The sequence below is a fragment of the Astatotilapia calliptera genome, chromosome 22 (genome assembly GCF_964374335.1).
Source record: "Astatotilapia calliptera chromosome 22, fAstCal68.1, whole genome shotgun sequence".
In the NCBI taxonomy this organism is placed as follows: domain Eukaryota; kingdom Metazoa; phylum Chordata; class Actinopteri; order Cichliformes; family Cichlidae; genus Astatotilapia; species Astatotilapia calliptera.
Genome location: NC_137442.1, coordinates 19770605 through 19878100, shown reverse-complemented (window position 1 = coordinate 19878100; position 107496 = coordinate 19770605). Strand labels below are relative to the sequence as shown.

Here is a 107496-nt window from a genome sequence, read left to right as displayed (position 1 = left end):
AGGGATTTGGGCTTCCCCCTATTTAGCATGAGATTTCTTTAGGCAAATGTGAGCCCATGAGAACAAAAGTCAAAGCATCCTGTTTTTCATTCACCCTCTCAGATTTAATACTGTACCCACTGTTCATCTGATGTGGCGGCATGATGGGAAATTTCTGAGAACTTCTGAATTCTGATTTCTTCACAAACACACAGTCGGCCTATTGATATTTGCTCAACTTCCGCTATTCTGCAAGGTCTTATGGAACAACTTCTTTTTAATAAGATCATATCTTACTGCAAATCTGCAATGAACCCGAGCAAAACTGCCGATGTTTTCGAGTCTGAAACTAAGAATGACGAACGCGTCCGAGGAAGCAAGCAGAAGAAGAGCTGTCGAATCAGTCAATTGTGTGGGAAAATTTCAACTACGTGTAGTGCATTATGGCTGAAAAAGGAACAGTGTCCTAGAGGTTAAAGCACAGGTCTGCGTTTGGCCTGTGTTTGCATACAGAAAATAACAAAAATATATGAAATACTGGACTGTTTGACCTCTTTTACATTCTGAAATATTTAAAAAAAAATGATGAAATGATTTTGATGAAGAGGAAAGGGTTTAGAGAAAATGAAATGAGCCTTGGAGCATTTGCAGAGAATGTATGTTGTAGAAGAATAGTTCAGGAAATTGCTTTACGTTCCAGAACATATGCGCTACAACTTTGGCGACCTTGCCAAATTGTATTTATTTGTTTTTTTGTGAAATTTATGAGCCAACTGTGTGTAATCAGTACAGGCAAACTCAGCACTTTCTTCTCTGTTAAAGAGCAAGATCAAATAGTTCTGTTGGCTTGTTTTAAAGTCTCGTAAAATATCTGCAAGTGGGGTTACACGGTGTATGCGCGTGAGTGTGTGTGTGTTGAATGGAACAATCAGTGATGCAGACACACACGTCTGGTAGCCTACTGCTGCACCATGCAGAGACTGCTTTCCAGTCAGCGTTAGTGACTTCTCACATAAGGCCCCCTCTGCAGACCATGTGCAACCAGTTGAGAAAAGACTGGAGGCTAAACCATAGGAAGATTGCGCGCTGAGCGACTTTGCTGTTTTGCTGTTAGTGCGGTTTGTCCACATGACACATTTTCTGCTTAAAGTTGAACAACTGAGGTGAAGAAAGCGGGTTGAAGAGTTCAACTTGGAATCAGAATGAAGGCAGAGCCATGGGAAGCATGGTCCATCAAAGGTCACTTATACATTCAAAACAAACTCTGCCTCTGATCACTCTGTTCATCCATATTCAAATCAGTGAAGATCCAACACAGAAAAAACAGCTGTTCCCTGAAACCATGCAAGCACTTACTGTAACACTAATGCAGATAAGAAAGGTGATACCCCGTCACCCTGCCAATCATCACACTTTTGTTGTACATGGTGAAAACAATTGCCCTCAGTGAGGCGCAGAGAGGAAAAAATACAGCTCAAACTTAACGTAACCAGATCCCCGTGCAGCTCATGCCGACTTACGAGAAACCCCCGGGTTCTGTGACTTTATGATGAGCAAAAGCGATTCAAGCTTGAGTCTCCTGTTCTCAACTTGATTTTTGTTTGATGTTGCAGTGGATGTTAGAACCAAGAAAAACACTCCAACAACGCACTCTGGCCTCTTTTCTTCTTCCTGAATGAAAACAAAAAGAGGAAGAAGAGTTGAAGCCTGCTCATAACTCGGCCTCTAAAAATGGGATCAAGGCACAGAACAAAAAGGGGGATAAGTGAAGGAAATGAAGAGATGGATGGGGATCCCTTATCCTACAGCCTGCTTTCTGTTAATCACGTTCTTCTGATCACATCACATCCTTTCCACTACCCCTAAGGCCCAGCTATAAAAACCTCTGACTTTGCCACTGCGGGACCCAGTGCTTGTTTGTGAGCTCCTAAAAATCCACATAAATGTTTCCTTTGCTTAATTAGAAATATTCTGTTTTAATTTACATTGCTGCTTTCCTTCTCCAAACTATCACTTTCATTATGGCTTATTTTTTAACTTCTATATGGTCTTAATAATCAACTTTAGGAATTTTGCTCATTTAAGTGTTGATCGTGTCATCAGAGCAGCTCTGGCTTTGACTCTCTGGCTCTGGCTTTTTCCACCACATTCCTTTTAATGCTATATCAAAGTAGGACGTGGGGAATTTGAATGCTGGGTTGTTGTCTTGAATCCTTTGTCTGCTCGTTGCATCAGTCATCATCGGTTTTTAAGTATTTTTTTTTCTTTGTTTGTTTTTTTTCACCCAGGACTTGTTGCATTGCAAAGATAAGATGATCATTGTTACGCACTTCAGCTTCCTCAGTGTCGTAGCAGATCAGTGTATGGTGCAGATAGACATTAGTATGTTCATTTCCTGTCTGAAAACCTCACACTGCGAGCTGACGTTACCCTGTGCTTATTTTGGTGTGAAAAGTGGCTTCCCGCTCTAACTTTAACTCTTACCACTTCCTGCAGACATAGAATAAAAATCAGCCTAACCCTGAGTTTGAAATTGAACATTTTCTGTTTAGTTTGAGTACATACTCCAAGTATATGTTATTGCAAATGATTGGGACATATATTGTACTGCTTTGTCACAGCTGTGCCATGTCACTGACCCTATGAACTGTAACTCTTTTGCTCACATTTTACAGATAACGAGGGCACTTAGTAACTTTTGCAGTATTAGTTTAAACACCTGTCTGTGGACTGATGTGGCAAATGAGAATACTGGCATTTTGGCATATTTCATTTCATGTTATTTTCACATGGTTATTAGGACAAACCCCAAATGTTTATCCCATTTTAGGCTCAAAACAGACACGAACAAGGTAGCTGCACATTGAAAGATAATAATAAGGTTTTACTAAGAAGCCAGTGGTTCAATAATTACACTAATCAAGTGTAAATGCTTTTGACAGTTTCTCCTAATCCGGTGAAAAACCTCCTCCAAAGAGTAACGTCAACAGCACTGAGTGTTCTTCTCAGAAACAGCACATGAGAACATGGCCTTTAATGTTGAACCAGGGGCCTCAGCCAATACACACAACCAAATCCAAGGCTGTCCAGAGACCAAGAAGAAAACAAACAAGAACCGAACAGTCACTAGAGAAAAACTCCAAAGGTCCACATCTTCGCCAGGGAATGGGAAGGTCTTATGTGCGCTGCTAGGAATCTCTATCTACTTCCATTTCTGAAGCTTTTTCACATAAATACCAAAGAATGAGGAAGTGATGTGCATCATCATTACAGAATTACTTTTTCACATGTTTAATATAGAAAGGTTACAAAAAAAAGCCAAAGTAAACACAGTGACAGATGCTATTACCCACAAGCGCCATGCTGTGCACTTTCTGTGGTAATCCTGGAGGGGACGGCTTTGTAATATCATTTTCCACATAACAAAAAAAACGTTGCTTTTAACACCTTATTATCCAAACTTGAGTGACTTAGTTCACAGTTATTAGGTGCGATTGGTGTCTTTCATTCACAGCCAGTTACCACCATAACATAGCTAAACAATACAGGCACGTTTTATTTGCCAAATAAAATGTTGTGAAATCTGCAAAGCCTGCTTTAATGGGCAAAAAAACCTAAGAGGGTAAATATGATGAAAACAGCCACTTGAATCTGGGAAAAGTCAGCCTGAGGCATAAATTATTTTCTGGAAGTAGTTGAAGGATAGGTATTCGGAGAGGGGGGGGAAAAAGGATAACTCTGCTCTGCTGTCACTCAGTCGCCAGCTGAGTAAAAGCTCAGAGCATCCTTGCCTGCTGCGCTATACAGCCATTACAAGAGGTGGATGGGTCCTCTTGGAAAAAAGCTCATTTTCAGTGAGGAGATTTTCGAGCAGCTGTTTGCCACGTGGCTTCTTCTAAATAATTAACACAAGCTTTCCACAGGCACTTTCTAAATGGGAATTCAGTTGTTGGTAAACCTAAATAAGCCCAGTTGGTGACTTAATATGCAAGCATACACTGCCTTCAGCATGCTATAAAAAGTCTTGTTAAATTTTCACTGCTCTGGCAGGTGAAACCATGTGTCAAGAATTTAAACATTTAATATCTCAATACCTGTGAAAAATTGCTTAAACGTGCAAGAGGACTTTGTGTCACTCTTTCCGTTGTCTTCAGCTCCCGTTGAAGCCCATCGCTCTCTGGCAGTGAAAAGCAGGATGGCAGTTGTGAGCATATTAGCGTCAGGAACAAGTCTGACGCACTTCCTAGTCAGTGAAATGAAGAAAAATAAAAGGCAGTTAAGATGGATGGGTTTCAGGTCAGACTCTGGGCTGGAGATGAATGCTCGATTAATAAAAAATACAGAGTTGATGAGAGGGAGAAATGTCAAGACAACTACTGGGACATTAATCTATCACATAGCTTACGTGACCACTCATACTTGACATTACAATGGCACAAAAGACTGAATCATAGTTCACCTTCAGTGCAAGAGGACAGAATGCAAACAAAATAAGCTGCAGCTTTTTTTGTCTTCACACTTCAGTGGTCACATTGAAATGACGTCACCACTGGACCAACTTCAGAAACAAATTGCCTTTGTGCTCCAATTTTTTATCGATCCAACTAGAGAGCCCTGAACAGCTCTGGAGAGATCCTGAAAGTACAGCCACTACCAGGAACACCTAATCTGCTTCTCTTAACTCATTCACTGCCAGCCATTGGCAGTGAATGAGTTAAAAGCTCGCATTTAAATATTTAAATACTGCTCTCTGCGTTTAGCGTTCTAATTCGATGCAGGTGTGAAAGTTCCTGGCAGCGGTCATGCTTTCTGAATATTACCATGTTCCTCATGCAAACTACTGCACCATCAGAGACATTTTGGGCAGCGCACATGGTGATGGAAAGTTATACAAATATCTCATATGAACCCACTTAAATATGCGGGGACAGGCGGCTGCTGAGATTCAAACTCTGAGATGTGCCTTCACACTTTCCTTTTGATTCAGCATTAGGTGCACTTCGGCACATTATTTTTTTTGCTGCTCAGAAATCCCCATTAACAGAACAAAAAGGTAAAAATTTCAAGAGCTCAAAGACATTACTGCCACTGCGAGAATGTGATTACTTTCTAAACAGCCAACCACATATTCATCCCCTCTAAAACATTTGCTTGTAAACTATCTTCCTGCTAAAGACACTGACCTGTTGACTGACACGTAAGCGCACACATACACACGCACACTTTTCAGTGCCTGTGGCTGTGCTGCTTTTGGAGAAAGACCAGAAACAACAGAAAAGCTCTGACATGGTTGTTTGCACCTTTGGCTGCTGATTACCGCACAGATAGTTCCAGGAAGAATAACATGGCTTATCACAAGTTTCTCAAAGTGATCACTCCACTCTGCAAATACAATCTCTTAAAAAAATAAGAGATCTCCAGATTAAGGCGCTCTGGAGTTTCTATGGTGTTGCGTTTTAGCAGATTAACCATTTAAATCTATCAGTTGTAGAAAAGTATTCTTTTAGTTGTGATACTGACGATTCCTTGATTTAGAGCATTTCATGTATGCAGAAAGTTACATGTGACAACATTAAAACAAAAAACAGTATAACATTTACATTTCTTATTTGTTTTCACCTTTTTTTTTCACACGCAATCGTGAATCAAGGGCTTAAATGTGCATTTTGGCAGCATGTGACCCAGTCTGTTTAATGTCAGATACAGATGTGCCGTGGCGCTTTCCAGGGAAAGAAAAAAGACAGGCAGTATGTCTAAGAGCAGCATACCTCCTGTTTTCCTGGACTTTTATTGAATGATGAAAAGTGAAGAACAAACCTGGATTTCATAAAATGTCTCTCCCTGATAATGAACTGCTGGATGTCTTTCTGACGCCTTGTCTGCATGAACCACTTCCATCCCCTCCCCCATAATAATTCTTTTTAGGTAAGTGCAGAAGAAGCCAGAGTTTTGATAAGCCACGCAGGCATCACCTCCTTCTTGGTTGGAGCCCTAGTCTTCCCTTATCAGGCAGTCATCTGGCAAAGGGAACTATCTGGGGAAGGACTGCTGGAGCCAAACAGACAAATAGCCGCCCAGAGAAGAATGGCTGCTTGCTATTGCAGTAGCTGACGTGGACCTACGTGTGCATCCCACACAGAAGCCCGTGCTGCTGGAGGCCCTAGAGATGCTTGTCTAACAGCCTGCAAGTGAACCTCGACATCGACTCTGAGAGTGGAGAAGTGAGCAGTATTTTGTTCCAGTAATCAGTGTTAAATGGGATGGAAATGTACACAAACTGACAAGTACATATGGGGATAGGCAGACTGATACACAGATGCAGACACACACCACAAGGAAACATTTAAAGTGAGGTCATACAGTGCAAACCTCTTTCATTATGATATAACAATCGGAGATGAGAAGAAATTGGGCATTTTTGTGGGTTTCACAGATTGTCCTCTGATGTGACAAAAGACCGCATAACATGACAAATGCAGGATTCATAAGGAGCAATGTTAGTTTATATTAGGTATGGATATGTTTATTGGGCATGACTCCATTTTTACTGGCTCTGCAGCCACTCTTTCTACGATAGTTTTGTCTTTTCATTGCAAATTAATTGCAGACTAGAGCATACCACAGGCGAAAGAGTAATGGAAACACTCATTAGGATGGATCTTGACAGCAAAACTTTCCAAGTCTGGGTAGTGGTGGTGGTGAGCAGATAAATGGAAAACTCACGTTGTGAATCCAAACGTCAGCCGAGTCTCACTCTCTCTCTCCCAAGTACGTGCCCTAGATGAAGTCATCATTACTGCCCCGTGCCGATACCAGTGCCCCAAAACTGTTTGCAGGAGTGTCCACAGTGTACGAGTGGCATTTCATGCCAGATATGTCCAGCATGTGGATGAGAGAAGCTATTTATCAGGTCTAGAGAGGGAAACATTCCTTCATTCCTCCATCCATTTTCTCCCAGATCTCTTGATTACATAATAAGGATGCAGACTCAACATACTTATACGCCATCTGCAAGAATCATTAGAGCTACGTGAAAAGAAAAATTACGTGCAGTTCAAAGTATGGAAATTAAACAAAATGGGCCAAACTGGGAATCTGTGATGTGGCAATAGAGCAATATTATGCCTCCTGGCGCTGGTTTACATAGAAACTAATTGGTGCTGATTAAATGTGAAAATATTTATCTGGAAATAAAATAATACATTTCTTTCATATAGATGGTTATGCTTCTGGCGAGAAGTTAAGTTGCATTAACAGTACTGTACTCTGGTTGTTTGCCGTTGCCTGACATCTAGTGGGCATTGTGAAAAATCATGATGACAATAGTGTTTTCCACATGTGCAGCTCAACCTCACTTTACCACAGAATGAGCATGGTGAATGAATCTGCGATGGGATCAGCGTTTAAAAATAAGGTTGGGTTCCTCCTGGTTTTGCAATAGAAAAAATAACAAAGTGGCAGTGATTCTGACATTGGGCCCCACCTCGAGACACTTTAAGCCTTGCCTGGTCAGGCTTTATGGAGACTTGAGCTCTCGCTTTTTCAAAAATGACTACAGTACTCTGTACTGGTTTTAAATATTGAAAGGATTATGGATACAGATTGAAGATGATTACTTCTGCTGTTCTAAGAAAATTTAGTACAAAGGAATTCATGTTCAGGTGAGGGCCACAGTGCTTCTACAACAGTGGCTCTCAAGCTGATACGGCATAAAGGCATGAGGCATGGATGACCATAAAATAAATAAATATACATATATATATATATATATATATATTTTTTTTTTTTTTTTTTTTTTTAATTTTTTTTTTTTAAGTGAAATAACATTAACCCTTACATACTGTTCTTATTGTATGCCTTCACAATATGTTTTTTTTTTTTTTTTTACCCAGGTCTAAGAATTCCCTCATAATAATTGTCTATAACTAATTTCAAACTGCAGGTCTGTTTAGAATGCATTACTAGCCTGTCTGACATCAATAAATGGAGTATTAATCCTTAATTAATGTTTCCAAGAGCAGGGAGAGTTTATTTACTTTAAGGTTTTACAAGAATTGTTTTTTGTCAGAAAACATCATCATGTCCTGTTTTATCTAAGACCTAAAAATACAACAGCTATAAAGATTACATGATGAGATGCAAAATCTATCTGTGTGCCAGTTGAGAACCTCAAATAACATGCATGTTTTGGACTGTGGGACGAAGCCACAATATCTACCCAGATATGCAAAATACACACAGGCAGGATGTGAAACTGTAATGCTTTTCCTGGGAAGCAACAGTGCTGACCATCCCACTTTTGTTCTGCCCTATTTCAAGTCCTGTGTCTGTGTGGAAGCACCATCTTTCAAGGCACACTCTGACCTCTGTTTCATGGGTGGATCATATATGATCACTCTTGGCTTTTTACTAATTCACTATTCAAAGATTCCACCGTGATTCTTCAGAGACCAGCAGGTTCTTGTCTCTGAAGGAACCAATATGGCAAATGCTGTGGGAATGCATACAATTCTAATGACAGTGTCAAGATCAACCACTGTTCCATTAAAAATATGCACAGCCATAATATGTATAGTTTCACAATTTCACAAACATTCTTCTAAAATCACAATTTTCCTTGATTTGACCCACATTTGACATTTGTGTATCTAAAATTTAAGCAGGTACTGGTCAAGTTTGACTCAGAGCAGTCTTAAGGTGCAGAAATGTGCAGCTCCTGTACAACCTTATGAAATGTTTATGTATGTACATGTACATGTACATATATATATATATATATATATATATATATATATATATATATATATATATATATATATATATATATATATATATATATATATATATATATATATATATATATATACACACACACACACACACTTACTTGTAAATAAATGTACTTGTGTGTTTATTCCACTAATCAAATCACAAATCAAATCAAATCACTTTTTATTGTCACGTCACATGTGCAGGCACACTGGCACAGCACATGCGAGTGAAATTCTTGTGTGCGAGCCCCACAAGCAACAGAGATGTGCAAACACAACAACACAAACGAGCAAAATACAAGAATGGCCAACCTGAAACTAATAAATATATGTACAATATATAATAGTGTATGCATTTCTGGATGTGTATACTAAATATTTTCCTACGTGTGTGTGTGTGTGTGTGTGTGTGTGTGTGTGTGTGTGTGTGTGTGTGTGTGTGTGTGTGTGTGTGTATACACATTTTTACAAATTAAATAGTAAAAAATAAATAAATAAATAAATAAATAAAAAACTATAACTTAATGTGGATTTCCCTTTTTTCTGTTGTGTAAGATTTGAACGCTTAAAGCACGTTTCCATGCATAGAAATAATAAAGACCGTTTTTTTTAAGTTTTGAAAGACCTTTTTTCTGGAGGGTTGAAGTTTTTTTGTTTTGTCTCAATCTTATATATTGTGATTAGTGAAAAGTGAGAGACTGTTCAAAAGATACTATCTGTAGTTAGTTACCAGCTCTTCTGGTGAACATATTAAACTTAATAATTTATTGTTTATTGCTGTCAATGAAGATTCACTACAAAGAAATGCGAATCGCTGTACAAAACAAAAGAACAGCCAGAATTATTTGCCTTTGGGGTTTTCGGATATATTTCAAGGACGGACTGCCCGGTGCTGCACTATTTACTGTCCGACAAGACAAGTTGACGCCAAGCTAATACCTTAAATTAATTTTCCAGTGTTATTATTTTACATGGAGAGCGTGGAACATGAAGATACCAAAGCAAATGCTCCTTCAGTTATCGACCGATATTACACACGCTGGTACAGAGCCGGTAAATAACGTCCATGTGAACGTGTCTCATCTATACTTGCTAAGTAGCTAAGCTAAGTGAGCTAACGTTAGGTGAACTTAAGTGTTCAGGGGGAGATGGCGTTAACTTTTAGTTTTAGTCTGAATAGATGGGGGTTTTTTTTATTTTGCTTTTAATGTCACGAACACCTTTTTTCATTTTTTGTTTTTAGACATGAAGGGAAAGCCATGCGAGGACCATTGCATCTTACAGCATTCAAACAGGTAACAGGAGGTTGACCAAGTGACCATGAGTCACACCAATTGCTATGATTCACTGTATGTTAATGGCCCTTTTGTATGTTTGATTTGGCTAAGATTTTACGCTGGATGCTCTTCCTGACGCATGAGAGAAGACAGGTGGTGAATTAGGGAGTGAGAATAGCCATGAAAAAGATGAAGAGTGGAAAGGAAGTTGGTCCAGAAGACATACCCGTGGAGGTATGGAATTGTCTTGGACTAAGATTTGTTTGGCACGATCTTGGAAAGTCAGAGAATACCTGAGGAATACAGAAGACGTGTATTGGTACAGATTTTCAAGAACAAGTGTGAGCTTTAGTTACTGCAGAGGGGTAAAGTTGATGAGCCATACCATGAAGATATGGGAAAGATTTATTGAAGCTATGTTAAGAAGAGAGGAAGTACGCTAAGAAAGAGCACTACAGTTACAAATATGCTTTGAGAGTGATGAAGGAGTACAGGGAAGGTCAGGAGTTGGATCAAGAAAAAGAATGTGATACAGTGCCAAGAGATGAAGTGCGGTACTACATGAGGAAATCAGGGGTAGGAGAGAAGTATGTGAGAGTGGTGCAGAACATGTATGAGGACCGGGAGACAACAGTGAGGTGTTTGGTAGGACTCGCAGATGAGTTCAAGGTAGCAGTGGCATGGCATGACATCACCACTCTGAGCCCCTTCCTTGTTTGCAGTGGTAATGGACAGGTTCACAGATGAGGTCAGCCAGGGGTCTCTGTGGACTATGATGTTTGCAGACAACATTGTGCTCTATAGGGCGCAGGTGAAAGAGAACCTGATAAGGTAGACATACGCATTGGTGAGAAGAGGGATGAAAGTCAGTTGACGCGAGACTTGATATGTGTGTGAATGAAAATGAAGACAGATGGAAAGATGAACATGCAAGGAGTAGAGGTAGTGACAGTAGAAGAGTATAAATACCTGGTGTCAAAAGCAACAGACAGCACAAAAAAGAGGTGAAGAAGAGAGTGCAAGCGGGGTGGAGATGAATGTCAGAGGTGATTTGTGGCAGAGTGATAGCAGCAAGAGTGAAAGGGAATATTTTTCTGATCGTAGTGAGACCTACTATGATGTATGGTTGGAGACGGTGGCTTTGACAAAAAGACAGGAAGCTCTGAGCTGGAGGTGTTAAGATTTTCATTGGGAGTGACCTGAATAGACAAGATTAGAAATGAGTTCATTGGAGGGACAGTTCAAGTTGAGTGGTTTGAAGAAACCCCTAAAGGGAACAGCTAAAAGAAGAACAGCAGCTTAATGTATTTTGTAGGCCTGATCATGACTAAGTGGAAGTTTTCTCAGGAAAGAAATTGAGAAAATGGGGAATAATAATAATTTGATTCTACATTACACTGTATTTGTTACACAACATAGTCCCTGCTCGGTATGAGTGATTTATATCACTTCTACATCAGTATGTCGCTAGAGAAATATAGATTTTAAAAGGCGCTTGATAGATTCTTAAAATGTTTTTCTTGGCAGAATATGTGTCATCACTTTAGCAGAGACTCACCCAATTCTACAAAACGGACGCACAATCAAAAGCATCAATTACCAGATCAGTAATGGCTGCAGTCGGCTGGAAAATAAAGTCTCTGGGAAGTCCAAGCGGGTAAGTTAATAAAGCTCTGGATTTTGGTCTGTGTGCTCGTACATTTATCCTAACATTCCTTTTTTGGCCTGTACGACAGGGGGGACAGTTCCTTACTGATTTTGCACCGTTATGCAGGATAACATGCACAGATGAAACAGAGTACACAATCTACAGGTAAAAGTCTGTCTTTGACTGTTAAAATATATATTTATCTTCCACGTGCTCATACATCTTCATCACTGGCTGTTTTAGCTGCATTCGGGGTCGTCTTCTGGAAGTCAATGAGAACATTTTAGAAACTCCGAATCTCTTGCTGGAAAAGGTAAAACCTACAATTTTACCTTACACATGTAAATGTAAAGTACATTACATGTCATCTTTAACATGTCTCCATCTGCATACTATTACTGCGTACGGTACCTTTTTTTTTTCCCTGTTAAACACCCTTACATGAGTAGTTGACATTAATTTAGCATACCTGATGGTGACACGGCTTCATATGCCTATGAGGAGATTAGATAACACTAGTAAAGGTTCATAAACACATGTAACAATGCTTGGTTTGTCAAATCTCTACAGCCATCCACCGAAGGATACATCGCCGTCATCCTGCCAAAGTTTGAAGAGAGCAAGAGCATCACAGAAAATCTTCTAAACAGAGACAAGTTTGAGAACATCGTCTCCAAACGCAGCTCTGCCCAGTCCCAACCATCTTGACAGTTCCCCACATTCCTGCCTTATTCAAGCCCGTTCTATTGTGGGAGAGTTTCTTTCCCTCATGCACTTAAAAGTTAGCAGAAGACTGAAAGGCTTTTGTTTATAATGAAGCACTGTGTATCTAGGTTATTCTATATTTTTCCTTTTTTTTTTAAAGTGTTTAACATTTTAAGGATCCAGGAAGCAGTCAGATTTCAAGTAATTTGTCTATGCTTGGATTTGCCAATTTGATAAATATAATAAGGAACTAGTAGAACGCATGAACAGTGGCTTTTATTTTCTTGTTACATACTAATCATGAGTTTGAAGTATTTCTGTCGAATATAAAGAAAGACAAACAATAATTTAAGAAAAATATTGTTTATTTTTTTGTGTCACTTTTATTAACCTTTGAATCATCAAAAGAAACAGTGGTCCAAAACTAGATACGATTTCGTCACATCTCTGGCGGCACTACGTTACCCAGCAGTCTTAGCTGCTCTCACACTGTACAGTGATTCTCTAAAGCTTCCTGTGTGGTTATACATTTCATTCATTCTAACTCCCTCTCCTAGTACCAAAGTGATTACCTCGGGATACATATGCTTCAAGTACCAAGTAATATATACCATTTAATACATAATGGTCTGTTAGGCAGCTTCACAATGATAGTCTTCATAACAAGTACACTTCAAGGTTCCACTTTACACGTGTGCCAGTTCAAACTTGTTTCATTTCTTTGAGAGAAAGTATGCCATGTAGACTGGTTCGTATAATTCTCAGGACAATATAAACAGAGGTTCGATCAAGTCGAGAAACCCGGCTTAAATAAAAGTGTCTCCATTAACACTGGAGGACTATGTTTTATATTTTATAACAGTAAGAAGACGCAAGAACAATCGTATTTGGCATTTGTTTTTGTTTTTTTTTGTTTTTTTGCATTTTCCTACTAGCATGGCACATGGGGAATGTCGTACAATAATGGCTATTAGACATCCATTGCATGTTATGTAGTGTGGTCAGCTTGTAAAACCTAATGTAAATGAGGTGCTCAATATAATGCAAGTGATCGTGGTGTACTGCTGTGGCGCGCATTACAAAGAAAGTGTCACATTACAAGGCTGTGACCACAGGAGACTCAAACACGGGGTTTGGTAATGATGGCGTCATGCATTGTGGATCTTAATTTTACTTTTTTTTTTTTTACATAACTTGTGCAACACAATTACAGAACACCACAAAACACAGAGGCTTGTCACACAGAGGCACATAGTGAAGATAGATGTATGGCTGAGCTGAGCATCAAGTGGAGTTCTCTCCTGACTTTTAATTAGTTTATTAATTCAGAAGCAAGAAAAAATATTAAAAAAAAAAAATCAGGTTTGTGACAGGCCTCACTTTTTTTGAAAACTTTTTTTTGTGTGTGTAGTAATAACTCCATCTTGTGGACTGGGGTGGAACTGGTGCTTCAGGTGAAACGCTACCTTGGATTAAATCAACCTCAGTGGGAAAGAGAGCATAGACTTGCTTTTCCTTTTTTTTTTTTACTTGTGCAAACATCATCCAGGCAGGAAATGCAAATTCCAGTTGAGCCAAGTCAACCATCTTTACCAGACTAGTACTGAATGACGGATGGGGGTGGGGACTGGGGCTATTTCTAAGATCATATTTTCTCCAGAGAGGTGAGGTCAGCTATGTGCTGCTTTATCGGGAAGAGTGGACAAAGGAAGAGATTGCCTGGGATTATTTGCTCTCAAGGAGGTTGAGACCAGCCATGTGCTGCTCCAAAGATTTAACGCCAAATCCGTTGCTGTTCTTGGTGTTGAGAGCTCCTTCCTCTTTGACAGGTGTGGATGCGTCTTGCCTTTCTCTCCAATCCTGCGGGGAACTGAGGCTGTTCCTCTCTGACTTGTACTGAAAGTAAATGACACAGGAGAGTAAAAGTGAAAAAACAAACAAACGGCAAAATACAATGGCTCGTTTCTAACTGTTTATACACACAAAGCTGGCATAATCAATATTTTTATATGAAATATTGATTGCTTGTACTGGAGTCAGTTCTTTTTATGTTGCTGTGTTTATGTTATTAAAAAACCCCCAAAAAAACTACATCACCAAGCTTTTTTTTTTTCAGATATTAGTTATGGAAATCTATACCATCTCTGGATGCAACTTTAAAGCGTCTTGAGGCAACTGTTTTATAAATAAAACTGAATTTAATTGAACTCACTACCTAGCCGGTAACATAGCACTCCTTCACGCGCTGGTGTAGATGCGGTCACTTGTGGCTCTCGAAAATCATGATGTGTTGAACTTAAAGCCCAAAGAGTGGCTCCGAGTAAAAAGTTGCCAATGCCAGCTGCAGCTTTCTGCTTACAGTCTACGGTTTGATCTTGTGAATGTGCTTCAGTGGCAATCAGTCCAACAACTGACACCTTTTAGCTTCAACAAGGATTTCAGCTCAAAATCGCAGACACTTACCAACTCACTGGAGACTTTTTTGATAGACAGCAAAAAAAGGAGGCAAAGATATTGAACATCCCCTGCAAAACATAGCTAGAAATGAACACAGGCGCTGCTGTATATCTGCTGCACGCTAAAAATAAAAGGTACATGTTTGCAAGTGTCAGCGTGCTGTGATGTTTGCATATGTATCTGGATAATAAGATCTCCAAGCTTTTTCTATACTTTCGTATATATGTTCAAGCTGCCTGTCAATAAAGTGTCCAGGTCAGTGGATGTCACCTTTCTATTGAGCTTGTTACAGCATGGCAGGAGGGAGAGGACCACACTCAGGATGCTCCTGGTTGCCTGAATGAATGAGTCCACCTGAAAGCACAGACGTAAAATAATACATCACTAAGGGTCCACGCATAGAGATTCACTGCAGCAGCAGCACTAAACTACACTGACCCTGTAATTTAACGTTTCCTCATCCATGTCCTACCAACCCCCGTAAGACAGGCTCTCTCTACCGTTCGAGATAAATGATACGGTCGATGTGAAGGTAAAGAGATATAGAGGCGGGAGCCAATACATATAAAAGAGGCACTAATTAATCAGCCTTGAGCATGCTACTCTTCATCGTGTCCTTTTGATTCCAAACCAGCGCCTTTATTACAAGGTGAGCAAAGGCAGCTCATCCCCGTCCAAGGTGCTCATTAATTCCTCATAGACATTCATTAACCCAGCATCCTGCATTAGATGTTCGTATTACTCAAAGATAACTGAAAGATTATTCTGAAGCCAGTAATGAACACAATTAGTCATGCCCTATTGTGTGTTCAGCGCTTTAATGATACCCATTGGTTGTTGGGGTGATAGTTGTGATAGTGTCAGAGCTTCTTCGGTCCTTCAGTGGAAACACTCTTTATCTGCTTTGTTCGATCTCTGTGATATTACTTATTTAACGTCCACCAAACCGAACAGACTTCAGGCAAAAATAAGTAATTGGTTTTCTTTTTTTCCTAATAAAGAGTGCAGACACTAACAAGAAGAGAGATAAAAACACAGACAGGTGTAGTATGGTTACCTTCTGGAAGGTGGCAGCCTTGCCCTGTACAGGAGTCTTAGCCCCCATCTGCAGCTGTTGGCACAAAGCCAGCAGCTTCTCCATTTCTGTCATCACCACAGTCTTTTCCTCATCAACCAACTGGAACAGAGAGAGGTACACACAGAGGGAGGGTGGGATGTCTTTCAGAACAGAAGACACTGTTTTATAACGGCACTTCGCTGGGAGAGTTAATATGTGCAGACGTTGATAGATTTACTGAACGAGATTCACAGGGCTCGTGGTCAAATACAAATTAAGCATCGGGAAAAGGAGAAGTGGATTAAAGAAAAAGACGTTTTTTTTTTTTAAAAAAAAGGGCTGCTTGATGTAATCCATCAGCAATAGCCATGATCTGCTGCTTAAGTCTGTTATCCATCCGAGTTAATCCCCAGATCGTAGTCTACACAGATACATGCCACCAATGACCCAAGACCTCAATCCCTTGTCATTCATGCCCAGCAACAACATATAAAACCTCTTAAACCTTAGTAAGAAAAAAAATGCTTAATCTCATCTGCATAATTAGAGCTACACAGATGTGCTTTGTGTGTTTGGTGCCAAAGAACTACAGGAGTGGAGGGTGAGACAGAGGGACTCCATTAGCACCAGTTTGTTTGATGTAATTAATCAGAAAGCATGAAGGAAGCTGAAGAGCCGGGCCTCCTGATTATGAATTGCTCCTGGGCGGTCGCAGTCAACCCACCTCCCCCTCCGCTCTCACCCCCCTCTGCCCATTCACATGTGCGCAAACACACGCAGCCTCGGACACACGGCGGTGACAAATGGCAGTCGTTAAAGGCTGTCAAAAGGAGCCATTTAATTAAACTTGGAGGACCTGAGGAAGAAGTTTGTTGAGAGCTAAAAGGAAGGAAAGCACCAAGGCTACTTTTGTTGAAACTGGAGTCTGAGAGGAGGACAAGAGGATGGTGAAAGTGTGTGACAGCCTTAATTTCCTGCTCTCGCTGTGTGATTTATAAGCCAGACCTGGCACCATGGCATGCCACAACGTGTGATACGGGTGTGTATTAGTATCGGAGGGTGTGTGTGTGTGTGTGTGTGCACAGAGTTGGTTAGTATCTCCCCATTTTCAGGAGAAAATAAACAATTCTTTCATTATAGCTTTGCTATAACGATCTCCCCTTAGCTCTGTCTTACTACGCTGCAGCCAATCACATGCTACAAGACAAGCAAGAAAATACTGTGCATAAAGTGAACTTCTCTCCTGGTTCATACTCAACTGTATTCATTTTATTTCTACTTGGAAAAAAAACCCTTTTGTTCTTTATATTAGATTTCTTTATAAATGCCTACTGTAGAAAAAAAACATTATTTGGAATTGCATTATATGAATCGTTGTGCTTTGGCGTGTTCAAGATAGATTAATTGCATGGGAATATACCTGAGAGGAAAAAGTGCGGAGAGATGAGCACAGCTGGAGCCCCTCTTCAGAAAGAACCTTAAGAGTAGGTCAGAAAAGAGACAAAAATCAAACAACTTGCACACACACACAGAAGAAAAACTAAAGCTCTCTTAACTAAAAAGAAGCCTAGTCAGTAAATACTATGATTTTTCTTGGCTCTTCTTATCAGTGTGCCTTCCCGTCTCTTTCCCCTCTCGCTCCTCTTCCTCGCTTATCTCCCCTGCTCAACACAAATTGAATAAATCCTGTCTGACATTTCGGTCCCTGATTCTACAAATGACTGTACATTACTGGCAAAGATCCCAGTTCAATAGGAAACACTCGTACGCACAAACCTTGTTACACCATGTGCCAGAGATGGCCGGGAATCTGCCACGCTATATTCCCACTGCACTCATAAATCCCCGTAATGCCCGGTGAAATCTGCATTTCAGGGTCGTGAATGAAGGGATCCTTGCATTTACTAACCTATCGATCTGCGAGCTTCAGCGTGTATCAGGTGGAACGGGACGATAGATGCGTTCATTTACAACTTCAATAAAATAGAAGGAAAACAAACAGAGCAAGCTTAATGAAAAATACCTCAGCTTGATGAAAAAGATCTAGCGTTGTTTTCAACAGTCCCTCCCCTCTGTGGATCAATCATGCAGGAAATAATAAAGAGAAGCTCGGATTAGAAATATGCACAAGGGCAAACATCTTCCAAAGCAATCAACTCTGTTTAGAAAATATCTGTGAAAATACAGTACCGTGCAGAAGTCTTGAGACAAGCCACATTTCTTTAGAATTTGCTTCAAATGACTGAAATGTTCTTGTAAGTTTTTAAAGGTGGTCTTGAGCAATAGTTCTCCAGGCTTTCTGAAGGTCTCTAAAAGTTGGTTTTTTGGACATTGGCTGCTTTTTCGCTCATTTCCAGTCCAGTCCTTGTACCGGACCATTTTCAGTACAATGTTTTTGCTGTTTATTTGTTAATGGACGTTACACTTTATGAATCATTTAAGCATAAAAAGTCACCTAAATAAAGCGATGAACCAGTGTTGCATCTGCACATAACTGACAACTTAGCAAATTGTGTTTTTAGACACTTTGTTACTAGCAGCCTGTTGGAAAATTAAAAAAAAAAAAAAGTTCCCATTTATAAGTCGAATCCAGAAAAAAACCCGTCAAAGATAACACAGTCTGACAGGCATGAAATAGCATTTTTGCACCAAGAGAAGAAATAGCACGGCTAAAAAAAAAAATACTATCTACAGCAGATGAAAAGTAGCTCAAAGTCGTGTCTTTAAGAAATGGGAACAAAACACAACCCAAGACCTGAGATGCATCTGGACCTTGTTCTTGGTGGAAGTGTGTCTGTCAAGGCAATCCTTCAAGAAGGGAAAGTGGGATAAAAGACTGAGGTGTGCTAAATTACACAAGACCTCAATTGAAAAATGAGTGACAACGGGTCTTATAGTGTGGTAAATGGTAAATGGATTGGTTCTTATATAGTGCTTTTCTACTTTACTAGAGCACTCAAAGTACTTTATATAACATTCACCCATTCACCTCCATTCATATGGCACTTTTTTCTATGCCTAAGTACTTTCTAACTTTCACGCTGCAATGAATGCATTTGGAGAACAACCTGGGATTTAGCATCGTGCTCAAACTCCTGAGCTACAGCCACCCCAAGAGAGTGATGAATCAAAATTTGAATCTAATGGCTCGAATCACTGTCGATATGTACAGAGGAAGTCAGAAGAGAGCTACAACACTGAATGTCTACATTCATCTGTAAAAACACTGCTGTTGTTGGGTTTGGGGATCTTCTTAAAACACTAAGATCAATGATTAATGGTCTTTGATCAGTCACTTGGATAAATGACGAAACATTTCTCCCACTGAAAACGCTACGTCCAGATGAACAGAATCAACCTTTTGGGAGTTATGAACACAGTTCACGTTTTTGCAGTAGCATTTGGGAAGTGTCTGAGTGGCTTCAGTTTCATTTTTCAGCACGATAATGATCACAGACACATTTTCCTAGCAAAATATAAAGAGTGGTGGCTCAAGACTTTTGCTCTGTATGTCTCTTAAGAGATTAACGGGGATGATTACGGGGATTGACAACACTGAGCTTTAAAATAATATAAAAAAAAATTTGTGTGCATGTGTCAGTGCGATACTAGAAGGCTACCTGGTGAACAGGTACATGTTGTAGGCCATACTGGCGAGGCTCTGGCTCTGCCGGACAATTTCATGCTCCTGGTCCTCCCACTTTTCCACCTCTGTGTCTACATCTGACGACAGAAGACGAAGTTCCAGACCCAGCTTGGCCATACTTGTCTGCTCCTGGGCACGCAGAAGCGCAAAAGGAAAAAATAAATAAATAAAAAATTTAAAAACCACACAAATCTTTTTGATGAAGTGTAATTGATGTCTTTTTAAAAGTGTATATTAGCCAGCATGGTACTTTTCACTTGTTTACACACTCGGAAAGCCTGTAATCAGCATAATCCTGCTTTCTGTGGCGGTACAGCGTGTGAAAAAGTGCTGCCCAACAAAATTGCAGCACATTACCATACAAACTCGATCAATTCTTCAAGAGAGTGACACAATGTTTCCTAGAGATGAATATACTGCTGCCAAAAGACGGTACAAGATGAGACGTGATGTATTGTGCTGAAAGCCCGAGGATTTGGTGGTGTGTGCGCTACCTCTGCATCCAACTTGACAGCCTTGGCAGTCTTCATGTTCGCCAAGTGCTTCTGTGGAGAAAAAGAGAGCGGTATTAATCAGAGGATTACAAACGTTTGTATCATTGAGACATTTATGAGGATGAATGGTGTGACACTCACCCCAGGTCTAGGAAGTGACAAATAAGGCCTTTTGTCTCCTAGGAAGAAAGAGTTATTGTTGTTATAAGGACAGCGTGTAAAAGTACTTGGATCTAACTTTCAAACAGATACGTGCACACAGACTTCTGCGCAGCACACGTGAATACACTCGAGTATCTACTTTCTGTCTCTGCGTGTGTGACCGAGTGTGCAAACAGCAGAGCTCGTCAGAGCGGTTGTCCATGACTCGGACACTTCTGGTTATTGGCACAATAATAAATAGAGAAAGTGTAAAGAGGTGGAATGAATACAGGGATGTTCAATGGCATTGATGTTACTCCTTTGATAGAAAGCTTCCCACGGTCTGTGATGACTAATTTTGAAAAGATACATTCATACTGCCTGCCTTAAGTTTTATTAATACAGCTGAAAATTTCAAGAAGAAAATGATTCATCAAGGTTTCTCATAGAATTGGATCTTCTTTTCTTTCCTTTCTTTTTTTTGTCCCCCCCCCCAAAGTTAAGACACCACAGATGGCACATTGACCTCTACTCCCTTGCCCTTTATAACTCACCCATACTTGTACTCTCCTTTTACCACAACTCACCTGAATGGACACAGACAACCAATGAAGTGATTTCAACTGACCTCGCCTGCCTTCAAAGACGTCGTTGATCTCTCTCAGCAGCAGAGCCATGTCACAGAGCTGCGACTCCCAGGCCTCGCAGAACACTTCCAGGTTCTCCTTTGCAATTTTACTAGATGGGTGGAGAGCCAGCGTCTGGGCTGCTGAGATGATCTGAGCAGAAGAGTGAACAATTCTGATACATTCTACATTCATACATATGCTGCTGTTGATCTAAAATGTAAACCAAGTGCCTGTGAATGAAGCTCATAAATTGAGCTTGTATAACTGTTAAGTATTTAAGGACTTATCATCATAAAATGGGTTCAGGCAGCTAAGTACAGTTCAGCATGAGTCACGCTGAAGCGGTTTCACACATATGTAGCAATTTATATCTACACTTCTGGTCCTGACATCAAACTGACGTACGATGTTCGAAAAATTTGACAAATATGAAACATGACCACCAGCGCACTTATTCACCACCTCCCTTCCCCCAATGTCCATCCTCTACAGTGTCGTATTTAATAGCCAATTACCCTCTGGGCCACCCCCGCATTACTCTGGGTGCAGAGAGAGAGAGAGAGAGAGAGATATCACCACTACCACCCTCATGCCGCACGGTTATTGATTGGCTGACCTTTGAACTTAGGAGCGGAGTCATTACTGCGGAGTCATGTGGGGCCTGACATTAGCGCTGCAAGGCGGGAACATTCTACATTGCCGGATAATTACGGGCATGGATGGTTTCTAAGAGCAAACATAATTAGATCTGGGATGAGGGACTAAGTGGACAGCATGTTCTCAGCCAAGGACTGAAGATGTGGGAGGAAGACGGAGGAGATGGGAAGTTAAGCGTCTACTTTTCCTCCGTATTAAGAAGACTATTACCCATGTTTGATTTTTACACCTGAACCACAGAATGACCAGTTTGACTTAATAGACACACAATTAAAGTGCTGAATGGAACGACCCGTATCTGCAGTTTAATTAAGTCAACTTTTATTACTTACCAGACTCTTTACTCCCATCTACTGCTATTTACACATTCGGTCAAGGGCGTATATTAATAGTGCTGAATTTAATAAAGTAATTATTTATACGGATAATGTTTAGACAGATTGTGTTACCTGTGGACCAATGACATGGAAGGTCTCCTCAGCGTGTATGCAGGTGATCTCTAATGGCTCTGTGCCCGACACATGGCACAACAGCCGACACGTCTGGAGTGAAACAGATGGAAAATAAAGCTTCTGACACAAAGCATACATGAGGCAATCCCTAAAAAGAGCAGTATGTATACCCCCAGCACAAAAAGTCCACAGCTCTAAATTAAGAATGTGCAATTCTTTTTTTAAAATACTTGACATGTTTGTGTGAAGATTGTGACGATCCAGTTTTGCCCTCTCCCACAATGGTAAACAATCCTTCCAAAAAATTCCTGGCTGCAAATCTGAATCAGCTCCACTTCCATTTAATCACTTCTATTTGGACCAATCTCTTAAAATGAGGCCAACCTGGTGAAGTTTTCATGCAAATCTGTCCTTAATGTTTTTTGAGTAATTGGTAACAAACCTGTCAGATCACATGACCTTGTTGGCAGAGGAACATGCTAACGGCATGACACTCGGCGGCAAAAACGCAATCATTTGGCCAAATGATTAAAATTATAGACAAAAGTCTTGCATAAACTACCCTTTGTGCTCAAGCATTGTGGAATCTCACCTATTAGAAACAAAATCCCTTCCATTTTCACCAATAATCCACTCAAAGTCATCTTCTGAGCACCTCAATGATCAGTATTGTTTTTGATTTTTAACATTTTAAAACTTTTTTTTTCTTTTAAGCACCTGTTTTTTTTAATGTGCTATTTTAATTTTTTTATTTTATGAGTATGTTTTCCTAAAAAGGCGCAGTGATTACTGTGACATCAGAAGGTAATGAACCAGATAAATGCAAACATTACTACTGATTTCCATCCACAGATTCAAGTAGCCGTCACCCTCCTACTAGTTCCTCTGCTCCCTGTGCCCCTGATCCCACCTACCTCCACCAGCTGCTCCTTCTGCTCAGTGAGCGTGCGCGAATACTCTGCCACTTCCTCCAGGTTTCCCTCGGCGCCTGCTGCTTTGAGAGCCCGCAGAGGCAGCTGCTCCCCATGAACTTTCAGCAAATCTGAGGCTCGGCCCACCGCAACCTTGTGGAGCTGACGGAGTCAACAAAGGTTAAATAAAAGAGCTTTTAAAAAAAGGCACAAATGAGAATGATCATTTGAAGAGAAACGGGGACAAAAAAACCAAACAAAAAAAAGGTAAGAAGAGCAGAGGTGACACAGGCAGCAGCAGGTGGGCTGAGGTGCTGGGAAAATAAAAGCGAGGAAAGCAGCTACAGAGGCACCACCAGCAAGTCAGAGGCATTTCAGTTATGTCCGATTCTGTAACCGGGAACATCTTTTCACAGTCAGCAACAGACTGCTGCTCACCTCACGTCTGAGGTCGCTGACACTCTGGGACGTCTTCAGGATGGCCACCTCCATGTCCTTTGTGGCCTCTTTGGCGTGGACAGACTGCTGCTCCGATGACAGAAGAAGAGGAGAATAAAACATGAGACACCGTGTGCTTTTACATGCTCCATCCATTAGATAAACATGCAGCAGAAGACTAACACAAACACAAATTTACATGAGTAGAGTATGAGATATGACTGGAAAAAGAGAGGAATTGAGTGCATTAGCAGCACAGGTTTTGATATTTTAATTACATTTGTGGCTCATTATATCCTGGATATGAGGAGAGAAGAAGGCATTAGAGTGCATGATTCAGTGCAATATGAATAAAAAGATTCAAAGCAATTACATAATTGAAGTAATTCACTGCAATTTCTCCAAATTTCAGACAGAAATGCTGCTAAATGTGCTACAACAACACTGAAAAGCACAAATTAAAGATCCTAGAGTATTTGCACATCTTTCTCAGCAGTTTGAAAACATTGCAGTGTTCCAGTCCCCACACGACCTTCAGCTGCAAAGGCTTGATGAGGCAGTACTGTACAGTTTTGCAGCAGTAGCATCTCTGTGTACTCCGAGTACACTGGAAAAAAAAAAGTTTACAACTAGAAACTGCAACATAATGACTTGCGTTTCGCAAGTCCATCAATTCTGAAGGCCAAGGAGCCACCGCTGAATGAGGAGGAACACAACATTTTCTTTCACAGCTCAATGAGCCTCGGTAAAAACAGTGATTCAGGTGGGTTATTATGCTATGTTGTTCCAGGAGAGATGTGTGAAAAGAAACTGAGGAGGCAAGGTGAATGAGTAAGTGAGTTTGTAGGAGGAGGGGGGCCTAATGTTAATGTGTGTGGGTCTGCCTGTATGAGTTTCTGTCTGCGGAGCTGTGTTTAAACAGCCACACTGCATGCTGCGCAGAGATAAACACAAGATTGTTTCCACTTGAGAATACATTTATCAAAGCCTGACTATTATGTTCTTTAACAATTTCTTAATATTTTAATTTTTCAAATCTATTACATTTTGACTTCAGAATTTATCTGAGGTCACTGTGGTGGTTTAAATGTGCTTGTTTTGTCTGACTAATAGACTAAAAACAAATGCAGTGAATGTTCATACAGTACTGGCTCCAAGGAGCCAGACTGCTTTTGTAAAATGGTATTAAGCAATAGTTCTTCAAGCTTTCTGAAGTTTTTCTTTTGACATGGGCTGTTTAAAACTCATTTTCCGTCCAGTCCTTGTGCCTGACCATTTTTTTGTTTGTTAAGTCAAGAGGCCTATCAATCATTCAAACATAAAAAGGGATCAAACTACGCTTAGCAGACAACTTAGCAAAGAATCAAAGTTAAAATGCATCATCAGACACTGTTAGTAAAAGCCAGTCACCAAAACACATCATTTGTTCCCCAAAAGAATATTTCTGGACCAACCTAAAGAGCTATTAACGGAAAACTCTGCATCTCTCATAACTGTGTGCAGTGTCTCTTTAAAAAAAATGAGGAAATTGTGTGGAGGATTGGAGAAGTGTCGGGTTTTAAAAATAAAAATTAGATGAACAGTGTCTGCAGGTCAAGCAATAGGAAAAAAAACCCAACCGACACAGAACCTGTTAGTGGTAAGGTGATCTTTTCATCAGCACTGTTGGTCAAAGCCTTATCAGAATTGGTCTGAGGTTTGCCAAATTACACAAGAACTTAACTGAAAATCAGTAGCAACTGGTCTGAAGTTGGGAGAAAGGTGCAACAGTAATAGTCTACAACCATCTGCAAAACATGGTGGAGGCTCCGTCTGTCTACAATCTGATTTGATCCACCATGTAATAGCATCTGGAAAACATCATCGGTGCAGTAAAAGCATACTTAGATAGGAAAACACAGAAAGCAGCACTATCAGTCATGGATTCACCTCTCCAGAGTCTGTACCGCAACATTTTTTAAGCATCTTGGGATGTGATCATGATGCTACTAATGGCAGCCAACATCCAAAGAAGGGCTTTGAATGTTCCTCAAGTAGCCTCGACGTCTATTCCCGAAGACTATTTCAACAAATTACAAGAAAGCTGCCTAAGAGAGTTCAGAACAAAAGTCGTCATGCCAAATATTGATATTCAGGCTTATTAGAATTGTTCTCGCCTTATATTCTGCATTTCCATATATGTTTGCAGATGTTTTTTTAATTACTGCACCCATTTCCTATTTTCGTAGCAAAATATAAAGAAATTAGGGCTGCTCAAGTCTTCTGTACAGTCCTGTATATGATAAACAGCAGTCTTAAAAGGATCAGAATAAATACATATTGTATTTTCTTTGCAATAACTCAACATCAGCATCTATAGCTCCTACTCTTTGCATCTTTTTAACCTACCAATACTTGAAGCCTCTTACAGAATACTTGAAATGTGCAATTCCCTTGGATTCTTTTTCTATTTATCCCTTTGTATACTCTGTATTTATATATGTCTCTGTATTTATATATCTGTATATATGGTATATTTCTGCTCACATTCTGTAACTTCTGTCGGTGCTGTGCTATTGGAAACCGAATTTCCCGGAGGAACCCACCCGAGGGATTAATAAAGTTTTATCTAATCGAATCTGATAAGAACTTGTGGATAGTCTTTATACAGAAATGTATGGTTTTTTATGAATATTCCTGTGTCTCTGTGTACATCTGTGAAAGCCTGTCTGCATGTGCCAACATACCGCCTCAACCCAGGCGTGTACCAGCTGCTGGGTGTCCTGGCGCGCCAGCTGGCACAGTCCAAGGATGGCCTGACGCTGCTCATGACTGGTGTAGGCCGAATCAGTGAAGTCCTCTGTCCGCTCGACCAGAGCCTCCAGCTGGCTGGACATGCTCTGCGGTGACAAGGAGTATAGGTTCTCCCGCAGGCACTCCACGCCGGACTGCAGAAGGCAGGGTGGGGGGAAAGTTGGGAATTGCGGTGAATTGAAGGAGCATTTGGAGAGTAGATGAGAAGCCGGGACGATCATTAAAAGCAATAAGCATCTCAGGTCTTTTCATTAAAATACTTTCCTCTTTCTTTTATCTCAGTGGAAAAAACCCCTCCTTAAAAATGTTTTTACAAGTATTCGTTTGTTTCATCTGCACATCAGCGCACACGGAGGAGAGAGAAGATTAGTAAGCATGAGGTAGGTTTACTGGTGATTCACTCAACCGTATGAGCCAAATTACTAAATGAGTAGGTCTGCTCCTCTGTGTTGATTGTTTGAGTCACATCTGAAGCTACAGCAAACACCGTGAATGCAACAAATGCCAATTGTGCGACCACAAATCAACACTCCAAAAATCTGATGATGAGTAACTGCTGTGACGCTTAAATAGCGCTTTGCATTAACAAAAGAGGATCACTACTTAACTTCACGGGCTAACACACATCAGCGTCATTAATCTGAAGCCTTCACCATGACTCGTGCGAAGTGTAATCTCTAAACCTACCTTAAATTCCTTGATGCCATTGTAGATGCTGGCAGGAAGGATCCTGTTCTCCCCACAGCTCCGTGCTTCAGTGACAATCTCGATGACCTGCTCCAGGGCACAGCGCATTCGGTGGAACACGGCGTCTTTGTTGATCCGCGCCGACTCACAGTCTGGGTGCCTCAGGCAAGTCTTTGGTAGGGATAAGATGTGAAATGTCAAACCTACACCCTGTCGTGCTCTTCTGAACTTCTGTCATTTTTCATGTTTTTCAACCACAGATAGTATTTTTCTTTTATGATGATGTGACTTTGGTTGGTGTTAATAATAAAGCCAAAGTGGGCCAAAAATCTTGAGTCTTGAGAAACCCGAGAAGGCTTTAAATCTTTAAGGCGAACAGAATTTATAAACCTTGCCTCGAGGCCCAGTGTTGGTGGGCCGGCGGTTTACCTTGGAGGCTGTGAGGAGCATCATGGTGCACTTCTCCAGCACTGCTCTAGCTGCTGCCATCCGGGCTTTCTTCTTCTCATCCTTCAAGTCCTGCAGCGCAAACGCACACACACACCAGATGGCTTTGGGTGGCTTTACTTAAGTTACGGCGTCTTAGAACTCTCAGGGTGAGCAAGGGACATGAAGCATCAAAGCTATTCAACAAATCTTTCATGCTGTGTGAAGGGACGCCCAAACGAAACACAGATCCGTTTCCAAGTTACACACATGAAACTTAATAGGTGAGCTGTCATCTATCAAAAAGAGATGCTACCGGAATAGAAAAGAACATACACTGTGGCTGACCTGCCGCATCTTCTTTGTGTACTCCGCTCAGAAATAGGCAGCTTGAATTATGTAGATACTGGATTTGGAAAAGGCAGCTGAATCAACTCCTTTCTGGGCACTTCGCCATAGATTACAAAGACGGTGTGATTATCTGTCATTATTTTTGCCTCTGTGCTCGCCTGGCCTCAATAGATGAAGATGGTAGATTTTCTAAAGCAATGTGTGCGCGTGTGAGTGTTTGAGCTGGAGTTGACACTCACACACACACACACACACACACACACACACACAAAACAGGGTGGCAAATGAGGGGAGAGAGCATTAACAGCAACGAGGAGCGTTGGAGAGAGACGTGACGTGTGTGTCAAAACACGAGACCTGATGAAATTCAGAAAGAGGGATGGTCGATCCTCCCCTCCCTGTAGAGATATCGCAGCCGTTGCACTTTGCATCAACTTCTGCAGGCAAAGCGCTTTAGCTGCAGAGGCTGGATGTATGGATCAAAATAGGATTAGCACTCTCTGACAGTACAAAGTTAGCTGCCTGAAGTTGGACTGTTTTTGAAGCTTTGAGCAAAAGTTTTGTCTTGCAAATTTGGATAGCTGATAAACTGCAAAGAGAAAGGACTGCTAAAAGCACAGCTCAGACTCGTGTTGCAAACTGTATTTGAGAGATGTGAGTCATAACTGACCAGTGCATTTCTTTTATGGATTGAGACATTGGTTGGGAGAATAAATAGACACTGAAAGAGATGAAGAAACTTGATGGAAACAAAAGAAACCAGAGGAAGCCTTGTTACTCTGTAATTGTTTGATTTGCTGGGGAGTGTAAATATTTGACACGTGTGTTATTGATTTGTTCCGAGTTTGCCGGCACATTCACAGTGTAGGTACATGAGGTTTTAAAGTGCAATTTCATCGCCTGCTTTCACATTCAGAAAATCACGTTTACGAAATCAATGTTTGCAAGATTAGGCCGATATGAATAAACAAACATGTTTTTCAGTGTTGCAGAATTGAAAAGACTTCGGATACAAATTTGCAAGCGTTTTCATTTAATGAGGGATTTTTTTTTTTTTAAGTAAACTGAGGATTTTTATCCTCTTCAAGCAAAAAGAACCAGATTGTGTTTCTTAAGATGCCACTCACATTCTGTCTGTCTCCCGTCAGGTGAGCAAACTCCACCATCTCGTTGCCAAACTGGCTGAAAATCTGAACAAATTCCTGGAAGGTGCTGACTCTTTCCAGATGATCGAGCGTTACCAGAACCTGAAAGCAGGAAGAACATCAGAGTAGCACTGGAAATGGCCACATAGTTTGGTATCATAGGCAGTATAAAACCTGGTCGTTGCTTTTGGGTTAGAAAGATGAAGCCACTGTGGAAGTGCTTTAAACCTGGATTCTACTTGAAGGCCACCGAATGGTGACCGGTTTTACAAACACATGTCACACTCTGAACGCATGACAATCATGGGTGACAGTTTAGGATCAAGTAAATAAGGACTCGGTCAAAAGGCCGAGAGGCAGGTCTGCAATCATTTGGCAACCACCAGTTGTGAACAGTGTTTATTACGTCAAGCAATAATTTTCATCCACGACCACTTTTTATGAAAAAACAAGACGATCACTTAATAAAAACAAATGCACGAGCTCAGACGCAATGTTGAAGTGTCCTGACACTTTCATCAATGAATAAAAACAAGATGAAAATGTTCTGAAAAAACAATTTCCAATCAGAACTAAGTTTGGATTGAAGGTGATCTAATCAGATGTAATCCCCTTCGTGCAGTAAGGTCAGACGCACACATTTAATCTGCTGTTGACAAACAGGGTGCGAAGGAGCCAAGCTCCTTGTTTGTCACCCACCATATGGAGCAACTCTCACGGTAAAAACACAAAACTAAAAATAAATAGAATTCGGAGGCTTAAATTATGACTAAACCTAAATGTAATTTTAGTCAAAAGACTAAAGCTAAAGCAAAACCAAAAACAGCTGTCAAAATTAACACCAGTTGTGAAGAAAAAACAAATATTCCCCGAATAGTTGGTGAATGGTTGCTGAGGCAGTCGTGTGGAAAATGAGTGCCAAAGTCGGAGTCATGCAGGTTGGCTAGGACCTGCCTGTAAGGAAAAATAAGAAGTCCCCAGTCAGTTAGCAAATAACTTTGGTTGCTAGCATATTGATGTGGAAGAAATGGACTTCTCTACAAACACTGTCCAGCTACCCTCTGAGCTGCAGTGAAACTTCATGGTTAAAAAGGTGCAACTTTTATTTTTGAAGATGAAACCTCTCCATTTCCGATGCGTGTCCCACTTGCAGACAAACACGAAAAAACTACAGGAAACCACGGCAATCTGGTAGCAACCAAAGCAGTCACTAGGATGTCTTTGGTGTAGCACTTTCTTTTCAACCAATTTCATCCAGCAATAGTCACAAACCTTCAGGATCCACTGCCAGCAATGCCAATAATTACCAGTTGGAGAATAAAAATGTTTCCCATAACAACTGGTGGTATCATACGCAATGGCCAACAATTGAGCAATGAGTGCAAGACATCATACGAGAAACCTGAATTGAAGTTTGAGGGAAAGAATGCCTTGACATGACCTCTGTTAGAAAGTTCCTCGTGACTTTGTGGACCCAGTCACTCATTTTGGGTCATATTGAACAAAAAATTAAGTCTATTTTCAAATCTTAGTCAGTGGATACCGGAAGATTATCCATGGTAAGCTCATTGGCTATTGACAAGTGATTCCCAGTTAGCCAATGAGCAAGCTATTTCACACTCCTTGCCGCAGTCGGGTTTTTGAAACCAAATTGGCAACATTTAAAATGATCTCTGTGCTTCAGAAAACGGTAAAAAAAAAAAATTCATGGCAGCGACATTCATCTTTTATACTGTCTATGTTGATGAGAATATTAGTAGGGAGACTAAAAACATGATTTGCCATACTAGAGTAAATATATGCTTTTATTTCTGTCAACCTCATCCTGCCGTTTGTTGCATTGACAGTTCAATGTGATAGAAGTGTATTAGCAGTATCTTTTTTACATTGATTTGCATTACATTTATGCTAGCCAATGAGGCCATGCTAGCATACCGAGCATAAGCAGCTTTTATCCATGCCATGCAAAGAGGAGGAAGAGGTATAATTGCGTTTGCCAATAATGGAGAGCAGGGGGCTGTCGACTGTCTGTCGAAACGAGGCTAACCAGTCATGATTAGGGCCCATTTCCATTCTTGACTCATTCTACAGAGCTACATCTGTATCACATTGTCTGGCTAAGAGCATAGCCAGGTACGACAGAGAGAGACAGTCTCTGGTTCTGCGTTTTTATGTGGTTGCTAAATGTGCTGTTTCCCTTCAATTACCTCCAGAGCACTTCTTCAGAGAGCCAGTGCTTATCTGTTAGGACATAAAGGACTCAGGATGGAGTTTGCTAGTGTGTGCGCGTGCATGTGTGTGTATTTCTGTGTGGACCAAAACGTGTAGAAGATAAACAAAGCAAGCGAACCCATTCATGTGGTTATATGGCTATGGCTCACGTCCGTTATGACTCACCTTGTTGCGTGATGTGATTATCTGTTTGATGACGATGCGGTCGGCCAGCACCAGGACTTTGGTGACAGAAGAGAGGAGCAATCGAGCAGCCTTCACCATCGCTGTCCTATCACTGAACACTGTGACACGTCCATCCAACTGGGACGGCAAGGCCGAGCCAACATCTGTCAGCTGGGCTATGGCATCACCTGTGAGGGACAGCGTGGGTCATCAAGCCACAATGGTAGAACTTTAAACCATCTGAGATGATACACTGTTTGACATTACTTCACCTGCAGATAAAGATGAATGCTATATTAACGGTTATGAGTGTTCTTTTTTATTCTCATCCAAAAAAAGCCTAATTGTATGTTAAAATAAAAGTAGTTTCACTAAACTTAATCTCTGAGATCAAACACAGCTTCACACATGAAAATTAAATATAGTTTGTTTTTTTGACATCAGTTCTTTATAAGCTTGTGTATATTGTAATTATACCAACAGAGGTTTTTTTTGCTATCCACCATCTGTTTTAGAGGGGGGTTGTTTCTACACCTCGCCAAATACGTGAGCTGGAAACAAAAAGAAAACAGGTTATTTTGAAATGATCTATTGGCCGAGAAGCAGGGGGGGGAAAGAAGAAAAAAAAAAAGTTGTGCTCGGTACAAGTCTGCTTTATAAATGCTTTTAATGTGTTTATGTTATGTAAGAAGTCCAGTTCTAGTTGGGCTATATCCAGCAGGGACATTTTTTGGACTTTTTAACTCTGTTTATAAAAACTGAAAAATCAGATTAGGCAGTGAAAGGTCAAGTCACACGGCCCAAAAGCTCACTTTGAAGAGGCCATGGAAACTTGGTTGGCCCTGAACACTTTCTGACTTTGTGTCAGGCTATCCAAAAAGGATCTTATCCTATTTGTGGAGTCAGGCACAGAACATGCTGCAGGGTTTACATATCCCATCTGGCCTGGAAGTACTCAGAAGGATTTGCAGGATGTGGCAGGAAGAAACACCTCTAGGGCTATTTTTCTGTTGCCTTCTGTCACTGAGATCTGGACCCAGATAGGAGGAAGAAATTGGACGGATGGCCAGTCAATTGATCATGGCCTGTTAGTTATGACACTGTTATGTTGCTCCAGTGTGTCACTCTTCACCTCTGGCAGTAAAGTCTTGGACAGACTGGAACTTAGCACATTAGCATGTCTGCTATTACAACACAGCCCCCAACTTACTGGTATGCTTCCAATGTGACTTGTTTTAAGAGTTAAAAAAAAGTAGTTAGTTCAGATAATACTAATACATAATGCCCCAACCCCCCACCCCACCCCCCAACCAGAAAATAATAATTGCTCATGTCACTAATAAATGAAGGAAACAACTGAGAAACTGACTTTATTCCAGCCTATGGTTCAGTAAGTGTTATTATCTTTATAGACCACATACAACGGACCTGATGTTGTACCCAACTTTATTACAGTTGCACAATGGTTAAAAGATTGCCGGCATCACACACCACATTGCCGGCTCCTTTAGATGATCAGACAACTATTTAGACAGATATGGCTAACAACACAAAAAGGACTCACAGCAGTGTTTCTCTTCGGCTGGGCGGTTGGTCTGTGCTTATGAGAAAGCTGCGAGCAGCTATACCAGAGGTCAAGCAATCAGCCAGTTCCGAATGGGCACACTTTGGAACAGACTGTGCACTAGAACTACCCCCAAAAGGGAAGAATGTAGAGTTATACAGAGCAGGCTGAAAACCCATTACCAAAATATCCTCTATCAAGAGGAAAATGTACAGAGTTAAGAAATCCCAGCAAGAGTTCAGAGTTCAGAAAGGAAAGGGAAGGGGATAGGTCGCTAGCAAGTGCTGCAGCTTAGCTGTCCATTATGTTTGGCTGGTCCTTTAAAAGAAGCTGCAGTGAGGAACTGATTGCATCCGACAGGCTGCTTTTCAGTGCCAGCTCTGCTAACCAGTTAAAACATTTGAGGCCCGCCTCACAAAGAATGCTGCACAACCCCCCCGTGACCACGACCAGGGTAGATAACAGAGGCCTGATCCAACTCTCGCCTCTCCATTAGCAGAATATAAATTGTGCCCGGCACAGATTTTCATAATCTTGAGTTGAAATCAAACCTATCCTACTGAGCCTTTACGTGTCAAATCTATCTGTTCATGTACAAAGCAGTTTTGCCCAACACAAAAAGTTGTGTGCCGTGTGAATGAATTCTGCTTTTTTTCCCTGAATCATCGACTCTTTATTGATAAGTGAAAACCAGACGGTGTAGTCTGTTGTATGCTGGTATATTGCCTGGATCAGGCACATTACACTTAGAATCTTATATAATCTCACTTTCAACTACATAACAACTTACAAAATTAATATGTACCCCACCACCTCAGTTGTACTGTGTGTAGTGCAGGCTAGTGCAAGTGATAACAACTATCTAAACTAAGGGTTGTGAGAACATTTGGAATCTGACATCTGACAGGAAGCCAGAGAGTGTATAGGTGCCAACATTGCTGTAGCCGTGTTTCTGTGTCATTCATATGTCATATGCTACTTAGATAAAACATTTTGATAGTTTACTTTACGCAAATTCATTCTCATCCTGATCCCATCTACCCTTCTTTGACATCTTGGGAAGAAAGGGAAAGGCAGAAATCCGGGAAATGTGAGAATGACACTAAGAAACTGAGTGAAACTGACAGAGACAGAGATCCAGCACAGATTGCCTTCACTGACCTGCCTCATTGGATCCCTGCGACGCGCCGATGATGGGTAGCATCTAATTAAACTAGTGCTTTCAGCCTGCTTTTATTTCATTCATTACAGCGCACACAAGGCTGAAGCCTGCCTGATTAAACTCTCCCTGCGGCTAGGTATTAGAGAAATGTCAATCCTTCACTAACTAGCCCTGCTTTCTCCCAGAGACTTTAACAAAATCTAAGAGAAAAGACCTTTTTTATCATCCCTCAAGACGCCTCCATTATTTTATTTTATTTTTTTAAATAGTCAGAGACTAGGAAAAAAAAGGGGGGGAAAGTTTTTTTTTAAATCAGGGAACAATTGTACCGACTGTCAGTATAAGTATGAGGGAAAACTGTGAAAACACCTCCCTGAGAGGAAAGCAAGAACTGGAATAAATTAGTCACAGTGGGCAAGCAACACACACGCACACACAGGTGCACACATACACTTTACTTGGTTTTACCTCAGCGCACACAGCTTCACAAACACACACACACACACTTTCTCATCAGTCTATTCTCCTCCTCCCACCAGCGCTCTCTTTGTTTGAGTTTTAGCAGTCTTTACAAATCAGCACTGTGAGAGGATTAAAGCTACACAAGCTGGTTCCCACAACATAAACCTATTATCACGGTGTTGAGGCTAAATTCTTATCCGCTGCGATATTGTTTCCGGTTTGCTCTGTAGAAGGCTAAATGAGGTCCTTGTTTTGTCTGATAAGATTGCAAGAGTTGGCAGAGATGAAGAAAAGTTACACTTGCAAGTGATAACAACTATCTAAACTAAGGGTTGTGAGAACATTTGGACTGACAGGAAGCCAGAGAGTCTATATTTTTAGACAGGATCTTAAAAAGGCAATACAAAGGGAAGTGCTAAAAACAGTGGGAAAAGCAAATCTCTCACAAAAACATCACCTTGTCTTTTCCATCTTCAGTTAGAGCTAACAGTTCGCTCTTTCTTGTCTTTTAACACTGGTGGCTACTTTTTTGACCTCCTCCTAGCATCTCTCATCAAACCCCAGGTACAGGTTTCAGTGTCAACAGATATGTTATGCATTTCTAGCTTAGTCATAAAGAAATAAATAAAAAGACCGTAGCCTTGCAATGAGCAGGAAGAAAAAAATTAATAAATGAAAATGAGACTGGCAGCCTGTCCAGGGTGTACCTTGCCTTTTGCCCTATGATAGCTGGGATAGCCCCCGACCCTGATAAACATAAGCAGAAGAGGACGGATGGATGGAAAAAAAATGAGGGGTTTCCTGGTGGGTGGTAACCTGTCTTCAAACAACTGTCTGTCAGACAGACTGGTGAAGGTTTACAAACAAATGCCATTTAATTGCCAACACGTTGCAATCAGTCTGAGCTGAGGAACACGACTCGTCTGCAACCCGTCTCCTTACTACAGGAGACTCAAATCAACTTTTTCTTGGTATATTCCTACATAAAACAATAGTTGCAGATTGCGTAAGTCAGCAACTATGTCACAATTTCTGGAGGAATTTCTGTTTCAGATGTATGAGAATCAAACTGGACTCTGAATGTAAGTAATTAATGTGAATTTCTGTGTATGTAGACAGCAACAGATTTTCAAAAGATGCTACCAGACTTACAGTTTGTGCTGATTTATCACCGTAAACTGCTGTATTATAGAAAACCGACTGCATGTAACACAACCCAAACTAATACCAGACTGATAACAGACTAGCTGCGCCTGGCTGCGAGTGGTCGCAAACTTCGATCCTCTTTTCAAAGCCAATACTTTAAATGGCAAAGAGATTACAAGCTGGGGCGGTAACAAAATATTGACCATGTGCTATAGTCTCCAACCTCCATCTCAATAATGAGATGGAGGTTAAAGCAGGTTTAAATAGCATGCATATGAAATTTGCCGAAAACATCCAAACAAATCTGCTCCGATCTGCTCAGGGTTATGAAGAAATGGTTTGCACTGCATCCCGGGAGAGAGGGCAACTATTAAATGCTCAACTCAACTCCAGGACCTCATGAGCATGTTTTAGAACTTGGGCTGAAACCCTGAAATGTTCAGCATAATAACTTTATCAGAAAAATCCCATTAGGGTATCCAATATGATATAATCTGTAGTATTGCTACTACTACTAATACCACTAATCTTAATATAATGATTGTAGTGTATGTTTGTATGTCTGTGCCTTAACATAAGACACATTACATAGAATGTTTCATCCATAATAATTAAACTTCCAAGGACACCAGGATTATCCACATCGATATAGCTTTTGGGAAGAATATTTACAGAACACTTAGATCTTTACAAATGTAGAGATGTTAGTAGAGAATCTCTCTTTAGAGATGCAGCCGTGGAGAGAAATCAACACAGAAAAGGTCAATTAATATAAATCGATGGGAAAATATGATTGGTTCTTCAAACAGGTTATAAATATGTATCTGCATAACAAAGAAACTATCAATTTCTGTTTGAGGTGCTGAATATTAGGGGAACTACAACCCTTTTAATCTCACCAACAGCCTGCTGCATAAAGTCTCCTATTTCCTTCTATCAGAATCCATTATGCAGTGCTTCCCAAGCCCACATACACACATTAATTCCCTCACTCTACACAGCACCCTTGGGTGCAGCAGCACTTTTTCATATTTTACTTCCAACCTAATAACGGCAATGTGTTTAGAGCACTCTGGAGGTCCTCTGGTGTAATACTGTTTGACAGCCAGGCTGTTCAGACTAATCGAAATTTGATAAAATTTGATAAGACTGAAGCCTGAAGGTGATGCTCGATGCTTTATGAAACTGCCGTTGGTTGTCTTAACAAAACACTGATGAGAAGCCTGCAGCTTATTGGATAACCAGGTCAATACACCCTCAGTGGAAAAAACAGAGCATCATAAAGAAATGACCAAGTTTACTACAGGAAAATAAAGGATCCATCACGAAGAAGCCTTTACGATAAAAAAAAACAAACAACCCAACAACACTTACTTTATACATCAAACACATAAAAAGGAGTGAAAGCTAGAAAACAAACACTCCACTATGTGCTACGTTTATGTGCAGCAGTTCAGTAAAAATGTCAAGTAAGAACGAGGCCCAACCAAAGATGCTCACCTGCTCTGCGAGCTTCGAAGCAGGCTTGACCCATCTCATCCTTCAGCTCCTGGTTCTCTGCGGCGATGGCCTCCCCGACTGCTACAAAACGCCCCACTGCTACACTCACCGCCTGGCCCACCCTGTGTATAGCTGCCAGGGTGCGCTCTGACTTCTTTGGCTTGTCTTTGTGGTTGATCAGAGTGGTGATCTGCAGGAACGAGTGGAGAAAGGAAAAAACAGGAAAGCAGGACAGCCTTGTTAGAAAACAGATTCGGCTGTAATTCTCGTGCTTTTGTTTAAAAAACAGTGAGGAGGGGGTGAGTCTTTGAGCAACGGGCCAGTTTTTGAGGCTGTAATATAGTTTATCCTATAGCATACACCACCTTCTATAAACAATATATAGCATCTGCCATATGTGTCTGTGGGACATGCACCCAGTACGATAGAAGACCAGTTACAAACACCAGTTTGCTCATGTTTACGCACATCTTCTGTGACCTATACACAGAAACGCGTGTATAGGTGGGCCCTTTAGTGGTAATTGAGAATATTAATAATAAATGAGCTGGACCAATTAGCATCCATTATTTATTGATCGCTTCTATTCTCTCCAGTTGTTACTATCATCATCACTTTGAGTATGTGGCTACGAATGAGGGGCACGTGTGTGTGCCAAACCATTTGGGTCAGGAAATGGCGGGTGGTGATTTTAATTGGTCTATGGCTGTAGGTGGTCCAAGTAGGGGTGGGGGGGCTTTTGTGGTAAAGTCTTTGAGGGGCTGCAGAACCTATGCTGCCTCTGCTGAGTTCAGATGGCTGAACAAACAGCATCCTGACACAGGAATGTTACGCAGCAGGTTGTGGATTTTCCTCTGCCAAAAGATTCTGAATGAGACCCTTTGAAATGTGACCTGATAGATTTAAACGACTGTAACACATTTAAATATCAGATGTCTTGAAAAGCTGTTTCTTTTAATAAAAAGAAATTTAAAAAAAAACATAAAAAAAACCCACAAGTGTGTCATTAGGAAAACTGTTACTTTCTTACTCGTACATTTGTAATGTAAGGTGTGAAATGCATTCGGCGTGACTGTCAACGACCAGCGCCATCTCATTCTGTGCAGGATTCTTTAATGTTTGCTCAGATTTTCCAACATTCAGTTCATCTTTTTTTTGTGTACATTGCAAATCATTTTAAAATGTTTCATGCAGCTTTTTCTGCACAAAACACATATCTAGAACGTTCATAAGCTAAACCATTGAAAAAAATACTTATGTACTTCACAAATTTACAAATATTTATCTGCATGACAAAGAAACTATACATTTCTGTGCAAGACTTATACAGAAAAACTCAGCCTTACTGTAAAATCTAAGTATCTGTGTAGATTAAACTGTGCTTTGGCAGTCCATTTCAATGGAGTGGGACAATGGAGCCCTTTCTCTTGAAGAGACACTCTTTGAAACATTGCGTGGAACATTTTTGCCATGTAACTTGTAATTTATTTTGCCGTCTTATTTTAAGATTTTATTGGTGTTCACTTCGGTGCTGATTCACCCAATGTCAATTTAGATTTGATTAACTTCAGCACCAGGAAGATAAAACAAAGAATTCTACAAGAAAATTGCCTGTAAAGACAATTTTAATGTTTTATTTTCGTTTGTGCACACTGTACACAACCTCTCATCATTTCCTTACAACAAAAAAATAGGACAAGGATGCATGTGTGTTTGTCCTTTTTCCCCCCTTTGAGTGCTGTTTACTGTTCAGTGATTTGTGTTACTTTGACCCTTTTGCACTCCAACACATTTGGGGGTTATCCTTTCATTTTAGTGTCCTCTGTGGGTTACACAAAGGTAGAAGCCGAGGTAGAACATGTCCGGTATTTCATTCAGACTTAGTGTTTCTCAGACCCTCATGATGACTTGGAAGTCTTTTGTTTGCTCGTAGAAAATACTAAAAATATATTTTACTTGAAGACGAAGTACCTTGATAATAATTATCACGATTACATTTCCACCACATAATCTTAAGCAAGGATTTTCTTCTACCTGCCCCACCGCAGGGTGGGCAGTCAGCAGCTTGAAGCGCTCCTTTGTAAACCTACAACCAGCTTTATGAGCCAAACAGCACATCCAACAAGGCCACAAAGTTGAGTAGTTAGTTTAAGCACCACAATATACAAGCAAAACACACACCACCTGGATTTGTTCAACAGAGTTATACTGGAAGGTATAAAAGGTGGTTTCTTGTCCCTCCATTGTAATGATAATAACTTATATCAACAGAAAGAGCAGATGACATAAATTTGCAGTTCTGACAATGTCAAAAATTTAGACGTAAACATTCACCAGACACTTAATTAGCTACACTGGCTCAATAATGCAAATCTAATCAGCCAATCTCAAGGCAGCAACTTGTATTTAGGCAGGTAGACATGGTAAGAAAGCAACACTGACTCAAATAACTACTCATTACAACCAAGGCAGAGGACCTCTGAATGTACAGCATGTCAAACTTTGAAGCAGATGGGCTACAGCAGCTGGAGATTGAGACTACAATTCACACAGCCCAAAACTGGATATTAGAGGATTGAAAAAATGTTGTCTGGTCTGATGAATCTCAACATTCAAATGGAAAAGTGAGAATTTTGGCATAAACAACATGAAAGCATGAATCCATCCTGTCTTGTATCAACGGTTCAGGCTGATACAAGCGTAATGGTGCGGATCACATTTTCTTGGCACACTTTGGCACCCTTGGAACCAGCTGAACATTGTTTGGGCATCAGACCCTACCTGAGTATTGTGCTGAACATGTCCATCTCTTTATAATCACAGTGTGCCCACCTTCTGATGGTTGCTTCCAGCAGGATAATACTGCATCTCAATCCAAAAGATCATCTTTGAGATTTTGTTGGAACAGGAGATTCATATCATGGATGTGCAACCGATGAATCTGCAGCAACTGTGTGATGCTATCACCTATATACACACGGGCCAAAATCTCTGAGGACTGCTTCCACTACCTTGTTGAAGCTATACAATAAGGAATTAAAGCAGTTCTGAAGGGTCCAACCCAGTACTAATAAAGTGGTCTCTGAATATATATACCGTACACTATTGGTTTCACATGATAAGCTGTACTGGCAGCTACAAGGCTGAAATAAATCATCTGTGCCTTGATTCTGTTGTTTTTCTCTACACGTACCCCTCTTTCACTTGTCACAATTTTTCCCCTCATTCTCCATCCGATGACACACTATTGTTTTCAAGCAAGATCATGACCCTAAAGCGCTCTTAAAGCCCTTCTTTTAGTCTGTCACTCGTCACTTTATATATTGCCTTAGTACAAGAGGCTCTCTTCCTGCAAGCCTAGTGTTTTTCACTGAGTCATCCACACAGAGTGGGATACTCCTAACGAAAAAAAACAGTGCCGTCTGGCTGGACATTATGCAGCCTATCAGAAGATATTAGATCACTGTGACACATGATTCACATCTACGTCATAAAGAGACTGTTGTTCAATATTAAGTGGAGTTCATGTTATACAACAGACCTAATTGTTGCTTTTGTGATGTAAAATGCATTTCTGATGACTGAAGCGTTTCACTCAGCAGGGTGCATGCATGTCTGCACAACACGGTGCGCATGCTTTTCCTAAAAGACTTGTACAAGGAAAGGGACGTGAACACACACGGCACGAATCCAAAAACAAGCTTCCGATCACAGCGAGAGCACAATGGAGGGAGCTAGACTTTCAAGTGAGAGGAGAGGAAGAGAAAGTGACGGAGGGAAACAAAAAGAAGGTTAAAAGTGACACAGAAAGACACCTCCAGTACAGCTTCCTGTGTTAACAAAAAAGCTGCAGCTGAGGTTGAAAGAGTCGAACAAATTTAACACGGCGGGTCTCTGAGAAACAAATAGAGACGAAAAGATCTCAGCGAATCACAAAGGGAGAGTTGGATTTCCTCCATTAGGGATTACTAGGTGGGTACGTTTACTGGGCTGTGCAAACAGGAACAGAGCAGGGTGGAGAAAGCATAATATTGATACAGTGCCATCGCAGAAGAGAGGCCTCTGTGTTTGTGTGTCAGAGGAACTTGACACAAACACAGAGGGAGGAGAGTTCATGTTCATTTTACATTTATTTTTAAAAAAGATTAAATTTTCAGGTTTTTGAAAAAACTAAATGGCATTTTTTTAGGTGTTTTAACTTATAGCTACTGGAAATCCAGTGGATACTTTTGCATCCCAAATCTCACCTTCATATGACTTTATATTTAGGCCCATTTATAGAAATTACCTCTAGACCTGAGCAATACTTTCTGATGTCTTGATTTGAAGAATTAAAACTATTTTGAGGTCAAAGGTTATGATTTGACTGTATTTTACACACCTGAATACTCTCTTACAATTTCAGCCTTCTTCACTTCACTCCTCTGACACACACGCACGCACGCTGTGTCTGAATGCCAATGAGCACTGAACCAAGCAGCATCGGGCCCAAAGCCTCCAAACCCCACTGAAGATTTACATAGTATGAAATCCAATGAATGAGCACAAACGTTGCTCTAGATGAAAAAGTCAAAAACCCTGACAGATCTGTTTATGGACGGGGATAACTGAATACCTCTGCAACCTAAAAAAACAAAATTAAAAAACCGCACATCCTCCCTCCTGTAATAGTTGAGTCCTTGCGCTTTACTGACGTGAATACTGAAGGCTTTGCTGTGGGGGAAAAACAGCTTAATCTTCCATGTGACTTGATGAATGCGTGGAGCCAGGCTGCAATGCACATGTTGCTATTTGAAGTGGTCCATTTACCCTTGGTACTCTCTTACATACAGTGTGTACAGTACACACAGAGTTCTGTATACACCTTTTCCCCTCTCACAATAACACTGGTTCGCAACCAGTTAATTCCAAACCATTTACCTCTCTTCTCTTGTGAATAATTACGATAGCAATTACAAGGTCATAAAAGAAATGATAACAGCATACACTTAGCAACACAATACACAGAGTCCACCCACTGGTAAGCAGGAAATCTAGACTAACACCTCAAGGACACAGTGACTGACTATAAATCAGAGGGTAACAAAAGCTGGGAACATTTGCGGCTGCTTCCCGTGGCTACTGACTGAATGGCAGTACTAGGTGAAAGTTTGGCATTATCTGAGTCATTCTTTTCTTTTTCTCTGCCTGTTTTTTTTTTGTTCTCATTTAGATGTATGAACGTCTAGATAAATGGGTGTTGCTGTGGAGGAGAAATCGAATTTACTCAAAACAGATCAATTCAGAGCCTCTTCTCCGATGGCAAATTTGCATCAATCTTGTCATTTAATAAAAGCAAAGGCAGCAAGATAAACGTGAGTATGAACAAGCTGATCCTACAGCCCTGATGGGGCCCTATTAAACACACATTGTTGACATTTATTACAATAATTGCTTGCTCGGCAAGTGTTGTGTTGGTCTCCTTATTCATCTAATTTATATCTGTGCTTCTAAGCTTCACTTTCCCTCCCGATAAAGGGAATTTATCTGAAGCAAAGAGACTTTTTTCTAGAGTTTAGACAGAAATAGCTACAAATCCAGCTAATGGAACTATGTGGGGGGAAAAAATACCCATCCATGTGTGGTGACAGCAGAGCTCTTTTCCCCTTTTTTGCCCCCGTAAGCATTTGCATGCATATTTGCAGATACAGGTATTTGATTTGCTGGAGAACTGCTGCATGTTTTTTTCCTCCCTTTTTGGGTACAAAAGAAGGAGGTGACAGCTCGTGAAAAGAGAAGCGGATGAGGTGGAAAGAACTAAAAAGAGAGTTTTGACATCTTGGTCATATTTAGCTGCTGAATGGATGAAAATGAGTTTTGTTGTGCTTTTTCCTTTAATCTGACTGTCTTTTTGTGTTTGTCCTTGTTGATATGTAAAGAAAAAAATACGTTCCATCTGTTAAAACTTTGGCAGCCGTCTGTTTGTGTGCGCCTAAGATTGTATCTCTCATTAAATAGACTCTACAGCCTATGGATCACTGTGAAATGGGAAAAAGAACACTTCCAGGTCTCATTTCAGCCTATTACAGCACAAAGGAATCATTGTTGCGAGGAGTACTGCACCCAAAAGGACGCCATAAGTGTTTGTGTTTTCCACTATTTTTGTTTCCCCCCCTGCTTTCCCCGTCTTTGAATATGAGCAGTGGTACCCTTGAAAAATCCAAGTTTCAGTTTGGTCTTTATTGATGCAAGGAGAGACGGGCTGGTTGTTCACCCAGGACAGCGAGAGAGAGGAAGAGAAGGAAGAAAAACACATAAGAGGAAAGGGATGAAAGTCGCAGTGAACATGCGCTTTAATGGGTGAGCAATTCCTTCCAAATTGGCCGCAAGCAGACAGGAGTTCGATGCTGCGCTGGTTGACTGCCAGACTCTAATATATGAAGAGATGAAAAGAGAGACAAGGGAGTTGGAAGTAGCGCGAACGCAGATAGATGAGGAGAGGTGAAGGGAAGAAAAGAATAAAGTCAAGGACATGTCACATCTACATCGCTCTTTACCTCGTCTTTATTTCTTCCTCAATGAATACCTACAGTCATCCTCTGTTTCACACTTCCTTCCTCTGTGACTTTAGAAGTCTTCCGTCTCCCCTTCTACCTCCATCCCTCTCTTCTTTACACTCCTTCTGTGTGCAGCAAGTGATTTTAGTCTGTCCCTAGAGCTGCACTGCTGCAGTACATACAGTACAGTAACAGCTTGCAGTGCTTAAGCTGCATCCTTAAGGGTACACCGTACATGTGCATAACTGCACCATCCTACTCTTACTCTGCATTAACACATTACTTAGACAGCATATGCACATTCATCCCTTGTGATTTCAATGTACAAGTGATTAAACTAAGCACACACACACGCACACTGACTGGGAAAGTGGCCCATATGGATATGGACAGTGTTCAGGACAGCACCGGTCATTACTAAACACAAACACTGCTAAACAATGGCCAGTGGCCAGTTAACAGGAATATTCTGCATTAACGCGTCATGCCCACGTCTAACAAAGATATAAAAACACTAAATTTAATCCCTTACAGCTGCCTACAAATACAACAGTAAGCGCTACAGAGTCAGCTAATGCAGCAAAATTCACCTTTCGCACCAGAAGTTTTTTGTGGTGGACTTTGTTAAATTACAACCACAAGGCTGCAGTTCAATTTAGCATTAAAGCCGAGCTAAACCACATCCATATGTAGTCTCGACTAGTCATGCATTCTTTGGGAATTAGACCGCATATGCAGAGCTATTTTCATTTAGCACACTCACACACACACCTGCAGGAACCATCACACCTACTGTACCACAAGTCTGTCTGTGCTATATAACACCCTGAGGAGTGTAAATTTTAATCTTTATGCTGTTTTTAAAGCCTTATTTTGGCACCATGCCCAAACCACTTGTACTGTAAGGAAAAGTAACAGAAGCGAGGAAGAACACTGCAGCTTAAAGAAGTTAATAAGCCCTCGAATCGAGGCTGGAATATCCATCTGTCTCTCCGTCCATGGTTATTTGGTAGAGATGCATACTATATACCTGTCACTTACAGATATGCATTATTACTCTTTATAACATGTAAGTGCGTAGGGGAAGATCAGCCACAGAAACAGAGGAGAACAAAGTGACAGAAAAAGTAGGTCTTATCAGCACACACAGCTGTGCTTGCTGTAATGAACTTGCAGAGGCCACGCAGAAAGCTACAGGTTTATGACCTTGGAAATCTTTTTCGGAGACCAACTTCAGATCACTTCGATTTGGTGGCCCCATTAAAAGCTCCCGAAGCCCGAGACGGCAGCCTTCAGACCAGAACCTCAGTTTATGCCCGCTGATGCCTCCCTTGTCACAAAATGTACTTCACGGGCCGAAAGCACAAGACTGTGAGCGTGACTGTGTCTCTAGAGGGATCCCTACACTCCATCGATGTGGGAGCACAGGGATTCCCAGATGGCACTGAGCTCACAGAGGAACACGATTACAACAACAGGAAAAGATGAGATTTTCTGAAACAGACTGTGTTAAAACCGGCCTCTGAAGTGAGCCAAACAGAATACGGAACAGAACAATTTTGAACGGAACAGTTCAAAATTTTGTAAAATAACTGCATCTTCCTGAACTTTTGTACTTGTACTGTTATGTTGGCAAGAAACCAGAAAAGGCCGAAGGGAAGTTGCTGGTTCTAGCAAAAGAACCGATTCTCACCTCCACAAATTGTCCTCAAAAGGTTCCAGTATTTAGATTTTTGTTATTTTCGGACAAAGCCAATGTAGCTGGTTCCCTTGCTTCCAGTGTTTATACTGAACTGAGCTGACAACCTGTCAAACTGGCTTTGAATTGAGCATTCCCTGTTGTGGTGAATACCAGGGCTCCCTCAGTGTATTTTTATATAATTCTGTTATTATTGCTCAAGCGAGCTTTAATAAGCTGGGTTTTCTTGTTTGTCAGTCGAAATTGTTAAATCTGTAACTCACTGTGTTACTTTCCTTTGTTTGATTAAAGTCTAGACGCGAGTGACGAAGGTCACGAGTCAGAAGACGAGAACATGGCATGAACCGTAGCCCACTCGCTCATGTATGCCAACAGAGATGAAGCTGATGAGACAGACAAGCATGCGGGGACACTGATGGAGGTAGACAGGGAGAAGTGGGGGCGTAATGAGGCTTGCAGATGCAGAGGCAGGCAAACAGAAAGAAGGGCTCTTTGACAGTAAAGACAACCTGAACAGAATACAGTGTAGCAGTTGAATGAGGTTGGATTTTCATCAGACTGTACCCCATCTGAGTTGTATGAGAAAAGGGCACTCTTTGGCCTTCAAGCTCTCGCTTAGCAATGAGAGGTGACATTTGAATATGTGGACAGACAGATTGAATCCACAGCAAACATCAGCGAGAAAGGTTATCACTGATGAATAAAAACTAGCTGCATCCCACTGCGTTTAAGCAGCTGCTCAAGAAGGACAATAGAGTATCATGTCTGCAAAGTGTGTTTGTCACAGGCTCTCTTATTTTATGGTTTTTTGTCAGGGAAAAAAAAAGTGCTAATATATGATATATTCTTGTTACAAATCTTTTTTAAAAAAATCGTGAAAATGGTCTGGAGTTGAATTAAGAGTGCAGTTTTCATGTCATCTATAAGTTTCCATCACTGCAAAATGAATATAAACAGTTCATTGAATCCTTTTCTCATCGCACGCCGTTCAGATTTCCAGAAAAAAAAAAAAATAATAATTGTCTGCACATTAAAAGAAAGCAGCTGTGAAAAATAAATCTAACCTTCTCAAATCTCTTGTTTTTTGAGGTAATTCTTACCCTTTTTTGATAATTAAAGACTGGTGTGTCTTCATCATCACTGTAAAGTAGTCAGATGGCTCCATTTCAAGACTGCACAGAAGAAAAAAGCGACATTGCTGTCTAAATGGTAGTTTTAGTGGACGCAGTTTGCCAACTTGGACTCTGATGCAAAACCTATACAGTAACCAGTGTACGTTGCAATTTCACTGGGCTAACTTCCACTCTCCACATGATTCAGTGAGTAAAATAACTTGTGTACAAGTGTGACTGTTGAAATGGAGCCTCTGTGTGCGCTGCAAGCAACACTGGACTTATGACATGATGAAAAGGGCGGTAAATACAATGGTGCTTAAAACACATCCCTTTCTCCTCTGACCACTGTAGCATGCTAAGGCCGCAATGTCTGCATAGCGGTAGAGGATGGCAGCTACTCGAACACAAACACACGCAGCTCGCATTCAAAAGAACACAATACATCTTTTCATTCCTCTTGCTCACGTAATTCGGTGGATAGTCGGTGGGAGGGAGACGGAGAGAGAGGGAGGGAGAGAGAAATGGAGAGAGACAAAGAGAAAGTCAGCGAGTGGGGTCAACCAAGGAGAGCAGAGGGGTGATCTGAACATAGTGTAACTGTTGGGTCAAACTCACTTCGGCTGTCTCAACTGTTCACCTCCTCCCCCAGTGTACTTGGGGGATGTAGCCTAGGAATACGTGTGCTGCGGGGGTTAGCACCCCGTACAGAACGCCCCGAGGCGGCGGCTCATCTCGTTTCCTAACCTTTTCTTCCTGACTGGCGCACTCATATGTTAGGTTGCTATGTTACATTTCAAAATGTACCAAAATTGCATTTGTTTTCTAGGATAAGCATTCGTGAAGATTAACATGATGGTTGTTCTGCATTATAGCACTTTTATGTTCCAATCGGTTATCAAAAGTATTTCTTCTTCTTTTCATCCCTTCTACATAATGACACAGCAACTGTTTGCAAATGCATTAAAAAGGAGAACTGAAATATCCTATTGGCATAAGTATGCATACATTTTACTCGCTCCTTAACGGAAGCACTTTTAGCAGTGATAAAATTTGTCAATCTCTGCAGAAATTTTTTTTCATGCTGACGACGAGTCTCTTGTTGGGGCACTCAGAGACATTGACAGACTTGTACCTACACTTTCTCCAGCGTCGTCTTAGCTGTGTGGGTAGGCTCGATGTAAAGCAAACTAATAAAACACCAAAGTCGCACAGCTTTTATATCCATGAGGCCTGATGGCTTTAACATGCAAGAGGAAACATGGTACTTTACAGGACATTTAATAACTTAATTAAAACATTTCCCTTTACTGTATGTGCGAAACATATGTGAACAGCAAAGGGGTACAAATACATTAGAAATTGAATCAGTATTCTGGCACATTGTGTTTTATAAACTAAACTTGTTTTTTTCGGAGCACAACAGCAAGCGCTTCATCAGCTTTTGTGTGTGAAAGGAACTCAGCCTTGGCTAGATTAGCTGACTCTGCAGGGAGCCCTTTGAATACAATAAAAAAAAATGCAAATATGTTTAACTGGACAAAGAACTTGAAGCAATTAAACAAGGGGGTGAATCAATCAAAAATATTTTTAATGCTGACTACACAGATTTCTTTAAAACCTTTTTTTTTGGCTCTGCCTCAAAAACAACCCCCAAAAACTACATTTATGATGTTCCATAAATCATCTTTTTTCAACTGTTCCCTTTAGTGGTCTCCTGGGCGGATCACCTACCTCCATCTCGCTCTCCCTCCTCCTCTGTCACACCAACCCTGTGCAAGTCCTCCTTCATTACATCCACAAATCATCTCTGAGGTTTTCCTCCTGCCTGGCAGGTCCATCTTCACCATCCTTCCTGTCCATATGTCCAGACCATCTCAGCCTTGCCTCTCTAGCTTTAACTCCAAACCTCTCAACCTGAGCTGTCTATCTGATGTTCATTCTGGTCACTCCCGATAAAATCCTTCTAAATCCTTCCCTAAAACCACGCATCATAACAGTCTCACTACACTCTAGTAAATCATCCCTTTCACTCCTGCTGCTATCCTTCTGTCATAAATCCCCCCTGACGCTTATCTCCACCTACTGTCTGTTGCTTTGGATGGTTGACCCCAGGTATTTAAACTCAGTCACCTTCAATACCTCTGCTCTTTGCATATTCATCTTTTTTTAATTTTACCTGTCTGCCTTTTTTCTCACACACACACACACACTCACACACGCACGCACACGCACGCACATACATTCTGTCCTGCTTTTACTGACTTTCATTTCTCTTCTCTCCAGAGCATACCTCCAGCACTCCAGGTTGTCTTTTACCAGCTCCCTGCCCTCACTACAGATCACTATGCCGTGTGCAAACATCATAGTCCAATGAGACTCCTGCCTGACCTCATGTGTCAGCCTGTCCATCACCATTTCAAACAAGAAGCGTCTCAGAGCCGATCCCTGATGTCATACCACCCCCACCTTGAACACATCTGTCCCTTCTACCACAACACTCTTCACACCCTTTGATATTATTCTATCATGTTCCCAAAATTAAACAAAGCAAAAATGAAATGTTAGAATTAAACATCTTTGGATTCTCGTCTTATTTTGCAGCTGGTATGATTACGAAGAGCAAGTGGGTCCACATTGTATCAGTGTGACAGTTAATCAGATCTGTCTGGCCGCGAATATGCAGAGGAAAGCAGAGTAGCTGAATAGATTGCATGGCTGGCACACAGTAGACAAACCAATAAACTGAGCTCATATTTTCCAAGGGACCATTCACTGTCAAATAAACGACAAATATAATCCCACTTATTGCCTGGAATTATTGCTTGGCATCGATCCGCCGTGTTCTGCCACGGTTCAAGTGTTCAAAGCTGCTCTGAAACCTCTTAGAGACAGATTTCCAAATAGAGGGATGGAAGCATGGCCCGGGGTTTCCAGATTACATTTTTGTGATTGTTTCACATGAAGAAGCATTTATCTCTGGGGCTTTGCAGCAGACTGGCTTAGTGTTTGTGTGCCATTGTTGGGCAGTGCTTCCACACAGGAAGCAAGAAGCTCAGAGGAAAGCAGAAATGGGTGTGTGCTACCTGGTACTCCATCACTGCAGTCTAAAAATAATGGGAAATCTATCAAGTCTTAAGTGGGGCCCATTGAGTGGGCTGAGCACAGAGCTCTCCAGAGTCACTCTGAGGTTCAGGCAGTCTGTGAGTTGACAATTTTATTTTTTTTCCCCCCACAAACCAAAGCAAATCAAAGGTTATTAAACCAATGACCATTTTACACCTTTATTAAGCTGCTTAGTGCTAACGTGCTTCCTTGACATTTGAGTAGATGAACTACTTAACTAAGTAGAAAACATAGCTATGAGAGAAATGAAACCCCACCCCACCGCTCTGGTTTGTTTGTGCATGCACTGACAGTAACACATAGTCTATTGAAAGCAAAGCGCTGCTACAGTGTAATCAGTACGGCTGATATGAGGTGCAGGAAGTCTAGAGGAACCAGCAGCTGATAAGAGAGAATGATAAACCTGGGAGAGAAACAGATGGACAGCTGTGATGAAGAGATAGAAAGGAGAATGAAGAGGATATACAGTAAATAAGGTAAAGGGTAGAGAACTAAGGCAGGAACACAAAAGATATGACCGAGAGGAGGCACGGAGCCAAAAACTCTACATTATCTGAAAACTTTCTGAGAGATATTGCTCTTTTTCCATTAAGAGCAAGTTTAGAGAATAGAGTGTATGAGGCAGTGTGTGGAGAGTGACCTCTGATTCAGTAGTCCTTGCTGGGGGGTAGACAAACAAACCATAGCTGCGGATCAATTTTTGCTCTGTTAACCACAATCCAAGGTTAACCAAGATGGGAAGGAGAGCAGAGAAGGGAATCGATCCCTTCGGTTTGTAGAGCACTAGACCATGACACAAAGTGCTGTTGTGGTTCACGACCTTGTTTTGCTTTGAAACCCTTTACAGTCGCAGCACAATAATAGTATTTATTTTTTTTAATCTGCAAATTTATTGTCAGCTATTAATAATAATAACGTATACTTTATTGATCCCAGTGGGGAAATTCTTCTCTGCATTTAACCCATTCACTCAAGTGAAGCAGTGGGCAGCCACTGGGCGCCCGGGGAGCAGGAACGGTACCTTGCTCAGGGGTACCTCAGGGTAGCTGTTCAGGGGAATCAAACCACTAACCTTCCGATCATGAAGCCACCACTCTACCTACTGAGCTATCCCTGCCCCCTAATCACACAGCCTCACTGAAAAGTGAAACCCTTTATAATGATTTTGAAAAGCTACACGTTATGAAAAGACCCCTTGCGCTGGCTTTACTGCTGTGCACGTGGAGCCATTAGAATTTACTGCAGAGTTCGATTTGCACATTCTCCCTGTGTTTGCATGGGTTCACTCCAGGTACTCTGGCTTCCTCCCACAGTCCAAAGATTGCTCGGTGTCTTTCTGCAACAGCCTGCCAACATATGTAGGGTGTGGTCACGGGCTGACCCTAAACTGGATAAGTAGAAGAAAATCAACTGTTTGTATAGATAAAATAACTAGAAGTTTTAATATTTTCATATCAAAATTAAGAGCACTGAAGTTATAGCCACCAGTTAGTTAGCATAAAGTCTGGGAAATCGTTAGCATCACGCGCATAGCTGCAGCTATTCTAGGCTTGGGATTCGTGAGACTGCTGACTTTACAAAACTGTAATTTTAGATTAAAGTTCCTTACAGCTTCATTTGGACAAATTCACACCATCATATGTGCCACAGACTTGCAATTAGGACATCATCTCTCTTTACGGGTAGCGACACTGGTTAACATTTAGCTCATTATCTTTACTAAGAGCAGTGTTTTGTTTTGTTTTTTTTGTGCATCTGAGTGTGTGCTGTGTTGCAACTGCTGTATCAAAGACATATTGCATATAGACATAAATTAGGATTCAAAGAATAATAATAAAAACAGTGTCAATGTATGCCATTTTTCTTTGTTCTGAGTTTTTATGCCAAGCTGAAGCTTCGGATTTGCTTTTTTTGGAATAACAGGAGGCAGTTTTATCACCTACCCTCAGTTTCAAGAATGAATCGCATACTGAATGCTGCTTACATGTGAATATGGTAAATTATTCAGTAACATCTGTACAGTATTACTGAGACCATTTTCTGTCCTACGTGATGCAGAGTGGATTCAGGTTTTTGCAAGTGAAGTGTGAAAAATGTTTTGGGGGAGTCAAAAAAAGTCACCTACTGAAAAGCAGTATTCATAAAGAGTACAAAAAGTAATTTGCTAAAACCATCTGAGAGTTTATAGCTGAGAGAGAGACACTTTTATTATTGAGCAAAACACAATGCAGATGAAGTTCTTCTTTCAAAAGAATATTAAATAATGAAATCAAAACATATCTCCTTTCATATTTTATAAGAGTGGCTCCAGCCTGAATGGTGCTAAAGTATTTTTTTCTCAGCATCATAATGCTGGCACACCTGTAACAGACTACCACTTACAAATAGTATAACAAATATATTTTGGATGAATTTAAAAAAGAGAGAAAAAAAGCTTAGATTTTCCTACTTACATCAAAAAGATGGCCAAAAGCCTCATCTACTGAAAGCTTCTAGGACGCATATCCTAGTCTCAGAGTGTAAACCATGCCGTGTCAGCTTCTAACCAACTCAAAACAGACAGAAAGAATAGCGGACAATGACGCTAATTACTTGGATCTAACTGTTTTTACATGGATCAAGCTGTTATCAAAGTAAAACCAAGACAGCCAGCCTGGCAGCACAGATATCTTTGATCTAAGCACGTTTTTGCAAAACATCCAAGATGCAATATCAAAGACATCTCTGGCTCAGGCAGCGAGGCAATGCAGATGAGATCCCACCCATTTGGAAACGTACACCATATGCAGCTAGAGATTTCTCCAGGCTACACTGAGCCCTTTGTTCCATTGAAGACCGAGGAGTTTCATAGTGACGTCCACCCCATGGCCCCAAACCCCCTCCCTACCCCACCCCAAGAAAGCCTCACCAGAGTACAGCAGTTATTTAATCTGGCAAGTCAATGTCACAAAGACGGCAAAACACTGAAGAAAAAAAAACCATCGAGACATCACTCATGATATCTAAATGTGAAGTCTTCAATCTCTTTTCACATCCAGAAGCAGGTTAGAAATTCCAGACGGTGTTGCTCAGAAGCCTTTGCTTAGACACTAAGTCTTGTTTTGTTTCGTAACATTCATTTTGGGCAAGTCATTGCATATCAAGGAGTAGTAAAAAATATATATATATATACCATTTTAGTGGATGTCTTCATTTGCAGACATGGTCCGTTGTTGGTGTGCATAAACAGACCAAAATTTCCAACTGATAAATAACTTAAACCTGCAGTCTAAAAGCTGTCTGGTATTCTGTAGCGGGTATAACAGCAGAGAAGTGGCACAAAGTCAAACATGGAAACAATTTTCTTCCTAGAAGTTAAATATTTTAGTCAATTTCACCCTACATACACCTTCAAAAGAAACATGGGGTGTAGAAATTCAAATGGACTGTGGCAAATCGTTTTCTTTGAAACCTCTGAACCCATAAAAAAAAGAAAAAAAGAAAAACCAAACACAACGTGGCCCTAAGCACTGTATCTGCTTTGTCCTTGCATCTGACTTCCCTCTAAGATTTATCTTTGTTGTTGAAACATTTGAAAGCACATGAAAAAGGCAAACTCCAGCTCCTGATGAGTCTTTTATCGTAGTCCTCATTCTGCCCTTTAATTATCTCAATCAAGACCTCCTGAGCCACCACTAAAGATTGATGAGTATCTTGTGTACAAGGAAAATAAAAGTTGGAATAATAACCGTAAGCAACCTGCTAGAAATACATCTCCAGATCCATCATCAAGCAACATCTATTTAGATGAAACCACGAGTATAACCCAAAACAATCAGGGGTATTAAAGCTTATATTCTCACATCATCACAATCTCGCAAACCAACATCCTGCGAGTAAAACAAAGACAGGAGAGTTTGCTTAGAAGTGTTGACTTATTTTTTAGCCTGGAACATTGCAGCTAATATTTGTCTTTGGGTGATTTTCTTGAATGCGGTGTTGCGGTGTTGATGACGACTGCCCCCCTACGAAACCCGAAGTTATGAACAATACAACCAAAACACATGAAAGTCACCCCCCTCAGGTTGTCCTCATGCTGAGCCATGTTTAATGACTGGGTAATTGTATAAAATCCTCAACAGGAAAATCCGAACTGCTTGCCAACTTGGCCTGGAAAACATTCCATCAGTCATCATAAATGGTAATTACAAGTAATTACAAGTAATGGACAACTAATACAAGTAGTAGTGTGCAGTGAAAAGTGTGTGAAAGCGGCCTAACCAGGCTCTGTGACGGCCTCACTCAGCAACAGCATGTTCTGCAGGAGCAGGGGAAGCTGACCAAATGCACCTGTCAGAAACACTGGTCTGTTCCGAAACTAATCACGGCTTGTGAATGAAAAAGCAAAGTGACAAAGAAAAATGTGCTTCATTTCTCAGCTGCCTATTGAAGGTCAAATCTGATGAAAACCACCAAAATGATTTCCACAAGCTACCTCTGGGAATTCTGGGCTACTGCGTTTTTTGGAGGGGGGGGGGGGGGGGGGGGGGGGGTTTGGGTCAACTTCTTACAAAATGAAAGGAAGCATTTAGAAATGCGAGTTGTCAGGTGTAGACAAAAGCCAACGCAGCTACAAACTAGCCCCAGAGCAAGAGACATTCTCGAACAGACGGAGATAAATTCCTAAGAATGTTGTCTTGAAGGTTTGACATGTGAGAAGAAAGGGACTTTAGAAAGTGAAGTACTGCATTAATAAAGCAATGAAGTGTGTCAGACCAAACATCAGAAGCCACAACACGGAACGTTATACGCTGAGCTGGAGGATTCACCGATGAATGAAGGGGGGGGGGCAGACAAACACATGCATACCAGCCAGAATCAAGGTTTTTGCCCTTTGAGACTTTGACTTTTGACCTCAGTCGTGATGCCCTTTAAAGAACATGGAGGCACAATTTCAGACACCACACACACATGCACACACGCACATTGTGGGAGCTCGAAACTTGAGCCCTTAAAGGAATGCAGCCCCCCCTAACTGCAGGCTGTATAAAGGCCTGTGTTGTGACACACACAGACTCCCTAACACATTCTCACAGGGGCTTCGGGAACGTGCTTTCACTACATGACACATACCTATGTCTTCAAGTGGTTTGAGGTCCATCGGTGCAGAATTTAAACATCAAACGACATTAACATGAACCAGTACCTGCAACCCATAGACGAGTGTTTACTGACGATGCAGTAAACACTCTTTTCTAAAATCACTAACTCTCACACTCACATTTTAATATTAGTTTTCATATCAAGAGCTCTTTTCAGTCATTCAGATAGCAGATCCAGAGAAATGCCCAGAACAACTAGAACTTTATTTATAGGAGTAGAGTGACTTTAACTTATTTATAGGTGTTGGTCCTGGGTGTATGTGTTCTTAAGTACACATGTACACACTGGGCTATGAATCCCGGCTGACTGGCCCCAGCTGTCACCCGCTGGCTCCAGTCATCTAGAAACGGTGACAAGATGAGAACATCTTCCTCATACCAAGAGCTAGGTGTCAGAGTGTTTGCCGCACACGAACTTTACCTGGCAGGCTGCCCAGGTATATTGATAGCCACCTGAGTGTATAGGGGACTTACTTTTCATGCAACTGAGATAATGCCATCTGCCATCGATGCCTCACTGTTATTCTGAAAGTTTTTGGCGCTGCTAATCAGACTGCTGTGGCGAGATTGCTGGGGTGGTCCTTGATTTCTTTTTGCTGCTTCTACGAAAGGATGTTGTTGTACGCCACTTTTATCCACTGCACCTGTTGACAGACGTTCTGCTCTAACCAGAACATTCAGAAGCTGGTTATCCATTTCATGGGCTCCTACACAGAGCCCACAGAACAAGAACTACCATCTCCAGCTGTAGTCTAAAGTTGTACCCACACTGGTAGTGGTTCAGTCGTCGTGCATTGCTGTGAAGCTGACAGCTGGTCGCTCACAGACATCCTAGCCTCCTGGTGCCTAGGTAACCTATTAATGCATTTACTATAAGGTCATTTGTCAATCAGCAGTATGGTACATTCTCATTGGCTGACTTATAACTTGAGAAAAGTCCCTCCCACTTTGTGCCGCCAGTGGGTATTTTTGCTCATAGTTTCATTCACTTTATACGGTCGCCACATCACTTCCAGTGTGAACGCAGCATTAGGCAATCGCACTGGAGCTCATCAAAAGGATAAAAGTCTGCTTGAGAGGCAGGGTGTAATGGAGACCAGGGGGGTATTGTTAGTGATTAATTGTTGGATTAGGAATTTAAAATAGGGTAATAAAGAAAACACATTAGTTCTTATGGAGTCTTTTATTAGGTTATTTGACATATGATTAAATTGACAGCTTTTAACTGAAAAGAGACAGTGGGACTGGCCATCCTACCTGTGTCGGAGAAGAGCCAAAGTTAGAGCTGTTTGCAGTTAATCATTTATCAATAACCTAAACATATGTGAAATGAGAACTTGTAAAGGTACTCACCTGTCCTGGTTGCTTCTTGCAGGATGTGGAGCAAAAGAGTGAAAGTGGCTCAATCACCTGTTTAAGAGCTCTTGGAGCAGACCAATGTGCCAGGTTAGGGAGTATGGTTAAAGAGGGTTTTAATTTAGATAGAAATGGGTGAAGCTTATGTTATTGGTTTGTTTATAGTATGTGTTGGAAATATGTATATGTTTGTGATGTTCTTTAATGTTATTGTATGTTTGTTTGTGTGGAGGGTTATGTTTTCATGTTGATTAGTTAACCCCCATACTTGGGCTATTCTGGATGTTCACCTGAAAAGGTAGAGTATAAAAGGAAGCCATTTGGTTTAGTTGTAGTTAGTGTTTGTGCTGTTATCATGCTCCTTCTTTAATAAAGTGCCAATCCATGGAGGTCTTTTACTCCAGTCTCACGTCATATTATTGGACAGAACCTATGACCGCCGGCCAAAACTGACACAGGGGAATGTATTGCTTTTCCATTTCATTATAGTTAGCCCATGGAAATCTGACAATTACAAACATAGCTCAATCCTGCAAGTTAAAATTATATAAACCCATTCTTGATACAAAGTCTTTTCAAAATGTCCAAGATCCTATCTCTTTACAGCGTGCTTTCAACATTGCATTCCTTTCAGAAAACATTTCCCCTGAAGATATGTGACGCTCAGACAAAACGTGGTAAGAATAGCATCATCTTCATCCATTCTATGTCAGAGAAAGAGACGGCCAAATCTGGCTCAGCTGGTTACATGCTATTCCCATTAGTGTTCTTCAGAATGGATGCAGTCCCGAAGATTGCGTCTCATTTTACGGTAGAGAAGAAAGAGGGAAAGATCCAAAGAAATGATTGGGCTGAGCTATTCAGCTGAGGCTATACCTGCAGCCTCTAGCTAGGTTTTCAGCAAGCTGCATAATTAATGAGGTGATATAGAGCCCCTAACTCTCTGGAGAAGTTGAGATTAATAGTTAGAAAACTGAAAGGTAAGTGGAGAGTGGTGAGAAGAAAACAGGCACAAGGCTAAAGGCAAAACTACAGACCAAAAGAGAAAGGGGTGTGACAGGAAAACGAAATCAGGAAATTGGGCAGAGCAACAGAGGAAGGGTGGAAGACATACAAACGAGGTGCTACAGCATCTTACACACTGATACTTCCTTACAGACACACCCTGAATCACCCCACAAAGTGAGGTGATCTGGCAGTCACTCAACACGACTGCTTGAGGTTGAAGTAGTCACTAAAAGTGATATCGCACTGAATTAAAAGTGGCATGCTTGCCAATTTAGCATAAAGTGAAATTTATCATTTAAGTAATCAAAAGATTAACAAAGAAACTAAAATAAAATAAAAAATCTATTTTTAATCAAACAGTGCAGACATTAAGTGATGGCAAAGGTGACACGGCAACTTTGAAATTGTTCTGAATTACAGAAAATGTTTGGTATTCTATGTTCCCTGTGCCCTTCACACTGTCTTTGTTCTGTCATGTCAAACCTCATCTTTTTAAAAGAACTCATTATCGAGGGGGGGAGAAGTTCAAAGACGCTTGAAGAAAGCAATTAACACATACAAGCCAGGCTGAAGGATTCCTCGGAGGTAAAGTTAGCAATGTTGCTGATGGGGAAGGAGAGAAGAACAAACAGGAAGACTTGGACAGCTCTGGGATGAGTGTCAGAAAACCTTTATAGATAATACATGATCAAAAAGATAATTATACTTATATCCAACTAATGCTTAAAGACTGCTTCGTTTCCTAGACTTGGTTTTGTTTTTCACTTTGAGATATTTCTACATTCCTTACAATGCAAGCCAGGAGGACAGAGGTAAGAAGATCGTGACAAGGACCGGCTGATCAAGTACAGAAAGGAATAGTAACACTGACTGGTGCGATATTTTCAGTGACAGCAACCTCCACTTTCATATAAAGACGTCACCCTTACCATGAAACTATAGGATGGTGCAATGGTTTACCTGGAAACGTAGAAAGGGTTCCTGTCATAACCAGGATTTGCAGAGCTTAACCTCTAAACCCCACAGTGTGTAAAACTGTCAGGTCAATGTCATGGGCTCAAGACCAGAATGATCACAATGCTCAGCCACAGACACACAAAGAGGAAAACAACAAGAAACAAACAGCTGCCTGCCAGACAGTGGTGTGTTTACCTGCGGTTGTCCAGGCAGCAGATAATATAGATATATCATGTCATATCTCTAGCAGTACATGACAAGGCAAATAGGAGAGTGCATGCCTACAAGATTACAGTAAGAGGCCTGTCCTGTCTCACTCTTCAGTCTGCATGTCCTAACAGCATGTACAGCAACACTATATCTTACTTCTTAGCGAGCACAGTTTAAAAAACAGAGAAAGCTATTCAACCTGTATCTGTGCTATTTTAGTAAAATATTCCTTATGTACAGCTACAGAATGAGAGCCTAGGAAACGGTTGTGAGGTTTCTTAATACATATGTCCTTGTTTGTGCTTCAGCCATGTGTTTATACATCCATCTTAATCCGCAGGGTGTGAGGCTGGACAACACAAAACATCACGCCACATTAGGCATCACATCTTCACCGACAGAGAGATTTCCTCCTGTGTGCTCATACTTATGAGATGTCCCATCACTACCTCATCATCATAACTCAGAAAAATATACTGTAAGCACAGGGCGGCAATGGGCCAGACAATCACTTGATATTAAACAGGAATAATAAGCACCTAAGAGCCTCTGCAGGTCTTGGAGGATCATTCACACACAGTGCGTGAACACGGTGGCAGATCATATTAACAGTGAGCTCAGGGAAGTTGCGGTGATAACAGAATTTTAAAAAATTTATAGTAATTTGCAAAAAAGAAAAAAAAATGCATGGCAACATATCTTTACAAAAATAATATCCTGGTTAGTCGAGATAAGAATCCACTGACAGCAGTTTTGTTATTGTCACTTCTTCTCTCAGGAATCTGACGGCGGAAAATTGTAAAACCTTGACGGATAAAAACCAAACACTCAGTGTTACTGCAGACAACTAGGACCCAAGTTTTCACAAACTGACAAAATGAGTCTGTTCCCCATTTTCATTTGATGGTCAATGAAAGACTGAATGAAAGCAATTTGAGGCTGACTGATGATGGGAGAGGGGCTTAATCAATACTTTATCAGCCTTCAGGATATAGCCATACATCTCGGTCAGAGGCAGTGGCTTCTCCTTAGACAATTAAAAGCACCTTCTGCTATTAGCCTCACCTTTCAAATAAGTTAAATTGCAGAGCGTGAGATTGCCTTCTTGCACCATTAAATTAACTCTGCTGTTCCCTCTAGGTGACTGATCCCATTGGGCCAGGTTATTTGGAGGTTTCAGGTGCGCACACACATAAATGAAGACATACACACACACACACACAGGCAAAAAAAAAGAAGCACTTTTCTCATCTGGAAGTATATTAACCGAGGAAAGGTCAACGGCTCGACATGTAAGACAGACCCTTTTATCTGCACTTAAAGAGAACAGCAATCTGTAATGACTCCCCTGATAGCAATAATGAAAAGACCGCTCGAGGGGACAAGGGGGAAACACCGATCATTTAAGCTCTGCACATGTGTGTTTACATGACACTGAGTGTGTGTTTGTGTTAGAGAAATGCAATGAAAAGTGAATATGAGTCAGGGTGGGAGGCTTAGAAGAGTGGATTTAATCATCAGAAGAGAGAATGTGGATTCTCCAAATTGACAAAGTTAGCTGCCTAATGCAACCACTTTACTAGAAAACAAGGGGAGCCGAGTGGAATTGCATCTCATTTCACTTTGATGAAACAGGCTTGTTGACTGTTTACTTCCTACTGCTGAACAAGGACATGCCAAAGAGCGTCATTTATTCAACAATAATGCGAGTCAGGCTCACTGCAATTCATATATTAGATCTTTAAACCAGCTGAGAGCCCATGTGTAGAACCAACCTGCAAAACCGCACGATCTCCCAGTTTCTTTAGAGGGGAAAAGGGTATATAGTGTAGGACTGTGCGATATGACCAAAATCTCATATCCCGATATAAGAATTCTATCGTCCCGATAACGATATAAAATCAAAATTTAACATTTTCTGTAAATTCTGTGACTCTCGGGCAGCTCAACTTTCATGAAGTGTTTCCAGCTGGGCGTCGTGTACCTGGAGTCGAGTGTTTTAACCGATACATTTAGAAATAAGTTGTAACGGCCGCAGTTTTCTTTGTGAGTATTTATTACACAGCGTGCTGTGGGGAAAAGCCTGTTCTAACGTTTGAGTCTAAGGTTTATTTTTTAGCACCTGGCGGCTCTTTTTTACTCCTCATCTGTAAATAATCTGCCTACTCTTTCACTTGATTCAGTTTATTTTGAAAAGTCTCAACAGGATCTTGAGCTTTATTGTGAAAGGTTTATGTGGAAAATAAACGAGCGGACACGCGATGGTTTTACCATCGTTGTTGTTAACGACAACGCATAAAAACAGGCGCTTGTCCGTCCGTAGTGTAGTTATATTAAATATAAGAGAAAGAGATAACTTTAAGAAATTAATATAGCCACTACAGTGACCATCAAAACAATGAAAAAATATTGCTGTAAACTGTTTATTTTGTGACACCACGAAACAACGATAGCGTAAAATGAAACTATAGACGTTTTTATATCGTCATCCCATATATATCGTTATATTGAACAGCCCTAATATACTGTATGGAAATATGAGTGATTGGCAGTGTTGGGGAGTAACAGAATACATGTACCAGCGTTACGTATTTAAAATACACAATAAGAGTAACTGTATTCCGTTACAGTTACCCAAAAAAAGATGATAATTGGAATACAGTTACTTTGTTGAAATAAATGGATTTCACAGCGGTCTTTTCCTGTTTCATATGTTAGGCTATCCCCTCTCTAATTCTGGTAATTCCACGCATTGTCGGAATTAGAGGCTCTAATGTAAGCGTCATGTTAATCCTGGTGGCATCAGTTACACAATGGACCCAGAGCCAGCAGTGTACAGGCAGGAATGCATTTCTTACTTGGAAATTCTGACACCACTTCACATTTAAAGAAAAAAAAAGGGATGGGCCAAATCTGACCGTGCAATGCAAACTCTGTTTGCCAGCAACCAAGCTACTTTCAGCGTCAAAAGCCTCCACCTCCAACCCAAAGAAACATCTGAAAGTAAGTTCACTAGCCTACTGCAACTATTATGTTTTAGTTGTGGTAGCTACCTGGGTTATGTGCCACTTCAATGTACTATTGCTGTGTGATTTATTACTATTACTAAAAGCTACCCGCCACCAAGCTAACATTGTTAGCTGGCGTTAGTTCATAGACTGCTGACTGTTAGACTTGGATAACATTAAAAACCTGCTAGCTGCAAATAATCATGTGCAGTTCGGAAAGCAGTCTATGAACTAACCTCAGCTAACAATGTTAGCTTGGTGGCAAGTAACCTTCAGTAATAGTAATAAATCACACAGCAATAGTACATTCATGTAGTTGTAAAAAGCATGACATTATATTAAGTAATCTAAAGTATTCAGAATACGTTCCTTGCATTGAGTAACTTAACAAAATATGTTACAAACTACATTTTGGGGGCATGTATTCTGTAATCTGTAGTGGAATATATTTTACCTTCCCAACACTGGTGATTGGGAGTGTTTGTGTAAATAGCGTGGCCATTAATCAGCATCTTTCACTGATACTGACGTAACAGGAAAAAAGGTTGCTCTCAAATTGTGTTATCAGGCGTTCTGTTTTAGTCACCACCACAGTGGGTTGAACTTGGACGGGGTGACAACCTGTAGCAGCAGAACACAAAACAGACGATGACACATGAAAACCACAATCCCACCACCACAGATCTGTGTAGATTCTGTTATCCGTGAGCAGACAATCACACACATCAGAGTACACAGATACAAAGACGCTCAAACCACTGTGGAATTCCCCACCCATCTCCCACATATACAATAAAGGCATATGTTGTCCCAATCATGTTATATTTATATGCTCTGATTTATGAGTGTGTATTCACGTGCAAGCTTGGAGTGCGTTGCTATCCTCATGTGGTTTTACTTTCATGCCAGGGACCCATTTGTCTCCATTATCATCATACGACTCGAGGACGGAGATCTGTTAGGGCTCATGGCAACAGTAATGCCTCTGTCTAGATATAAAAAACAACTTCACTACCTGGACGTTTGTCATGTCACTCTACTATAGGACCAGGAACATTAGGAAGGAAATAGAGCCTCGTACCTCAGTAAAATTCAATTTCCAGTATTTCCAGAGGGCGGAACGGAAATTTGACTGATGGCCGTGCTTACGAAGCCGTTAAGTTTGGAGTATGTTTATGAAGCGTGTTTTGTCAGCTTTTTTGTTTAATGTTGAAATTTATGGCAAAATGGCAAAGCTTTGAGAAAAATCACATCCTCCGACTTTCCCCTGAGCATTTGTTTGGGTGATAAATATGCCATTTCAATCCAGGTTGAGAGCAAAAAGAACACGGGAAAGCTTTTTTCTCCCCCCCCACAGTGTTCTATAACACTTCAGAAAGCAAAACTGCAACCACCACAGAACCCCTGGAAGCATGACAAAGTCGATGCTAACAAACGCAGACAGAGAACGGATTTTCCAGGCCCAATTATAGGAGAAAATCTTTTAAGAAACTCCTGGCTCGGGCCTGAAGAAAAATGATGGAGACAGCTGAGCTATGTAATCACAAGGCCAGGGTGTCACGAGTGTTTAACGTACACCAATCTGATCAAAGTCTTAGAGATTATTCCCAAGCTCCTATTCGTTCCCACAAGTCTTTGCTTCAAAACAGCACCTTTACACTTCATCAGTGTGGACCACCATGTCCGCACCCAGACTGGGCTGCTGCGTTTTTAATAGGAAAACACACCTCAATTATAAAAGCCCAGGAACATAACTGTTTTTTCCCCCCACTAATTACCACTTCAAAACAGGAATCGGATCTCAAGGAAAAAGCATCCAGAGTATTGCTAATTGCCTTCCAGCTGGCTATAGGCCACATCACAGGTAGCACGCACACACAACAGCAGACGTGTTTGCTTTAGTTTCCCCTTCTCTCTGCATGATGGCCATTACATTTTGACCACCACCAGAGCAATTCATTAGCCTCACCATGTCCCTGAATACAAAACCGATGGCAAAGGTGAAGCAAAGCATATTACAAAATTTGTATTAACATAGGAGAATGTGTCGTTTAGAAATCAAGAAAATGCATTTTGTAGTTTGAAAAAAAGAAGTCGAAGGAGAAAAGGAAGGAACTGGTCAAAATGATAAAGAACGCGGCCCGAAAGCATCCAGGTGGTCCATTAAGAAAACAGGACTCATTTAAATTGCAGAATCTCAGACCAGCTGGAAAGTTGGGAATGACTCTGACCTACTGGTGCAAAAAAAAAAAAACCCCAGACAAACACAAAAAAAAAAAATGCATACACAAAATAATCAGTATGCATAAAAAGGAAAGACGTAGGTGGGACTGCGTGCATCTATCCAGTTTGTGTATATGTATGAAGTGCAAGACGGGGAGGTTTCCCTGGCCTATAATTACACCCTGGTGGGAGTGAAGCTGATAACAGAGGCCTGAGGATATCAACGTCAACAAGGCGAGAGGAGAGGAAATAAATAATTAAAAAATAAAAGGGGAGAGTAAACAACATAAAACCTTATCAAACGTAGGCTCTCAGACTGACACTGCTTTTTCATTTCCGCTTTGATAGTTATGAGATCCACACACACACACACACACACACGCGCATGCATACAACGCTCCTTAAGAAGACAAGCTGCAGAGCACAGCCCTCACAGTCAGTGTTTCTAAGTACACTAATTCAATTGATGTGCATGTATGGCAATACTCATTCTCAGAAATGTCACATAACGCCGTTAACAAAGTTATCATACACACCTGAAGCCAGGTAATTTTATTATCACAGCTGGGTTAACCATCAGCCTTTCTACTGACTTTTCTCGCAAAGCGATTTCTTTTTCTCTCATTCAGTGCATACACAAAAAAAAACATAAACAGCAAGTGTCCAGGATTGTTTTCCTGTAATTTACGGTGAAGTTCTTGCAAATATATTAGCCGTTATTTTCCAGCGTACCTACTGTAATCTACAACAGCAGTTTCTTACTGGAAAAACTATTTAGAATACTAACAGTTGTTTTGTTGCCAATAATTTTTGCACATTCATTGTGGAATCTCAATAAGCAGTTTATTATCATACGTGACACCTGCAAGTCACCATCCTTACAATCAGAATAAAGTTTACGGTCCTTCTTGAATTATGACAAGACAGCAGCTTTGTTGCTTTTCTATTCACTGCATTTTAGACAGAAAATGAAGGCTAGCTGGTCACGATTACTCAAATCAGAGTCCCAATTGTTACGAACTATAACCTAGCACTGTCCTAGCGTGCACAAACACCAAAAACCACATATTTACAACCACCAGTGTCAGAATAACCATCATGACCTTTCAAAATTAATGATTTGACTTAAAAATTTTTATAATTTCATTCAATTTATCTGATTTTTTTTTTTTTTACAGATTGTAAATAAACTACCACACCTAATGCTTGAGATTTACTAAGCAATCCATGTAAAATCCAACTAAGTGACTCCGTAAAGAAGTTCACTATAACATACGTTTTTTGTTGGGGGTTTTTATGGAAACTATTTCTAGGAAATCAGAATCATACAAACAATTTTCTACCTTCAGCAATTATTCTTTGAATCAATTGCATCTCCACAAACAGCAGAAAAGGCTGACTTAAGCCCCCAGAGGACGTCTAATTTCAAAATCTAAATTCAAATAACATCCATTGTCAGAATCAGATTGTCAAAATTATTACTTCGGTAAAATAGACTAATCATTTCATGCTCAGAATCATTTCTTTAAAAAAAAAAATAATAATAAAAATAAAAGGAAAAGTTGTGCATATTTGCACACAAAGAGGAACCTGTGTATCAGTTAACAGTGACCTTGATCTTATGACAAAACAACAACAAAATGTTACATATGGAGTTGACGGTCCTTGAAAATGTGGTTTCTTTCAGCATTGCAGAGCTCTGTTGCTATGGGGACAGGCCTTACACTGAGAAAAAAAGAAAATTAGGAAACACTGTCCTTGAGGCCCTCTATGGACTGTAATAAGCTGAATGCATATTACAGTTTACCCCTCTACAGACGGGAGCCCAGCCAATAACTCAGCAGGCAGGAGTGCACCATAAGTTTGCTGGACAGCAAATATTACACTAACACAAGGGATGGGACATTTATTGTACACTTTTGCGCATTATTACAGCAGTACTTAGTGTGAATATTGTTCCCCAAACTCCTGCTTGCACTGCCGGTATACGCTCGCACAGATTTAGCCCTGAGTTATCATACTACATGGAAAGCACATCCCTCTAACAGATGTCCTTTTCTGATAAGTAACCCATATCTATTCGGGACAGGATGACCTTATATCTTTCAAATGAGCCTGTGCAATGAGAGGGAGGAAGCAGGTTGCCAGTGAGCACAGGAGGGGCAGGGACAGTGTCATGGGCCTCCCAGTGTGGTATTATCCAGACTCTGTTCACCCAGCAGTGAGATGCTGATTTCTCCCACTGTCTTTCAAGTGAAAACCACAACCCTGTCCTACAAAACAGGGGGATATTAGCATTTATAAGACTAGTGGTCACTTCCCTATTCAGGAGCAGACGACTTCCCCATTTTTGTGACATGCTGGAAACAAGAGCGGAAGATAGTCATGCAAATTAAAGCCTAAAATGGCCCAAACAGCCTCCAGCTTCTAACCAACATACAATAAAACGATTCATTAACTTATTGACCTAAGCTCCTTGTTTTGTTTAATCCGGGGACTGTTAAAGTGTGTAAGAGTGGAGAGTTGCTGAGGGAGTGCAGTGGCCTTAAGTGGGTCCTTCATTTTCCTGTGTTTATTGAAAAACAAAGCACGTGCTTCAAAGTGGCTCAATTAGAGAAGAGAGAGCCACAGCTCGGGAACAGCTCTGGAGTGGCGAAGGAGGACTTCAGGGAAAACTTACGGCTTCTGGGCTACTCTCTGAAGAGTGTGAAGACTTCCTGGAGAGTTTGTGATCGTCTCAAAAAGATAAAGAACCATCATCATAATTCATTTTATTGCCTTCTGGGTGTGAACAGTTTCACTACCCTGCATTATTCTAGTCTGTTATGTAATTCTGTAAATCACAAACTTCCCAAGTTACCCGTTCAGCGTATCCACAGTTTATTTTCCTCAGACTTGGCTGTGCCCACCTTTGTAACTTAAGACAACTTTGAGTATCGTTACTTTTTCCGTTTTCTACAACAGTTACAGGACTACCACAGTGTCGTAACTTGATAAACTATTCGCACGTGGGACTGCTTTTAAACGCAGCACGGGAAGGAAGCACGCACTGCAGACACAGTGCACAAATAGGTAAACAACAGAATCGGTGTCATGTGCTCGACACAGCTGTAAAGTCGAAGTGTGGTTTGAGAGCACAAGGGCTTCGAATGCGATAACTAAACGTCACGGTTTAGGTTTCCGGAGTACTCACCTGCGAAACTAAAGGAATAAGCGTCTGCTCCACCGAGCGAGTTTTGATTTCCAGACCGGAATCAAAGTTACTGTTGCCGCACGGAGATGAAGCCATTCCCGCCGAGCTTTCTCTCCCTCTCTCCCTGATTGACACACACTCTCACACACACATACACGCACACACAATGCACGCCACTAACTGAGTTTACCGACAGCCTCTGCTTTGCTGTTTCGCATTTGCAAACTGGTATAACGGACTTGGGATTACACTCCGGGGGTTTCGCAGTCGGTCGTCGAGTGGCTCTCCACGCACGCACGCAGTTTTAATCCACTCCAGCTCGGTGGTTGTGCCGCTGCGCCCGCTAATGTCCATGTACTTTACTCAACTACGGCAGGGAGCGGACTGCAGCACACCACTGTGGGCAACCACGCACAGAGCACGCACACGCAGTCGGGTTTTCACTGCTGACTGCTTAAGTGGGGAGCGCTGAGCAGTTCATCAGTGCGTGCACTGCACAGTGACGAGCTATTTATGTTTTAATATACAGTACGTGTTCACGCACGTGGCAATTACACTTACGTCATTTAAGTATTAATTACATTTCAAAATGATCTATAGTGCGCCTCGTGTGCAACAGAAGGGACATTATAAAGGGAAATGTATCATTAATTGATGTAAATGTACTTTTTTTTTATTGCTTTTGAAAATGAATGGAGATTTCATGGTTCTGGGCATCAGAGAGGAAGGGGCATTGCCTCCCTCACACCACAGCTCTGGTTTGATCTCTGAGACACAGAATCCTATGTTATCCCCTGGAGTGTGAGAATGCCTTACTCTCCCTCTGGAAAGCCTCACCAGATATACCAATTAAAACCAGGCAGCACTAAAGCACATGGACTGGGATCTTATGAAGTTACAAATGTTACCCTTTGTCTGTCTTGAGGGAAAACATTCATTTTCATGATGTACCATTTGATGTCCTCTAGGCTGTGAAACTAAAAAGGGATCTCGAGTGACTGCATTGGTAAGCCTGCAGTAAAGTTCTTGTGTTTTAATTCTGCCTCCTTATTTTGGTGGAAATCAGCTAAACGGCACTGAACGCCGATATTTTGTTGTCTGGATCTGCCTGAATTCCTACAATGAAAACAAGTATTTCCTACTCAGACTTTAATAAATGACTGAAAATTTAGTTATGAAAGCTTTGCATCACTAATGACAGTCATTTCAGTTAGAGGTGTTGCTGACTTCCTTTTACAACCCTTTCCCCCCCTCTGCTTTTCATTATTTGGCCATGAGAGAGAGTCAAAATATGTATCTCTACTGAACTTACCCAGATGTATCTCCCAAATGTCCAGTCCTTTTACAGATCACAGCCTATGTTTGAATTCTACAAACCTGAGGCTCTTTAAATCTTTTCTTTCACACTCCGAAATGAGGAGGAAACGTCTCATCCTTGTAATGCCTCTTCTTATTTCGTAACCTGGTGACTTGTATCCGCAGAACAGAACCGAGTGTACTTTATGGTTGCCTGTATCCGAGGCCGACCAAACGACTGCCAAAATTCTCAGTTTCCTCAAGCAGGTCCGGAAGCTATTTCTAACTTTACAAGTGCAGTCAGTGGATGACAAGTGGTGAGAAACGATTCACATTACAAACACAGCAGATGGCAGAGACCAGATACGGCTTATAAGCACCGTGGCACTGTTAGTGACGCCTTTTGCTGCCTGCTTTATCATCACCTATGGTGGCTGGCTGGCACTCTTGTGTCAGCAGTGGAGACAACTATTGTGTTTGTGTGAGTGTATGTGTCTGCCACTGTCAGGCCTAGCCAGTATTTATTTAAAGCCCCAGAGCTATGCTTTAGTCTAACCCTCCCTGTTTACATTGGTTTCACTCCACACACATACACACATATATACACAAGCAGACATGTACACACCCACACAAATACACACTTTTGCAATGCATCATTATGAAGGCATGCAAGTAGGTTGGCTGTTGTGTGGACAAGGTTCTGTTCCACCTTGATGAATGGCTCTACTACCAGCTAGATAGTATCTGTATGTTTCTTGGTAATCTGCACTGAGGCTCTTTTCCAGCTGATAAGGCGATAAACTCCACTTGGGCTCCTTTTTGCATTGTGGCGTATTAGCTCGTTTTGGCTGAAATTATGCTGGTCACAGCTTTTAAGTTCGAGTGGAAGACTGAGATAAGAAATATGATACATCCTGTAACATTTTGACTGAAATAGATTAGTTATCACCAAGACAGATAGCTTCGAGTACACAATCTCAACCAAACGCAGTTGCGTGTCTGTTCTTGTTTCTTTCCCTTTTTTGTCATCGCCACATCTGAGCTGTGACACTGACTTGTTTTTCTAAACAGCATCTCATTTGTTCTGGAATGTTCAATATTTGCTCTTTTGCCTCTAATCTCTTTGAGGCATGCTCCATTTTTGACAATTTGCCTGAAATGGCACATAAGCAGGGAGTCCCTGATGTGTATGTTCGTCTCGCACAGTCCAAAGGTATTGCTCATTAAATAAAAGATGCTTGTGCGTGGTGTGATTGTGTTGCTAACAGCTGCTACTGTCTCTTCCCGTGCTTTAGAAGTGCTGACTTCCCTCTCTCGCTGGATCATTCCTTCTGGTCGTACAGCTCCTGGGACGGGAACTGCTGAGGCTAAAGAGATAGTGATTTCGCAGTCTACAAGATGTAAAATGAGTGCACTCAGTCATAGTCCCCTGCTGGATAAGTAGATTGAAATTTGGGGATTTCAAAGGGAGGATTGTGGTGGAATGTTGATGGATTTTTTTCCCCTTGCATTTTTTTAAAACAGTAGAACATTTTCAGCTGGAGGAAACAACCCATGCCTGCACGAAAGCATGCTTTTAACGCGCACGTTTGTGATCACAATCTTCCTCACACATTCGTACAACATTATTTTTCATTGTTTTTCTTAGCAGCTTAATGCAGTTTTTATGCACAGCTTAGAAATTCATGTAACCTACAGCGCGCCGATCAGATGAACTTAGGTCTTGCACGTAAAGCTGCCGTGGCCTTGACAGAGACCTGCAGCTGAACTCATCCCCTTAGCACGATACAGTGACCGCGGAGACCTCTGTGAAAGAGAGGAGTTCAGGCTGAGGTCAGGCGTCCTGTTTGGCTGTTCAGCTGGATTTGCATTGACTTTATTTAACTTACCTATGGTTATGTTACGGCTTAAAGGTTTCAGTTGTTTGTAATGTTAGATGAGTTTAATCCCAGGTGTTTATGTTAATACAAGCTGTGGTGGTCAGAGGATATTGCACTGCCTGAGTGAAAACAATATGCAGAGAATAACAGACACTGGCTGGAAAGACATTTTAATATGTTCAAAATAAAAAGGAGAGTTAAGTACAAGTGCTAATAAGAAGCGGGTCATGCTATCCTTCTGCCAAGGAGGCGCCCTCGGGGACAAGACAAATTTAATTGTACATAAACAAAACCAGGCAGCAGCAAAGTGGCATGCAGACACCCCGGCCCTGCAATCTCGGCTTTTCCACGTCTCTATTTCTGCTGTTACATAATCGCGGACACCTCACATAGCCTCATTATCATTCTGTTTTCATCCAGACCATCTTTTTTCCTTTTCCCCCCCCTTTTTCTGAAGGCTGCCTCGCTTGTCAGAGATGCTTTCTGCTGTTTGAAATAACAAACACATGGGGCCGTGTGGAGATGACACACATAAATGGTTATTAGTTTAATTTGCATTCTCGCACGCAAGTGCGCACCAAGATAATCCCACTCCTTTCACCTTGAAGAAAGAGCTCGGAGAAAGTATTCACAGTAAGCTGTTGCAAAATGCTGTTATCACTTGGGAGTTTGGAATTGTAAAAGCATGACTATAGACTCATTAGGTGTGCTTTTGTAGACTCTTGCAACCACAGAGGCAAAGTATGCCTTTTTCTGGGTTTGAAAAACCAGAACACTATTTTATTAGATATTTAAAAAATATATTAGGTCTCTTCATCATCCATCAGCCCATAAGTACTCTTGTAGAATATAAAATTTAATCCAGTGATTCCATAATTTGCTATATTCTAACAAAACTATCTTCAGAGATCCTTGGTTGCACCTGTAGGTAACAAATGGTACAATAAAATGAATGAGTGGAACATTTAAAGACATTTTGTGCATTCATTCATCCTTGTGAGATTTTCACAATTTTGTAGACATTATTTAGAAGTGTGTTTATACATTTCTGTCACAATTCAGACTTTCTGAAGTAACAACAGAAAGAATAGTATTAAGTTTATCATTAATGTAACATGAAAAGTTCTATATTTAATGAAAACACAGAAAAAGTAAAGAAACCTGCATTTATATCCACAACATTTGTCATGATACAGACTCCAGACTCTGTTAAATAATCATAAATCCATTACTGTGGATTTCTTATCAAACTGACCTTGCTGACATACACAGAATAGCAGGAAACAACGTTTTTATCTTCCAATCATAACCACATGATGAGGCCATCAGAACTGATGCAGAGTGCATCAGCTGGATAAATTAAAGTACTTTCTTTGTAAATTGAATTACAAGAGTTTGTACTGTGTAAAGATGTGTTCACATAACCATATACACCCCGTTTTCCACTTTATGAGAGATGAATGGGATCTTTCCTAAGTAAATCTCCCCTCTCCTCCAATGACCTGTTACATTTGATCAAATTAATCATGCATTATGTAAGCAACCACAGAGACACAAGCGGATGAGAGATAATACAGATACTTCGTCACAGATGAAGCTCTTTGGCTGCATCTGAAAATGGCTTTTCTGCCACTCATGAGCTGACACTCCAAAGATGAGAGCCATAGGGTATCCTCCACATGGCGTGCGCCCCATAGAGAGGTTGTCTCACCCTGCCAAGTCTGTCTAAATCCTGCTTCACTGTGAATGAGGAGGGACAACAATAGCAAGTCGGGCATAATCTATTTTCTGCTGAAGTGTTGGTGACAGGGTGTCTGTTTTGTCTTTGTCACACCCGTATACCGTAAGTCAGCTTGGTCAGAGGTGAGCCAACACAGGCCCAACACTCTCCCTTTCTTCATCCTTTCTCTCTTTCCTTATTATTTGGGCCTGTTCCTGTTTGTCTTTGCTACACTGTCATTTATGATATGACTTAAGGCCTCACAGTCACCATCATTTTCCCCTCTGATCCTGTCAAATAGGTGCCCCGAAAACTCCTTGTTACAAAAGTGTCAGCTGTGCAAGCCCAAAAGACCCAGGGGGCTTTTTTCTTTTTCTTTTTTTTTCATTACAAGTAAGGTTGTCTGGCTAGCAGCTAGCTCAGCTGCGATCACTCACCCTCAATATAGAGTGACAAGTAGATGATGCAGTCTGACACAGCTCTGTGCTTATGCTATGGCGTGTTGATTGTTGAGAGAGAGTTTTAATTGAGATTTTGATTGAAATGGCACTCACTTGCCCTATAAGAGCTAGCGTCTCTATAGTACATACACATATTTTATACAAATCCACAGTTGTATATATTTGTACATTGTCTGATGCAGTGTGACTGTCCTTCAGGCACAAGACAAGAGAAAATCTCCAATCATCCATCCTGCTAAAATATCTCCAAATAAGGCTCTAAATCTCCAACAGTTTTGTTTTTGTCTGGCCTTCAAAATTCCCTGTAGGGGAGATGAAACGAAATCTCCACAGAATAACAAATAATCACCTCACTGTTATCCTATTTTACTTTAATTCAGCCATGCTAGAGATCGAAGATCACACAAATAGCTTATTATGTATACTATTTTATTAATGTTATAATATCAATACAATACAAATTAGAGCATATTATGCATAAGGTGTTACAATGAGTTATAAAATGTCCTTTGTGACTTAATAAAGGGGAAAACCCTTCCCTTCCTGTCTTAGTGATGTTTTGAGGCAGCTTCAGTGCATCTTGGCATTAATTCTTCACTTTTCGCTCCTACTACTCTAGTCAACAGTGTCGCTCGATATTCTCACTTCAGGAGTCAAAAGTTCAGGTTTTGCCTTCAAATTGTTGCGCGTCTGTAGCGTGTCTATGGATTTGTGATAGCATTACGCCATCTACTGGACTCCAATCGGTAGCGCAACTACAACTAATCCTCCCCGAGATATCTGTCACTAGTCCACAGTAAGCACCCATATTGTAATTAAAATATTAATATTATTAAAATAAGTCACGTTATAGACGTGTGTAAATTGTTTTTAAAAAAAAATAACATTCACTGTGCTCAAAATGTGGAACCGTTGTCACAACGGTACCGTTTAGCCCCGGCCACATTTACAGTAACTCCACAACTTCAGCTTTCAAGATGGCGGCGGCCGTAATTGAAACATGCCATGTAGCTTGTTGTGCAAACAGGACGCCAAATGTTGTTTCTTGGGGTCGCGGAGGAACTATCGCTTATGGGACATGTAACTCGGTGGCTCTATACGACCCAGAGGTAGGACAGGCCGTCACTTTCTACTGAGAACCCGCTGTTAGCTGTCACAGCCAGCGACGAGCATGCTGAAGTTTTAAATGGGCCGATATTTGTTTTTATTACTCCAGTAAACTTGTTCTTTCTTTAGGAGAGGAGAGTTGTAGCTCTTCTAAACGGACACACCAGCAGAGTTAATGCGGTCCAGTGGGTTCACAGAGAGGACAGCGGTGAGTGTGGAGAGAATGGAGCTGATGGCTGTCAAACTGCTTGTGTGTGTGTGTGTGTGTGTGTGTGTGTGTGTGTGTTTGTTTGTTTGTTTCCGTTGTTGATCCAATGCTGCTCGTGCTGCCACAAAGGCAGCTGTTCCTTAAGAGCCTCGCAGAGGTTGCACTCGTGTTGAGCTATATTCCTGTCAGGACACTGTGCAGGTTAGTCACCTTATTCTGCAGGAAGCCTACAGCGAGCTCTTCAGAGACTCCTGGCACATTGAGAAACTATATTCCAAAAACGTTGCCATATGCTACAAGATTTATGTTTACAGTAGTTGTTACTGTGTTATGTGCGCCAAACCATCAAAACCGTGTTACTGTTATTGTCACAGCTCCAGAGGGTCATCTAGTCTCAGGAGGATCAGACAATCGGCTCATCCTCTGGGAAGCTCAACAGGATGGAAAGGTGAAGCAGCCGCAGCACATATTGCTCATACTGTTTCTTACACCTTGCCACCTCTTTAAACAGCTAGTAAAGCAAGTGCATGCTCCTTGGAGAAATGTTTGATTCCTCTCCATAATAATGGCCATACTTTCTGAAGTGATCTCCATCATGATTTGGCAGCATATAGGGTAGCACAGGTGGATTAAAAAAATAAATAAAATGTGATGTTTCCAGTTTATCCAGTCTGTTGAGTGTAAGGGCCACACTGGTCCAGTATGTGCTGCTGATGCCATCTACGTGGAGGACTCAAAGATACTGGTGGCCTCCTCAGCATCAGACTCCACAGTTAAACTCTGGCTCTGCTGTGATGCCAAACAAGGTAAGAGACAAAAAAAAGAGTGACTGATTTATTCATCAATTACAGTTGCTGTGATTCCTGAAATTGATAGTTACACTACAATTCTACTTATATTAAACTTGAATGATGTTCCCATAGAGAGGAACAGCCCCTCAGCTTGGATTTCCTGCTTAGGATGTTGAAGCAGCCCCAAGAACCCAGAGTTAATAGTCCGAGATGGCTGCAATGACCATAAACAGTAGTAAACACATAATAATATTCTGTCCTGCCACTGTTGTGTATTTGTGGCTCACTAAATAAGCCAAATAAGCTAAATACGCTTTTCCTGGAATTCATTAACTCAGGAGTAACTCCCGAGTTCCCAACAGCTAACTTCCTTTGTAACTGGAAGGCAGCATAATCACAGAAGCCCGACACAAAATCAAGAGTAATTGAATTAAAAGGATAGAAGCTAGAAGATCTTATTTCATACAGTGGATGAACTGAGGGGCTGCGTCAAGACCAAAGATAAGCTAAATGAGGATAATTTTGAACGATGAATCATTCAAAGCTACTGCAGTTCAGTCTGAAACAATATGGAGCTGGTTAAGAGTGTGATTAGTCAGAAGTTATGTCTTCTTCTTATGAGGCATGGCTACTCTAAAGATCTATAGTTCTCTTCACATATTGTTTGATGTGTTTCAACAGAGATCCCTAAAGTGGTAGCACTGCAAAGCGTTTACCACAAAGAAAAAGCAATCATTTGTGAAGAGCTTTAAAAGAACAACATTTTTGTGTCCTTTAAGATTTCACAAGATATTAACTAAATTACATGACCTGGAAACGTAGGGGGTCTACAGCCACAAGCTAGAATGCTTCAGCATCCTTTCCCCTCTATATACCAACTATTAACTGACATATAAAATGTTAATTATTTGAGTTTATCATACTGTTTCTGATTACCTGTCTAGTAATGGCTTTCAGAGAGCATGGCAATGTTTGTAACTTGATTAGCGCTGTGCTGCAAAACTATTTAGGCTTGTCATGTGTGCCACAGCACTTACAGTAGACTGTCTTCATGGTTCAGTGGACTTACTTACATTTAAGAAGAATTAGATGTATTTATTTGTAAAGCTTTACCTTCAAAGCTTCCAAACTAACTCACTCTTCTCTCTGATATAAATCTTAAAACTAAGTCACCATGTGCACAATAATTGGTTACAGGTACCGATCACCTTGCAAACTGAATGAGCCTCAGACTTTCCTAACTAGAGTCATAAATTCCCCTTGAACATCTAAAGGCTTCATTATCTGATTGTTCTTCTAAAGGGTAACGTGTATGTTTATAAACGTAGGTAAAACAACTTGCTGGTGATTTAAAAAAGAAATAAAAAGGCCAAATTTTAGATGGAATTTTTTATACCCCGTATCATACAAAGCTGTAGAATTATCCCTGGTAAAAACTGTGAGCATCTTTCGTGTTCCTGTCTGTCATCCATGATCCTTCCCTTGTTTCTAGCTGTCCCCCGTGACGTCTCCTCTTTGCTGAGAGTTCTCGTCCAGGTCTCAGTGCAGAAAAACATTAATGAAGCCTGACAGTTGTCGAGCTCAAGCGTGCGTTTTTGTGCACTAGGCATCACCTTTGGTTATATTCCCAGTTAAGAATACAGTCTATTTCAGATCGGTGCTGTTTGAAGAGCAGTGGCTCGAAATGTACTCTCTTCATCGGCGGGGGGAAAACTCTGTGTCCACATGTATAATGTCATCTGTATTATCTTAAATTATTTCCTGTTATTACATCGTGTTTAAAGTTTAATTTCATGTATGTTTCCTTTCCTCAGCTGAGTGCCTCCATAACTTGTCCTTTGGCAGCGGTTTCATGATGGATGTCTCTCTGGTACTGTTGCCAGGCAGCAGAGGTAAGCCTAAGCCGTTCATCCATAGACATCTCTTAAGTTATGAGACACACACACTCACACATACATTCTTTTTTCCTCTCTTGTCATCCATCTCAATTTACACGACTGCTTTAGAGCCTGTAACTGAACGTCATATTCAAACATTCAAAACTCTGTCTCCGTTTGAAGTGTCTCGCGTCATTTTGCCTCGCAATTTTACACGCTTTTCTGTCTGATTCATGCTGTGCTGCTTCCTTTCCATTCCGCTTCTGTTTATAAAACCTAGATGGGGATGTAAATGCATGAAGCCTGCTGTGAGAGCGAGAGTGTGTGTGTGTGTGTGTGTGTGTGTGTGTGTGTGTGTGTGTATGCGTGTATGCGCGTGCTTTTGTGACTGTGTGAAAACTTCTTCTCACAGTTCCCATATTGGCCTGTGGGGGTGATGACTCTCGGGTGCATCTCTATGTGCAGGCCGATGGGCAGGTAAGCTCGGGTTGATATTTCTTTCAGGAAATGCTCTTTTATGTTCTTTGTGTGTACGCTTTCCTTTGAATTTCCACAGTTAGAGGGCAGTGTCTGACCCTTTTTAATCCCTCTACAATAGCTGCAGAGAGCCATGTCCCTGCAAGGACATGAAGACTGGGTTCGTGGAGTGGAGTGGGCATCTACAGGTGAGTGGTAATGTGTGTAGACTCTTTGTATCAGCTGTATAAGAAGGTTATTATCGTAGTAGAGTGTACGTGTGACACATTTAATTAAAAATCAAAGTACAGTAAGTCTTGAGCGATCTCTCACTTCATTTTATTATAATAGTTATAATAGATGCAACAATTGATTGAAACGTTTGCAGTTATATATGTAAACACAGTATGTAAGGCAAACAAAGTCAGCCGTTGGTATGGCCACCTTTATTCTTCAACATAGGCTGAACTCTTTCGAGCTCTCTTGTAATTTCTTTATGTAGTTTTAGGAATATTTCAAAAACCTTCTTGAAGGACATTTAAAGCTTTTCTTTGGATGTTTGCCAAGGAATAACTTTGAAAACCTGGAAAACTATTGCTAAAGACGGCTTTGAAAAACTGGAAGTCTTTCTCCTTAGAAGCAAAATGTAAAGATCTGACGGCTGACTAAAAGGTTTTGCACAAAGACACAATCATGCTGAATCAACATTCAGTAACAATCATTATTTTATCATTTTTAGTTATTAAAAATTGAATAAAATAATGTTTGTTACTGGTCAAAGAGTTCTGTGGGTAATAAATGTACTAAGCTTACTAAAAAGGGACCTGTTACGGGCACCGAACATATTAAAGAAAAAAGGACTTGATAACTTTGTGGTCTGGAGTCCCTTTATCCCTTTATTTACCCTTTTTATCTTATTTTCTTTTTTCTGTTATGGTAGTGTTTTATCTTCCAGAGCTTGAAAAGCATGCGCTTGATTTCTCACTTATCTTTAGTCGATCTTAAGAAAGCGGGATAATGCAGTTTCTGGGCTTTGAAAGAGTTAGATAACATGTTGCTGAGTAAATGCTGAGAGGTGGGAGTAGATTTCCTGTCCTGGCCTTTAACCAATTTGACAAGAAAGGCTGACATGTGGTCTTTGACCTTTGCAAATTGAAAAACAAAGAAGTGGAAAGGCAATTTTCTCCTCGCAGACCCAGAAAATGTCTAAAGCATGCATGTGGTTTCCATCTTTCCATGCCAAAGTCCAGCCTCACCATCCACTGCATTCAGACTATTTTGATAGCACCCGGTAATGCATGGATCCAATCCAGGCTCTACTAATTGTGTAACCCTCTTCAAGGGCACTTCATTACTGCACTGTTCTGACTGTGTAAAAGCTATTTCATCTCCTTAACCAACCCTCTTCACCAGTGTCTCCTTCCTACTCACAGTCTATGACCTACTCGGTGCTGCCAAGCTACGAGCCAAAAAAGAGAGAGAATGAAGTTTGTTTATATGAAGTATTCTCACAGGAATGACAAAAACCCTCTCTCTGCTGCGAGGGTAGTTAAATAAATCAGTCTGTTCTTTTATGATTCGACAGATGGCAAATTGGAGCAGTAGAGGAGCAGTTTATCATAGCTGTACAATATTGGGGTTCAGAACATGATTTCTAGTTTTGTATTTCTCTCTTTTAATCTGTTTTTTTTTCACTAGGTTTAATTATACGTTACTTTAAAATCAGCTTGACATCTGTCATGCACTAAAAGCTTTGTAGAAAGAAGTCTCACTTGAAAGGCTTTTAATATGTTTGCTATTTTTCCTCATAATTAAATGGTCAGAAAACATGGCCGTGTTGGCCTTTTCGCAGACTGTGCAGAAACTGCAAGATTAAGATAGTGAAAGTATCATAAATTAAAAGTCAAAGTTAAAAATGACTTTGATGCCCAGTTCTCGTTTTAAAAACACTGTTGCATAAGAAGTAGTCACCACTGCGCGTCGTTTCGGCACAGTTTGAGGCGAGTAGCAAAACAAATCATGGCTGTCGTTATCATTAGTGTCATTATGCTATGATTGACAAACTATAATGGCTTCATCCTTCTTATCCCAGCATTCTGGAGGCCTTTGGTGGTAGCAACACAGGACTTTTTTTTTTTTTGTTATATCTGTTTATCTTGGCAGAGATAAAAATGGAACGGTGGTTACTGCACTAAAACTAAAACACCAGTGTGAGAGACGGGCACACTCAGGAATAGTGGCATGTGCTTTGTTTGCCACTTGTCGGCGCGTATTTGACCCGCATACCTGTGTTCTGACTGGCTACATCACACTCAGCAGCAATCTTCTCCTAACTAACAGATAAGTGATCAAAGTGAAATTAAACATCTAGCTGAGGCTTTAATGCTCATTACAAGGCTGAAAACTAAGGCTCAGTATTTAATTGTCGCACGTGGCTCGGCTTTGACCACTTTAAGCACGATGAGCTCTGCTTGAAACTGAGTGCTGAAGCACGCTGACTTCTGTTAGAAATCAGTGGAAGTTTTATTCAAAGGTGCTATAAATAATGATTTTAAATTTATGATGAATCAAATGACTGTCTGTGGGAAATTAGCCTACACTCTGCATAACTTTATATATTTTGTTTTAGCCACCAACAAGCTTCTGGCATAATTCTGACTGGATATTTGCCACTCTTCTGCCAAATATCCGCATTTTAACCATCTAGTTGTTGTTTTGCAGTGAAGTTGAAGAATTTGAAGGTATTCTTCCAACTTTGTTATTCCATCTCATTCATTCCATCCAGAGCATGATGCTACCACCACCATGCTTTCCAGTTCATGAAGGGGTTGAGCCTTGATGGTTCATGGGTTGCTTCTAACCAACTTCGTCTTATTTGAGGGTAACAGTTTGGGTCTTCTTCCAGACCTTGGCAAAGTTTTGACATGCCCAGATAAGTTGTACAGTTCTATAAACTGGTGATTGTGGAATCTGCAGCTGTTTAGAAAAGCTTCTGAAAGAGACTTGTCTAAGCCCTGACCTCAACCCTATTGAAAATCTGTGGACTACGCTTAAAAGCCGGGTCTGTGGACACCAATCTCAAATAATTTTAAATTTGTACACCCAGTTCTTGTTATTTAAAGTCACGGAAGATGTACAATTATTCCACACAGAACAGTACAAAGAAGTGATGAGGTTTTCAACACGTTCAAGTATACTAATGTGTCTGATCTCTCTATGGTTTTTTGGACTGTCATTGCTTCTGTTCGCACCAAAACAATACCACTATATTTCATAATACCACACATTTCATTGAAGGACATGATCTGATTAAATAAAACGATGCAAAGTGAGGATAGATTCTGCAATAGAATATTTTAAGAGCCGACACAAAATAACTTTGTAGTGAAGGTTTTTGGGTTTTTAACTCTCACTCATTCAGGTGGGGAGCTGTTATTAGCCAGCTGTTCGCAGGACTCTCTCATCAGAGTGTGGAGGCTGTGTGCCAAGTCTGGCACAGACACCCATGCAGAGGACAATCACAGCATCATCAAAATGAAAGAGGACATTTTTGAAGTGAAGGAGAGAGGTGAGTGGGCCACCCAGGCTTGATTATAAAAGGGGCGCTAATTAGCCAAATGAAGAGAGAAGGTTTTTGAAGGTTTAATGGCACATGATGGTTACAGACCTGTATGTATGTTTATACATAATTGTTTTTTTGTGTGTGGAATTTTTCAAATTTCATGCAGTTGTTCTCGTAATCAGACACTATTTCCTGTGGAGGTTTTTTTGTTGTTGTTTTTAAGCTGGTTTTTTTAGGCTTCATTTGTGTTCTTTCTACAGATAAGTCCTCGGTGTATGCTGTGTCCCTTGAAACGGTGCTGGCAGGCCATGAGAACTGGGTGTATGGGGTTCACTGGCAGCCTCCTCTCTATCAAGGTACCTTGATTAAAACCTGGGAGGAAATGCCTGCTATGACGCCCATTTTTGGGCATGCACTTGCATAAATTTGCCAGTAGGTCATTGCTACAATCTATTAGTTAGTCAAAAACACAATCAGACCATTTATTATAGATTCAGAGAAAAAAACATTTCAATCACTTACTCAATTTCCACAGCTGGTGGAAGTAAATGAATTGGCTTGGACACAAGAGGCATGTTTTTTTTCCCCTTTTGTCTTTCAGTCTTGGCTTACAAAAGCCAGCGAGAGACTGTGACATTTTAAAAGGAAAAAGAAAAATAGAAGTGTTAAAAGTTATTGACTTAATTAGTCCTCAAAGGAATGACCGATGTATGCGATAAATTCTTGCTTTAAACTCTGGTTTACATATATCTTTGCTTCAGATACATCAATACAAACAATCTTTTATTTTTAATTTATAAGTCAACATAAGTTACAATAATTATGATGCAGACACATGTGTCCAAACTGAAAAACACTTCACGAAATGACAGTTGCACTCTCCCTGCAGTTTGGTGGTCTTTGCATGGAAAGCAGTCATGCCTGCAGCTATCTGTGTGTTTGGGGAGCAGAGAGCTTTTAACCACAGCACCATCATTTGTGATCTTGTCTTGTTCTTGGTGTTTGTTGTAAATAGAGAGCAGTCAGTTTGAAAAGAGCAAAACATGTTCATCAGTACTCCTTGAGTTTTTGTGCTGCACTAAAAGTAAAGAGGTCGCTGAGATGATTAAAATAAGTAGTTAAAAAAAAACATGCTATGAAAATTTGACTGTTCAAATAATTTGCACATGCGGCCGAGAACAAAGGATGTTGGGAGTAGGATGTACTTCAGCTGAAACGTGATAAAGATGGAGAAGCACTGGCCTAATGATCAACTGTTAAGCAATTTTTTGATCTCCATGCTTTTCCTGAAAATAGATCTCTTTATCTCCTCCTGCAGGTGGCGAGCTGCAACAGCGTCTCTGTTTGCTCTCCGCCTCTATGGACAAAACCATGATCCTCTGGGCTCCTGAGGAGGGTTCTGGAGTGTGGATAGAGAAGGTCAGTGTTGTGCATGCAGGTCCACAGAGCCTACACACATATACAATAAGTGAATTCAGTCATTCTTGATAGTCAGCACAGGGTTTGTTCACACATCCACGGAGACTCGCACACCCACCTCCTCAGTCTATTTTGGCCAGTTTTCCTTTCAGTTGCTTGTGACATGATCTGGAGCCTGAATCCCCCCACCCCCCACCCTGCACCCTCCGCCCACAGTATCCCTTCTCCTGCTGTCAGTGCCCTTGCGTCAGTTTCCACTCTCCCTGACATTGAAGTGTCAGGAATAGAAGTGATAGACAGTGATGAAGAGGCGCTGAGCCCAGCACTGTGAGTTTAGCAAAGCCGGTGTTGTCCTCCCCCCATCCTCCCTTCTATTACTTACTCACACTGAGCCCCCCTTTTTTAACAGCCCATTCCCTAACACATCCAACAAGAGATGGAGAGGCTGCTGGTGGAAGATGTGCCATAGCCTCTGACTGCAGCACCTTTCCTATTTTTTTTTTTTTTTAATCATCAGTCTTTCTTTTTGACTCTTTACACCCACCTTTCATAATGTTCTCCTCCCTTTCTTTTTCTATCCCCTTCTGACATCATCTCTGGCCTCCTTTTCTTCCTCCCCCCTCCACCTCGTGTCTTTGGTGCCCAAACAGCTGCTGTTGTGCTAGAATGAGACTAAATTTAACTCAAGTGTGGATGGCAAAGAAAAAACAGTTCTCTGCCCATCTGCCCCACAGCTTTTTCTTTTTTTGTGCAAAGCCTATTCTCATGTGGTTCAGGGCTACCTCAGAGTACCTTCCTTCATACCTGACACTTACTGCATAGGCGTCTGATACAAACTACTGCCAAAGATATGCTCGGACGCAGAGGCATCCCAGAATGGTGGACCAAAAATGCTCTCACACACACATCGCACTCATCCAGTTGAACAGAAGTGGCTGACCTCGTCATGGCAGGCACCTCGGCTGTGATCACATTCTGCAGTAATGAATAAGATTCCACACTTGATCAGTTGCATTTTTGCACCTTTGATCTCATCGTCCACATTCAGAGCGACGAGCAACAAAGACTACAGAAAGGAGAAAATTCTAAAAGTCTAGAATCCGACAAAGGGACGATGATTACGACCTGAAGCGAGCATTGATGTCACAAATTCTTCCCAGTATGATTAGACAAAGCAGTCAGAGGGGAAAGAATAAGCAGCGATGGGCGTCAAGTTTAGTGCAGCCAATCTCCCTCCATAGCCAGATTTTTTTCTCTTGATACCAAGAATAAAGAAATAACCCCCATACCTGAAATAAGCTTTTTGCTGAATGTAAGAGTGCATAGCATACGAGTCTCTTCCTCTCTTTGCTCTCCCCTCCATTTCTTTTTGAGATTCAAACCCTTTGAACTGACAGTTTCCCCTGCCTGCAGACGCTTTGTCACTTACACCAGAAACACACAGGTACAACAATGACACCTTGAATTGAATTAAACTCAATTTATATAATGATATGTTTTTGGGAATTAAAGGCATTTGAGTGTTTTCTCTACCCTCACAAAGGTTTTCTTTTTTGAGACTAGCATTTTTTTGGGGGGGGTCCCACAGAGCTAAATGACCAGCCATGTGTGCCTTAATTAGCTGTTTTTTACAAAGAAGCGCTCCACTTCTTTACGCTGATTAGAGTAATTGGTGAGATTTAATGGAGAGCAGGGCTAGCAGTGGGATGGTTGGGGCCCACCGCTGCGTAAAGCACATCTCACTAACGAGGCACACTGGTAATTAACATCTTCAACTGACCACAGTGGGCCACCACAACGCCTAGAGGGATTATCAGTTTGTGTGTGCGTGTGTGTCTGAAGATAACCTTTTATTTAGACCTTGGCGTATGTATCCTCCTCAGGGTACACTTAGTCGCATGGCAGATCACAGAAAGCAACAAAGTCCAAAGAGAGTTCTGTTTTATAGATGACGCTACAAGTAGTTCATTTCATGCAAAGTGAGTCTGTAGTTAAAAAAAAATCAGCAAGTCAACCGTGTCAGTAATGCAAAACATGTGATTTTTATTATTTTCTTTTTGCAAAAATCTTGAGCTACATGCCATTTCTTTATATTTTTTCCAAGGACCCAGACTTTCTTGTAAGTTTTTAAAGAGGTCTTGAGCAATAGTTCTTCGAGGTTTGTACATGACCATTTTCATAGGAATGTGTTTGTTTTAAGTTTATGATAAGCTACCTAATGTTGACCTACGAATCATTCAGGCACAAAAAGGGCACCTAATTCGAGAAATGAACCACACATGACAAACAACGCAGCAAACAACCATTTTTAACTTGCATCTTTAGACCCTTTATTACTAGCAGTCTGTCACAAAAGCACATATTCTGCCGTTACGTTAGTTGGAAAATACCAAAGGAAGAAATAAAGCAAAGACCTGATGGAGGCATTTGGAATTTCTGCATCGTCTTTGTGTTTGCTCTTCACTGAAGACTCATCAGAAATGGTCTCAGTGGAAAGGTGGCTGTCAAGGTTTAGGTGTGGCATTAGAAAGGAGGTACAATAGTGAGTATCTACAGCCATGCTTTTCATGGTTTGGAGCTGCATTTCACCAGCATGATCCATATTGCAACACGATCAGGCTGCGCTGAAGAACAAACCAAATATTAATTTTAAAGTTCGTTAAAATGGTCGTTTGTTCCTTACGTACTGTTTTTCCATGTAGTTTTGTATGTTTCATGAAATCACTGCAGCCATTTCCCATCATTCTTGAGCAAAATTAAGAAACGATAGGCGGCCCAAGACTTTTGCACACTACTGCGTTACTGAAAATTGAAAACCTGAAGAAGTTGCATTGGGTTCTGAGATGTATATCAGTTTTCTCTAAAAATTAAAGACATTAGTTTCTGTTGCTGTTAACATTATGTGTACACAAGCGTTAAAGTACTAAAAAAGTGTTTTTAAAAAGAATTAACAAAGACAAAACCAAATCATAAACACAAAAAGCTAAAAAAAAATATTCTTTTACACGAAAACATTTTTATCTGTACTTCCTAATGAACCACTTTCAAGTTGAAAATGAATTGCCAAATAATATTTCAAGTAATAATAAATAGGCGGCCCTTTTCTGTTACAAATAGTGTACACGTCATTGATTCATTCTTATTCTGTCAGATCTTTTCTGAGGCAAGCACAAATATTCCCACACTGTAGATTATGCTAAATGTCTGCCAAGATAATTAAGAGAAGTCCATTTTTGCATATATCATGGAAATAATCATTCACTATATCTTTTATTATATTTTACACGCATTGTATTTTTTTACAGGACTGAGAAAAACCGAAAAGCCGCTCTCACCATCTTTCAGTGTTGCTCCAAAAAAAAAAAAAAAATGTGGGTTTTAATACCTGTGCTTCATGCTGAATGGGTTTTCTCAGTATGGCTAAGCTCTCTCTCTCTGAGAATGATATATACCTCCCCATTTTTACCGTCCTTGTTCTATTACTCCCAAATACTCCCACTACCCACTGTCCAGCGATAAGGCACACCACACATCCATATTGTTCCTGCTCTCGTAAACAAGACAGATGACGGCTTTTTGCCTCTGCGAGTTTTTACACGATTTACGGCTGCCCCTTGTGTGCAGAATTTTAAAATCAATCTGCTTAATGTTGCATCCCGTTCTCTCTCAATCTCGGCATCTATGTTTCTTCCAGGCGGTCTCTCTTTCCTCTCTCTTACTCTGTCTCTTTCTAGATGGCTGGAAGATTGTGCCATTCAAAGTAAAGGCATGCCTTTATCGCTGCCATTAGTTCCGCTGTGTTTCAGCCTGCATACGGGCATTATTTTGAAGGTCACTGTTGACCAGTATATGCAGGCGAGAACGTAGGATGATTGAGATCCTCAGTTTACTTCCACATACAGTACACTGCCGTAGCTAAATTATGTATGTTCTGCTGATACTGTGTTTTTGCGTAGCCTCTTAAGGTCTTTGTTTGATACACATTGTTCACTGTGTGTTCTGCAGTTTGCCTCAGGTCACTGGTGACAATAAACTACCCTTTTTAAAAAAAAAAAAAAACAAAGGTTACTGACCAAGCTGTACAATAGGGGAAAAAGTGTGAATTTAGCAATTCTCAAATTTCCTCATAGCCAGTACATATATCATTTTAAGGCATGGGCTAATTAAAGATGGAAGAGATACCTGGATACAGAACACAGTGCTGCTGAGGGAGCAGCGTAACACTCGAGGTTTGGTTTGACTGCTATCGATTTGAATAGATCTCCCCTTTGGGCCCAGTTTGCCTCCAAGGCCTCAAGGCCCAATAAAGCTTTTAATTGTTTGAATTCTTCATGGCAGTGAGAAGTTAACCTGGTCTGCAATATGCCCGCTGTCCTTGAAGTGTACAGACTCGGTGTGTCTATCACTGTTGAAGGATGAAGGTAGTTCTGGTTGTATCACTTGACAGCTCATGGTTAAAACGGCTCCCTGTGGCCTGAATACTCTGATTAATTTCTGCATTGTTTTTAAGTTATTTCTGTCGCGTAATCCCACATTGAATTGTACTGGTTATATAAGCAACAGCACAATACTAATATTGTCGTCTATTTCAGGATGTAATTTAAATTTTCTTTGGGTATTAATTTCAATGAATGGTTGAATTAATCCAGAATCCAGTGCAGTTTATCTTTGGAACTAAAGCAAAGCTTTATAGTCTGTATTCTTGTTGCCATCTAGTTCTTGTGGAATATAAATTTTTTGTTGTTGCAGTTCTCCTTTAACTTCTTATATCAAACTTGATTTATGTATTTCGCTTCTTTTCTCTTCTTGCCTTAGAATAAACTTAAAGTGAGTTCGGATGACCTCATAGGTTTAAACAGTGAATTTTCATTTGTTTGGGTAATTGGTAACTGCACTTAAATCAAAATGGGTTTTCTGTTACAGGCAGCGATTTGAATCCACAAAATTCAATACAAAACTGTCTGTATGCACAAAGGCAAGGTGCACATGATTGGACAGGTGATGAAAATCCTAAAGGAATCAGTCGTTTTTCTGGCCACGATTACTGGTAATTTTAAAATTGGATGTCTTTTGTACTGCGAGCTCACACCACATGGAGGGTTTAGTCTCTATATAGCATGATGTACGGGTCACGAGCTCTCAACCAAATCCAATTTATGCAAATCTCTCAGTGTTTTTAAGCTCAAACATTTTTCATCATTATTTGTTTAATGTGATACGCTGGGCTGCAATTGCATTCATTATGTATTAGACAAATGTATTTGTTTGGAGGGGGGCAGAGTTTATTCAACTCAATTTTTATTATTTAAATTTTTAATTTCTTATTATTATTCAATGAGACTAATAAGTCTCATTTTACATAATTTCTCATCTGGCTCGCTGGCTTAATTTGTTAGGTTTTAATTTTTTTCCTGCTTCTGTCTGCTATTACGGAGTCTGTTAGTTAATAAGTCTTAGAGGGAGACTGAGAAGAGCTTTGACAATCCTAACTTCTCCCTCCCTCAACCTGTTTTGCATAAACCTCAGCGTGTAGGCTTACATAGAACCAAGAGGAGACACATGAGCTTTATACACTACTGCATCATTCTGATTTAAAAGCCAAAGAATACAAAAGGGTCCAGATGTGAAGAGGCAGTTTGGCAGCCACATTTTGTGAGTAGAGCAACTGCAAAGGCCTGATCTCCTCCATGCTTTAATCTGGACCTCTGTACAGATAGGAGCATTTGCAGACCTCTGTGATATGTTGAAAGATCAGAGAGCCAAGAAGGCCCCAACCCATATAATGCCTTAAAAGCGAATAATAAAATCTTGACTTTTATTTTGAACTCACAGGCAACCAGTATAGGGACACTGAGATAATGTGGGAGATATGTGGGGTCTCAATTGCACGTGCCAGTTGATAACCACGCAGCAGTGCTTTGGAGCAGCTGCAGTCGGCTAAGCAGTGACACACTGACACATGAATAAAGCTTATTACAGTAGTCGAGTCGAAACAGAGGAGTGGCTTCACTTTTGTGAGTAGACTGAGATAAAAAGAAGCTAGTTTTAGCATTACTTCTAGGTTCCTCGCAAAGTTTTTTTTTAAAATAATGCATCCCAATAAGTTTGCCCTCAGTTATTTTTTTTCCTTTCCCGCCAGGTGCGTGTTGGGGAGGTTGGTGGTAACACTTTAGGCTTCTACGGCTGCCAGATGAGTGCAGACGGCTCCATGATTCTAGCTCATGCTTTTCACGGTGCACTACATCTCTGGTGCAAGGACCTAGACAAAGAGGTGAGAGCCATAGATGTGGTGATTATACTCAAACTTTCAAGTCAATGTCCTTTACTTAGTTGCATCTTAACGTTTTTTTCCCCCATTATTTCCAGAAGAAGTATACATCGTTTTTATGTTGAAGCAGAGTGGCAGTTCAATTTGAAATAAGATTCACTGTTTGTGCATTTCCCCTCGGCTTCACTGTGAGAGTGTATTTGAGTGTAATTAGTCACACCAGGTTTCCTGCCTGCCACTCAGTATGACTGGCTTAGCATTTGTCTTTGTTGCTTGTCCCTGAAATTGAATAAATGTCTCAAGGCCCAATGATTTAATTCTGAGACAACTGGGTTTACATTTATACCCAGTTGGAACTTACATTTACAGTTCAACACAAACCTGAGGTTGTGTTTTAAAATAAATTTGCCTCTGAGACAGGAACATGTACCACTGATATAGCTGTTAATGTCTAAAACCAGCTGAGCAGTTAGGATCCTTTCTTCCAGGGAGAGTGGAGACCTGGAGTTGTGATATCAGGTCACTTTAATGCAGTTCAGGACCTGAGCTGGGATCCTGAGGGTGAGTTCATCCTCAGTGTGGGCTCTGACCAGACCACCAGGCTATTTACTCCATGGAGGACACAAGAGAGCAAAAAGGTAAAAACAGATGCAAAATTAGCAGCATTGAATCATAACAACAGCAGTTACAGTGACCTTTCCGTCTCACTATATGGCTTTAGAGATATGATACCATGAAAATGTGTTTGAGGTATATTAGTTATTTCTTTTTTTCTCGCTGCTCAACAAAAATTCAAGCTTCGTTTAGCATAAACCCTACAATCCGTGCCGTGTCGAACATGCACACATTCAGTGTTTCCCTGAAATAATCTAACAGCAGCCAATCCTTCAATCTCAGTTCCAGAAATCATTCGTTTCTGAAAGCTTGACCGAAAAGTTATGTCTTCTACTTAGATTTAAAAATGGTCAGCTGATACTTGTCTGAGGTGTTTTGGTCTTGTACCGGCATATCTACCACATTTGCCGGTACAAGACCATATAAGGCTTTAAACAGAAACAGCACCACTTTTTAACTCTGTAATGCACAAGGAGGCAGTGCAAGGCTCTCTTGGTTCTTGGTTTTTTATTTTTGGACTCATTGAAAAGGGGTAAAAGATGATTGACTAACTCCAGTGTATCACAGCAGTCCAGTTTAGATGTAACAAAACATGCACAACATCCACAGTATTTTTTTTTGTCTCTCAGATGTCAAATTTGTGTTAAAGATTATCCCAAGGTTCTTAACTTGTGTTGAACCACATGATTAATGACTTACTACTTCTCAGGCCCCAGTCACACAGGCCTAGAGACCAGTGGGAGGTCTTACATTTCAGGGAATGGTACTTTATACAGGAATGCTATGGGGAATGTGTGTACTCTGCACACTTTTTCAAGTTTCACTCCAGCTCAGAGAAAAAATGGCAAGTGTGCGCAAGCCAGAGTCTTCCATGCAAACAAGGGGCAACTGCAGCAGTCTGCTTGCCATCAAAGTAATCACAGGAATGATTTCATCCAGTATCTGGCAGCGATTAGATGTTAACAGGAGTTGCTGACCATGACTGTGTGACTTTAGAATTAAATAAAATTGCCAAATGGTAATCTTTGTCTAGTGATTTGGATACATGTTAAATCTCACATTGTCATGAAATAAAACCGTTCTGATTTCTACGTGTATCCTCATTCAGTGGCAAGATTAAAGAAATAGGTGCCCAGTTATTAACAGTACAGTAATATTTCACAGTTTAATTATACTTTGCTCGCTCTATATGATGAATGCTTGGGATACACTGATAATAGAAAACATACCCATCAAAAGTTCATATTCCTTACAGTAAATTCAGATTTAATTAAGATTTAGAATTTTAGTTAAAAAACGACTACTTGTGGCCGCACTGCATTTATTTTTTTTCATCATTTAATATATCAATCATATTTCATGCACTTGTATTTAATGAATATCGTTGCCATTCAAATGATTTGCTTCGTCTTGGCTCGTCCTAACAGTTGCTACTTAGCGTGTTGTTCTTTTTTGGCGTAGGCCGTTTGCCTACGCCAAAATATATATGCAGGTTCTAGTGTATTATTCTTTCCATTTTTTTAAAATGTCTTTAGGCTATATCTAATTTAGTTTCAACACTATATATATTCTAAGATGACTCAGCTGGGACTGAAACCAATATTGCAGTGGGGTAATATATTAAAGTAAAAGATTACACTTCTAAATTGCCAATATAGTCATCCACCTAGCATTTTAGAAGCAGGGCAAGACATACCAGTTTAGCATTCAGTTGGGGTAGAAACATTTGTAGTCACGCTTCCTGCTTCCACTACATTATTCAAGTTGCCAGTTTGGATTATTGCCACAATACCACCTGATTCTAGTGCCAAATGAAATCTAGTTATCACAATGGAGGCTTCCATCGTCCCCTGTGAGAACACTTTGAATCTTAAGCTGGAAATGTTTCACTTGCACGAGAGAATCAATGGTGTATTTGGCGTCGTTTCAAAGGCCTGGGTTTTGGGCCAAGAAAATAAATCCCCAAACATCAGAGATCTATCGAAAAGGGAGGCACTGCCCAACGCGACCAAATGAACAGAGCCACGTGTTCAGCATATGTTTTTGTGGCTGTCATCACTGCAGGTCACGTGGCATGAAATCTCTCGGCCGCAGATCCATGGATACGACATGCAGTGTCTGGCCATGATCGGGAGGTTTCAGTTTGTGTCTGGAGCTGATGAGAAGGTCCTGAGAGTATTTCAAGCACCTCGTAACTTTGTGGAGAACTTTGCTAATATATCTGGGACTTCAAAAGAAACTCTGTTAACATCCTGTGTAAGTGTTCAGCTAAATGTGTATCTAAAGAATATTTGATTTTATTCTGAAGGTATATTATTCCCATTGGTGGAAATGTTTGGAATTAAATCTTACGAAAGCTTTATTCTCTGAAAAGTACTTAATGGACTGTTCAGTCCCCTTAAAAAGCCTTTGCAGTCTCTAACACATGAATATACCTTCTGCGTTTGTTTCAACTATGTCAGGACTCTGCCGACCTCCCAGAAGGAGCCAGCACACCTGCCCTCGGGCTGTCCAACAAGGCTGTATTTCAGGGTAAAATAAAAAAATTACACCGCAGTTTTGTTTGATGATTTCCATCAAAAATCAATTTCGCTTCACTCTGTAGTTTGAGAAAGCTTATTCATATGCGGGTTTGTTCATCGCTTTTGCATAATGTAACAGTATAATTTCAATTTCCAGGTGACCTTGTGCCAAAAAACAAAGAAGAGGGGGAGCAGTTCAACAGGGTATCTGACCAATACCAGGAGTCTTACTTCCACCCACTCAACCTGACAGGTACTGCTGCATGATCTACACTTTCAAGTATTTTTACAGATGACCTAGTCTCACTTAAAATGTGGTAAACCTCTCTGATAAATAATTTTGAAGCCAAAAGGGCATCCCTGTTTCCCTCTCGAGTCTAAAAGCCTGAGTCATACTCGTCATTTAAGAGTTTGAGAGATATGCCTATTGCTGGTTGCTCTTATAAGAGCCGATGATATGCAGTTAGTTAGAGCTTTATTTATAGAGTCCACTGTGTTTTCTCTTGGGGAGGTGGGCTGCTGAAGGCTGATGGTATCACAGCAGGAGAAAGTTTGGAAAAAGAAGAGCGGTCTGGAGCCAGTAATGCAAGCAGAAGCAACAAGAAAATAAATTAATAAAGACAGGAGCCAGAAAAAAAGTTTGAAAACTGATCATTTAAAAACAGAGAAGGTTTAAAACGGTCACCGAGGAAAAGGAAAACTAGGGGAACAAAAGAGAAGGTAATTGTAGGAAACAGGCAAATGGGAATTGAACGAGAGTCAAATGAAAAGAAAGTAGTGCAGCCTTTTAAAACCCCTGGGCTAGAGGGTGTCAAGGGCTGTCATCAGCATGATTGAAGCCACTCCTTAATCTGCAATGCTAATTAGAAAGCGGGTTTATGTGATTGCAAAGTTTAAGTATTGATGACCCCGGGCTATGTCGGGAGCAACCAAGTGTGGAGACCGCTGTTAACAATGCATTTTTACTTGTTTGATTGGGTTCTGCGGGCAAGGAGAGAAATGAATAATCAGGCTAAAAGGGGAGCCCATGTCCGATAGCAAAAACGCAAAAAGTGCAGCTATCGACTACATGCCTCAGAAAGGGAAACTGAACTTGTGCAGATCCGGTGATGTGAGGGAAAGAGTTGGGCATCATTTAATCCCCCATGAACACCAGCAAATGTTAAGAAACACACAGTAGAAAGAAACAGGTTGTTATTGCAAAATAATGTGTTGCTTTTAGGGTGATGGGTTTTATTTCTCAGGATTTCATGCAATTAAATGTAAACATGCGAATGTGAGACATTGTCTTGAGCTGATTATCATGTTCTTAGTGTTTCTCCTTTTCAGTCTGTATCATAAACCTTTTTGAAAGGGGATAGTCACACACTTCTGTCATAGTTACAGCCTAACCACAAACCCTTCTGAAACACTACACCCTAACCTAATGTGCACCAGAGCTCCTTCAGTGCGAGACTGCTGCATCCTCGATGCATGTCCTTCCTCCCTGCAGCTGTCAGACTGTACAATCAGAACTGCTCCCAACAAACATAGATGTTTACATCAGCGCTGTAGCAACTTCTACTGTTATAACTGCGCATTACTTTTCTCAGCTTGTATATACACTAACTTATTGGACGTTACATGTCTACTTTTTAATGCACAGGTACAATACACAATCTTCACTTTTCTAATTATTCTAAATATTCTTAAGTATTTAAACATCTTTCAGTATCCTGCCCTGTTTGCACACTATCTGTACGCTAATAAACAGCTTGAGTCTAGGTTGAATTTAGACTAAAGCTTAGTTTTAGTCTAAATTCCAATTTTCTGAGAGCATTTGAGTGTGCCTACCTAATGTCTGAAAGTGCAGCCTGTTCACAAGTTAAGAAAACAAAATTTGGCAAGAGCAGGAGACACCTGTTTCCAGTCTCCCTCTCCCCCAAAGAACTCCTTTGAATTCTAAAAAATATATTATAATTTTATTTTCTGCAAATAGTATAAAATCTTAGGATCAGATTTTTTTTCTTATGCTCAACAAACTTTCTGGTGAAGTGTTAACAAACTGAATAACCAACTTGTTATTCTGATTTCTGCAGTTTAAAAGTCTTTGAGTTTCTTACATATCTGCAGCATCGGACATCAACAGAATCAAAAAACATTGCCACTCATTTATTCACACCACATCTGGAAGCTGTTTAAATACCTTCAGAAATTATCCCTGACTTGGAGACGGGATCGATCAGGATCTGAAAGCAAATGATGATGTGTGCTTAGTCACAGTTTGTAATCTACAGTCTCGTAATCGTCTTATTCAGTCTACTAAACTCTGGAGCGTGTGTGTTTACATGCCTGTAACTATCAAAGCAGCTATTAACACGTAGCTGTGTCCCAGTGTAGCTACTGAGTGTGGTACATTATGTTCCGCAAATACTAGTGATGTTGTTTCTGAAAGGGCTTTACTAAACCCCCTTATAATCCTTTAAGGTCTTTCTTTGCTCTTTAATTTGTGTGGATTCCAGATACACATTTAAATTCAGATTATAACAGTCATTCCTTGTTTATTCAGCTGATTGTTGATTATTTTTGAACAACTAAGATTTCAGGGCATTACAAATAACAGCAAACTATTTGTATTGTGTGTGTGTGTGTGTGTGTGTGTGTGTGTGTGTGTGTGTGTGTGTGTGTGTGTGTGTGTGTGTGTGTGTGTGTGTGTGTGTGTGTGTGTGTGTGTGTGTGTGTGTGTGTGTGTGTGTGTGTGTGTGTGCAGAGCCACCACCAGAGGATCATCTTCTCCAGAACACACTTTGGCCTGAGGTCCAGAAACTGTGAGTATCTAAATCTTACATGTATTTTCTGTTACCTGCTGTAAGTGAAATGCTGACATGCTTATTGATATATTTGTGTCTATAAAGACATCAGTGTTTCCTTGTGTCTTCTATTGAAAAGTTTCTACTCTATCTGAAAATAATAGATTTCCCTACATAGACTTCTTTGTTACCCCCTCACCTCTGCACCCACAACTCCAACGGCATATTCATCAGTCAGAATCCAGCTACTCGGCTTCCCATGAGCCACTTCTCCAGATTGAATATATTGCCACACTTTGGCCAATGTTAAATCCATTTACCGGTCATTCCACCATAAACATGACAGACGACACGGCCATTTATTTGAGGTGCGAACACTGTGTGTGTTGAAAAGCATTTTTCTACCTTCATTTGGCTTCATCCCTTGAATCATTTAGTGCAGAATAGAAACATTAAAATGAGTAAGTGACTAAATTATTTTTTGTGGCATAAATAATCCTCTCCCTGTTGTGGCCAAATTGCTGCAGTGTTTGAAAGCTGGCTGGTAGAGGCTGGAAATTCTTTCCACTGAGTTGCAGACTGCAGTTTGAGCTTGTTGGCATTTTAAAACAACCAGGTGATGGCAAGCTAAAAGCAATTAGGCCGTGAGTGATTAGCTAGAGCATCATCATTGTTCATCTGTGTCAGCAGGAGAAGGACTAGTCATCACAGATCAGTATTTTAATTTCACACTCTAATTATTTACCTGTCAGCAAGTGGCGACGGCTCGAGCCTGGAAGCTTGTTGGAGTGACACTCTGGAATAAAAGAATATTTAATTTACTGTCACACTGGGAGCTCTTCCTCTGTTCTGCCTCACCATGCATCCCTTCCCTGTCTGTCTGTAACATATATCTGTCCTTCTGCACAGTCAGAGTGGCTGTTCATGGTTAACCTCTGTATGATTGTCCCCTGTCCACAGGTACGGGCACGGCTTTGAGATGTTCTGTCTTGCGTCTGACAGCAGCAGAACAGTGGTGGCATCTGCATGCAAGGTCAGTTTGATAAGCTCCAGGCCGGACTGCATGTCACAGTCAGCCCTGCAATTGCAGTCGAAAGTTTAATTACAGTCATCATACAAATGATTGCCAAGGCAATATCAGGCTTTCAATGCTTTCTTTGACCTTTTATGGGGCTCAATGATTGGGCAAAACCCACAGTTAGGAATAAAAAGATTGCCGCCCCAATACATACAGAATCACAATTATACATGGAAGACACTTAATATATTTCCAGTTTAATATTTGAATACTCTTATAAGCACAGTTTCACAGAGTCCTGTGAAAAACCAAGTACAACCATCATTCAGTAGCTTGTAGAACCACCTTAACAGCAATAACTCGAAATAATCGTTTTCTGTGTGACGTCGCCTTGTTCTTTTTAGAGAGAAGAGGCAGCCTCAGTCTTCTTCTAATTGTGCTGTCATAACATGGCAACTGAGGTCTGTAGAGTCTGAGATATAGCTCTAAAGTGTTTTTGTTTGTTTGTTTTAAATATAATTTCTCTGAGCATTGTGTGGTTTGACCTTGGGACATCCACTGGTGGAATTGTGTTCACACATACCCAAATGCTCCAGACCAGCAAACTGCCAAGACTCACACCTGCTGATGATCAATTAATCGCATGCATTTGATCAGCAACATCTGGCTGCTGCTTACCCTCTTAATTCCTTTGGAAGCATCGAGGTATACTTTGACTTTCACATGGCTGTAAGCACAGTCCACACACTTTTAAATAAGTTTGAGGACAGGACTTGAGGACAGGACTTTGGCTGTTTTACTTATTCCACAACCACATTTAATGTGTGTTTGGGCTCAGTGACCTTTTGAAGCACCCACTGTGTTCAAGCTTCAGCTGTCAGGCTGATGGTTTGAAGTTATGTTGAAGATTTCTGAGGTAGTTTGCCTTAATTACTACAACCACGTATGCCAGTCCCACAGATTCTATTGCCCAGCACTATGATACCTTTACTTCACTAGATTTATTTGTCCAGTTATGTAAATTTGTGCATTTTCGTTTCTTAAGAGATTGTTTTCATTTACCCAAATGGGTTTTATTAGATTCCCCTCAATAACCATGTAAATTTTAATTGATTTTCTTTTTTAATAGATTCAATTAGTTCAACACTAATCATCGGGTCATTAGATCTTTAGATGAAAAACCTTCAAAGCAAAAACCAGATGTAAAAATAAAAACCTATATGCTAATAAATGTACACATCTGACAGAACCATCTAACTAACCTTTACCACTTCATTTGACTATTTTCTTACAATAAATGTAAATAAAGCCAATCCCCAATTATGCGCACACCAAGCAGTAGTGCGTCATTTTTACTTTATTTACTCAAATGTATCTGAATTATTCAGAGAAAAGGCTGAATTATGTCGTTCTTTTTAACCACTCTTCACCATAAGCCCATAATTTCCTGTATACAAAGTTTGTGACAAAGTGACCCAAATGTGCTTTAAATACAGTTAATTTTTATTTTCATCACTCTGTGCACGTATATCTCAAAACTTCTGGACTGCTGCTGCTCTTGTTGCTTTGTGGGTCTTTTTAACGCTCTGCTTGGCAAATCAGACTGCAGATTGGTTCTACTTGGTTTGCTTTCCAGTCCGTATGTTGATTTATTTTCCTCTAGGTCCCAATATTTTCTAAAATCCCAGGCTGACCTGACAATACTTGTAGCCAAACAACTTAATTTTGGTCTCATCTGATCATAACACTTTCCTTCAGAGGTTTTATTTCTTCGTCCATGTGGTCAGCTACAAGCATTAGCATTAGCTACGAGCCAGGTCCTTCTTTATTGGACAGCAGCCTGTCCTTACGTAGCCATGTAAGACTCACTTGAGAGTAGACAGCAATGTCCAGCAGCTTCCAGTTTATGCAGGCCTGTACCTTTGTGGTGTCTGGATTGTTTCTGACCACCCAAACCAACTTCCTTATAACTGAGGGTGTTTTCAGATCTTGTGCAGCTGTTTGAACAGATCATCTTGAATTATGCAGAAAGAGACATTACTAACTTGTCTAAATCTGTGATCCTCTTTCTCGGATCCTCACTGAGATCCTTGAACGTTAACATTTTACTGTGTGAGCTGTGAAACCCTTTATGTTTGCACAAATAAATTACCAGCTGTAGTTAATCACGGATACTTCATAGACCATTAAGAGGCACTACGTTAAGATATTCTCTTAATTTCAGCAACACCAGATTTATTTCTATGTGGGTGAATGTATATTTTTGATCCAGTATTTATTAAATGGAATCCCTTTACTCTTCAAGATATATTTTGTGCAAAACATCAGACTCAGACAGAATTATTAAGCCCCTGTGAAATTGAAGGTTTTTGTCAAAAATGTTCAGTGTTTTTTTCTTTTCAACAGACCGTGGGATTTTCAACATAGTATTTCTAGACTTTTTTAAAAAAGTTTTCTTTAGAAAGCATAAATCATTTTTGTTTACACACAATAACAGAATTATTTCAGGAAAAAAAACGAGATTATCAGGGTCTATATTATTAGACCCCCTGAAAAACGGACCTCTTTGAGTCAAAGCAGAAACCACTGCTGTGCAATGGTGTTCAAACTGAGAGTTATCTTCCAATTTACACACTATAAAAACTTCAGTGAGAGTTTGATCAGTTACTTGAGAAAGCATCATGCCCAAAACAAAATCAATCAGTTTAGATTTGATAAAAAGATTTGTTGATGCTCACAAAGCAGAGATGGATATGCAAAGTTATCACAGCATTTCCAAGTGTTAAGATCTGGAGTGAGAAGTATCATCACAGAGTACCACACAGTACAGAACAAATTTGGCAGAGGGTAGGAAGCAAAAGGTTTGAAAGACTCTGGAAAGAAAACAAGTGTGAGTCTAAAGACACCAGAACAACTGCTAAGATATCATTGAATGACTTAGCCAGGTCAGGAACTGTGGTCTCAAAGAAGACAACCACTAGATCCCTGCACTGGAATGAAGTGTGAGGTTGCATACCAAGGAAACTTCTGCAGATGAGACAGCTTGAATCTAGACTAAAGTAAGAAAGAATGACCTGCAGAAAGTTTATGCGTACTGGAAACGAGAGCTCTTTGGCCACAGAGGCACTGTTTATGTTTGAAAGAAGAAGAGAAAGGTGTACAACCCAAACCCCCGTCCTCACAGTGAAACACGGAGGTGGATGTATTATGGGGATGCTATAATATGTAAAGATTTTGAAAGACAACCTCAAGTAGTTGGCAGCAAAACTGGGTCTGGGTTGTCTCTTTGTCTTTTAACACAACAACCACCTAAAACATACGTCGCTCCTGGTGAAGAACTACCTCCATAAGACCAAAGTAAATGTTACTGAGTGGCCTGCAAGAAGCCCCAACTTGAATTCCACTGAAAACCTGTAAGGTGCACCGAAGACCAAAGTCCATGCCAGAAGACCATCAAATCTGGAGGAGCTTGAGAAAATGATACAGAACTGACTGTTAGCATCAGGGGTGCTAATTGTTTTGATCGTGGTTATTTTTTGTTTTTTGTGAAATAATCTTGTTTCATTGTGGAACACTTCAACTGTGGAAGTAGCTTATAAAGTAGACACAGGTGCTTTTATAAAGCATTGTGTGTTTTATGTCTGACAATGAACTGACCCCTTACTATCTTTCCAGGCATCCAAAGCTGAGCATGCAGCAGTGCTCCTGTGGAGTACAACCACATGGCGTCAGCTGCAGGTTCTTCCATGTCACACCCTCACGGTTACCCAAATGGCCTTTTCACCTGATGCACAGCTCCTGTTGGCTGTTTCCCGAGATCGCACTTGGTCTTTATGGAGAAGGAATCTCCCCACACCTGAAAGTCCAGGTGAGAAATGAGGACAACACAGACTAATAAGGAAGTCTGTTTTACAGGGTTATTAGTGTTTGGTCTTCAGGATTAGATTTTCAAATGCAGCGTGACTCAGGATGAGACGTTAGTTCCTCATAATGCTTTGTAAATAAATTCAGTTTAATTAAAAAATGTGCTTGAGTGAATATTAAGAAAAAACGACAATGCCGGAGCCCTTCTGGCACATGGAATTGCTCCCCTAATTCCAAATAATTAAAATAAGGTAAACCCACAGAGCAGATTTCCTCCAAATTGAATTTCGAGTCAAGCTGGCCTTATTGGAAGGACTCCCCTCATTAATACTATGAAGAGCCAAACAAGTGATGCACTGAATGAATCGAGTCCAAAATGGATTTAATATAGGAAAGATTTGAAACTGACCAGACTGACCAAAATGAACGATTGGTGCTTACTTCCCTCCTTCAAGGCTTATAATTCCACATTTGTAGGTAGAGCAGTGATTTGAAACAGGCTTTCAAATGGGTAATTACCATGCAGAATACATCAAATCCTCTGCGGTGGATTGCAGAGATCTCATCAAATCTATGCTCTCTGGGATGAAGCTTGAAAAGAAAATTCTGAAGTAACACTTTGAATAAATACAGACATAAAGCACGATGCAGTAGCCTTTGCATGCGCTGATAAAGACAAACCACAATGATATTTATAGTTTCGTGTTAAACTGGGATTTGTGATATTGGGGGTAGCGCTCTGTGGGGCTCTGATCTGTGAAATTGTAGAGAAGTAAATGAGAAAACACTGAAGGTACATGAACGGTTTGTGAATATAAAGAGGCCTCTGTGTGTTTGCCAACTTCAGCTAAAGCCACAAAAACTGTCTTTCCCACTTCCAGTGGTGTTTGTGGGTCAGTGTAGGTGCTAAAATGTTTAAAAAGTGTGATCTTCAGATTGTGTGCTGTGTGCAAAAAGCCAGTTTAACCCATAAAGAGGATACTTTGATGCTTCCTTGCGGTAGGTGTGAGATTTGTTTACGCACTTTGAGAGCTGGTGTCTTGCACTAAAAATGTGATGGTTGGCAAATCCTGTCATTAGACAGGATTTGCCAACCATCACTCACTGATGGTGACTCACTGAAAACTATTAAATATTAAACTATTAAGAGCAAATTTAAGAGTGTATACACTGCTGAAAGTGGAGATAATGAGGTTAAATATCCCCCAATTACCTTGAAGAGTAGTCATGCTGCGGTCAGCTACAGATGAAATTGGCCCAATTTAACCCAGCAAATATCAGCTGAAAAGTCTCAGTTTTAGCGCTCTCTCAGTCATTTTGTCAATTTCTTTTGACCTTTACCCTCCTTTGTGACTTAACTCAGTGGTTTTGACATGGTCAGAGAAATAGATTTGTCTCTCTAAGGTCAACACTGTCAGGATTCACATTGGGTGAGAGCTTTGAGTGAGAAATCGTCTCTGGACTCAAATCTTAAACGATGCCATGGAACAACCATCCAATAAAACAGTCTCACTTTGCTTGTCTTTTTAATGGTTTTTTTTTTTTTTGCCTTTTTATGATCTATTAAATAAATAAATTTGTTGATTTCATTTTATTACATAATCAGTACAACTTAGATTCTAACCAGTCACATCTGGCATAAGGTATCTGTTTGGTCCCAGATTTATTCAGTCAGAGTCTCCAGACACACGAGCAGAGTGATAAAGGGTGATAAATATTCACTGATGATAAAAAGGAGCTCTGCCAGAAGTGGTATGAAGCTGTAATCCCGACATTACAGTTTTTAGCTCATCCAGCTGAAAGATCATCATCTGTCTGTTCACCCGGCAGTCACAGAGTACAAACCTCGGCTAAGGCAGCTCGCTTTCTGGGCAGCATTTACTTTTAAGGCAACATTGTTGTGTTTTCTGTATATTCATTTTGTTTTGTTTTCTTTGCTCTTTTTAGACATACTTTAAAAACTGTGGAATTAAAATCAGATAAAGGTAGCATGACAGATACTCTAATTGTACGAACATCATGAAGGAGTAGTAATACTACGTAATAGGCAATGATTTGTAAATAACTGGACATAAATAAATTGAGCTTACTATATTTGTCTACTACATCTACTATCTAGTATCTAGAAATGTACCACAATATATTTCTAACTAACTAGGCAGCTTATTTACTTTCTCTTAACAATACTTTCTTGAAACATATAATGCATTTTGGAGTCAACTTGAAAGAAAGACAGATGTAAAATGTAAAAGTGAGACATTTTATGGCCTTATTTGACCTTGAAGAGGAGGCCAGGGATTAAGCCTGTATGCTTTAAATATAAACTGATAGAAAGAAAGGTTTTTTTAAATAACTATATAGTGTTATCACTTTGACCTTTAGATGACTCTATTGGCCTTGAAGAAGAGGTCAGAGTTCAAATGTAGCATATTTAAAATCTTTATAGGGTTCTTTCTATATTATGACATTACACATCTCACTTGTCAAAAACATAGGTTTAACATAAGTTATAAAACTTTTTCTGAATTTTCAACCATAAATCATAGTTGAATTTGAAGACATTGGTGGATAAAAGCCAAATTGTAATAGATTGCACTGGAGGATTGGTCAGAATTTAATCAAAATTGCACACAGTGATCACCTAATGGATCTTCACCCAAGCTGTGCTTTGTTGTTTTGCAAACATTTCTCCATTTTCACAGCATATGCTTCATGCACACTACTTACAATTACAAGTTCTCGCTCCTAGTGTACTGAGCAATATTAATATGGCAAAGTCATTAGCATGAGATTTTTGGTGTTGATACATGTTTCATGTATGAAGTGATATCGCTTTGCTACAGATTTTCCATACGACTTGTATCCTCTTAGATGATGATAATCAACTGATAGGTTATGATCATGGGGGCGTGGTCTTACTGGTTGACCACATCCTCCAAATGTTAGAGCCTTCCTGTCACCATCAGTAACATCAGCAATACAGTCAGTGCTCTGACATGCCGAGGTATTGACATGTTTTTATACTTTTTATGACCATTGTTACTACCGACCATGTCCTCATAATACTTCTGAATTCAGAGTAAGTAGAGATCTGATCTAGGTTATCGTATTAAGATTTGGGACACATCGTCAGTAGTGGACCTTGGATTCATCGGGTGTTTCGGCCATTATCATTAGACACCCTCATCCAAGGAGGCCCTGCTGGGGTTGATCAGGGTTGAGTGTGTCACTGGTTTATGTTAAATTGTTATTTCTCTTGTTCTTTCTTCTGTTTAGTTTTCTACAGTTTAATTGCTCCTATCTATTCACTGCAACTGAGAAATAATACTTACCTCTTTAGCATTTATGGAGCCTCACTTGTTCAAAGGGATAGAAAAGGTGATAGAGAGAAGTGAGACAAAAGGGACGAGATGGGAGAGAGCAAAGAGGAGAGCCAGAAGGGGGGGGCGCCCGATCTGGCTTCCCACACCTCCCCTACATATATGTGTTTACTAATGGTGTGATACTGTGAGAGGTGCTCTTAATTTTATACTTTCACTCTAAGTAGGTAGAAAACATCTCCCAAATCTAATTCTCAAACATCTGAAACATTGTGAATATAGATCCAGATAATCAATAAACCTTGAGAAACAATACATTTGAAAACAATCAAACATTTTATTTAAAAGAGAAAGAAAAAACTAGCTCAGATATTGGATTTCTGTTGGCCTAAGTTCTGTGTAGAGCTGTTGCTGTTGTCAACAGGAGTGTGTTCTTGGAGAGGATGTTTATATGAGAGAACCTCAGCACACAGACTCTACAAATAACTCAATCCTGCATTTAAGGTGAACAGAAAACGACATTTAAGCCCTAAGGATTACCTCCTCCTGCACCTGGTAAAGCATCTTATGTTTCTCTTGGCTTCTCCGGATGGTGTTAATGGGCACTGACAGAGGCGTCCCGCACTCCTCTGTTCGCCTGAATGGTGGGCTACGCAGAGGCAGGGTGGTGTGTGTGTGTGTGTGTGTGTGTGTGTGTGTGTGTGTGTGTGTGTGTTCCTGTCTAGCTATCTTTGTGAGGACCGAAATCTGCATTCTACTATACTTGTGAGAACCAACAGTCACTTGTGAGGACACACTAACCGGTCTTCACAGGTTTAAAGGCCTTTTTGAGGCTCAAAATGTGGTTTTAGTGTCAGGGTTACAATTAGGTTTTGGTTAGGTTTAGGGTTAGGCATTCATTTTTAATGGTTAGGGTAAGGGGCTAGGAAAACCATTATGTCAATGAAGGTCCTCACTAAGATAGCTGAATGGGTGTGTGTGTGTGTGTGTGTGTGTGTGTGTGTGTGTGTGTGTGTGTGTGTGTGTGTGTTGGTCTTTGGTTTCTCTTAAGAGAAATGGCAAGGGATTACAGGGTTTTTTGTTTTTTTGCTTTTTCCAGGGGCGGGGGGCTCCCCGTCTGTTCTGGTTGACTGCTGAATCACTCAAGGTGATTGTGAGGAGCACGCACGAGGACACGCACAGTCTCCTACCTTCAGACTAGGGAAGGTTAAATGAAGTCAGAGCTGATCAAACAAATGACTACCTCTATTCTATTCACACATCTTCTGGCCCCTACCTGTTTTGCCTGAGCGTTTCCCTCCACCGCCCTATTTTGTCTTGGCCTTGGAGACATTGTCACCTTCTCTCTCCTCCTCCTTTTTGTTTTTTTTAAACCTGAGTGGGCTTTTATATGTTCTACCTTTTAGTCTTCTTGATACGTTTTGTGTGTTTTATCAAAATGGACACTTTCTCTATAGTCTGTGTCTCCAGTCCCCATCTGTGTGTGATGTGATATAGCTCAACAGCCAGTCGTGTTAATGAAAGATTGTGAAGGAGGGAGAAGGAGAATCCTTTGAACACAAACCTCAACACTTTGGTTAACTCGGACTTTTGTGGCAGTGCTGATGTTTTACAATAATTATGCTATGTGTGTGTGTGCGTGTGTGAGAGAGAGCCAGTGGAGAGCAGGACTACTGCAGACATGCAGGCAGGCAGCTGCCAGCAGCATACAAACAAGCTCTCTAGGGAAACCAATCTGGAGGCTGAAATGACTTAGGCTAGGGAAATAAACAGCAGCAGGTCATAAACCAAAACTGAGTGAAATGGAGGGCTGGAATGAGGTTCTCTGTCTTGTTCGGTTGTTTATTTGTCGCTCGGGAGAGTCTTTGTTGCTACTGAGCTGTGAGGCAGGGATCTAAACGTGCTGATGTCATGCTGCAGTAATCATAACACAAAGTTTTGCTACCAGCTCATCCTCTGTTGGAAAAGTGTTGTTGTGGAGATGAAATGTGACACAATACATGTAGTGCCGGCACTCATACCATCGTTTGAATGCAGTTGTTTGTATGATCTCTCTTGCTCTTTGTTCCCGTTTCCATATAGAGCCCCTGTTCTCGCTGTATGCGCACACAGAGAAGGACACAGCCATACACAGCCGAATCATCTGGTCATGTGACTGGAGCCCTGACGGCAAATTCTTTGTAACATCAAGTCGAGACAAGAAGGTAATTTTTAAATGTTGCGTCACATTATGCGTTGACAATAATACCACCTGGTTGCACCCTTGAGTTGTAGCATTTTTTTCTAAACAAAGTGTGTGTGTGTGTGTGTGTGTGTGTGTGTGTGTGTGTGTGTGTGTGTGTGTGTGTGTGTGTGTGTGTGTGTGTGTGTGTGTGTGTCCAGGTGATAGTATGGGGCCCATGTAGTTTGGACTCTGGAGACCCTGTGCTGCCTCCTGAGATTAAACCGTGCTCTTCCATCTTAGATGTGGGCGATTCTGCTACTGCTATAGCGTTCTGCCCTGTACTCTGCTCTAATGACAGGTTTGTGTTACATGACATCCAACTACCGTCATATCGACTGGCCAGGTCTTATATCTGTCTTCAGTACTTTGGAAGTTTGTTTCATTAATTTGAAGCTGCAGTTTTGAACTATTTTCTTCTCCCTTAAACTGCTCATCAGTTAACTGATTGTTTAATTGGTTTAGAAGCTGTTAACCTCACATAAAGAAACATTATATCCAATTAATTTAAACACATGACATGACTGTGGCTGACACTAAACTGCTTCATGTTCTCATCTAAAGACCCCGGAGGTTCAGTCATACTGTGCTGAAATGGAATTAAATGTGGTAAAAATGTCTAACTCTTGTAGCGAAGAGTGACAGTACTGGTTCAAGACATCTAGGTCAGAGCAAAGGAAAACGAGGTCTGCTCTGAAGTTCGATTTTGTTGTGTTTCCTTCCTACTTTCCGCAGCTACCTGCTTGCAGTTGGCCTGGAGTGTGGCAGGATCCGGCTGTACAGGTGGAGCCCTGGCAGCGAGCCTGCAGGAGACGACTGGAGCTGCTGTGGAGAAACAGACACCTCGTATCCTTACCGCACACATGCAGTCGATCTGAGGTTCATCACAGTGTCAGTTGTGGGTCTTCACTCTGATTGCTGTTGAGAACCAGAAGCTTTCTGTCATTTACCATTTAAATAATAATAATAATAAAAAATTAGATAAGCGTGATGGAGATTATGTCTGCTTCCTTTGAAGAGGAGATGCAGATGGCATCAACCGGTACCTTAATTTTGGTTCTGTCGATGTTTTATCTCACACTGGTCTATGCCACTATAGTCTGTAAAGATCAAGATAGGTTGCACAGTCTTTGCATCAGGAAGTCACACCTCAGATACGCCTTTTTTTTTCATATTTTAAGATGATATATAAGTTGGAAAATTCATTGGTTACTGCAGGTAAAAATGAACAACATATAACAAAAGAACTTTAATATGTATTATAATAATATAAATACAAATCAAAGGTACTTTCTTGCCACATTTACGGCCCCTGGAACCACTGAGCATTGTTTCTACTTAACTGCCTATTGTTGCAGACCAAGTCCATCCCTTTATGACCACAGTGTACCCATTTTCTGATGGCTGCTTCCAGCAGGATAACACACCATGTCACAAAGCTCAAATCATCTTAAACTGGTTTCTTAAACATGAGAATGAGACCACATTACTCATATGACCTCTGAGGATTGTTTAAACGCCTTGCTGAATCTTTGCCAAGAACAATTAAGGTAGTTGTGAAGGGAAAAGATGGTCAAACCCAGGTGTAGCAAAATATACCAAACAAAGTTTTTGTGTTGTGTGTTTAACAGAAAAATTATGGTTTAGTGTAAAATAGATGGGATGTCAGTTGTGTAGATTTTGTCTGAAAGCTTGTTTTGTCATCCAGACAAGTATTCTGTTGTCTCCTTTCATCACACATCCTCTCACAGACAAAGCCACACTCTGGCAGTAAAACGGCTCCGCTGGAGGCCCAAGACTGGCCGAGCAGGTCGGGGGAATGGCAAGAAGGATGGACAGGGTGATGGAGAGAGTGAAATCGAGGAGGAGAGCTCCTGGGTCCAGCTCGCCAGCGCCAGTGCCGACCACTCTGTCAAAATCTTCAACATCAACAAACGGGCTCTTTAGCACCACCAACACTGACACTATTATGTCTCTCACACCCAGAGAGACACTTTGACTGAGGGCCACAGGCCTAACTGAGGCACCGAGGCCACAGCTGCTTGCTGGCATGCCATGCAGTCCCTGTGACAGCCAGTTAAGTCATGGGTCAGTCACAGGACAAACCCACAGCACACATGCCCTGCAGTCTGTCTGCACACAGCTGAACGGATTTGATGGGTGGAAGCAAGATGGTAAAAACACCATGACCTTTGGGCGGTATTTTGCTTAGACACTTCAAAGTGTTTTAGATTCAAAGAAGAAGACTCAGCAGGATTTCTATACAGACTGCGTATTTATACAGGTCATCCAAGTAACCATTGGCATGGCGAACTGTATTCTTGAAGGAACAATTCAATTCTGAGTGCCATCAGAGGCAGGGCTTGTGTTGCATGTTTGTGCCTTGGGATCAGTTGATTAAATGTCTTTCATGTATGTCACGTATGTGTATAGGTAGTGTGCAAGCAGTCCAGTACGCAGCAATGATATATGACTGCTAGACACTAGGGATCACATTTTTATCCTCTGTGGAAACGTGAGTGTATTAAAGATGACCATTTTGCAAATATTGCTGCTGTCTCTTGACTTTTTAATAGATTTCTCCTACCTTGCAGGCATTCTGTAATCCAGTGCACTCAACATATTTTTGTGAAAAATTACAGTAAAGTGCTTTACAAAGGAAGTCCAAAATTTGACTTAGAAAAAATGATGGAAAGTTTTTAGCACGTTTCGAGGAGTTTTTTTTTTTTTTCTTTCTCGTGAAATGAAACCAGGTAAGATTGTCTGTCGCCGGGCTGTTCTCATGGTAAATGGTTGTCCTCTCTAGCTGAGCACTCAATGCGCTTTATGCAACTTGTCTCTTTCATCCATTCACACAGGCACTTTTGTCTGTTTTTTTTGTTTTTTCCTTACGTAAGTGCTTTCTAACATTTGATGGATGGATGCATTAGAGAGCAATTTAGGGTTAGTATGTTGCTCAAGGATATTCGGCATGCATACTAGAGCAGCCAGGGATCGAACCAACAACCTTCCGATTAGTATGTGACCTCGTACCTCCTGAGCTACAGCCACGTCATCATCAAGCACAGTGGGTGAAATAATTGATCCCCTGCTGTATTTGTAAGTTTGGTAATTTGCAACAAAATGAACAACAACAACAAAAAAACACATTACAAGCACCATGTGCCGTCTTCTGCAGGGGAACCTTGCGGGCACTGCAAGATTTCAGTACATTATGGTGTTGTGTATTACCAGTGGTGTTCTTGGTCTCTGTGGTCCCAAGTGGCTTCAAATCATTATCAAGCTCTTCCCCAGGGGCGTAATTTCCATGGGGGTTAGGGGGGGGGTTATGACTCCGCCAATAATCAGACCCAACCAATATAAGCCCCCCCCCCAATAAAATTATAATTTATCTTGCGTAAATATTCTGTTGATTTTCTTTACTCGTTTCAGGTATTACCAGCAAAACAGTTGCATGTTTAATCATCTGGGAATTTACCCAGATTTATTTAGACAGAGATCTTGACCGCCCCGGAGTTCAGCACAAAGTTACGCCGATGCTCTTCCCATGTAGTTTTGGGTTGTTCCACCACCACCACCACCTTTCATGATCATCCTCAGCCCATGAGGCGAGATCTTGCCTTATGGGCTCGCCAGAC

General features: G+C 40.7%; 3 protein-coding genes across 4 annotated transcripts; 2 read left to right on the top strand and 1 right to left on the bottom strand.

The window, feature by feature from the left end:
* The first annotated feature begins 9602 nt into the window (after positions 1-9602).
* abitram (actin binding transcription modulator) lies at positions 9603-12738 on the top strand. Its single transcript, XM_026157470.2, has 6 exons — positions 9603-9803; positions 9994-10045; positions 11555-11684; positions 11764-11840; positions 11919-11988; positions 12246-12738. The coding sequence occupies exons 1-6, from the start codon at positions 9722-9724 to the stop codon at positions 12381-12383; spliced, it is 549 nt and encodes a 182-aa protein (XP_026013255.2). The 5' UTR covers positions 9603-9721; the 3' UTR covers positions 12384-12738.
* Positions 12728-66949, bottom strand: ctnnal1 (catenin (cadherin-associated protein), alpha-like 1). Of its 2 annotated transcripts, XM_080296394.1 has the most exons (20): positions 66465-66949; positions 36896-37085; positions 31062-31249; positions 28647-28766; positions 27172-27261; positions 26743-26913; positions 25989-26189; positions 23263-23349; positions 22828-22986; positions 21911-22003; positions 20804-20954; positions 20176-20213; positions 20035-20085; positions 19515-19669; positions 17918-17966; positions 17315-17371; positions 15895-16014; positions 15108-15191; positions 14844-14905; positions 12728-14276 (listed from the first exon to the last, which is right to left on the bottom strand). In XM_080296394.1, exons 1-20 carry the CDS (start codon positions 66558-66560, stop codon positions 14051-14053), a joined length of 2388 nt encoding a protein of 795 aa, XP_080152520.1. In that variant the 5' UTR covers positions 66561-66949; the 3' UTR covers positions 12728-14050. The 2 variants fall into 2 exon arrangements, with proteins under 2 accessions (XP_080152520.1, XP_026013254.1); XM_026157469.2 differs by lacking the exon at positions 14844-14905.
* Positions 66950-72764: 5815 nt separating this feature from the next.
* On the top strand, positions 72765-106406 carry elp2 (elongator acetyltransferase complex subunit 2). Its single transcript, XM_026156276.2, has 22 exons — positions 72765-72930; positions 73058-73136; positions 73511-73584; positions 73798-73942; positions 75742-75819; positions 76217-76281; positions 76403-76469; positions 79682-79828; positions 80083-80178; positions 81141-81241; positions 87381-87512; positions 87998-88147; positions 90189-90380; positions 90587-90656; positions 90804-90899; positions 93396-93453; positions 94396-94468; positions 98129-98321; positions 103720-103841; positions 104020-104159; positions 104594-104704; positions 105610-106406. The coding sequence occupies exons 1-22, from the start codon at positions 72799-72801 to the stop codon at positions 105803-105805; spliced, it is 2517 nt and encodes an 838-aa protein (XP_026012061.1). The 5' UTR covers positions 72765-72798; the 3' UTR covers positions 105806-106406.
* Positions 106407-107496: the final 1090 nt, after the last annotated feature.

Excerpts from the sequence above, each read along its gene's own strand:
- abitram (XM_026157470.2), top strand. The coding sequence starts at position 9,722 with ATGGAGAGCGTGGAACATGAAGATACCAAAGCAAATGCTCCTTCAGTT. Across the intron at positions 9,804-9,993 it reads CACACGCTGGTACAGAGCCG|ACATGAAGGGAAAGCCATGC; the intron begins GTAAATAACGTC and ends TTTTGTTTTTAG. Across the intron at positions 10,046-11,554 it reads ATCTTACAGCATTCAAACAG|AATATGTGTCATCACTTTAG; the intron begins GTAACAGGAGGT and ends TTTTCTTGGCAG.
- ctnnal1 (XM_080296394.1), bottom strand. The coding sequence starts at position 66,560 with ATGGCTTCATCTCCGTGCGGCAACAGTAACTTTGATTCCGGTCTGGAA. Across the intron at positions 27,262-28,646 it reads TGACGGGAGACAGACAGAAT|GACTTGAAGGATGAGAAGAA; the intron begins GTGAGTGGCATC and ends TTTGCGCTGCAG. Across the intron at positions 14,277-14,843 it reads AAAAAGTCTCCAGTGAGTTG|TACAAGTCAGAGAGGAACAG; the intron begins GTAAGTGTCTGC and ends ATTTACTTTCAG.
- elp2 (XM_026156276.2), top strand. The coding sequence starts at position 72,799 with ATGGCGGCGGCCGTAATTGAAACATGCCATGTAGCTTGTTGTGCAAAC. Across the intron at positions 75,820-76,216 it reads ACTGTTGCCAGGCAGCAGAG|TTCCCATATTGGCCTGTGGG; the intron begins GTAAGCCTAAGC and ends TTCTTCTCACAG. Across the intron at positions 80,179-81,140 it reads GCAGCCTCCTCTCTATCAAG|GTGGCGAGCTGCAACAGCGT; the intron begins GTACCTTGATTA and ends CTCCTCCTGCAG.